Source organism: Panthera tigris, chromosome D4 (assembly GCF_018350195.1).
Source record: "Panthera tigris isolate Pti1 chromosome D4, P.tigris_Pti1_mat1.1, whole genome shotgun sequence".
Classification (NCBI taxonomy): domain Eukaryota; kingdom Metazoa; phylum Chordata; class Mammalia; order Carnivora; family Felidae; genus Panthera; species Panthera tigris.
Genome location: NC_056672.1, coordinates 73822192 through 73929506, shown reverse-complemented (window position 1 = coordinate 73929506; position 107315 = coordinate 73822192). Strand labels below are relative to the sequence as shown.

Genomic DNA, 107315 nt, shown 5'->3' with positions numbered 1-107315 from the left:
GAGCCGAAGTCGGCCGCTCAACCGACTGAGCCACCCAGGCGCCCCATCTCACTGAATTCTTAAAACAACCACAAAAATGGAGAGAGTCAAATAACACAACACTTGAAATACTTCACGTTTAGATAATTATTATTAACCATGTGTATTAATTTCCTAGGGCTGCTTAATAGATTACCACAATCTGAGCAGGGAGGGGTGCTTAAAAACAACACAGATTTATTCTTGCACAGTTTTGCAAGCCAGAATTCACGAATGCCCTGGAGTACGAGCCCCTAGTTAAAATTCCATGATTTGGAGATATTTACATCAGTTATTTTTATTATCATGCCCACCATCCACAGTACCTAACACATGTGCTCAGGAAGAAGGTGCTGCTGAATAGGTTCATATTGAAAATGGACCAACAATCCCTGAAATTCCTCGGCCAATGACCATTTCAGCCCGTGGTCAGATCTTCCTGGCCCATCACCTACAAGGAAAGAGGACAGGAATGACCTTGGCTTAATTCTGACAAGCAAAAACAATGGCACAAAGCCTTCTCCATGTGACCAGCAGAGGCCCCCACAATTTCCCCAGGCCACCCTGCCCAACCTCCTCACCGTTCAGTAAAAACTCCTCCTTTCCTACAACTCCAAGATCAGAACGCTGTGATTCTGAGACGTAACTGCACTCTCCTTCTTGCTACAGTGCCTTTTAATTAGGCTTCAAAAGCCCTGGAGATCACGCTGCTCCCTTGTAATGGTGTGTTCTGGAAAATTACTGCCATTGGATTAAATTAAAGAAAGGTTATTCAACTGCTTTGTTAGGCATATTTCAGCGTCGTTGGGATAACATCAAGACCCGGGTTGCTGTTATTGTTATTTACAGAAAAGGAGTGAGCACACGTCCTTCTGAAAGGTGATTGAAGAGGCAAGTCAGCTCTCACGGAAGAGTTAGGATAAGAGAGGCTGAGAAATCATGCCTGCCACTGGAGCATGAAAATTTTCAGCATCCGAGGTGGAGGAAGACGTACCTAACATTAGTTGAGAATATACTATTGTGAGCTGAACTGTGTCCCCCCGCCCCAACCCAAATTTTTGTATGTGGAAATCCCAACCCCCACCACCTCAGACTAATCACATCTGGAGATAAAGTCTTTCAAGAGGTAATTAAGTTAAAATGAAATCCTCAGGATGGGTCCCAAGCCAGTATGACTTGTGTCCTTATAAGAAGAGGAGATTGGGGTTGGGTGCCTGGGTGGCTCAGACAGTTAAGTTATCTGACTTCAGCTCAGGTCACGATCTTGTGGTCCGTGAGCTCAAGTCCCGCATCAGGCTCTATGCTGACAGCTTGGAGCCTGGAGTCTGCTCCGGATTCTGTCTCTCTGCCCCTCCCCTGCTCACATTCTGTCTCTCTCTCAGAAATAAATAAATATTAAAAATTTTTTAGGGGCACCTGTGTGGCTCAGTCGGTTGAGCGTCCGACTTCGGCTCAGGTCATGATCTCACGGTCCGTGGGTTCGAGCCCAGCGTCGGGCTCTGTGCTGACCGCTCAGAGCCTGGAGCCTGTTTCAGATTCTGTGTCTCCCTCTTCCTCTGACCCTCCCCTGTTCATGCTCTGTCTCTCTGTGTCTCAAAAATAAATAAATGTTAAAAAAATTTAAAAAAAATTTTAAAGAAGAAGAGGAAATTTGGCAGACGTGCCCACAGAGACAGAGGGAAGAATGTGGAGTCATAGGGAGAAGGTGCAAGCCAAGGAGGGAGGTCTCAAAAGAAGCTAACATTGCTGACCCCTTGATGTCACACTTCCAACTTCCAGAACTGTGAGAAAATAAATTTCTGTGGTTGAAGCCACCCGTGGGGCTCTGTTAGGGTAGCTCTCACAGACTATTATAAGGACTGGAGGAGTGCTTGGTGTGTATAATTGTGTTTGATTCTCACTGCCCTTACTTGTTCAAGGTCTTACCAGCTGGCGAGTGGCAGAACCAGGATTTGAACCCAGTTCGGCTGAGGAGAAAAGGTGGTCATTGGCTTGCAATGAAGTTTGAAAGTTCCTTCCAACATGGGGATGTCTGACTGGCTCAGTGTGTGCAGCATGTGACTCTCGAGCTCAGGGTTGTAGGTTTGAGCCCCAGGCTGGGTGTAGAGATTACTTAAAAACAAAAAAATAAAGAAGTCCCTTCCAACACAAGCAGTTTATGGTTTGGTACACCGTGGAGGCTCGGGCATGTTTGTAGCAGGCTCTGGTGTCTATCATGCTCTTAAAAGGGTGCCACTCTCACTGAGGATTCTTTATGAAGTACAAGTGCTTCTAGAAGTCTTTGAGGGCTGTTAGAGAAGGTGCTGGCTGCTTCTCCAGGAAGGATCTGAACCCACACCTGCCAACTGATGGCTCTCTGCTGCTTTTAGAATACAGTCAAAGCGCTTAGCCCACCATTCCATAACTGTCATGACTGACCGCTGGTCACCTCCTCTCCAGCTACATCTCTCGCCACATGGTTGCTGGATACAACTAGGCAGAACTTCCTGCCCCTGGACAATGTGTAGCCTCCCTGCCTTCGTGTCTTTGTCTAAGCTGTTCCTTCTCTCTAGAGTGTTCTTTCCACCTTGTCCACTTGGTGACCTGTTATCTTTCAAGCATCACCCTCAAATCTCCTCCCTTTCAGGAAACCTTGACATCCCCTAGAAGAAACAGGGGCTTCCTCCTTTGCTCACTTGTTACACTTTGTCCATTTTCTGTGTGGCAGACATAACCCTAAAGTGACCCCTGCGATGAGTCACATCCTTATATAATACCCTCTCCTTCAGTTTGGGTAGAACCAGTGATTTGCTTCTTTTTTTAAATTTATTTTAAACATTTATTTGTTTGAGAGAGAGAGAGAGAGAGAGAGAGAGAGAGAGAGAGAACAAGTGGGGGAGGGGCAGAGAGAGAGGGAGACACAGAATCTGAAGCAGGCTCCAGGCTCCGAGCTGTCAGCCTGGAGCCCAGTGTGGGGCTTGAACTCACGAGCCACGAGACCATGACCTGAGCTGAAGTCAGTTGCTTAACCGACTGAGCCACCCAGGTGCCCCCCCCTTTTTTCCCCTAACAATGATGTAAGACAGGAGTGGTAAGATGTCACTCTCTTGATTAGATGACGAAGATGATTGGATGACACTCTTGAGATTACCGTACATTATAGAAGACTCCATCTTAGCAGACTAGAGAGACTCCCTTGCTGGCTTGGAAGAAGTCAGCTGCTGTGTGTGAACCACATGACAAAAAAACGTGGGTGGCTTCCAGGGTGAGAAAATGGCCCTGCAGCCAACAGCCAGAGAAAAGGTGTGACCTTCAGTCATATCGTCACAAGAAATGAACCCTGCCATTAACTGAATGAGTTTGGAAGTGGATCCTTCCCTAGTCAAGCCTTTAAATGAGAACACAGCCCTGCCAATATCTTGATTGCAGTCTTATGAAATACTGAGCAGAGGAACCAGCTAAACCATGCCCAGACTCCTTACCCCCGGTAACTATAAGACAACAAATGTGTGCTGTTTAAGCCATCAAATTTGTAATAATTTGTTACACAGCAATAGATATCTAATACAGTCCATTATAACACAGAGTCAGTATTACTCTTTACATATTATTCCCAACTAGAAGGGAGGCATGAGAAGAAGGATGAGAGTTCAGCTCTTTCTGACACATAGTAGGCATTTGATACATGTTTGTTGATTGAATAAATGAATATGATCTTTTAAGGTTCTACCTGGCTTTTAAAAATGTCACGATAATTTTAAGATGTTGAAATCCGTTTCTTACTACCTTCACAGAAGGTCAATGAGGATATCACATTTCCAAGGAATAAAGAAGAATACAGAGAGCAAGCATTCTTCTGTAACAGTTATAGATTCTTTGACACAATTTGCCAAGCAGTTGGGCACACTGGGCCCTGTAAATGTAATAACGATGTCTGCCAAGTGTCTTTGAAGATGGTCAAAGTCAAAGGCAAAATCACAAAACCTGCTGAAAGACAGCTAGGACCATTAGCTGCTATTTGAAACCCAGAGGCAAGAGATATTACGAGCCTCAAACCAGTCAGAGGAAGAGTCATCAGTCAGCCGGGGAGTCTGGGATAGAATTCTAAATCTAAATCTGCCCAGAACCCCAGAAAGCTTTTCCTGCTTCCCCCTCGTCCTTGTCTCCCCCCCCCTCCTCTGCCATAGAAACAAAAACATAATTCTTAGTGCTAGAAAGGACTACAGATCATTGCCTCCAAGCCCCTCATTGTACAGATGGGAAGACTGAGGCCCCGTAGAGGAAGGGCTTGGCCAAAAGTACACAGAAAGTCCAGAGAACAGCATTGTTTTTCAGAATCCCCTGAAGACTGAAGCTAAAAATAAAAACAAAACAAAACAAAAAACCTCCTTGAGGATCAGTGAGGACATGAGGCAATTAGCCAGAAATGTAGCCACCTCATTACTTAAAAAAAAAAAAAAAAAAAAGAAAGAAAGAAAAAGTTTTACAGGATCCATACAGATAAGCAAACTAAGAGTTCTTTTCTCAGAACAATTCTTATAGCAGCCCAGAGCTGCCCTGGTCCCAGGCACTGTGCTACGTGCTTCCCATGCATTATTTTCATTAGCTCTCCAACCATTACTCTTTTATAGCCCTTTTTATAGCTATATATATATATATATATATATATATATATATATATATATATATATATATATATAAAGAAACTGAGGCTCAAAGAGGTGACGTGATTCCTCCAAGGTTACATAACCAGGAATTATTTCACCAAGTCTGTCTGCAGTACTGATATCACTTTGCTATGATGCCAAAAAGACAGGGAAGCTAAGGCTCAGAGAAGGGAATGCCAGCCCTTGAGACTTGCCTGGGACCCTAACACCAGAGCTCACCATCAGCATGTCTGATGCGCACAACACAACGGCTCCTGACAGTCGACTCCAGGGGGGCAGGAACCATGGTGGTCTTGCTCCTGCTGAATCTCCAGAATGTTACCTGGCAGCATGGAGGAGGAGCTAAATGATGAATGAACGAACGGAGGGAATGCATGAATGGATGCCCCGGTTAACCGTGCTGATGTGTACATGGTAAGCATGTGTCCTCTGGGGGCTTTCTCTAATCCGAGCCGAGCTGATAGGTGGAGTGGGCATCCCGGTGTAACCAATATATAATCCCCTGATTAAAGAAGCTCTTCTGGACGTAGCAATCGGATTACAACACAGCATGCCTAATAAGGTCACTTCCACCGCTCTGCCTCTTTCTAGCCACAAATTGGCTCCCCCAAATTAATATTGCCATCATTATCATTTACTATTTCCCCCAAAGCTGTGTGAGAGAAGTCTGCATCAATCCCATCTGTCTCCATACCAGGTGCAATGAGAGCACGTTGAGGGCTAGTACAGTGGGTGGTTCACGGTACAGGCTTTGGGGGAACCACCTCATAGCCCGGATACGGAGTTCTCTTGTCTCTAAAGTAGGGGTCATAATAATATCCATTTCACAGGATTTTCGTGAGGGCTGAAGAAAGGATGCTTACAAAGTGCTTTGCCCTTTCATTGCAAGCTCTCGGTAAATTTTCCTTTTAGCTACTAATGTGAGAACCTGAGACAGGCATCACTGGCTCCCAGTGGGACTGTGGATAAGACTTTGACCCTCTCTGGCCCTCGACTGTCCTATCTGTAACACTAGGGTGGGAGAAGGAGGGAATTAAGGATGCATTCAACAAATAATTACTGAGCACTTCCTGTGTGTTTGCCCTGGGGCTGAGCACTGGACACAGAGAGATAAAGGAACTGTGGCCTCGTGCTTGAGGGGCTCCCATGTGCTAAGAACTTTAACCAAGATGGACACAAGCATTCTGGGAACACCTGGGACTTGCCAGGCAGGGTGATAAGCGCTGCATGTTAGTGAGCTCAGTCAACCATAAGGCTGATGACAACACCACTGTCCCTATGTTACAGGTAAAGGGCACTGAGGCACATGAGCCCTCCGTGACTTGCCCAAGGTCAACACAGGTAGTGAATATCAGAGATGGGTTTGAACCTGGAGATCAGCTCTATGCTCTAGCACCCTTCTAGCACAAATATCACATAATCCTTTATGACCATGAGCCAGACTTGCTTGGAGATTATACCAAGGCCAAGATAAACACAGGTATCCCCTGCTTTTCAAAAGTTTGCTTTAGGTCACTTCGCTTTTTACAGAAGACCTACACTCGTATCTGTTTTCACCAACCCAGAGAAATTCGAAGAGGATTTTTGCTTTTAGGAGAAAAGGCAAAAAGCAAAACTAGCAGTCAGGATTTGTGTTGCAGCGAGCTGTTACAAAGGCAGCGCGTACCCCCAGCAGCGAGCGTCCCCCCGCCAAGCTCTTTCTCCGGAAACTACACTCAGCATCTCAGCATCCAGCCGCCATAGCTCTGAGCTGTGTCTGTGAGCATCTGTGCTCTATCTTGACTTATTTTGTGCCTCCGTTAGCAAGATGTGTCCTAAGGTATCAGAAAAGCCTAAGAGAGGCGATTTCTTTCGTCTGAGGATTGCGCAAAAGTTTTCCCATAATAATGAATGTGATTGCTTCTTCGCTTTATGACATTTCAGCTTCCTAAAGGTTTCATAGGAACGCTCTACTTTTGGATAGAGGGAGTGGGGTGCTGTACTTGTAGCCTCTTTTCCTGATGTTTTGTGCTTTTTCTGGCCTCTCTCTTATCTCCCTGCAGTTGCATCGATATTGTCTGCATTGTCTACCAGTCACAGATGTGAGCATTTCCCTTTTCTCTGCTGATACTATCCCCACATCGCAGGGAAGAGACAGGCTGTGGTCCTGGAGTAGAAGTGATAACTTCGGAGCTGGGGGATACTCCCTATGACACCCTGCATTAGATTGCTTTGAGCCTCTGCCTCCTGTGTCCAGGCTGGGATCTCAGTCCTCTCTACCTCCATTTCTCTCAGTGAAGCCTTCTTTATTAAACAACCCCCCCACTCATTCTCCCCTCTGTCAAATGTCAGCTTACCAACTGGGAATCATTACTTTGTGGTTTGTGTTTAACCTCTGCCGTTCCCAGCCCAACTTTCAAGAAATGTGGTCTTCATATCATTTCCATCTGGGACCTTTTAGCATTTAGGAGGCTGCACAGCATGGGGCTTGAGTAAGAACTCTGGAGCCAGACTGCCTGGGTTCAAATTCCAACTCTTGCATTAACTACCTCTGTAACGTTGGGGACGGTTATGTCCCTATGTCCTGGTTTCCTGCCTGTTTGACCAGGATTATGATGGTGACGATGGTGGTGGTGGTGATCTCTCTTTACAGAATAGTTGGAAGGATTAACGAGTTAACATACAAGTGTTTAAAATAGTGCCTGGCACTCAATAAACATTAGCTGTGTAAAATTTTCTATATGCCCCACAGGAAATGCATCTTCAATTAAGCTAATCTCTATTGCCTTCTACAGATACATTCCAGCGGATAAGAGGAAAGGGGAGGCGTTCCAAGTGACCATGCAATAGAAAAAGGCTTTTTAGGATTGCCATAAAAAAGAGGAGAAAAGAAGCGACAACTTCATGGTACTCCATGAGTTGCCGCATGTTTCCATCTACTGTACAGGACACGGAGCTTCAATGGCCCTTAGGGGATACAGGAAAGGTTTAGAAACTCTGACAGCTGGAAAGGAAAGCCATTTTTTACGAGTCACTCAACTAGTAAAGGGACGTTCTGGACTAGAATACTGGTTTTCTTCCTGATATCCAGAGTGCAACTCAGTATGTTCTTTCTTAGTTAAAACAAATGCATAAGAAGCAAACAGCCAAGAGTCCAGTTCAACACAAAGCCCTTCTGAGTTGAGTACAATTCACTTTTCCCTCTGTCTTTCAACTGCTCCAGCGTGTTCATGTTTCCAGAAACATCCATAGGAGAAGGGCATTGATTGATTCGCCATAGTTGGGGAATGGCAATGAATTGCTGAAAGTGACTTTGGTGAAGTCAGCAAGGGGAAGCTGCCGCATACACGAGAGAATAATAATATTTTCCTTCTGAAGAGGGCAGTGTGCAACCGAGGCCAGGGCTTCCTTCCAGGTCTGGAAGGCCGGAGGCAGTGTAGCCCTCAGAAGCCCAGGCATCTTGGGTTTCCAAGAGCTTATTTCCGAACGACAAACACATCTTCAGACATGAAACGGGATTCTTGCGGTTTGAGCAGTTACACACTCCCTCTCATCAGAGGGTACACAGTGCAAACTGATACTAAGTTGGTTATGCAAGATGGATGGGAGAAGCCCCAACCGGTTCTTTTTTTCCTGCGCTTGTGCTTGTCTTCCCCCCTTGCAATGGGCCTCTATGAAATTAAACAATGGCTTGGCATCCCAGATGGTCTCTGATGTTTGCAGGAGAAAGTGTTTCTTTTTCTGCTAAGATGTGTGTGTAATATAGTTTCTACAGCCTAAAGCAAAATACCTTTTCCCAAACAACGTTGCATAGAAATAAAGTGTTGGGAATGGGGATCTTATCTCCTAGGGTGCATTTATCAAGCCAATCACAGTAATTATAATTAGAACCACAAACTAAGTGAAAGCTGAGCATGAAATACATTTGCAGAAAACCTGAACTGCATATAATTAAGCCCTGCTTGGTGTCATTTTGAGGTATGCCATTAATATATTTTATTTTGCGGGTGCGGGAGATTGATTTTTTCATCTAAATATCTTGGGCTATTTGCATTAGAGGCTTCAATGGCAGTTAAGAAGAGGAAGAACGATGCACATTATTAATTGCTAAACCCAGGGCTTTGAGACAGATATCCAAAGGTAGCTTAGCTGATTATTTAAAACATCCCATCAATTACGTTCATTGGGTATTAATTTAACCTAGGTCTGTTTTAGGGAAGTGAACAAGAGACTTGAAGATTTTGGAGGAAAATATAGCTTCAACTTCTAGCCTCAGCTTTGGACACGCACTAACTTAAGAGTGCTGGCCATCCTTCCACGATTACCCAATGCCCAGGAAAGCAAGTCCATTCTCCTCAGGGAACATTTGCTCAGGTGTCACCTCTTTGATAAAGTCCTTCAAATTTTCCCCTCCCCTAAACCTGGGTTCTTTCAGCCATCACACTTACCATACTGGTTTTTAACTTTATTTATTTATGTGGTCTTTCTCCCCTGCTAAACAGTGACCTCCTCGAGGTCAGCAATTTCATCTTTTTAACCCATGTCTCCAGCACCCAGTACATAACCTAGTACAGGATAGGTGCTTGGAAAACACTGAATTAAGAGTAACAAAAATAAGTAAGTGGATTAATAAATGAATGCTCTGTCTTTCCGGGGTCAGCTCAAACTACTCCATCAGGTGATATCCTAGCTCTCTCTCTCTCCCAGGTAGAAGTTTGCAGTGGCAATTTCACACTGTTTTTAGGGAAAATAAAGCTTTCTATAGGAGAATCCTTTAGTACAGTCAACTTGATTGGAAGGGATTTGTGTATGAGGTAGGGCAGGAGCTTCTCTGAGCTCTCAGAAAACCACCTTTGAATAAAAGCACAGGGATTTTTTATTTACTTAGCTCATACTTGGGGATGTGGGATAGGAGAGGAGACCTCTAGGCCACACCTTGGAATACCTTCCCATTTTGTCTTGGGATGGGAAGGCACAGAATGCTTTTCTTCCCAACCCCTTCATATATATTTAAAAAAAAATTTTTTTTTTAGATAATTGTAGATTCACACGAAGTTGTAAGATATAATACACAGACTATCCCATGTTTACCCCTGTGTTGACAAGATAACACCTAGTACATTAACATTGACCCAATCCACCCATCTTATTCAGATTTCATCAGTTTTGCACGCACCCATTTGTGCATGTGTTCCTGTGAGTTGTGTACACTTCTCTTTCTGAAAGCGGCTTTCCCGCCTACCGAAGACCAGACAGTGGTCCATTCTGATCTACCCTTGCGCCGGAGTTGGCTCCGGCAGGCTCGGGCAGATGCATGCTTGTACAGACCTCTTGCACCCAGTAGGTGCCCAACATAAACGCTTGAACTTGTATGTCAGCGCGTGCAAGAGGGGAGCGCAACGTTTTAAGGTAGAAAACCGAGCCTGGAGCGTTCAGTATTTTAGAAGCAAAAAGTTGGCTATTTTCCTCCACAATTGTGAATTAGCTAGGTGGTTAATTGCTCCAAAGCGATTCTGAGGCACACGCTTCGACCGCAGAAGAGCCTAGGCTTGGAGCCCATCTTATCTCAACTCGCGGCGGGAGAAGAGGGGAGGGGGACTCGCAGTGCCCCTGTAGCTCCTCCCACCCCAACCCCCACCTTCACCCCTTTCTTCCCCTGGGCTGGACTGTTTCACCCCGTCTCCAGGCAACCGCCAGGCGCGATGCGGGACGTCATTTCCTGAAGAGCCCGTGGGGGGGGGGGGAGGGGGAGATAGGGGGAGGGGCAAGGGGGCGGGGCCAAGTCTGGGCAGGCGACGGCGACGGCGTCGGAACTCGCTGGAAGATCGGCCCCGGGCAGCTCAACAGTTCGCAAAGTCCCGGCTCGAGGCCGCGCGGCTTCGTCTGCGCCCGGGCGGCGCAAGAGCGCGGGGGGTCCCTGGGCTGCCGCATCCCCGGACATGCCCCGCAGCACCTGCCGGACGCCCGCGCGGCTTCACCGGCTGCGGTTCGGGGGGCTCTGGGACTAGAGCGCCCCCACCCCAACTTATGACTTTGGGGTCCCCCAGCCCGAGAGGAACGGGCGGCCCGGCTGGGGGAGCCCCGGACATGGTGTGACGGGGCGGTCAGCTCTGCTGCGCCCCCCACTCCGGACACCCGTCGTCTCTGTGCCCTCCAGAATGTAGCTGCTCTCCGCGTCCCCCCGGACTCCAGCCGCAGCCTCCGCGACCTCGGGGTTCCAGCCGCCAACTCGTTGTCCCCCGGGACCCTGTCGCCGTCTCCGCTTTGCCGACACTTCGGCCGCCGTGTCCGTGTCCTCCCGACTCCAGCCGCCGTCTCTGCGCCCCTCGGACTCCAGGAACGCGACCCCTGTGTCTTCGCGCGCCCGGGACTCCAGCGGCGGTCTTCGCGATCCCCCCGGGATTCTGCCACTGTTTCCGCGCCCCTCAAACCCAGACTCCGGCGCCGTCTCCGCGTCTCCCGGGATCCAGCCCCTTTCTCCGCGCCCACCCGCTCGCCCCGAAGCCAGACTCCAGCCGCGGTCTCCGCCGCCCCCCCCCCCCCCGAGGCTGTCGCGCCAGTGCCGGCGAGCGCAGCGGCTGCCCCACCGCGCGCCCCGCGTCCGCCCGGGCCTCGGCGGGGAGATGAACGCGCAGCTGGACGGCCTGTCGGTGAGCTCGTCCTCCACCGGCTCGCTGGGCTCGGCGGCCGGGGCGGGCGGCGGCGGGGGCGCGGGGCTGCGGCTGCTGTCTGCCAACGTGCGCCAGCTGCACCAGGCGCTGACGGCGCTGCTGAGCGAGGCGGAGCGGGAGCAGTTCACGCACTGCCTGAACGCGTACCACGCGCGCCGCAACGTCTTCGACCTGGTGCGCACCCTGCGCGTGCTGCTGGACAGCCCGGTCAAGCGGCGCCTGCTGCCCATGCTGCGTCTGGTCATCCCGCGCTCCGACCAGCTGCTCTTCGACCAGTACACGGCCGAGGGCCTCTACCTGCCCGCCACCACCCCCTACCGGCAGCCTGCCTGGGGCGGCCCCGACGGCGCGGGGCCGGGGGAGGTGCGCCTGGTGAGCCTGAGGCGCGCCAAGGCCCACGAGGGCTTGGGCTTCAGCATCCGCGGGGGCTCGGAGCATGGCGTGGGCATCTATGTGTCGCTGGTGGAGCCAGGCTCTCTGGCCGAGAAGGAAGGGCTGCGAGTCGGGGACCAGATTCTGCGTGTCAACGACAAATCCCTTGCCCGGGTGACCCACGCTGAGGCCGTCAAGGTAAGTCTGTGATCTGGGGACGAGTACAGGGGCAGAGTGACAGTAGCTCTGCCTGTGTGTGTGCTTAGGAAAATTACCTAATCTTTCTGGGCCCCCTTTTTGTTAAAAAAAAAAAAATGTTTATTTCGAACAGGAACATCTAGGTGTTTGGGGTTTTTTTAGCCAATAGCTACCAGGCACTGGGGATACCGTGAGGGGTAAAACAGACCTGCACCTTGCTCTCGTGAGGCATAAAGGCTAGTAGTGTGGGGGAGACAGATCTTATCAAATACTCAGGCAAATGTATGATTACAAAGTGTGGAAAGGTACAGGAAGTCTTATGAGTGTTAAGAAAGGGTAAGGTCTCCTCTTGGCTCCCAGTAGTCACCGGGAGGCCCCCACATGGCTGTTGTTGCTATTCTAGTTCTGCAGGGTGTTGCCCCTGAAAGAAAGTTTTGTTGGCACCATAGTAGCCCAGGGAAGCTGTTCTGGTGATGCACAGAGCTCTAATCTGACCCGGCTGCTCATGTGCAGGCTGTGTGTCCTGGGTCCAGTCACTTTTCCTTTCCAAACCTCTGGATCTTCACTTGGACAGTGGAGTGACTGGATGGGATAAGTGTCCTTAGCCTTGTTGGAAATGAGTCCCCTGCCTGGATGTCAGAAATATATCCTCCACCCCCTTAAGAGTAGTTGCACTTTTTGTGTCTGTTAATTGAGAAAAATAACCTCATGGGGACAGTCTCCTAAGGATTTAATCAGGCTGTTTAAAGCAGTTGCGTGTTTGCTAAATCTCACGCCGAGGGCTGTTGAAAACCAGTTGGAGTATGAGATGGATAGTGTTTGGTGTACATGCGGATTCAAGGATCCCTTGCCGGTGTTTATACACACAGGCCACCTATGCCCACCTTCATACAGGAAGTGAAGAATTTGAGGGCGCGGGGGAGACAGTGGCATACTCTGCTTCTGCAAAGAAAATGCTTCCTACGGATTTGGGCTGCCCTGTGACCCAGCTTCTCACCACCCCACCTTTTGTCCCTGCCTTGCGTCCTCCTGTCCTCCTAGGTGCAGGTGTTTTGGACACCAGCTGGGGCCTGCTGGCTGTTGGGAAATGCTCAGGGGAAATGCTTAAGCAGCAGAGGCCCAGGGCTACTTCCTGTGTCCTCTTTAGTGACCTGTGGTCAGGTGTGAATTGAGCCCACTTCCTGACTGTTTTCCTGGGGCTGACAACCGTCTCATCCCTGACTTTGCCTTTCCTTGTTTTGTTGCCAACCCTTTTGCCCCTGGCCCCTTGAGGATTTTAGACACTACTCTGCTGCTTCTGGGGGAAGCCTGATTGCTTGATACTGTTTGGGGTGGGAGGGTGCAGGAGCAGACACAGGTTCTTGTGGATTTCCATGCACCTGTCCTCCTCTCTGTCTCCTCCCCCCACATCAGTCTTTTCCCTTTATCTGACATTCCATATATTTATAAAGAAATAGTCCGTTAGCCTTTGGCCCTAGAAGGTCTGGAGTTCCCGGATGATGAATTTATACTCCAAAGATACTTAGTCCAAATGGTCAGTTATAAACGTGGCTTCAGTTTTAGTGGCAATTTTAAAAGACTCCTGTAACTAACTCATCACAAGGAGATGGACTTTGGAAAGGCCTCCGGTAACCTGCCATTCAAAACACGAGCTCTCCTGTCAGTTTGCACTCCAGTCTCAGGCATGCCAGGTGGCTGGAGGGGCTCGGTTGTGAGCTTCAGCTCAGCCCTCCCCGATTTCATCAGTGGCACTCTGCATCTTGTATCTGAACCGTAGTCCCGTTACTCTGTGACTCAGGCCAGGCCTTAGCTGGTCTAGTAAAACCTAAACTCTCTGTGGTATGGTTTTGTGTCGCCAGAGGAGCAGAACTGTCCTTGGTTGGGTGAGAGCTTTCTGGACTGAGCAGCCACCGGCGTCCCTGTCACACTTTTTCTACAGAGGGGTCTACAAAGGCAGAATGAACTCCACCCTCGGGGTGCCCTTCTTCTGGCCAAAGCCAGACGCAACCAACCCAGAATGCACCCCTTTGGAACCTTCAGAAGCAACAGGCAGAATGCACACTGCTTTGTGTCACCTTAACTCCAGGGGAAAAGGGAAACAGACTTTCCGTGGGTGGAATTTAAAACGGAGGAGGCGGAACCTTGTCTCTGGGGCCTCTGTGAGCACCTCCGGGTTACAGGACGGACTGGGAGTTTCAGGACAGTGTAGAGGGACACCTGGAGCTCTTGACACATTTCCACAAGACCAAGGGCAGCAAGTCCCTTAACTGCAAGCCAAAAGGGACTCCAGCTTCTCTACTAGTTAACAAACTGCCCTTAACTTGGATTTCTCCACTTTCAGTCCTTCCTTATTAGCTACAGCACTGGAGGGCACCATGTCAGAGGCTTTTATGATAAAGGTACATTCCTTTAATCAAACTCCAGACTTTATTCAAATATCACCAGTTTTTCTGCTTTTTCTGTTCCATATACCACATTGCATTTAATGCAAGACATATTTTCTTTTTCTCTTCATTGTTATTTTCTTTATTTATTTCCTCCCCTGGCTTTATTGAAGTAGCTTTATTTTATTGACAATTTTATTTATTTATTTTATTTTATTGACAAATAAAAATTGTATGCATTTAAGGTGTACAGTGTGTTGATTTGCTATACCTGTACATTGTAAAATGATTACTGTAATCCAGCTGATTATCCATCACCTCACGTAGTTATTTTATTTTTGTGGGAAGAACACTCAAAATGTGCTGTCTTAGCGAATTTCAAGTGTACAATACAAAATTGTTAATTACAATCAGCAGTCGGGGTGTTAGATCCCCAGAACGTACTCATTTTGTAACTGGAAGTCTGTACTCTTTGGCCAGCATTTTCCTGTTCCCTCCACCTTTCCTGTTTCCTCCACCTTTTCCGTTTCCTCCACCTTTTCTGTTTCCTCCACCCCGGGCCTCTGGCAACCCCTGTTCTACTCTCTGCTTCTGTGAATTGGGCTTTTTAGATTCCACATTGTAAGTGAGATCATCCAGCATTTGTCTTTATGTGTCTGCCTTATTTCACTTAGTATAACGTCCTCTGGGTTCATGCATGTTGTCACAAATGGCAGGACCTCATTTTTTATGGTCTAATAATATTCCGCTGTGTGTGTGTGTGTGTGTGTGTGTGTGTGCATACGTGCACGTGTGCGCACGCTTTCTCTATTCACCTGTCAATATGCACTCAGGTTATTTCTGTGTTTTGGCTGTTGAGATGTGAGATGTGTTTTCGATTTTAAAACCTTTATTTTTTTTCTTTTTTTTAAATTTATTTTAATGTTTATTTATTTTTGAGAGAGAGAGAGAGACAGAGCACGAGTGGGGGGTGGGGGCGCAGAGAGAGAGGGAGACACAGAATCTGAAGCAGGCTCCAGGCTCTGAGCTGTCAGCACAGAGCCCGACGCGGGGCTTGAACCCACAAGCCGTGAGATCATGACCTGAGCTGAAGTCAGACACTTAACCGACTGAGCCACCCAGGCGCCCCTCAAACTTTTATTTTTTTCTCATAGGTAGAAAGAGGGAGGAAAGATCCTCTGAACTTCTGGAAGGAGAGATTGTGTGTGTGTGTGTGTGTGTGTGTGTGTGTCTGTGTGTGTGTGTGTGTGTCTGTGTGTGTGTGTCTGTGTGTGTGTGTCTGTGTCTGTGTGTAATAAAAAGAAAATTAAATTTTAGGAATCAAGTTACTGAAGAGTTCATGAGTCAGAGAGGGCCACCCCTCCCAGGAAACAGAGGAGATTGGACATACAAAGTTTTTCCAATTCTCTGTCTCACAAATCAAGTATCCGTTGTTGCCCAGAGCAGTTCAGTGAGGATTCTGTCCTCTCTCTAGGAGCTCCCCTCCCTCTCTTGAAGCCTGTTTGCTAAATCAGCAGTGACAGGTCCAGATACGGCAAGCCATTTACTATTTGCAATTATGTTGAAATGTTTGATTTTTGAAAACTCTATCTTGAATGAACAGGAGCCAAACTAATAATAATAATAATAAAAGTAGACCTTTCAAAGGTTTTCAGCCAAAAAGGTTTGGTAAATTAGCCAAGGAACCCGCAGACCAGGGATGCTGCATTGGGCTCTGCCACATACTTGCTGTGTGACCTTGTGCTAGTCACTGACCCTCTCTGTGTTCCAAGGTGGATGGGTCAGGGGGCTGCCCAAGGTCTCTTCCAGCTCAGACCATCTGTGATTTGCTCAGTATTGTGCTACACACGAGGCATTTAGAGTGTCTAATCTGGTGTTTTCTTGTTCTTTTGGAATTGATTTCATTTAAGGCAGAATTAAGACAGTTGTCTAAAGATTGGGAGATGAGAATCTTGGCACTCTCGTGTAGCCTCCTACTAAATCAGGAAATTGATGGGTTACACACAGTACTGACGAGAACTTGACTGCTGTCCCTCCACCCAAGAACACCAGCTCTGGTGCTGTTCCTGAGCAAACGAGGAACCAGCAGTAGGATTGTGGCATTAGTGCCCTGGGAGTGCTCAAAATCACAGCCACTTACCCGCTTGCCCTCCCAGTACCTAATTCTGCAGGACGTGGGGTATCCGGTGCTGCTGGGATGTGTGTGTCTCATCTCGATAAAAATTGAATGGCTTCATTACACTCTCAGCATTCCCCCCCCACCCCGCCCCGGTACATCCAAGGAACATATTAGAATTTGAAGCATTCCAGGAGTTAAAACCAGTGGCCAGCCCTTTCATCTAATTAGAGTTATCACACCCTCCCTTTTTTTGCATAATAACCTACAAAGAATCCATCCGTGTCAATATACGTCATTGTTATTTAATCCGGCATGTTCTAAACGACACATTTGTCATTTTCCTGTTGTACATGGTTAGCTGAAGCCATTATAAGTTATTACCACTTCCAACTTTGTATCTGAAATGCAGCTGGTGTTATTACCGTATTCCAGTTTGGAAATGGTGGGTAATGGGTTCACGGGCATGCACAGACTTTCCCCTGGCCCTGTTCTCTTTCTTGGGGGCTGGGGGTCTTGCCAGCAATGACACAGTGAAAGCTCACTATTAATAAACTCTTTAGTGAATAGAATGTTTGCTTGGCTGGATCCATGGTGTGATGCAGTCCCTTGAGAGGGTCCATTTCTTTAATTTAACCGTATTTATTTATGTGGCCCAAGCTGATACTCAAGGTTTTAGAAAATGACGGTGCCTGTGTTGGACAAAATCCTCTTTCAACTGGTTATTTCCTGTTCAAATGGAAGAAGAATTTGTAGGCTGGGTGAGAATGCCCTTATGCTTTAGGAATTGATACTATTATAGTAGAAGGTTCCCCCCTCCGGGACTTGAAGCTGGACATGAAAGAGATACAGAATTACTCCAGCGCTAGCCTCTTGTTTTGCCGTCACCTCCCTTTCCCGACAAACCCGGCGTTGTTTATTACCTGCCATAGATTCATCGTTTGGATGGAACTGAGAAGAGAAGTACGATCTTTTAACCCCCGACTAATTGGATTTTGTGTGTGCTCTTGCTTCCCACCTCTGCCACACAGCACACAGCCTGTACGTACCTGTCAAGTGCATGCAGCCCCTCACGTGCCTGTCTGCTCATGCGCCCAGCACATATACATCTCCTCCGAGCCATAATCCCCCCTCTACCCCCACCCGGCAAAGGGCTCTGTGCTGAAGCAGGCGTCCCTGGGGGATTAGGGTCCAACGGGCTTCCCAGCAAGGTTCTTTTATGACCTGGAAGGGCAGCGTTTCGTGTCCACTGCTCAGGAACCCCAAACTAGTGCCCAGCAAGGACCAGACAATTTGATTAGAAAGAATGACATTTAATGGCTGGAGGTGGGTGGAGGCTGAAATACAAATCTTTCAAAACCTGTTCTGTTTTCTTCCCCCCACCCTTTTTTTTTTTTTTTTAATTTTTTTAAACCCCCAAGCAAGAACCTGATGTTAACACAGAGCTCACACAGACTTTTGATTGTGCCTCAGGGTGGGGGCTGCTTTTTAAAGATTTCTGTTCTGCAAACATTACATTTTACTCTTACAGCATGGCAGGTGGCAAAGGGTGCAAGGAACAGGAATCAGACCGTTTGTTTCCTGTGCACCCCTGGCGTCAGCTACAGGAGGCAGCACTGTGGGGCCGGGGCACTTGTGTTTGAACTTTGCTTTACTGGAACCCGACTGGGAAGAGAGGAGGCTGGTGTCAGTGAGTGTTTCTGTGTGCCAGTTTTCTCTTTCCCCGGGGAGGCAGGGAGGCCAGGAAGGTCATGCTCCAGGAGGAGAAATTACTAGCTCGAGGTCACCATTGGGGTTAGGAACGAAGTGGCCCTTCTGCCCTACCTGCCCGCCTAGAACCTAGCCCAAGCCCTTATGCAGCCAGCTTCCTGGAGGACAATGCCAGGCCCCCTGCTGGAAGGCAAGCCGCTGTCATACTTTGTGCCTGACTTTCGGGGGCCTTTTAGGCACCATCCAAAGACTTGGTTTTATTAAGTGGGGCGTCTGATGCCCGTGCCTCAAGAGAGGGTGGCATGTTTCAGCCCAGCCTGTCTTCGTGGGGGCCATCTATCCATGCATGCTCTGAGCAGCACTTAGCACACCCAGACCTGTAGCTGGTACTTGGAGTTCAGAGACGAATGGCCCCTGCCCTCGGGGAGTCATGGGGGTCGGGGGGCATGGCCCCACCCATGGCCACAGGTCACCAAGGGTTTCAAGCGGTGTGCCATCCACATGCCTCCACATCCCTGGAACACTCTGTCCCACTCCATCCCCTTATCCTGCTGTAATTTCCGTCAGCGCACTTGTCACTACTGGAAGGACGTTTCACCGTGTCTGTTTGTCGTGTGCCTTCCCCACTACAAGTCAGCTCCATGAAAACCAAGATTTGGTCTGCGTTGCTCCCTCACGTACCCCAGCACCTCCACAAGGCCTGGCAATATGGTAGATGCTTTCATAGATAAATATTTGCCTAATGAACAGAACGCTCTTGCTCCCCATGCAGTGCTGGTGAGTTCAGGATCCCTTGGTTCCTGAGCGTGGTATCTGAAGAAAATTCGTGTGTTGCGAGGTAATTGGTGCTGGCTAAAAAAAAAATAAATAAATAATTGAGGAATGCCGTAGGCTCTAACGTACGATTTATCACAAAGCTGACTGTTTGGCTGTGAGCCGATCATGTGACATCTCTGGATACCTCAGTCTTTGCAGCTGTGAAATGGGCATAGTCCTCTCCCTCTTGCCTTTCCCGCGATGGGTATGGAATCGTGTGGCTTACTAGGTACAAAAACATTTAATAAATAGGAAACCCTATATCACTCCTTTAGTGAAAGGCCTTTATTTATTTATTTATTCATTCATTCATTCATTCATTTTAGAGAGAGAGATTGCAAGTTGGGGAGAGGGGCGGGGGGGGAGAGAAAGAGAGAGAGAGAGAGAGAGAGAGAGAGAGAGAGGGAATCTTAAGTAGACTTCACACTCAGTGTGGGGCCTGCTCATTCCCACGATCCTGGGATCATGACCTGAGCCAAAGTCAAGGGCCAGACACTTAAGCCACTAAGCCACCCAGGCACCCGACCAAGGTCTTTAAAAAAAATGTGGCCTGTGCTTAGGTGGGCAAGAGCTTTTACTATCGTCTGTGGCCCATTCCTCCCTACGAGACCTCTTCAGTTAGTGCATTTGTTGCTTTGCTCTTAATTTTAAAACCCCATTCCCAGAAGTGGGTTATTTCTGCAGCCTGTGTCTGTGATTCCAAAATAGAATCATTTATGCATTCTGAAGCAATCAATGGACCAGTTTTGGGTGAGATGTTTCTTCCTGCTTTTTCTTGAACAACAGCAGCAACAACAACAACAACAACAAAGCAAACCACCGAAACCAAAACCCAGCACTATTCAGGTTTCAAGAAGCCCCAGCGTTTCAGGTGAAGGCCAAGTTCCTGCCAGTCACACGTATGCTTAAAACCAACTTTATCCTCTACCAAGAATGCACAAGTGGATTTATTTTTTCTTCTTTTCCAGTCCCAGATCCTTTACCTCCTTCCCCTTTGAGAATTTGTGTTCCTTCTGCTAAATTGGCTGTGGTTTTGCTTCAGCTGGCAGCCAGTTCCCTAGTTATTTTTCCTCTCTACCTGAATTTTCGTAATATCAGCATCCCCTCAACTTGGGATGCAAAGGAAATATTTCAGCCTCCCATAAACAAGTCCCAAGATGTCTTCTTCGCCAGATTCTAAAGCTGCAGGTTACAGGGAAGAACATAGTAAAGTAACATCTAAAAGGTTGTTTCCAAATCCCTTGGAAGTAGTGATTCAGAAATGTAGCTTGCTCAAGAATTAACAAGCTCCCTGGGCAAGTCTTAATCACAATGAGGTTTGGAAAGCACCACCTTCTTTTGAGATCTGCACCCATCCCCAACATTTGTCCATGTAAAGACTAGAGAGGCGGACCCACACTGTCCTCATCCTTAGCTGCTTTGGAGCCTGATTCCAGATGTGCAAGGTCAGCTGATATATTGGAAAATCCAGGGAAGAGAGGTCTGTACCCAAGAGGTTAGAGATGGCTTTTGGAAGTGGACCTGGGTTCATGTGACTGTTACTTGGCTGTGACCTTGAGCGGCTCCCTTGGCCTCTCCGTGACCCAGACCCCCTCACCCTTGAACCTGGCATAGTCCTCACAAATGGGTTATTGTTGCTGTCGCCCATCAAAAGTTTGAAAAATACGGCCATGGAGGTCCCACTGCAGGCATTACAATGAAAAATGTTATCGACTGCATCCTCTTGGCTTTGAAAATCTTCTGTTGTGCTTGCTCAGTCTAAAAAAAAAAATGCCTTTGGAAGAAAATACTGGGGCCGAGAGCCCTCTTGCTACATCAGGTGCGTTGTAGCCGTTTGAATTGCAGAGTCATTTACTAAATGCGGGTCAATATTCCCATATAGGCAGAGTTTCTTCAAAAATGTAATTGCTCCCGTTTGGATTTTGGCATCTGCATTTTTGTTTTACAGCAGTAATAAAGCCCAGGGATTGGATGGGATTGTAAAACGTGGGGCGGTGGGGCAGACCCGTGACCCAGAGGCCAGTGTGTGACAGTGTGGCTCCCAGGTCAGCTGTGTCTTCATCCTTGTTCCCCAGCATCCTTCCCTGATGGGCTCTCCAGGGGCCCTGATGAGGGAGAGAAGGTGGCTGTTTTTCCAGAACCCATTAGAGCAATTAATGCAGGTTGAAAGCGGTGATTTGACATTATGGGCAGCTGTACTTCAAAAAAAAAACCCCAAAAGCCTGGAATGTATTTGAACCACATCTGAAATGGTGTGTGAGGCTTCATTAAGAGGCTTCTGATAAAGAAAAGAAAAGTAAAAAGAAAAGAAAAAAGGAAAGGAAAGAGGTCCAGCTTTCAGAAGTTACCCAGACAGGTGGGGAAGCTGCTGGCAGAAGTCTGGGGAGGGGTTTTCCTTCGGGCGTTTGCATCCTGCTGGCCAGTGGAGGGTGTGGTGTTCTGTGGTGCGTCTGGGCCCAATGTGACCTTCATCCCTCTCCTGCCTCCTCCTCTTTCTCCTGGGGGAGGGGGGCAAGCCCATCCCAGGTTTCCCCAAACTCTCTTAAGCCCTCTCCTCCTTCCATGAGTCCTTTTGGTCCTGAGGTTTCAAATCAAGATGCTCAGGTTGCCCTCAGAATCTTTCCTCTCTTCCCCCAAATCCCTTCCTCTCTTCCGTGTTGTCTCTTGGAACAGAATCTGGGCCTCCTTTTGGGGTCTTTATCTTTTTTTATTTACATTTTCAGCTCTTGTCCAGTATTAGGAATAGCATTTATTTGCTGTGGAAGTCCTGGCTCATTTCTGACCCCTCTGACGGCACCTCAACCTCTTGCCCACGAGTCGTGGACATTTCCCAAGTTAGGAGCCTTGACTTGCTCCCCTTCTCTGCAGTCTCCCCGTTGGGGATTGCACCAGCCCCTGCGAAGTTAGACCCTCCAGGCCTGATCCCTCCCCAGCCCCAGTCAGACCACATTTCCACAGGGGCCTCCTCGCTGTCTGTCTGTCTCCCGTCTTGCTCATCTGCCCACTAGTCCATTCAGCGTCCTGGAGGGCGGGCACGCTTTCTGAATTGGTATCTGACCAAGCTTTGCCCTGCCTGGTGCCTTGCAGTGGAGCCGAGAGCCTGCTGATGTCCAGGCTGCCCGTGATGCGAGCCCTTTTACCTGCAGAGAGTGCTTTTCTCTGGCTGTTCCCTAAGTGCAGTCCACCCTTGGCCAGACAGGCAGCGTCCTCTGAAACAAGGCATTGTTTCCCTGCACCCGTTGACACCCACGGCCCCTGTGAGGTCCTCCCATCACACCTGCCCGCCCACCCTCAGCTACCCCATCCTCGGGAATCCTTCTCTTCTCCCCTCGAAGCTCCTTCAGCGTAGTGACCTGCCTCACTTGTTGTGACACAGATTACACATCTCCTGGTGTTTCCTTCAGTTGCTCTGCGGCTGATGATAACTTTGGTTTTGAGGGCTTACCACAATCCAGATGGTGTTCTCAGTACTTTCTATGTATGAACTCACTTGAACCTCGTGACAGCCCGATCAGGTTCAAAGCAGGTACCACTTTTGTTGTTTTTTGTGCAAAAAACTGCCAAGAGTTTGTTACTTGCCTGTTGTCACAAAGGTGGGAAGTGGCAGAGCTAGGAATTAAAACCAGGTTTTGTTGACTTGAGGGAATGCCAGAGAGAGGCGGTGTCCCATGATGCTTCAGGCTGGGCTCTGGGGCCAGATGCTCTGGGTTCAAACCCAGGTTCTGCCGCTTTGTACATGTGGGGCCTCAAACATACTTTTTTTTTTTTTCCTTTTTAAAATTTGTTTATTGTCAAGTTAGCTAGCCCACAGTGTAGTCTTGGCTTCAGGAGTAGATTCCCGTGATTCATCACTTACATACAACACCCAGTGCTCATCCCAACAGGTGCCCTCCTCACTGATTCTCCAATTCCCTTTTCGCTAAAGTTGTAATGGGAACAATGGGAATGATAGTCAAATGGCAGGCAAGTTACTTACTTTCCCTGTTCAATTTCCTCATCTCTAAAAGGAGGATACTAATGGTCCTGCAGGTAACTGCCATGTTAAAGCACTAGATGCATCGATTAATTTGAACATTTAATGATTACCTGCTATGTTCACACCACTAGGTTGGGCTGTTTTCCCACCAGATAAGACTCTTCCTGGTATAAAACACATAGCACATAAGATGCTTCCAAGCTTATAATACCGGGCACACTAATAACTGTGGCCCCTGTGGACGGTCTTCTCTGTGCCCCCAGGGCCATATGGGCATCTTCCCACCAGCTCTCCAGCACAGCCTCCAGGGAGAGGAAACAGCACTGGGCAGAGGAGGTGATCAGTCACCAGTATAGGATTTGAACTCAGGGCTTCTGGCCTCCAAAGTGCATGCTCATTGCCACCTTCTGGTGGGTGTGCAGCTTAGCACAGTGCTGGCCAGAGACACGTTTCACTAAACGTGCATCTCTTCCCTGATTTTTTTCTTTATTGAGATGGCGTCGTAGCCATTCGGTTAGAAAACTCACGAGTAACCAGACAGCCCAGCCCATGAGTGCCCTGCCCTGGGCAAGGTCTGTGCATCTTAGTGACTAGACTTTAGATTCAGAGGCAGCACTGGGCACTCTTTGCCTTTTTTTTTTTTTTTTTTTCTTTTCCCTCTCTCTTATCTCTCTTGCCAGGTCCTGACCTTTGTCAGGATTTTATTTTGTTCATTGTCTGTGGAAATTCCCTAAATAGACTAACTGTGACCTCCACTCAACCCCCATTAGGATAAACCTGTAACTTAGGAAGTCATCTCATTGATTGATCAGCGGAGTCTCCGAATCTGTCCATGCCGTCTGCCACGTAGGCATCGTAAGATGCGCACATGGTCTCCCGGACCTCGTGTAAAAGGCTGGTGGCCATCAACCCTGTCACAGACTGCACAAAGAAAGGGCCATCTTGTTTGGTTCATAGGAAACAGGAGGAGTAGAGGAGTCTGCCTGGGCTTTTAAAATAAAACGTGGGTGTGTGCGTGTACGTTAATGACCCGAGAGATATGGGTTCAATTTAGAGAACTCAGAAACCCCAGGAAAACACAAAGGAAAAAAACTAAAAAAAAAAAAGAAAAATCATCAATAATCTGCTCTACCCAGAAATAATCATTATTGACAATTTTTTTAACATTTTATTTATTTTCAAGAGACAGAGCATGAGCAGGGGAGGGACAGAGAGCAAGGAAGACACAGAATCTGAAGCAGGCTCTGGGCTCTGAGCTGTCAGCACAGAACCTGACGTGGGGCTCGAACTCACGAACTGTGAGATCATGCCCTCAGCCAAAGCTGGACGCTTAACCGACTGAGCCACCCAGGCACCCCACTATTGACACTTTGATTGCTGTCTTTCCAGTCCCCTGTGTGCCTGTGTGTGTAATTTGTATTGGGAATTTTCTACAAAACTGCCATTCTGAACGTAATTTTGAGTCTGTTTCACCAGTGTATCATGACTGATAAATATTTCTAGAACATGATTTTTAATGATTGCATGCTACGTCAGAGCAAAGAGATGCATGATTTATTTAACTAATTTCTTCTTGTTGGACAGTTCGTTTTTAACATTGTCCATATTGCTGCTTTAGACAATGTACCCTTGCACATTAATCTGTAAGCACATCTCTAAAAATTATTTGGGCTGCCTTTCCCGAGGTGGCATTGGCTCAGGGTATAGGCAGATTTTTAAGGCTTTGGTAGCTGTTGCCAGATTGTTCTTGGGGAAGAGTTTGTTATTTTACAGTCCCATCTACCAACCTTAGCAATATATGATATGCTTCATTTTTCCCCGGCTTGCCAACCCTGGATATTATATTTCTTTTCCATTTTTGCCAATCTGATAGACAAAAAAGTATCCTGTTTTAATTTGTATAAATAGCGAAGTTGGAACTTCCTTGCATGTTTATTGTTTGTATAGCTGTGTGTACACATAAGGTAATTCAAAACAATAGCATATAGCATAATGTTATAAACATATAATGTATTATATATGTATATGACATGTACATTTGGTTTTTTGGTGTATACCTTATTGATTTCCTATGCCCATTTAATCATATTTCTACGTCTTCTGTTCTTTTTCTTTAAGAGGTGGTTGTTAGGAGTAGCTGTTAGATAGCTGATTGATTCACTCACCTTGAATTCAGATTCTTCAGTCTGAGGCTGAATTAAATTGGAAGCCTATCCCTTGTTAACAGAATGCACAGAAAGTGATGAGGGATAGGAATGTTAAGTGTCCTCAAGGAGAATACACCCCATCCATGTATCCACTCATGGACCAAGAAAATATTGATATATAATCAGATTTTTCTGATGGATGGATGTGCTATGGACATTGGTTCAAGACCACAAAAACTCCATTGGAAACCCATCGAGGCTCATCTTGAGTGATTACCTTTATGACTGCTAGAATCTTGTTAGTTCTTCCCAAAAGAAAAAAAAAAGAAGAATTAAGAGACCAAATTTAAAAGAACATTTGTAAAGCAATTTACTTAAATTATAAGAGACTGAAAGCCAGGCTTAGTGGATAATTGAAGAATTGCATTAAAAAGGAATCAATATCTTTCTGGAATCTGCTTTGTCCTCCCTCATCTTCTGAGTTGTTTTGCAAGGGGGTGGCCACTCTGTCACTATCTTGCAAATTTTTCCTAGCCTTATCCCCAAGGACAACACTTTCTTTTCTCTCTTTGATCCTCACGTTTTTTTCCTTTTCACACAGCCTTGACTCTTGGAGACATTTCGGAGCAAAGATACTGGAGATCAGGGGCTTTAAGATGTCAGGTCCTGTTCCAGCCTCTGGGATCCTGGTGTTCCCAGCACTGGAGCAAAGGTTTCCTTCTTTACGCAGAGCCTTTGGAGAAGGTCAAACTCATAATAAAGAAAAGAGAGTAGAGGGAATGAACAGTTGATTTTTTGAAATCTACTTTGTAAGGCCCCAATTAAAGGCAAATTGAAACGTTAAAAAAAAAAAAACAACTGGAAAGGAGAAAAGAAGATGCTGATTACCTCACTCTCCTAACCAGCCATCATTTCTCTGCCCTCTCCCCTGGCCTTTATTTCTGTACATTCATATTCCTCGATGGTTGGATAACCTGCTTCTGCTTATTCTTGCTTCATGCATATGTTGCTGGGTTGTTTCACGATCCTTATGTTGAGCTCTATCTCAGGGAACGGGTCTTGGATGGGTTCCCACAGCTGCTTCGCCATCCAAATTGATTTCCCCCAGGATGATCAAAGAGGTGAGGTGGCCACAAAGAGCCAGAGCAGGTGAGCCACATGGTGGCAAGCTTCGCCCCAGATCCTGGCCTCGTGATGGGCACACAGCTGTCAGGGACACCAAAATGATGCCACCATTCTTTGAGATACAGTGCGTTCTCAGAATACCACTGCCCCCTTAGGTCAACATTCCAGAAGAGTATAAACTACCAGTTTTTGAACTTTTATTTAAGGGAATGTTTTTAAATAACATGATTCTTAGACCAAAGTTAGCAGCAGCAAAGTATTTCTGGGGAGTGGAGGAAGAGAATAGAATGAGAAAGCAGAGTTATTGCCCAAGCATCTGTGAAAAATATCCCTGCCTCTAACTCTGTGTATATTGAGACATATTTCAGCATTCATTCGTTCACTTGGCAATTGTTTTATTGAGCTCCTCCTATATGATTGGTGTGGTTTAACATCCTCTTCGAATTTTACACATCCTACTTACCTTCTTGTTAATATATTTGTAATTAATATTTTTTCCTACTTCGGAAATAATCGAATGATTTAACCTAAAAGGTACATCATGAAAAAGGCAGAGAGATCAGAAACCGTATTGGAAAGTGTGTGTGTGTGTGTGTGTGTGTGTGTGTGTGTGTGTGTGTGTTGCCTTTAATAGGAATAGTATTTCATATTTAAATGGAAGTGTGAGCCTCCTAGCAACCAAAGCAAAAAGGGAAATCCATGCATTGTTTAGATTCCACTGGAGAATTTCATAGTATTTCAGGAGAGGCAAAATGCTTCCTTGGCAGTCAATCTTAAAAGGAAGGCAATGAAAAGAAAATAAAGGAAGGCAATTAATTTCAGGAGGAAGGCAATTTCAATTGTACTTCTTCACAGTCTCTCATTTATTTTTATTTTTTTTAATCTTTATTTTTGAGAGTGAGAGAAAGAGAAAGTGAGCAGGCAAGGGGCAGAGAGAGAAGGAGACAGAGAATCTGAAGCAGGCTCCAGGATGTCAGCATAGAGCCTGACATAGGGCTTGAACTCATGATCCGCAGGATCATGACCTAAGCCAAAGTCAGACACTTAACCAACTGAGCCACCCAGGCGTCTCCTTTCATTGTCTCTCATTTTATGTGGAATCACCCATGATGTCCCGTCTTTCGTATCTATTGACACATCTGTGACCCAACAGAAGAATCCCCTGACTTCTGTATCTACTGAGAAGCATATAAATAAAACAATCACCATGTAAGTATGTTGAGATACGTAGTTTGAGAGGTAGGGAGCAGAAGTGCCACTAACGTGGAGCATTTGATGCTGGAAGCAAGGCCAGTGGATGGTCAGGAGACGAGGCTGGCCAGGCAGCAGGGCCAGCCGCACAGGCCTGAGACACACTGCGAGGAGTTGGCATTTTACATCAGAAACGATGGGAGAGGCTGGGCAGGGAAGGGGTAGGGTCCGCTTGCATTTTAAAAGGATGTCCTGGCTGCTCAGCAGAGACCGATTTTAGAGGCTGCGAAGCTGTTGCAGTTAGTGGGCCCTGTAAGAGGTAATTAACACAGATAAAAATGTGATGCAGAGAGAAGGAGGTCTGAAGACAGGGCTAATTAGGGCTTTGCTTTCTCATGACATTAGAAGACTCCCCTGGGGCAGAGAGTCCGCACCATTAACTTCTGTCCTCCCTCAAAGTGGGGCTGAATCGGGAGGGTCTTTCTAGCCCACATGGCCGTCCCTGGCACCAGCTCAGGGTTCAAGAGTTCAGGGGCTCTCACTTGTTCAAAGCCTGCAAGTCCCACACCCCCTCCTCAGACCCTCTCCTTGTCCGTCTTGTGAGGCCAAGACAGAGGGTTGGCCCTGTGCATCGGAACCCCCTAGCACTGCTGGTGAGAGAGGCACAGGTTTGGAAAGTCCGAGATTCAAATCCAAGTCCTGCCTCTTGTCCTCTTTGTGACCTTGCGTGAGACACGCCCCCACCTAGACTCTCTTTCCTCATCCATGCAATGGGAAGAATAAAATGTGTGGCCATCCCTGTAATTTGGCTATTACCAATAGTATTAGCCACGTTTTTTGGCACCTGCTACACAGCATCCTGAATGCTACATGCTTTGTGTACGTTGTCTCGCCGGCCCTCATTTTGTCCCCAGAGCAGCTCCGTAAGACTAGGCATTAGTAGCTCCTTTCAACAGGTGACAGAGCTGAAGCCCGAGGGCTTAAGTAAATTGTCTACAGTCTCAGAGCCAGGAAGAGATAGAACTTTATTTGGGAATGGCTTTCTAGTGGGTATACCTTTCACTGAAAAACTCTTGGGGGTGGGAGATCCTCACCCTAAGATATCTTTTCATGTTAGTGCCTTGCCATTCTCTAGTTTCCAGGTGCAGTTGGAAAATAGAGCCAAGGTTTGCCTTAACTGGGAGATCTCTGGGGCCTGTGGAAGAAAGCATGCAGGAGAGTGGGTCCCTGCACCAGAGTGAGCTCTACTTTTGGAAAAGTACTTTGGAAAGCCCCATCCAGTCCCATCCACAGCCCCTGGGGACAGGGGATCTCAGGCCTTCTATAGGCACAGATGTCATAGTGCTGCCCCTGCAGGTGCTTGTAGGAACTACAACAGGGAGGGACGTAGCTGCATATGAAAAAGGATGCACTGCCCCCTGCCTCAAGGATTCCACTCATCTCCCATCTAGAGAATTAGACACACGTGTGCTTCAAGATGCATGAAAAAGTATGTTATCGCAGCTTTGTTTGCACTGGCAAAAAGTGAGAAACAACTTAACTGTGCAACAATAGAGGAGTGAGAATTTGGCAGTGGTACATCTCTGCCAGGGAATGTGCCGTTGTGCAGAAAGAAATGAGCTTAAGGTCATTGAACTGGCGAGGAAAGATCCTCCAAACACATCTTTTTAGCTGGGAAAAAAACACGCTGACGAAAAGTTCAGCGTAAGTCAGTTTATGTAAACATCACTCAACAGTAGTCTTGTACGTGTATGAAATGCACAGAACATTCGGGAGGAACGCACAGTGGTCATCATGGATGCTGGGATGAGACTTCCCCTCTAGATTCCCTATAATAATCCCGCCTAACCCCTTGCAGCCCTGACCTGTGTTTGTACTTCATGGGTACAAACTCACTATCTTCAGAACCACCCTGTGATAGAATACCACTCTTCCCGGAAGCTGGGGCACGGACTGGTGACCTGCCCAGGGTTGCCATTGGCAGGTGGCAGAGCCGGGAGGGGAATCTCTGTAGCCTGGCTCTGGAGCTGTGGGTCCCAGCCACCCTTTTGCTGGTCTCATCAAATTCCACGTGTGCTGTGCCCGAGGTGTGTGTGCTCACATGAGCGTGGAGAAGCACGATAAGGCTGCCTGAGCCCTGGTCTAGGACACTGATCTTTCCGCGGCCTCATTTGAACAGATTCCCTGGGGCTGCGTGGCATTTCGAAAGCTCAATAAATATCTTGTTGGAAGAGGTTATAAAGAAAACAGAGCATGCAGTGTGCCTCTAGGAATGTATTTTGCTGCTGAAGAGACAGGATGTATGAAGGTGATACAGCGTCTGTCGTATACATGGCAACGAAAACGTCGAAGTGCGCTGGGCGCTCTTGGAGGAGGAGAGTCGGTCGCGACCCAGAGAGGTTTCCTGGAGGTGTGGGGAAACGGGCTGAATGTCACAGGCAGGGCAGATAGGAAGAGGCATGGATTAAAGGAAGAAGAGGGAGGTTGTGAGAGGGAGGCTAGAGTTGCCGGTGTATTTGCGTCCATGTAGATGAGAACTTGAGAGAATTCTGGGGTTTGTGTTTGGGAGAAGGAGCTGGGAAACTCAGGAAGAAAATTCACATTTAGTACCTACTATGTGCCAGGTGCTATATACTATATGTAGACACTCTTCGTTATCTTTTTTTGAGGTTTTATTTATTTAAATAATCTCTACACCTGACATGGGGCTCAAACTCACGGCCAGAGATCAAGAGTCCCGTGCTCCTCTGACTGAGTCAGCCAGGCACCCCTACATTATCTTAATAATGCTTACAATAGTTGCATTTTATTTTTTAAATAGTTTTTTTTTCTTTAATCTTTATTTATTTTTGAGAGAGAGAGACAGCGTGTGAGTAGGGGAGGAGTAGAGAGAGAGGGAGACACAGAATCTGAAGCAGGCTCCAGGCTCCGAGCTGTCAGCACGGAGCCTGACGCGGGGCTTGAACTCACGAACAGTGAGATCATGACCTGAGCCGAAGTCGGCCGCTTAACCGACTGAGCCACCCAGGTGCCCCAGTAGTTGCATTTTAAATGCAGAAACAAGCAGCTCAGCCAGCTAAGTATCTTGATTTCACCTCAGGTCATGATCTTAGGGTTTGTGGGCTCAAGCCCCTCGTGGAGCCTGCTTGGGATCTCTCTCTTTGATCCCCTGCTTGGGATCTCACTGCAGAGCCTGCGGGGTTCTCTCTTTCCCCCTCTTTCTCTGCCCCTCCCCCTCCATCTCAAAATAAATAAATAAACTTGAAAAAAAATAATAAATGCAGGAACAGGCACAGAGAGGTAAGGTACTTTGCTGTGTCACACAGCAAGTCAACAGCAGAGTCGGGGTTGGTGCCCAGTGAGTCTGAACCCAAAGCCCCTGCTGACCAAGGTGGGGTCAGGAAGAGCAGGCACGCATCATCCTTTTCTCTCTTCCTGATGACGAACCTGAACCTGGGTCTTAGACCAGCTCCCCCCTCCGGAGGTGGGGCATTTCTGTCCCTTAGAAGAGAAAACCTTGCCCCTCGAGGTCTGTGTCCTGAGATAAGCTGCATGACTCACTGTGATGTGCCCTTACTTGAGACTGTTCTAGAAGACTTCCTTTGTACATGCCCCTGAGGACAGTCGTCTGATTGTCCTGTGACCTTGTGGTCCAGTTCACACTTGCACTTTAGTGTGTGTTTTTGAACACAGGATCATACACACATCTGCCGTGTTAACACACAACCCTTGGTCCCCTCACACTGTGACCATCTCCAGTCTATTTCTCTGTTCTCTGCTGAGCGGAGAATCGCGTCGCTTGGTCTGTGATGTTGGGGTTTGATAGTCAGCTCTGAAGAGCTGAGTGAGGCAAATTTGCCTCCTGAGAGCATTAATCCAAGTAGTAAGTTATTAAGTTTGAAGACATACACATATAATTTACATTTCCAGAATCATAACATGCTGCCTCCACAGTCATCTGGTGATGGATAGTATCTGAGCCACGCCATCTGCTGGGTCAGATGGAGATTTCGCTATGATCTGACTCGCAAGCCCCAGGTCAAGTTTTACCAGCAAACGCGTGGTGACAAGTGTGGGAGGAGACTGCTCTCATGACCCTGCTGCTTATGGTGGACTCTCCCTAGATCTCACTTTTTTTTTTTTTTTCTTTTTAGCCACAGCTCCTTGAACTCTTCGGTGACAGGCACGGTGCTGTCGGGCTCCTCTACCTAAAGAGAGAGTGGCATTATGATCTTCATTTGATAGGAGAGAAACAGATGAACAGAGAGGTTCGGGAACTTGTGTGGGGTGACACAGCTAATGAGCAGTTGGTTCAGGAGACTGGCTGATTCTGGGGGTCGCCACGCAGGAGAGGGACATGGCTGACAGTCCCCAACTGGCACAGGCAGAGCATGCGGGTTGCTTTAAGTCGGGTGTCGCACAGGACTTGCGGCACCTGCCAGATCAGAGACACACAGCCACCGTCTCACTGGAGACCGTCTCCCCAGCCCTCAGGTCCCTTGGGAGGTCCCCTGCTGCCGATGACAGTGCTGAGGTGCAGTGTGCATCCTGCCACACTGGATGCTGCATCTGTCCTTCTGGTGTTTTCTTAAACCCTCGTGGTCCCTTCCAACTGGTAGGGAGCCTCAGAGCCCCCAGTCTCAAGATCTGGTTCAAGGACCTGGGAGCAACCTCAGCCAGCGCACTCTTGAGTACTCCTTAAACGGGGCGTGCTGAGGGCGGGGCTCTGTCCCTGCATCTCTCTGTGGCCATGACTCATGACCGTCACGTGGGTGAATACAACCTTTTCTTCTAGAATGTAGCCACTAACCAGAAGACATTAAAGTTTAATACTGGGGCAGGACCTCAGCAATTAGTGAGTTCAGCCTGCTCACGGCCGGTTGGCAAAACCGAGGCTCAGTGAGAGGAGACATAGCCCCCGACCACCCAGGACCAGCCAGGAAGCCAGTGGTGCAACGGGGACACGCCTGGGTCTCTGTTTCACAGCAGGAGCTCTTTCTAATTTCCTCTGCCCCCTAAGCTGCTTGCTGTGGAGGTTCACTGTGGCCAGAGAATCTGCTAGTTCTTTTGTGAGACGAATGGCCTGGTGCACGAGGTGGTGGTGGCAGTGCGTGTGGGGAGCGGGTGCACAGCTTAGCCGGGGAGCACTCATCAGCCAGCTTTCTTTAGGAATTCACTTCTCGGTTCAAAGCCACTCTATTTAAAAAAAAAAACAACTTTTGTTGACATTTATTTATGTTTGAGAGACAGAGTGAGAGTGGAGGAGGAGGGGCAGAGAGAGAGGGAGACACAGAATCCCAAGCAGGCTCCAGTCTCCCAGCTGTCAGCACAGAGCCCGACATGGGGCTCGAACCCACGAACTGCGAGATCATGACCTGAACCGAAGCTGGGTGCCCAGCTGACTGAGCCACCCAGACGCTCCTTCAAAGCCACTCTTAAAAACAAGCAAGTGGTTGGTTGTAAAAATGGAGACAAAGAGGCCTTAAGAAGACAGAAACCAGCTTCTCAGACCATCCTCCACCCTCTTGCCTTCCCCGCATGACACATTCAGGTTTTAGCTAAAAAGGGCAGTGGGTGGAGCTGTTTGTGCAGCTTCCAATGGTCACTGCACCCAGACCATATTCCGAGAGCCTGTTCAGATGTCACGAGTGCTGTTTCGGGAATCTTGTTTTTGTTCGGTTTTACCAGAAAAAAATAAAGAAGGCAGCAGTGGAGGATGATACTCTTGTTCTCCAGGACCCACTGGAAGCCCACATTTACCCAAAAGGCCAACATCAGAGGTTCTGGGATGGTCGAAGCTTGAGTGGCCATCAGAATTTCTGGCCCCACGGTCTTGTGATGGGGAAACTGAGGTTCATGGGGGGGGGGGCTTGCCCAGGGCTGGCCTCCTGGAACTTGGCTGTGTGTTTTGTATTTGTGCCCTCTCTGTCCCTTCCCATGTTGGGATCCCAGGGTCCCCTTTTGTAAACCACTGGAGGCAGGCAGCACAGGAGATTCGGTGACCGCCCCCCAGGCCCTCCCCGGTGCCAGCTCTCTGTGGCATTCTCATCAAAGGCATTAACCTCCTCTCCGTTCTCAAGGTTGCTGCTTGCCTATTTATAGAACTGACCAAGAGAATTCCACTCTTGCCAGAGGTACAGAACACATATCGTGCTCCACGCCTCCCCCCTTCTCGTGTAAGTCCCTGGACAAAGCTTTTCTGCACCTGGTTTCCCTTCTCGATGCAGACGCTCTGGGAAGAGAGGCGAGCGGGAGCTCTGCCCCTTGCAGAGCTCCTACTGTGTGCAAAGGCTCCAGACCTCATGCGCATGGTCTCATTGAATCCCCGCGGACCCTGAGAAGTGGGTATTGTTCTTTCATGGCGCTGCTTGGAAAGAGGAGGCGCCAGCCCAAGGACTCATGACTAACAAGTGAGAGACAAATGGCTTCAATGCAGTTCTGCATCAGTCCACAGTTTCTGTTCCTTTCCCTTGCATTTCCGATTCTGGCCCAGTCGTCTACATCAGACGAGTGAGGTGGCCGCAGGACAGTGCCTGTGCATATTACAGTTTCTTCTGGGCCCACATATGCACTTTCTCACCCCGTCAGGTCAACCAGGCTTTTCTGAGGCCCTGCTGAGCGAAGCAGGCTGCAGGAGCCATGAGGATGTGCCCACTTGTTCTCTCTGGGCCTGGCACACGGTAGGCCCTCAGTCAACGCTTGTGGAGCGAGTGGTGGGGCTCACAAGTGAATGGTAGGCCCGGCCTCACAGTGTGTCAGGGGAGGGAGCAGAGAAGAGGCAGGCCAGTTGGACCGGCCCCCAGCCAGCAGCACCCTGGTGGAGGAGGGAGCCCTGGGCAGGGGAGAGGGCTCAGGAAGGCAAGGTGGCCTCAGAGGGTCCTGCTGAGGCAGCTCCTGCCCTGTGACCCTCCCCCCCCAGAAGCCTGCTTGCTCGACAGCCTCTCCATCCTGCCCCCTAGAATTTAACACAGGTTTTATCCTCCCAGCTGTTCTGTCAAGGGAGTCCCCGGGAATGCTAAAAGAGCACGAAATCTCTCCCTGCTCATCTTCTCAGAAATCTTTTTTAAAAGCAGCCTTTTGGACAGTTGCCATCCTCTCATTATGCCTCCACCAGGGACTGGCATTTAGCTGTGGAGTTAAGGGACCTGGAACCTCCCGGCCTAACCTTCCTCCTCCAGCAGAGGCTGTCCCGCCAGGGCTCCCTGCTGCGCTGGAAAGCTCTTTTCTTGGCCCCCTTTGTCCAGAGTACTGGGGAGTCTGCAGAATGCAGTACGGGGCCCATCCGGGCAAGCTTGGGGGGGTCAGAAAGCGAAGCACTCCGCTCCCCCTTTTTGGACTTTCTATCAAAAGCAACGTATCCTCATTCTGGAACTTGCAGGGAATATTGAGAAACGGGAAGGACAGAATAATAACCGCCCATAATCCTGCCGCCTAGAGAGACACACAGTTGGCATTTTGGCACCATTACTCCTGTGTGATTTTTATCTTAACATAACTGAGGTCATATGGTAAGATACAATTTGTGTCCTTTCGGCCCCACCTCGCAGTACAACAGATCACATATCCACAGCATTACAAACTCTCTGTGATACTTTTAGAATGTGGTTATAATGCCAGCATGGGCTCCGTATGTGCAGGTTACTGTCAGTTTGCTCACACAGCCCCCCAGTTGCAGGGTTTGCTGTTAATCCGGGTGCTAAGTGACTGTCCCTGCATAAACGGCTTCATCTCAGCTCCAGGTACGCTGTGGGAAAGGAGGATGGCCAGTCTCAGCTTCCAGCCTGGACACAGAGTCCGGGCTCACCTTTCCATGTGGTGGTTCCATCCCCAGATCAGAAAATGTGGAATAAAGGTGGTATCCACGCTCAAAACTAGTTGCTGTGGAAAAGGAGCCCCTCGCTAGCTATGTGGACAGGTGGTTTCCCTCTGTTTCTTCATCTGAGTAATGGGTCTCTCTCCCAAGAAGATTGGATTCCACGAGGATTTCAGGAGATAAAAGCATGTGGGGCACTGAACAGGGTGTTTTGCACAGACAGGCTCTTTATAAATGTTTAGCTCTCATTATCCATAGTTTTATCTCTTGACTGTCTTGTCGGGGTCATTAAGACCACCGCCCGGGTTCCGTGAGGGCTCACACGTTCAGCGTATAGTTGTGCTTGTGGCTAAGATTTATTACAGCAAAAGGATACACAGCAAAATGAACACAGGGAGCAGGTGCAGGGGGCAAAGCCTGTAGGAAACCAGGCACAAGCTTCTGAGTCTCCCTTCGCTGAAGGATGAGCACGGAATGAGCTGTGAAATGTTGTCTCCCCAGATGCTCATAGAGACTCAGTGTCAGGGTTTTTATTGGGGTCTGGTCACATAGGTCCCCTCTGCCTGGACCCACATTCCAGAACCCCCCTCTCTCCCCATAGTTTGCAAGTAGCCCAGGCATGGTGAGCCAGTCTTATCCATTAGGGAACAGGAGGAACACTCAGAATCCAGGTTCCCAGATGCCAGCCAAGCAGGGCTTCCTAAGGATGCAGTGTTCAGCCTGCTGTGTTAACTCTTCTGCACAGCTGTGCTGAGAGATCGTATTTCTTATGTTTGGACCACTTCAAGGCAGGGGTGGGACAGATGTCTCCATAGGACAAAAACCGAGAGCTAGAGAAAAAAAAAAAAGGGTCTCGGGGGTTGGCCTCCTCCTCCATGCATGGGGTCCTGAGAGAAGTAAGTTCTGGGTGTGGGGAGGGTGGGCCCTCACTGCCCCCCTTCCTGCTGACTCACATATCCCTCTCTCTCTCTTTCTCTCTCTCTAGGCTCTGAAGGGCTCCAAGAAGCTGGTGCTGTCTGTGTACTCAGCGGGGCGCATCCCCGGGGGCTATGTCACCAACCACATCTACACCTGGGTGGACCCCCAGGGCCGCAGCATCTCCCCGCCCTCAGGCCTGCCCCAGACCCACGGCAGCACCCTGAGGCAGTGCGAGGGTGACTCGAGGAGCACCCTGAACCTCCTGCAAGGCGGGGATGAGAAAAAGGTGAGCTGCCCGGTGATGGCCCCGGCAAGCCGGCTGGGCATGGAGGGCCGGTGGGGGAGGCTGGCCCCCTCGAAACCCCGTTCTCCTGACCAGACCCAGAACAGGGAAGCTTCTCGGAGGCTGGACACAGGAGCTTGGTTCTCTCGAGTCTCTGTCCTGCTCTCAAGCCCCCTGAAGGGTTTCATCGTGTTTTCTTCTCTTTTTGACCTGTGCAGTGTATATTCTGATGCAGGCTAAGATCCTGCAACCAAGGAGCCCAAAGACTGTGGCTTAAATGGGATCCTTTATTTCTCCCTGACACAGAACAGAGGGGACAGTCTGGCCGGGTGCCACCGCTCTGCTCCACGTCTTATTCCGGGACCCAGATTCCCTCCATCGTCACCCTCTGGGAGCTTGGCCCTTCTGATGGTTGAAGCTGCCCCACCCTAGCCCCTGGAGCAGAAACGGGAGGAGAGACAGCTCAGACCGTTTCAGTTAGACACAGTTTAACTTCTCAGTGGTCCAGACCCAGGCGCATGGGCACAGGCAGCTGCCAGGACTCTAGGCTCCTCAGCACGCCTTTTGCAGCTGTGGGTCTTGGGTTGTAAAGAACAGAAGCTGGTGCTGGTCACGTTGTACAGAGCGAGTATTTACTGGAAGGATGTGGGCAGGGACTCAGGGTGTAGCCTCCCAGAGGGAAGGGATTCCCACTAGGTCAGTTCTCTGCCTCCTTCCCCTGCAGATGAGTAGCCCAGGGAGGGAGCGCCTGATTGGCTGCTGGGGAGGGCGGGGCACTTTGACTGACAGGACCACCAAGACTATGGCAGGTGGTGGCAGGATGGTTGCCCAGAAGAAGGGGAGCAGGGGCATCAACAGAGGCCCCCTCCCAAAGCCCTCCTTCTCTCACAGCTTAACTGTTTAAAAAAAAAAAAAAAGACGGAGAGGTGATTCCTCTAAGTTCTTAAACTTTGTTCTGGATGCTGTTTGCGTTGCACCCCATGGTTGCTCCTGAGACCAAGAATGTAACTCCTGCAGGCAGCTCGTCCCATGTTTTAGGACCTCGACCCTGACAGCCCGGAGGCCGTGTGCCTTGGGGCTCCGGGCCAAGCAAGGCTTCCATCTGGAGACTCTTTTTCTCAGCTCTGCTTTTCTGACCATAAGAGCACAGCGTTCACTTAGCAGGTTTTGTGTTCTTTGTGCAAACGTCAGTATGCAGGCTGTGGCAGAGGGGGCCGCGACTTCTGTGCTGGGTGATGAGTGGCAGGGTGGAGCCCCCTGGCCTTCTGCGTGGGGGCCAGCGCAGGTGGGCACGGGTGGGCTCGGACCCCTCCCCACCAGGGGATCCGTGTTGCTCGGCAGCGGTCTTGAGAAAGCAAGGCTGCCTGTGGCCTTGAGTCATTTTCACGGCCGGCTTTCCAGGGTTGGCCAGAGAACTTGCTTTATCTTCCCCTTGAGCCCTTTCCCTGCATGGGGCCTGGCGCCGATGGGTGCTGGGTTCTGTGTTTACAGCATCCTGGTGAATCCTCACGGCTGCCCTGCCCTGCAGGGTAGCTGTCCTTATCCACATTTCAAAGCTGAGGAATCCAAGAGAGACTCAGAGGGTACTGTGGCAACTAGAACCCATTCCACGGGTCGCCCCATACTTAGTGAGCACCTGCGGTGTGCTTGATGCTGTTATGGGAGGGAGGAATAGAGAGAGGGACAAGAGAGGTGAGACCCTGCTCTGGGGAAGCTTCCAGTGAGTTTGGAGTTCATGGGAGGAGTGAGACAGTGATCCAGAAAGGAGCATAAGTGAACAAGATCATTACGATGGTGAAGAATGATGGAAGAGAGTAAAATCAGGAGAGAGGAGTAGAGAGTGAAGGAGAGGGAGGCACTGCTTCAGATGTGGTGGTCAGGGTGTGCCTCTCTGAGGAGATGATTCTGAGCTGAGACCTGTGGGGGGAAGAAAGAGCTGCCATGTATTCTGGGGGCTGAAAATCCCAGGTAGCAAGGACAGCATGTGCAAAGGCCCTGAGGTGGAAACCAGCCCACGTCCTCAAGGCTTAGCAAGAAGGGTGCTTAGCAAGAGGGCCCTGTCACTGGAATTGAGCAGGTAGGAGGGCTGGGAGGAGATGAGGTACCCCCTAGGAGTCTTAGAATAACTTACATAGGAATGTGGAAGGCAGAGACTTAGAGAATTGTGCTCCAGGGATCCAGAGGCCTCAGGAGGCAGGAAATACCCTGGACCACAGCAGAGTGGCCTTCACAGACCCTGTAGCTCCAGATAAGCTTCCACCCTCCCTTCTGTTCTTCTTCTTGCCGATGTAGCAAGGAAGTCCCCATTTCCTGTTGAGAGGGATGTGGGGAAATCTCTCCGCGGCCCGCACTTCTGTTCCCTGTGCCTGGAGTTTGGCCGGCTCTGACTCTCTTCTCTCCGCTGTCCTCGTCTCTACTCCAAATCACCGTGACCAGACTCCTAGACTTCCCATGCCAAACTTCAAAACTCCTCACCCCCAGCCCCAGGGGACACACGCCTTCCAGGGAAACAAGTTCCCAGTGCAGTAGTGATGTGAAAAATCCCACATGTTGCAGAATTACTTGTGAAAGCCACCTAAGCTGCCCTCCAAAGCTGGCTGTGGCGTTGCAGCCTTTCCGAGCAACGCTGTTCTCCACGCCAAAGCGTGAGAGCCGAGCCGTCCGGAGAGGCTGAGGGAAGGAACAGAAGGGACGAAAATACGTAACTCTCTGGGAATCAGACCCATCTGCTCTCACGTTACTGTCGTGTCCTCAGAGGTGAATAGGGGCAGGGGGCAAGGGGCAGACAGCATTGCTATTGTTCTAGGCTCCCCATCTGGAATACCCTAGCCGCCACAGCTCTAATAAACCGGAACACATTTGTTGTGGGGGGTTAAATGGGTTAGCGTGAGTGTGACAGGGAGGGTGAGACACTGGAGCCAGGCCACCTGGATTCAAATCCCGGCTCCGCAGCTTGCCAGCTGTGTGACCTTGGGCAAGTTACGTAAGCGCTCTGAGCTATTGTTTCCATTGGAAACAATGGTAGGGGCAGGGGCTACTCTCCCCACCACTGTGTAAACTCCGTGGCAGTAAGGACCTTGGTTCCACGCCCTGGCACACTCGTAGGGCCTGGATCACTGCCTGGCACAGTGTAGGTGCTCGGTGTTTATTATATGAACGAGTGAATTAAAACGAAAACGCCTTGCCAGCCGCCGGGTGCATGGTAGACTGAAGGTCAGTAATGTTTGCTGGGTTTGAATCCTGTGGGATCAGACCTTGGCACGCCGTTCTCTGCAAAGTTACAGGGGAGGGTGTGGCCACCTGCTTCCCAAGTTGCTATTTTTGTTGCGATCTGAAGAGCTGCCTCTGGCGTGTGCCCTTGGGGGCTGGTGCCCAACCCATCAGTCTCCAGGGAGAAAAGGCACATTCTTTGTCTCTGTCACCTCTCCTTCACCCATAGGGGAGGTGACACTCATCCGAGCTCAGCAGCCCTCCAGGCCTTACACTTTGGAGTTCTTTCCCGGTTAGCTGAACCCCACTTGAAAACTGAAAAATGGTTTAGGGACAGGGCGTAAAGCCACAGTTCTCCAAAGTGTTGCTGGAGCACATGGTAATCATATTTCTAATGTTTTGCAGAACTACCGTACCGTTATCCACAGTGGCTGTACCAGTTTACGTTCCTGCCAACAGTACATGAGGGTTCCAGTTTCTCCACATCCTTACCCACACTTGTTATTTTCTGTTTTTTGGGTTTTTTTGTGTTTTGTTTTGTTTTTGGTAGGAGCCATCCTAATGGGTGTGAGGTGGTAGGAGTTTTTTTCCTGAGCAGTCTTCTTCATGGTGGACCTTTGTGCCTCAGCAGAGCAAGGACATGCCCAACATCACACAGCTGGGAGTGGTTGGTGTTCAGGGGCAGGGCCAGATCTGTCTCTTTCCGAGCCCTCTGTCCTAATGTTGCCCTGTGCCATGTCCCCAGTGTGAGCAGCCCAGAGGAGGCAAGCTGAGGTGCCTCAGTGGCACATGCCCAAGGTCTCATGGGATATGCTCTGTAAAAGGGATAGGGAGAGTGCTGTGGTGTGCAGAGGAGGGAGATCCTGCCAGCCAGAGATTTGGGAAGGCTTCCTGGAGGAGGTAGCATTTGAAGTTTGGCTACATAGCAGTGGAAGGAACAGTGGTCCAGGCAGAGGGAAGGGTGTGACAGTGGGAAGGAGGGCAGAGAGAAAAAGATGGGTCTTGGGACCCCCCTCCCCACCACTGGTGTCCTGTGTGAGTTACGCTTGGGGAACAGCAGGGCTGGGATGACAGACTAGGATAGCCTGTGCACCCTAGGGGACATTTTTCTGCAGGCAGCAGGGGAGGGATGGTGAAATTGATCCCATGTGTGCTAGGACCTTTATGAGATCGCGAAGGAAAGGGGGTGCTAAGCTCATCTTCAAAGTAGGGGGTGGGACTGGTCGAAGTAAAAACAAAACCTAAGGAGCCCCTGGAGCCAAAAGTGACGTTTCCGGTTTTAGTCAAGATGAACTTCCAAGGGGGAAAATAAACCTTGGGGGAAGGTTCTGGTGCTCCGATGGCCTTCTCTGTGTGTGGATGTTCACAGTGGGGTCGTTTATGAGTTGGACGCAGGGGATGAGCTCATTCCTTCAAACGGCTTGAAGCGGAGGACGGTTTGAGAGTGCTCACGGGGCTGGGATGTGGCAGGAGAGAGGAAGCGAGAGCGGGGTGGGTTACCAGCTGTCTCTGGGGCACAGGGGATGAGCACAGTGTTCCCAGGTCCTGCTCTGAGGCAGGTGTCCCCCCACCTACCTGCCCTTGAGTCTGAGCTTCAGGGCACAACGAACTGTTCTTGGGTTCTCAGTTTGAAGGGGCAGTCGCTCCGGGAGGGCACATGCGGGACACCCCACGGAAACAGGAGCAGGGCTTTCAGAGGAAGGCTCTTTCTCCTGCTTCTGCTGTTTCCACAGGCCACACGTACGTTCTGTCACCACCTTTTCTTGGAGAAGGGTTATCAGTTGGGTGATGGACATCAGAACCAGCGCGAGGGAACCCCAATATCCCAGCAGTTTTCCTCCGCACTGGCATTTTCCGATTTCAATGAGGTTTCGTAGAATCATCTGCCTCTTTTACAGAGAGAGAACACAAGAAGGCGAGGGGCAGAGAGAAAGAGAGACAGAATCCCAAGCAGGCACTGCACCCTCAGCACAGAGCCCGATGGGGGGTTTGAACTCATGAACTGCAAGATCATGATCTGAGCTGAGATCAAGAGTCGGATGCTTAGGGAGCCTGGGTGGCTCAGTCAGTGTCCGACCTCGGCTCAGGTCGTGATCTCACGGCTTGTGAGTTCACGCCCCGCGTCGAGCTCTGTGCTGACAGCTCCGAGCCTGGAGCCTGCTTCGGATTCTGTGTCTCCCTCTCTCTCTGCCCCTCTCTGCTCATGTTCTCTCTCTTTCTCTCTCTCAAAAATAAAGTTAAAAAAAAGAAAAGAGTTGGATGCTTAACCAGCTGAGCCACCCAGGTGCCCCAAATCATTTGACTCTTAAGCTAAATCTGTCTTTGCAGCTGGCACCAATATTCCCATTTTCCAGATGGAAGAATGGAGGTACAGAAAGGCTGAACGCATTGCTGCAGGTCACACAGCCTGCGAGGGGTGGGGCCGCATTGTCCTCAGATCCTGAGTCCTGTCCTGGCGGGCACCTCCTGGTGCCTGACGGGGAAGAGTTCCCCTGCCTCCACTGCTGTCCTCTGCTGTCCTCTGGCTCTGCCTCTTCAGGGCTGGCCTGCACACGGCCTCAGCCGAGGCCCCCTCCGGCTGCTCCCCGCACCAGCAGCCTTGGTCAGCACCTGGGATTCATTCAGGGGAATGATGGGGGCAGAAGCAGCCAATGGTAAGGTTCAAGTGTCACCCTCCTGGGTCGTTTGCCCCTGAGCAAATGGGCAAGTCCCGTTCCACTGTGGTGCCTTCTTCATTCCTCGGCCACCACGCCATGCCGAGCCATCAGACCAGGTAGCAGCTCTCCAGACTCACTTCAGCAGCCACAGAGACAGGACGCAATCTGCCCCTTGACTCAGGCCGGGACCTAACCTGGTGCAGGGTGAGGAGGGCCTTTGGGCCTGGGGTCGAAGCCTGGTTTCTGAACTTCCTGATTGTGTGACCTTAGACAAGTCACTTCACCTTGGGTTGGTCACCGAAGCCTCCCTGTCCACAAGATTGGGGATAGTCCTGGCAGGCACGAGGGACTGTTCAGGGATCAGTAATCGTGTGCATAAGTGTAGAGCACAGCAGTGCCTGAAGCGTGGTCATTAATTCCAGTAACCACCATCGTTTATCGAATGCCAGCGAGACGCAGGTGACCTCTCATATCTCTTCATCCTGAAACATTTATTGAATACCTACAGTGGGCCAAAAACCGTTTTGAGTATTGGGAATACAGCAGTCGGCAGCCAAGGACAACCTCCTTCCAAAGCTTATTATGTTTGCACGTGTGTGTGTGTTAAAATAAGTGATGTGTAGTGTATAGTAAATGGGATAAGCAAGAAAAGGGCATGGGGGACACTGATGAGTGGGGTGATTCTAGAGAGGGGCAGGGAAGGCCTCACTGAGGAGATAACGTAAGATCTGAAGTCCATGAAGCAGTGGTTGTCTGGGCCGAATGTCCAGGCTATGGGATGCCTCAGGTGTAGGGCTCGGTGGCTCCAGGTGTGGTTTGCTGGTGAGTCTGTCCTTCTTCTGGCTGGCTTTTGTCTCAGGCTCGTTGCTTCACAGCTGCAGAATGGCAGCTGCTGCTCCTGCCATCACATCCTCTCAGGGCTGCGTCCAAAGCAGAGTGGAAGTGGGGCGGGCAGGCAGAAGGCCCTTCTCTTCCTGTGCCTATGCCTCTCTCTTCTCTGGGGGAAGAATTGCTCCCAACATCCACCAGCAGACGTCCTTCATCGTGTCCGTTGGCCAGAAGTGGCCCAGACTACCCATGTCCCTGAAAGAGAGGAACCAGGTTGGCCTGGACTGACTTCATCTCTCGGCGCTGCTCTGTTCCTTTCTGGGTAGGGCCGGGGTTCAAGGGCAAGGAGGGGACCAGTGCCTGCTCCAGGTAGGTTGTCCACGTCTCAATTTACTGATGGGGAAACTGAAAATCACAGAAGAATTGGGCCTTGCCTCACGGTTTCCCAGGAGTAAAGGGCAAAATCAGGATTTGAATTCAGGCCTGTGGAAGGCAGCGCAGCCTGCTGGTTAAATGCCTGGGCGGGCCAGCTGCCGACCGTGTGGCCTTGGCCACATCATTTTACCTCTCCAGCCTCAGTTTCCTCATCAGGAAAATGGGGGAAACCACAGAGGAAGAGAGAGTATTAAATGGGATAATGCATCCAGTGCCTGGATTTAGGAAATACACCATACACTAAGTGACCAATTAATTTCATGAGTTATTATTCATCTCATCGGTGGGAATGAATGCACACTTTTCACTGTGCTGGGCTGCTTCTCACAGCTCAGTGTCCTTTCCCATAAGTGATTTTTTTCCCCCTCTCAAATGCTGGTTGAATTCTAGCAAGTGATTGAGGCAGATTACCCTGTGGTTGATAGGACTGTTATTACAGTTCTGTGATAAAGACTCCGTTTTATTCCCACGTGAAGAAGGATTTATGGGGAGGTGGCAGAGAGGCAAGGAGGTTTGTTTTCATCCTCAGCGTGCAGAGGGGGCAGCCGCAGACAACCGTTGCTGTCTGGGTGTCACGGGGCTCCTCTTGACTCTCTCCTCCCAGAATCTTCAGGTCTCGGAGCTGGAGAGCCCGGGTGGGGGAGGGGAGCGACGGACTGCAGGCCACCGCATGAGCTGGGCTGGAGCCTTGGTGTGGAGACCCCAGGCCCTGCAGTCAGAGCACAGAGGAAGGGGCCCACTCTGCGGGCAGGGTAGGGGGTCCGGATGAGAGCTGCCCACTCTGTGCCCAGCCTGTCTCACTGGCCTCCCCCAGGTCTGAGCCCCCTGCCTCTCCCACTCCACCGCTGTCTCAGGGTGCACACCCTCTCCTGAAGGATCTCCAGGAAGTGGCCCCCTCTGCGGCCAGTAGTCTTCCTAAAACTGGAATGAGTCTGAGCCCATCTCTCTCCTGGTCTAAAGGCCAGGCTTCTCGGCCTGGATCATGGTCCCCCACTGGCTACTGCTGTCCCTTTCCTTCCTTCCCTGCAGTGCTTCAGCCACGCAACCCTGCGGGACTCCTGGGGGGCCCGGCTCTGTCCAGATTCTGAGCTTTTGACACATTCCTGCCTCCTGCCCCCAGAATACGTCCCCTTTCCCAGAATGACCCTCTAAGGCCTTCGGGGCTCAGGGGTCATATTTCTGAGACACTCTGCCTGAGGTCAGGCTTCCCAGAATGGACTCTGAGACCGAGATATCCCTGATGAGGTTTCTAGATGTGTGCCTGTGGTACACAGAATGATGACCCAAGACACCCACTGCCTCTTCCCTGGAGCCTTCCATGAGCAGGGGCTCAGCTGTGAGGCACCAGCAGCCTTCCATGTTCATCACATGCAGATGTGATGAAGTTAAGGCTCTCGTGACAGGGTAGACTCTCCTGTGTTCTCTGGGTGGGCACAGTGCAGTCACGAGGACCCTCAGAACAAGGCGGCAGGAGAGTCAGAGTCAGAGAAAAGGTGGCGTCCCGCCGGGAGCAGAGAGAGGTGGGAAGGTTCTACCCTGCTGGCTTTGAAGATAGAGGAAGGGGCCATGAGCCCAAGAAGGCAGGTGGTCTCTGGAGGCTGGAGAAGGCAAGGAAACAGGTTCTCCCTAAGAACCTCTAGAAGGAATGCAGTCCTGTCGACTCACTTTAGACTCCTGACCTCCAGAGCTTCTAGGATAATGAATCTGTGCTGTTCCAGGCCACTAAGTGTGTGGTCATTTATCACAGCAGCAGTCCCCTGCCCTGGGCTCGACTGACGCTGGTGACGGTGCTGGGCTGACGCCTCGGCCGGTCCCGCGGGAGCACTGGGGCTGCGCTGGCTTTGTCGCGAAGGGAGGCTGGGCTCTGGCTGTTTCGCCTGCCCCCTTCTCCCGTCCCCGCACGGAAGCTGCTCCAGGGGGAGGCCGTTCCTGGCAAGGGCTCAGCTGTGAGCCACCAGCAGCCAGCACTCCCAGTACCTGCGGACGGGGACCCGGTGAGCTCGTCCTGTGGTCCCGCGCCCATGGCGAGGGGCTGGGTGAGCTCAGACTTGGGGCTGGGTGAGCGAGTACACACCGGGGAGCCCGTCCCAGCCTCGGCTGCAGCCCACCCGTCACCTCTGGGAGGGCGCCTCTGCGTTCCTCCCGGGGCATGGCTGTGCCAGCTAGCCCCACGGCTTGCCGGACGGAGCGGGCCACTATGGAGGTAAGAACAACAGCCAGTGTTGCCTGACTGCCTCCGCGGTGCCAGGCACGAGTCTGAATGCTCCAGGTTTGCGGACCCACGTGTCCCCGGCAAGAATCCAAGTGACGCGGGTGTGGCTGCTGGAGGCAGTTTTGTAGATGAGAGAGCTGAGGCGCAGAGAGGTGAAGTCACTTGTGTGGAGTGACAAACACCTAGCAACCGTCACTGCCAGGGTTAGGCTTGAGCGGTCCGGAGCCTGTCCCCGTAACCAGCACACTGTCACCTCCCAGACGCACAGTCCTGCGTGTGAGAGCAGACGGAGCGGGCCATGAACCCACGTCACCTGAGAGCTCTCCCAGCCATGGAGCGGTGCTGGGGCAGGAGGGGGCAGATCACAAGGGCTGGGTTGTTATTCCCAAGCCCGTTCTCAGAGCCTGCTGTTTCTGGAACATCCATCTCTCTGATGTTTCTGGGTGACTGTTCCCAGGTGCCCCCTGAGAGCTATGAGGGCCTCACAGACGCTGTCCTTTCTAATGGGGTCTTCCTGCCTGAGGAGGAAACCGGGAGCCACTGTGGCCCGAGGGGGGCCGGGGCCACCCCCCAGAGTGTGCAGTCCTAGAGCCAAACTCCGTAGAAGCGTTCCGTCTGGGGGGCTGTCTCCTGACAACTGTCTGCCAGCCTGTAGGAGTCCACTGTGGCTGTGTGTCCCTGTCTGGTTTTGTCGTGTGCAAAATGGAGCCAACAGCGGCTGCCGCTTACCAAGCATTCACTCTGGGCCAGAAACTAGCTTACATTTGTCTCTTAATTTGATCCTTTCCATAGTAACTTTATAAGGCTATTTTCACCCTCCTTTTATGGGTGAGGAGGCTGAGGACACACAGAGAGATTAAGGAACTTGCCCAGGGTCACACAGCGGCTCCAGCCTCATCGGGCAGTTTGGACTTGAGTCTGTCCTCTTCGCCACCTCCACCCAGGGTGGTTGAAGAATTAAGTGAGATAATATACGTGAAAGGCTTCAGATGACTGGCACAAAGCCCTCGGTAATTCTTAGGTGAATAACTTTTCAGAAATTGAAAGCTGGTTGGATGGCTTCCCTAACTCCATGACATTTGCCCTCCCCTGATGCCAACAGGTGCCCACGCTGTTCTGTGGGCAGCCACACTGTGTTCTTTTCGGGTCCCTTACGTGTCTCTGGGTCTTAACTCGTTGAGGGGTATTTTCTGTTCTTTTGGGGTAGTTCCAGCTATTCTGGTGCCTCTTCCCTTTTCTATAAATTCCTCTCTCATGCGCAAGGCACATTTAACCTGAATCGGCCCCCAGCCTCCCTTGCCTGTCCTCCTAGCCCCCTAGCTATCCCCCTGCACGCCCTGCCTTGGCCACAGTGACTCACTTCCACCCTCCTATCCTAAGCAAAGCGTGCTCCCCTGCTTCTTACCTGTAACCCTGGAAAGCCCCTCTCGCCCCTGCCCTGCCCCTGCTTGGTTGACTCCTGCTCACCCTCCAGTCTCATCAAGAAGATGTCACCTCCAGGAAGCCCTCTGACCACCACCCTCGCCCCCAGTCAGGACCTTGCACCTTCTCTGCATACTCGTGGCCCCATGAGCCGCCCCATCACGCTCTGCTCACGCTGTTCTGTGAAGGTCTGTTTACTGGTCTGTGTGCCCCTCTGGTGAGACCTTCGGGAGCAGGACTATGTCTGGGTTGTCCCTTGGTCCCCTGGCCCAGCATGGGCTATGCCTGCCCTCAGCCGGTGCTCCCTGTGTTTGTAGAAGGAAGGGCAGCTGAGGTGATAATGTTGTGACCCGCTGGTGTGGGTGGCAGTGCAGGAGACCCCTGAGGAGGCAGGAGACCCTTGGGAGGGCAGGAGACCCGTGGGGAGGCAGGAGACCCGTGGTTGGTGGGAGACTTCCAGGGAGGAGACAGGGGGTCCTTGGGTGGCAGAGTGGACTTAGCCTTGAACCTAAGGAAGATGGGAGGTGAGGGACCCTGGGGCCAGAGCAGGCTCTCCCTGGCTGAAGCGGGTGCTGAGGGGCAGCCGGGGGCGTGCGTGGCCCCTACTGTGTGAAGCGTACATGAAAACCTGAAATGTAGAGGTTCTCTAGGATGTTAGCATCAGGGGTCACCTCCTTCAACGCCTTCCTTTCACTGCACTTACAACTGTGACCCCGGGAGGGAGAGGGACTTCCCCAAGGTCACTCAGCAAGTTGGAGGCCGAACTGGGGCAGGGGATCTGGAATGTTCCTGGCCTGAATCGGTGTGCCCTTCAGGGTATGTCAGGGCCTCTGTAGCCTGTGATGCCCCCCCACCTCCCCCTGGAAGTTCCTGTCACCTCCAGGCCCTCCAATGCTATCTTCTGTCCCTCCCACAGGTGAACCTGGTGCTGGGGGACGGCCGGTCCCTGGGCCTCACCATCCGAGGGGGAGCCGAGTACGGCCTGGGCATTTATGTCACCGGCGTGGACCCGGGCTCAGAAGCAGAAAGCAGCGGACTCAAGGTGAGCGGCCTGACTCCCAGAGGAGGGGGTGGGCACCAGGGCCGCATGCATGGGGTGAGGGCGAAGGAGCCACATGTGGAGCTCCGTGCGGCTGATTTCGGTCAGACCTCCAGCGAGGCCATGGGCACCCCACCTTGAGGACCAGTCCCGGCCAGGAGTCCCCCTGGCTGCATGCCTCCAGTTGGCAGCTCAGAGCAAAGCAACAGGGCCCACCTCCCAGCCTCCCGAGCTGGTTTCCTAGCTCTCCTCGGAGCAGTGCAGCCTCCCATGCGGTGGCGGGCAGTGGGCCAGCCGAGCTCTTTGTGGCTGCTGCTTTGCAAACACTGTCAATGGCTGCGGTGGCCCCGACTTCAGGTTCGTTCTGGAGCATTGACAGGGAAGAGAGGAGAAAGCGGGAGCTGGGTTAGGGTTGCACCGAGCAGCTCCCGGTTGGCGTTCCATCAGGGCAACCAGCAATTATTGAAATCATATCGTTCGTTCTCATTTTAAAGAACACTAACTGTGTGCCCGGTACTGCTCATTGGCTTCACACGCGTCTCACTGAACCCTCAGGCTGCCCCTTGGGGTAGGTGGCTCTTACCCACATTTTCCAGTCGGGGAGGTGGACACGGAGAGAAGAAGGTGAAACAGACTTCCCAAGGTCACACAGCTGACACGTTGCAGAGCAGGACTGAGCCCAGGCCGTCTTTGTTCCACAGCCCGTGCTCTCAGCCATTGCACTATACCACCTTGCTGCCAGAACTTGCTCGGAGCACTGGAGGGCTGTGACACTGAGTGAGGCAGAGGCGAGGACCCTGGGCCCAGAAGACAGATGGCCTAATGAATGGGCTAATAAGTCCTGATGCCGGCCGGGGAAGCCAAGGCAGCAGCAACGGGAGCAGTAGCCGTGGGCATGGGTGGCATTTGAGCCAGCCTTGCAGAATGCAACAGGTTGGAGGTAGAGGGGCTGGGGAAGAGGGAGCTGTCACTGAGATCATGGGCAACTAGATGGCTGGGGAACGAAGCACAAGATGAGATGCTGTCTTTCTAGCAAAGGGCCTTGAATGCCCCACTAACTTGTGGGAACCCGATTCTCTATGCAGATGCGAAGAAAAGGTCAGGAAGGGTCATGGCAGATCAGAGTGGCGGTCAGCAGAGACACCCCCCCCCCACCCCCTCCCCGTGCCGTGTAGTGGTGGGAGGACTGGAGTGGGCGAGAGGAGGCATCTGTCAGCTTCTTTTAGGACATAGGATTTAATCGGAAGAGCTCTGGGCTTGGAGCCTGGAAGGTTGGGTTCGAATCCCAACTTCGCTGTTTTTGCTCTAATAGCTGTGACCTTGGACGGTTCCTCCCTGTGTCTGTGCTTCCCTGCCTTTTCCCAGATAAGCATAATAGAGAACACCACTGTCTGAGGCTTGTCGTTGAAAAGATGAGAAGAGAAACCTGATAATAATGGTAATAATAACGTCAGTAATTGTCTCTGTTATGGGCTGAATGCTTGTGTCCCCACATTCATATGTGAGTCCCTGACCCCCAACATGATGGGGTTAGGAGGTGGGGCCTCGGAGAGGTGACAAGGTCATGAATAGGAGTAGTATCCTTCTAAAATGGACCCCACAAGTGCGGACACAAGAAGTGGGCTATCTGCAAGCCGGAAGAGGGTCCCCAGCAGAACCCGACCATGCTGGCACCTGACCCCAGACTTTGGGCTCCCAGAACTCTGAGAAATACATGTCGACCGTTTGTAAGTCACCCGGTCTACGGCGCTTTGTTTTAGCAGCTGGGACAGCCTGACACAGCCTGCTGTTTCTCTGGCTCTTTATGCCGTGGATCCGTGTACCCACTGCACCCCTGTGGAAACGTGTTCCTCAGCCCATTTTACAGGCACAGCAGCTGAGACTCAGAGCGTCACACAGCCAGTGGGAGGCAAAGCTGGGACTCCCATGCGATAGTTGGGGTTCTGGTTCTGGAACCGTGCTCGTAACCAGGCCAGTCGGGCGGGTGATAGAGGCCCCACAAGTGCTGGCTGGGTCTCGTTGATTCTGCAAGGCCCTGGGTCTGAGCCCGTGCTGTGTTCTCAGGGAAAAATGGCACCTTGATGGGATCCCCAAGAGGAAACAATCTCACAGTAGTCTGTGCGCACGTTTTGTTTAAGAAGTTTGTTATTTTGGAATAATTTTAGATTTACTGAGAAGTTATAAAGGGATTTCCCATCCTTCGTTGATCCAGCTTCCCCCAACGTCAGAGTCTCCTGTAACCACAGTACATTTGTCAAGGCTCAGAAGCTGACATGGGTACAGCACGTTTCCACAAACCACACACTTTATTTGGAGTCACCAGTTTTTCCACTAATGTGGTTCACTCGAGCGTTATGCGTTGCATTTGGCTTGTATGCAGTTTTAATTCCATTTATTCCTCCTCCCCTCCCCCAACCACCACCAAATTTCAAAAAAGATTAATGGCAGTTTCTAAGCACGGAATACAGTTTTTGTTTTTTGGTTTTTTTTTTAAATAAATGAGTGAGGAAATTGGGGAGAAGAAAAATGAGGGCTGAGAGAAAGGGATGAAGACAGAGCAAGGGTCTTTTCTAGAACACTTGCTAGAGGCAAGACGCAGATTTGGTTAGAGCTTCCTGGCAGCCGATGCAAAGAGAGAAGCAGGTCAGTGACGTCTGTGAGATGAAAACAGAGCAACTGTGCTTTAGAAGCCTGGCTGTTCCTCTTCCTGGGGCCTGAGCGCAGTTTCCCTCTGGTGTCTCTTGGAGAGAATGCTGTGTGATGATGTAAGCGGTGTCCTCAGTGACGGGAAATGTATGAGCAGATTCCACCCTTGGTGGCGGATGCGTTCTGATGACATCCATGTTAAAAGAAAGCGGAGAGAGCGGGAAAGATGATGTGTTAGGGTCCAGCCTGAGAGCACTGAGCACATTTTCTCTCTCTGTCTCTGTGTCTCTGTCTCTGCATCTGTCTCTCTCATTACTGACAGATGGTCGCTTTTATTATCGTGTCGTCTACTTACTGAGGAGTCACCGTGTCAGGAACTGTGCCAGATGCTTCACGGTGTTATGTGATTTTTATGACAATGTGTGAGGAGGGAATATTCTCCTCCCTATTTTGCAGGTGGCAGATCCGGGAACAGTGTTAAGCAACGTGCCCAAGGCCACCCAGCTAAGAGGGGCTAGGTCTGCACCCCCAGCGGCACAGGCTACCTTCGTAACCGCTACTCTCCACCGCCTCCTGGTGGTGATAGGTGTCATTGTCTCCAGCTTACAGCTGAAGAGGTGAAAGCTCATGGAGTTTAGGGTCCAATGCATTCTAATGTCAGAGCTGGGATTTGAACCCAGGCCTGACAGAGCCTTGTGCAAGGCGGGACAGGAGCCCTAGGGCCTGCCGCTGACCAGCTGTGTGAGGGTAGGGGTGTCCTTCCCGCTCTCTGGGCCTGTCTCCGTGCTTGGACAGTGAGGAGTCGAATAGTCAGCTAGATGATTCGGGAGGCTTTCTCCTAGATTCGCACCTTTTTTTCCGGCCTGAGACTGCCCAGACACCAGGAACCACAGCCACAGAGAGACGCCAAAACAGGTAGCCCACTGGCAGATCCCCCTTTTATGTGGAAGGAAGGGGAGAAGGAAGGCGGGGAGGGAGGGAGGGAGGGAGGGGACATTACACAGAAGTAGTGGCTGTCCATTCTGCTTCTCCTTCCCTTCCTTCGATTTAATCTGCAAATATCTACTGAGGACTCCTGTGTGCCAGACACTGGGCTCGCCCTGTGGCTTCTGAGCTGAGCAAGACAGAGTGTCTGACCTCCAGGAGCTTTCTTTCTAGTGGGAAGATGGGGCCAGGTGGGGAGGCAGAATTACCCAATTGTTTGTTTAATCAAACAATCAGGGTAAACAACAAGATGGCAAAGCCCATGGAACCGTGTGGGTGTATGACAGGGGAGACCAGCTCTCATCTTGGATATCTGGGAGGACTTCCTGGAGAAAGAAACATTTCTGTTGAAATTCAAAACAAGAGGAGAAAATCAGTGATGTGAAGGAGGAAATGAGAATTTCCGGCAGAAAGAACAGCAAATGCTAAGTCCCTGAAGTGGAATGAAGTGTTCCCTGATGCCAAGGAAGGCCGGTGTGGCTGAACGCAGAAAGCCAGGCGGAGGAGAAGGTGCCAGATGATGCTGACAGAGTGAACAGAGCCAGCTCACACAGGGTGTGTAATTCACCCAAGACTGTGCAGCCATGGAAAGATGATGCCCCAGATCTGCAGTTAGCAGTATGGAAGGATGTCCAAGGTCTGTTATTAAGTGGAGAACACAGGCTGCAAAGCCACTTATCTGACAGGAGCTCATGCAGGCAGTAGATGCAGGTGAAAATATGCGCAGAGAAACAGCCACACGGACCTGTACCGAAACATCGGTGTGGTTATCCGAAAGTGGCGACATTACCGATGACTTTTGCCGTTCTTTACATCCTGCGTGGGGTCTGCATGAAGCGAATATTGCTCTTCTCATCATGAAAACAGCAACATTTAAAGCCATTTCCCGTCTTGAAGCAAGGCAGCAGAAAGATATTCCGTAGAAGTTTTCCAGTCGCTTCACTTTGCTTCTCGGTGGCAGGCAGGCAAAGGCTTTATTTGCTCATAAAATGCCTGCCTTTGGTAGAGGCCTTTCCTTTCTCGGTCCCCGCCGCAGTAAGACATTTTATATTCCCTGCCACTGTTTCACGCTCCCCTCCAAGTTCCCTCGAATGTGCTAACACCTGCCTACACTCGCTCGGGCATCCAGGACTGATTAATTCCATTTATTGCCAATGCACTGTCAGTAGAATCAGGCATATTGAAATGGAATAAAGGGGCTTGGCTTTGTGGGTGGTGGAGCCAAGAACAGGCTTTATTTGTCAACAGGGCTCCTTGCTGCCGTGCAGAGCTTTCCTGGGGCAGAAATGCTGCCTTCTGCCTGGCTTCCAGCTGCTCGCTTAGCTTCTGAGGGCCGTGCGAGTCCAGGGGAGGGCAAGTCAACTGCTAGGAGGAGAGGGTCTTTAGGAGGAGGTCAGGCGCTTCCCAGCACTTACCCTGGGGGTGGCCGGGTGGAACGTGGAACTTTCCCACCCTCTCCGTAGGGGCTGACTCCCCCTTCTGCGTGTACCTTTAGGCCTCTTATTCCTTTGCACCTGCCCTGCCAGCTTCTAGCTCCCACCACAGAATGGGCCCTAAAACCTTGTTTGTTCCTTTGAGGACAGCCAGATCGACTGGCATTTAAAAATAATAATGATGGTAGTTGCTAGTTATTAACCAGTTATTATGAATCAGGCACTGCGCTAAATAAACACTTTTGATACATTCCTAAGTAATCCTTCCCATGGTCCCACGGCGGGCATTAATAGTGCCATTTAATAGATGAGCAAGTGAGGCTCAGAGAGGTGCAGTCACTTGCTCGGGATCACACAGGGATCTGGGGCCCCTGGCCACATGCTTTGCTGTCACCTCCCTTGTACCCTAACTTGACCACATGTCAAAAGAATGCATGAGGTGCCTGAATGGCTCAGTGGGTTAAGCGTCCAGGTCTTTTTTTTTTTTTTTTAAATGTTTATTTATTTTTGAGAGAGAGAGAGTCACAGAGCACAAGTGGGGGAGGGGCAGAGAGAGAGGGAGACACAGAATCCGAAGCAGGCTCCAAGCTCTGAGCTGTCAGCACAGAGCCCGATGTGGGGCTTGAACTCATGAACCATGAGATCATGACCTGAGCCAAAGTCAGATGCTTAATCTACTGAGCCACTCAGGCGCCCCTAGTTTTTATAATTCTTATTTTTTTTAAGGTTTATTCATTTTTCAGAGATAGAGTGTGAGCAGGGGAGGGGCAGAGAGAGAGGGAGACACAGAATCCGAAGCAGGCTCCAGGCTCTGAGCTGTCAGCACAGAGCCTGATGTGGGCCTCAAACCCACGGATCATGAGATCACGACCTGAGCCAGAGTTGGATGCCCAGCGGACTGAGCCACCCCGGTGCCCCAAGGGTCCAGCCCTTGATTTTCAGCTCAGGTCACGATCTCAGGGTCATGAGATCACGCCCTGCGTCAGGCCCCACGCTGAGCATGGAGTTTGCTTAAGATTCTGTCTCTCTCTCTCTTTCTCTCTCCCTCTCTCTCTCTCTGCCCCTCCCCCACTCATGCCCGTGGGCTCTCTCTCTCGCTCTGTAAAAAAAAAAAAAAAAGAATGCAGAGAGGGGAAACGAAGGACATTTCTTCTTAGAAGTCACCACGCTTCTCAAGCCCACTGTGGCTGTCCTCCTCCTGCCTGGCTGCAGCCTTCACCGCTGAGGTCATGCCAGGGAGGCCCCTTTCGCTCCCGCTGGTAGGAGTAGGTTGCCATCCTGGCTGGGGTTCGTCAGAGCAGGATCTCTGTTCCCAAGAATGTCCCCCTTTTTGGGTCATCACTCTGCTGCTTGCGGTTGTGGGACACACTGTATCTGGTGCAGCGTCGGTGGCTCGGTGGCTGGGGACGGCCAGCTGCTTTGCGGATCTGTCCTGTGTGCTCGTGAGGGAGTCCACACCGCATTGGCCTCACTGGTGGAGCCAGCTGGGGGCAGGGGGCCGACCCTCCTCAGCTGGGCTTTGCCAGTGTCTGCTTTCCCAACTCTCCTCTAGACTGAGCCAGGCACCCCCCCTTGGCCGACCACCCACCGGCGGCAGGTGACCTCCATACACGGGTCACCTCTGAGCACTCCCCACAGCTCCGGGAGGCGGGACCTCTTTCATCCCATTGTAAATGGGGAGTACTTCATGACTGTCTCTGGGGGGCAGAGCCTGGCTGTGCGTTAAACGCTGTGTGTCCCTGCCCGCGACAGAGCTGGCACACAGTAGGTGTTCGGGAAATATTTCTTCACTGAAGGAGTGAGTCTGGCCGAGGCAGGCCCTGAACCAGGCCTTTTGACCCCAAAGCTTCAGTCACCAGAGCTTCGATCCTGACCATGGTTTCATTTGCATCGTGGCCTGAGCACAGCATAGAACCTGCAATGGTTTTTGTTTTTTAAGGAACAAATCCCACTGAGAAGTGTTAGTGATTTTCACACTCGCCAGGATGCAAACTGATCAGTCAGACCCTTGCCTTCAGAGAGGCTGGCCTTCGAAGGGAGCTGAGTAGCAGCCGTGACCCACAGTGCGGTTTGCTCATCCCGGGGGCCCTGTGGGCAGCGGGTGCCTGGCAAAGAGTAGGTGGCGGGAGTCTATCTCTGCTGACAGATCCCAGCCTCCCAGCCTCCCGTTTCGTACGCGGGGAGGCTGAGGGCCAGCAGGAGGGGAAGGGACTGCTGGAGGGTCACGGAGAGGTGGGCCAGGACCCCACACAGAGCCTCTACGTCATCGGGCAGTTCGACCTTGCCAGCTGACTGTGTTTCCATGCTTCCCTGAAATAGCTCTGCTCGGACACAAGAACAGGTTTGGCCAACTCTCCAGGGCTGCCTCCTGCTTGTTCTTGGTGGAGGAAAGGGTGTGGCTCCTATCTATTACTGTTTCAAGGGAGTTTTCGTTTGTGATCATGGCTGATTTTACGGCAGTCCTCATGGGATGGCAAAAATTCAGTATTCGTCTTTATATAATTCCTGACAGTAGAAAAAAATCTTACGTCATTAGGGCACATTGCAAACAATTCTCGGTCTATCGATGCTAGAACTTAAACGAATGGACCAATTTCTTGAAGGATGTAAACTACACCCAAGAAAGATAAATAGAAAAGCCTGGAGTTCTAGGTATGTGTCAGACAAATTGAATTTGTACTGAACAACCATCCAAAACAGAAAACTCAGGCCCAGACGCTTTCACTAAATGAACCTTTTTGAACAGTTAAGGAAAAAATACTATGCAGTTTCTTCCTGGAAATGAAAGATGAGGCAATGCTTCCCAGCTCATTTTATGAGGCCAGCGTTAAATCACACCAAGACCAAACACATACGAGAACACTGACCGTTCCCCTTCAGGACGTGCTGAGTACAAAAATACTCAACAAAGTAACAGCAAATCCAATCTTTCAGTCTGTAAAAGGGATGTGTGCCGTGACCAAGTGGGGATTTCTTTATCCAAGGAATGCAAGCCTGAATCAAAATGTGAAAATCAGTGTTGGGACACATGGGTGGCTCAGTCTGTAGGTGACCAACTCTTGGTTTTGGCTCAGGTCATGATCTCACGGTTCGTGACTTCGAGCCCTGCATTGGGCTCTGTGCTGAAAGTGTGGAACCTGCTTGCGATTCTGTCTCCTCTCTCTGTACCCTTCCCCTGCTCACGCACATGCTGTCTGTCTCTCTCTGTCTCTCAAAATAAATAAACTTAAAAAAAGAAAAAGAGTGTTATTAGCAGATGAAAGGAGAAAAACCATAAGGACAGAAAAAGCAATTCACAAAATTCATCGTCCATTTATGATCAAAACTCTCAGCACACTAAAATCGAAGGGAACTTCGATGACAGACGTCCTCACAAACCTCCAGCTAACATATGTCGTGGTGAAAGTGTTCAGGATCTGTTTGTAAATACGTATCCACAAAAAAATCTTTTCTTCCAAGAGAGATAAAGGCTTTCTCCTGAAGGCTCTCTTCTAGGATTGGAATAAGGCAAAAACGTCTTTCTCGCCACTCCTGTTCGGTATCATGAGAAGTTGTCATCAGTGCAAGTAAGCCAATAAAAAGAAATGAAAGGCACACAGATATGAGAGGAAGAAATGAAACCCTATTTACAAAGACCGATTGTCTACATAGGAAGTTGCAAAGAATCTCCAAAAAGGCTCCTAGAACCACTAGATGAATTTAACAAGGTGGAACGATAACACAGTCAGTGTACAAGAATCAGTTGTTTCTACAAACTGGCAATGAGTCACTGGGATTCAGAGTTCGTAAATACAGTTTAGAGTAGCACCAAAAATCATGTAGTTACAGATAACAGAGTACATGTAGCACTTGTATGCTGACGGCTGCGAAACAAAGAAAGAAAGAAATGGAGAGAGACACTGTATTTGTGGATAGGAAAGTTCCATGTGATTGACATGTCAGGCCTTCCTAATTTGGTCTAGATTCAGCACGACCCCCGTTTCCAATTCTGGTAGGTTGAATTTTGAGAGAGAGAGAGAGAGAGAGAGTGAGCAGGGGAGAAGAGCAGAGAGAGAGAGAGAATCTTTTTGTTTTTAATTTTTTTAATGTTTTGTTTACGTTTGAGAGAGAGAGAGAGAGTGTGGGGGAGGGGCAGAGAGAGAGGAAGACTCAGAATCCGAAGTAGGCTCCAGGCTGTGAGCTGTCAGCACAGACCCCGACGTGGGGCTCGAACCCACGAACTGTGAGATCATGACCTGAGCTGAAGTCAGACGCTTAACTGACTGAGCCACCCAGGTGCCCCGAGTGAGTGAGAGAGAGAGAGAGAGAGAGAGAGAGAGAGAGAGAGAGAATCTTAAGCATGCAGGGCTCTATCCCTCGACCCTGGGATCATGACCTGAGCCAAAATCAAGAGTCAGATGCACAACCGACTGAGCCATCCAGGCGCCCCGCTAGAAGGCTTTTCGGATTTAAACATTTAAACGGACAAAGAAACTAGGGGAGCCAAAACAATTCTCAAAGGGAGGAGCACTGTCGGAGGACTCATTACCTGATTCCAAGCCTTACGTAAGGCTACAGTAAGCAAGATAGCGAGGGCGGTATTAGCGAAGCAAAGACACGGAGACCAGAGGAACAGAGCAGTGACTCCAGATAGAAACCTACACGCAAATACCTAACTGAACTTTGGCAGAAGCGCAAAGGTAATTTTATGGAGAAAGGACGGTCTGTGTGCAAACAAATGAACTTTAACCTAAGTCTCACACCTTACGTGAAAACTAATTCAAAATGGAGAAGACAAAGTTATAACACCTCTAGGGGAATACGTAGGAGAAAATCTGTGTGACCTTGAATAAGAGTTTGTGTTTATTTTTTATTTTTTTATTTTATTTTTAAATGTTTATTTATTTTGAGAGAGAGCAAGGAAGGAGCAGAAAGAGAGGGAGAGAGAGAATCGAAAGCAGTCTCCATGCTTGGGGCAGAGCCCGACCCAGGGATCGATCTCGTGAACAGTGAGATCGTGACCTGAGCCAGAATCAAGAGTCGGATGCTTAACCGACTGAGCCACCCAGACACCCCAACAATTTTTAGATATAACCTCAGAAGCAGGATCCATAAAGGAAAACATTGACAAGTTGGATTTTATTAAAATTAAAAACTTTTGCTCTGTGGGAGACACTTTAAAGAGAACAGAAAGGCAAAGCCACAGGATTAGAGAAGAAAATAGGTTCTAATCACATTTTTGACAAAGGACTTGTCTCAAGAATTTGTAGAGAATTCTCAAAGTTAGCAGCAGGCTTGGGAGACACAGTTTTGTACAGAACTACAATGGCGGATACATGGCTCTGTGCACTTGTCAGAACTCACAGAACTATATACCGCAGAGTGGATTGTTTTTTTAATATTTTAAAAAAATTTTGTCATGTTTATTTTTGAGAGGGACACACACACACACACACACACACACACACACACGGAGTACAAGCAGGGGAGGGGCAGAGAGAGGGAGACCCAGAATCTGAAGCAGGCTCCAGGCTCTGAGTTGTCAGCACAGAGCCCGACGCGGGGCCCGAACTCACGAAGCATGAGCTCATGACCTGAGCCAAAGTCAGACGCTTAACCAACTGAGCCACCCGGGCACCCCGGAGTGGATTTTATTGTACATAAATTTTTAAAACTCAGCGCAGCTGTGGGGGTATAGGAGCACAGACTGGGCCAAATGAAGACCAAGGAATCTAGCCGTATTACAGATGATTCACAGCACCACACCGAGAGGAACAGGGAAGAAAGGCACTCGCCTAAGTCATTTTGAAAAACATTGTTTTGACTGATACTGTGGCGCAGAGACAAGGGGAGCTGCACAGAGACACTGTATTCCAGTTGGCAATTTTTTTTTTCCTCTAAAGGCATACACATTAGGAATCCTGAAACTACTTCATTTTAGACAATGAGAGCCAGATCTGCACTTTCAGAAAACATGACCAGTAAGGAAAAGGGGGGGTGGAAATCCTTGTGAGGCTGAATTAGTCAAAGGTATCAATAGGGACCCATTTACCAAAAAAAGAAAACAAACTGTATATGTGAACACACACAGATAAATAGACCCGGAAATAAAGCTGTGACTTAGTACACGTACATATAGTTCTTCGCTCCATCCATTCAGAAGGGCTGGGAGCAGGGACACCCCAATAAAAATGGGTGCACCTAGTGCCCAGATCTTGGTTTCTAAGTATTCTTTTCTTTTCTCATTCTTTTTTCTTGTTTTGCACGTTTACTTATTATTTTTGAGAGACAGAAAGAGACAGAGCACGAGCAAGGAAGGGGAGAGAGAGGGAGACACAGAATCGAAAGCAGGCTCCAGGCTCTGAGCTGTCAGCACAGAGCCCGACGGGGAGCTCGAACTCACAAACCGCAAGATCATGACCTGAGCCGCAGCCGGACGCTTAGCCGACTGAGCCCCCCAGCCGCCCCTCTGAACACTATTTTCTAAATAAAAGGAACCAAGGCTCTTTGTAGGAATGGTGATTCCAGATGTCAGGCAGGGAAGGTACAAGATAAGCCTGGGGGATCTTGTGGTAGGTCCCACAAAGTACCCGTGTGCTACAAAATCAGTCACGGAACTATTCTGCATATCAGCTACACACAGAGCCTCGCGGAAGAGCTCCCAGTGGCCAAAGGAGAATGCAGTAAATATCCATGAGTCTGTACTAATGTAATTACATAAAGAGCTGAATAAATAAATAAGGGAGAAGCAACAATTCTTTCCTAAGGAAAGATTCCCATTAATAATCGTGAAAGGAATACGGGAAGAGGAAACCACCATTAGAACATTACATTATAGGAACAACTGTCACAGGCGAGATGCCCCCGTGGATGTTAAATAGCGGGCAGAGGTTTAGGCAGAAACAGGATTTGGGGTTTTTTTGTTTGTATTTTTGTTTTTTTTTTGTTTTGTTTTGTTTTTTGCGTTGTTTGAAAATATCTCCACCAATATATTTCATCGTCATAAAATGAGTAATAATGAGTTTACAGTGGAGAATGCTGGCAGATACCAGCTTGGCTAAGTGTGTATTTTTTTTTTTTTTTTAACAGTCTTTACTTCTTTTTTTTCTAGTTGTAAACACAGTTGTAGAAAAGTCAAGTCATAGCCCTGACCGGGGTTGTAGTGACCGTCCGTCCTCCCTTCCGTCCAGCCCCAGAGTGTGAGGGCTGTCACCAGTTGGCATGTCTTTCCAGACCTTTTTTCTGTCTGGCCTACTGTACACACAGAGTCTCGGGGACCCTTCTTGTTCCTTCTGTTCCTTTTATGACCCGACCATCAGCTTCTTAGAAAATCGCCTTCCTTTTTGATCCAAAACCTGACATCCCTGGTTTTTCACATTTGGATTAAGTTGTTGCCACTACAGAGCATTGAGATGTCCCTCCTCAAAAATCAAAGCACAAAAATGTAGCAGAGGTGTAGTTTAGCACGCTTGTTTTGATCACTTCTTAGTGCTGTGATTTAATGCCTGCAGTGTCCTCTCTTCTTCTGCCAGTTAGAGAGGAGGGGACATGCCACGGAGAAAGGGCGGCATGTCTCCTGAGCATGCCTGTTTCCTCGCCTTCCTTGGGTGAGGTCTGGGGAGAGCCCACTGGCCGGGTGGCAGAGGGGAGCGGCCTTGTCCCTCCCCGCCACACCCCAGGCCCCCACGGGTCTGTCCTGCTGCTGTGGGAGCACCGTGGACATTTGGGTGGGTGCCAGGTGCTGGCATTCCGGGGGACACAGCGAGGTGTGTGTGACACAGGACCTGATTTGGGTCCTCCACGTGCTCTGCGTGGAGACTGTGTTAAAGGGGCCGGTGGGAGCGAGAGACAGCAGCGGCGAGGACTCCTGGTGCCCCAGGTGAGTGTTGGTGAGAGAAACAGTGACAGCAAACCCCCACCAAGGGATCATTCTAGGCCCGGCACCCCGCTCAGTGACTTTTATGTTCCACCTTAACGAATCCCCAAACAGTCCCTGCAGCAACTACAGGCCGTGTGTATCCTCCTTCATGGAAAGATAAGCACACGGAGGCTCAGAGAGGTAGTCGCTGGCTCAAGGTCACACAGCAAGAAAGCAGTAGCGCTGGGGTGGGGATTGGCTCCAGGATCTCGCCTGTTATTAGCCACTTAACCCTTCAACCCTGAATTAGTGTGATGGCAGCCGGGCACGGAGCCTCCCTGCTCCTGCCTGTGTTCTCCACTGCTAGCAGATTGGGGACACCTCCCCAGTGTTTCCGCACACTGTGCTTTTGGACTTGGAACCTGGAGGAGTCTTCTGGCTCTTCTGAAGATGTTTAAGTAAACACACGGGGAGGGGCGCCTGGGTGGCCCCGTCCGTTAAGCGTCCAACTCTTGATCTCTGCTCAGGTCATGATCTCAGGGTTCATGAGATTGAGCCTTGTGTCATGAGATTGAGCTCAGAGCTGGCTTGGGATTCTCTCTTTCGCCCTCTCTCTGCCTCTCTGCCTCTCTCTCTCTCTCTCTCTCTCCCCCACCCACAAAATAAATAAACTTAAAAAAAATAATAAAGCCTGGTGAAAATGGCAGAAGGTACAGCAACATGAGAATAGTAGTAATAATAATAGGGCTCAATAATGATAGAAGGAAGTAACTTAGGGCAGAGCAGTCTTCTAGCTATTTCTACTTGACAGTAATAATAATGGTAATCACCAGCAATTGGAGAGTGCCCCCCTGTGCCAACCAAGATGCACAGTGAGTGCTGTGCCCGCACTGAGTCATCTAGTCCCCCCAGCAACCCTGTGAGGGGACACTAATATCACCCTCATTTTAGAGATGGACAACTGAGGCCCAGAGAGGTTAAGTAGCCTGCCTAAGGTCACACAGCTAGTAATTGGAAGGGCTGGTATTCGAACTCAGGCAGGACTAGCACTTAGTCACAGAAGCCCCTTTGCCACCCTTCCTTCCCCTCCGAGTGGTTCTCAGGCAAACTGGGGGAGGAGCGCAGGACAGAGCGATATTCCTGCAGTGTGCATAATAACAACCGCACGAAAGAAATCGCCTGTTGACCACTCACGGTGGACCCGGTCCCGTCTGGGTGCTTTCTGAATCGTGCTGTGCTGTCCTCGCCACCGCCCCACGAGGAGGTGCTGATCGGCAGTCACCATCCCCGTTTTCCGCACGAAGGAGCCCTGAGGCTCAGTGAGATTAAGCGACCCGCCCCAGAGCCCGTTCTTGCTTGGCAGGGAAATCCGTGATTCAGAAGCAGGGCCTCACCTCTGCACTGTCGCCGGCCGCACGGCTGAGCACAGCTGAAGGCCCGCCATTGCTAATGCGGCTTTGATTTTGTGTCGGGAAGGGCTTTGTCTCTGTTTCTCTGCCTCCAGATTCTCTGTCACTGATCTGCTGACAGCTCTTTCCACTCCCAAGGACAGCAAGTGATCACGTCCTGCACGTCAGTGCCATTTCATGAGGCTGGCTGCGGAAACTTTGGTACCCTTGTGGTGGCAACCCCACAAGAAAGAATACTTAGCAGAGCTGAGGGCTGTTGAGTGGGGTCTGCTGTGGGTCAGGAAGGGGGACCCGGGGCCCGGACGGTTGGATGCTTGCTGTCCCCACCCACATGAGGACATGGGCCTGGCTCAACTTTTAAGATTATTTATGTAAGAATTTATGAGTAAAGGCATGCTTTAGCAAGAAGGTGTTATTGGGGGGGAAATTAATAATAGCAGATAGCAAACAACTACCATACCCACTGTGTGCCAGGCAGTATGACATCATTACTGGGCGCTGTCCCGTGGTGGTTAGATGCAGGCACTTTGAAATCAGAGTTACTGGCTGTGTCACTCTGTGTCACGGGACTCGGTTCCGTCATTAGTAAGGCTGGGATAATACCTCTAGGAACGTCATGAGCGCATAGCCAGAGAATCTCTGTAAAGCACTTAACACAGATAAAAGTATACAAAACACACTGGCTTTAAAAATGATTTCTGGTTGGGGCGCCTGGGTGGCTCCGTTGGTTAAGCGTCCCACTTCGGCTCAGGTCATGATCTCGCCGTTTGTGAGTTCGAGCCCCGCGTCGGGCTTTGTGCTGACAGCTCAGAGCCTGGAGCCTGCTTTGGATTCTGTGTCTCCCTCTCTCTCTGTTCTTCTCCCGCTCACACTCTGTCTCTGTCTCAAAAATAAATAAAGATTACCAAAAAAAAAAAAAAAAAAAAAAAAAAGATTTCTGGTTTTCAGTCTAGCCCCACATTCGTCCTGTGTGTGGACGGGAAGAGTGAGGCTCAGAGAGTGGGAGTGATTTGCCCCGGGGTCACGTACCAAGAAGGGGCTGGCCATGGTCGGGCGCCTGGCTGTCTCTCCTCTGACCCCCACTCATGCAGCATCCACTGTGGGCTGGCTCCCAGGTGAAGGACCCATCTGGTGCTGCCTGTCCATGATGGAACAACTCCGGTATTCTTTCCAATTCCTCACTGGTGTGCCAGCCTTGGCCCCCCGGGGCCCGCTCGGGAGGGATGGTGGCAGAGCAGCCCCTGATTGCTTTGGGGACTCGAAAGTCCCCTGGCTCCTTCGGCAAGCAGTAGGATAAGAACTTCTATGTGATTGCTGAGCCCCCACTTACAAAGGGCCGGCTCTGCTGCCCTTCCAGAGCTTTCCTTGGGGCTGCCTCTCCCTGAAGCACAGTGGCTGCCCCTCGATCCTGGACAGGGGTCCACGAACTGCGAACCTCAAAGTTGGTATCTTGCTTCCCTTCCCAAGGACTGCAGAGGGGACAGTGTGCTTCCTGTCAATTCCAGGCTTGCGTGCATGAGCACTGTCTCACTCTCTCGCTCCCTTTCTTTCAGTAAATAAATATAAATATATATATGTAATAATACCACCAGCACCTGTGCCCCAGGTATGGTATTCTCAGGATGCAGTGAGGTAATAATGCGTGTAAAGCCCAGTGCCTGGCACATGATAAGCACCCCCAAAACAGAAGCTCTAATTGTGTGGGTGATTTTCACTAGCCACACAAGTGTGGGTGCTGGTGGGTGAGACCCGGGTGTAATGGCATCTGAAAGTCTCCGGCAGCTGGTGAGTCTGGGCTCATGAACATCTTCCCCCGCAAGGAGCCAGAAGGTGATTGCTTCCTCAAGAAAGCCAGCACATACCAGGTGACTGTCTCAGCCTCTCCCCCCTGGTTCTGCCGCATTCTCCAGCCTTCCTTAGGATACCCTCTTAGCTGGGTTTGTGACCTGGCCTCTGAATGGGTGGTTAATAAATTGCCTGGCCTTTAAAGGGGCCCCTGCCAGGGCAATAATTGCTCCCAGGCAGGCTGCTCTCAAAGAGAGAAACACTTAGTTTCTGCAGGGAGACCTATTAGGGCCGGAGCCCAGCTGTGGCTTGCCCTGGTCACAGGATAAGGTGAGAGCGTTCATTCAAGTGCCCAGGGCCCCCCCGGACTGTCCTGTCCACCGGAGGGAGACAGCCAGTGAGGGCTGGCTGCAGGTCTCCTAATCCCTCATTCCCAAGTGGCTGAGAGAAGGACCTGGCATTGCTGACTGGCAGCTGCTGGCAGGGGTGCGGGGGTGGGTGGTCGTCAGTGGCCCTTCTGGCTTCCACATGCCATGCCAAGTTCAATGCCTGCACCTTGAGAACGTGCATAGTTTGCTGGATCTGACGAGCGTGTTCTCTCATCTCCTAAGGGACGTAATTATCAGTGAGCATTTCCTCGGCCCCAGCTGGGGGATAGGGTACAGGTGGAAGGCTTTGAGAGAGGTCGGTAACCGTACTGGGCAGTGCCTTGGACCCTTGACCGTGCACACGAATCATCAGTCTTTGTCGAGTGCAGAATATGATTCAGCTCGTGTGGCAGTTATCAAGGCTGCATAACCACGCTGTCACCACAGTCCTGCCCACCCTCACTGAGGGCCAGGAAGTAGCCAGGGCACGGCAGGGAGGGTCATCTTGGCTCCAGGATGTCTCAGGCCACAGCCAGAATGCTCAAAGTCTGGACACTGGAGCCATTAGGAGGCTCTTTTCCTTTTGCATCTGGAGGTTGGTATTGGCTGCTGGCTGGGGTCCCTGTTCTTCTCTGCAAGGGCCTCTCCATGCCGCCTTTCCACAAAGCTAATTTGGGTTTCTTCCTCCAAGCGATAGGGGCTTAGAAGGTTTGTCTAGAGTCACAGGTCACTGGCAGAGAGGCAGGTCGAGCTGTGTTCTTTTTGTGCCCCAACCTCAGAAGGCATCAAGCAGTGCTCAGCTGGGCTCTGTTGTTCACAGTGGCACAAGCCCATGCAAGTTCACAGGGAGAGAAGTTACTCCTGATTGGTTTCTTAGGACCACTCTAATAAACCATCATAAGCTTGGTGCCTTTAAGCAACATAAATATATTCTCTGGCAGTTCTGGAGGCCAGAAGTTGCAAATCGTGGTGTGTCAGCAGAGTCGTGCCCCCTCCCAAGGCTCTGGGGAGAACCTCCTTAGCCTTTTGCAGCTTCTGAAGGTGGGGGGGGGGGTGTCCCGGCACCCTTGGTTTGTTGTTGCACTCCCCCTCCCCCGCCCGGCTCTGTCTCCAGCTTCACACATCACATGATCTTCCTGGAGGTCTCTGAGTCTCCACCGTCCCTCTGCTTCCTCTTCTAAGGGTACCGGTGATTGGATTCAGAGCACACCCCAAATCCAAGAATGTCTCATCTTGAGACCCTTAACTTAATGACATCTGCAGAGGCCCTGTTTCCAAACAAGGTGACGTGTTCACAGGTACTGGGGGCTAGGGCCTTGGGTGCATCTTTTGGGGGTACCATCCAAGCCAGCCTCCTGATTGGGAGCGTCGAGGTTCTGAGAGAGCACATGAGATGTGGATCTTGCTGTGGTCGTTTGGGGGACTGCAGTCTGCCTCAGCCGACTTGGGGTGGAGCCTGAGATGCCGCACTTCTCACACGCTCCATTCCTAGGTTGTGTGGGTCCATGGCCGACACACGGAGTACAGGGATACAGAGCGCCTGCTCTCAAATTGCCGACAGGCTAAGGAGGAAGGAGGAGGAGTAAATAGCAAAGTAGCCATATACTGTTAACACTGATACTACCCAGCTCTAGAACAGCACACCCCATGCCCTGTTGTGGGCACTTTGCATGTATGAGCTCCTTCCACCCTCACTGCAATCTTATAATAAGGGTTCTTATCCCTGCTCACAGATATGAGGCTCAGAGAGGTTAAATGACTTGCCCAAGGTCACACAACCAGGAAGTGGTGGAGCCAGGACTTGAACCCAGGCAGGCTGGGAACTGAGTCCATACAGTTACCAACCTGCACTGGGACCCTGGGAGGGAGCTGTCAGGCCAGAAGAGAGAGCCAGGTGTGGCCGCAGAGAGGACACTTCTTCTCTCGCTGTGTCTTACTGGGCATTCAGTCGGTCAGCAATGACTTGCTGAGTGCATGTGCATACCCCTGACATGCACGCAGAAAGGCAAAGCCCCATGCTTTCTAACCTTGTGGAGAGTGCGGCGTGGTCAGGGTGGTGACTGGGACACGAAGCCAGGCAGACAAGTGAAGGAAGGGATCTTCAGGGAGAGATGAGCAGGAACAAGGCACAGAGACCTGGGATGGTGGGCAGTTAGGGGCACAGGCGTGCTGGGGGTAAGGAGGGACGGAGAGAAAGGAGAGGCGGGGCGAGGGGGCCATGGGACAAGGCTCCAGCATCTTTTCTCAGACCTCAGCAGTTGGCCCGACAAACCTAGAGGTAGCACCTGGATTGAGTATATTAAATCCAAAGTCAAGGAGCTCTTTGCTGCCAGGCAGACAGAAGAAGGCCTGAGCTTTCAGAAGGTTGGGTGTCCTGAGACCTGGGTGGGGCTGTGTGGTGGAGTGATTACCCCAAATCCTTTGGGGAACTTGTTGTTTTTTTAGTTTCCTTCCCCCCCCCCCCCCCCTGCTACAGAAGTAACAGATTCAGCACATAACACGCACACAAACAGATGCAGAAGGTAGAACCAGATGTCCTTCCTCCTAAAGACAGCCATTATTAGCATCTTTTATTTCTTTAAATATAATTCACATACCATAAAAAAAACCACCCCTTTTTAAAATGTCCGAAGCAATGGTCTTTAGTATATTCACAGGGTGGTACAACCATCACCTCTAATTCCGGAACATTTTCATCATCCCCCTCAAAAAAAAAAAAAAAAATCCTATACCCATTAAGCAGCCATTCCACATTTCTGACCCTGTAGATTTGCCTGTTTGGGACATTTTATGTCCGTGAATCATAAAGATGTGACCTTTCTCTTAGCACCACGTTGTAGCACACATCAGTAAATGCCTTTTATGACTGAACACTACTCTGATGTGCGGCCATAGCGCATTTATCCGTCCAGCTCTGGTTGGTGGACACTCGGCTTGTCTCCGCCTGTTTGCATCTCGATGTAGCTTCCCTTCGTGCCTTTCTCTGTACATTTCTACACGATCAGTATTATACGGCATGTTCTGATGTGCATCCCACACTTTGAAACCTGCATGTCCCTCCTGCAATTAGAAACTTCCCAGAAATGCAGTTTGTAATAGCTACATGATAATATCCCATCCTGTGGCTGAATTATAATTTCCCCAACCATTCCCCTGAAGTCAGTTGTTTAGTTGTTTCCAATTGAAGTCAGGTTTTAAAGGGAGCAACGAATGAGAGGAACCTCAGAGGATTTTTCCAGAAAGGCTTAAACTGCCTCCAAGCCTGTGCATGCCAGCAGGCTGCTGAGCTCAGTGGGGGGACGGGAATGATTCACCCCAAATTATTAAGAGACACGCTGGTTTGGCCGGGTGGTATAAAGAAGGTTCTTCTCCGGGGTGGCACAGCACAGTTGCCAAGGGTCCCGCCCACTCTTCCCCAGACCCCGAAACATTGAGGGAGACGTTAAGCCATGCCCCACCCCCCAATTTTTACATTTCCTTCGAGGATTGTTTTTCTTTTCCCCCTCAACAAAACAATCTCCACATATAATCTCAAAAGCAGCAGAAAGTGAATAAAGAGCTTGAAATGAAAATTGCCTCTGTTATCTAATCTAAGAATGATTCTGGAATATCAAGAACTTGTTTTTAATTTCTGAATACGGTCTAGTTAAATAATGCCATCAGGTTTTATCCTTTGGAAATATAATTTCTCTAATTAGTCCGAAAACCTTAGGAGTTTGGCCTTTCATAGTATGTTTTCTTTGATCATTTCCCAAATAAAAGGGGAAATACATTTGTATTGAGACGTAAGTGACACAGAACACTGCTCGTCTTTAAGGAGCACAACGTGTTGGGAAAAAATAGTAAAATAGCCTGGACGTCACTCCTCAGAGACAACTCCTATGAACATTTGGGCATATTCCTTCTCTGTCCCTTTATTTTTTTTTTTTAATTTTTTTTTTAACGTTTATTTATTTTTGAGACAGAGAGAGACAGAGCATGAACGGGGGAGGGTCAGAGAGAGAGGGAGACACAGAATCCGAAACAGGCTCCAGGCTCCGAGCTGTCAGCACAGAGCCCCATGCGGGGCTCGAATTCACGGACCGCGAGATCATGACCCGAGCCGAAGTCGGCCGCCCAACTGACGGAGCCACCCAGGCGCCCCCCCCTTCTCTGTCCCTTTAATACAGCTGAGGACCGCCAAGAGATGGCGATGTTTACATCCTATCTTAACACCTGAATTCAAAATTCAAAAGTAAAGTATGTTCACTGGAGAAGATGTAGAAAATCCTGCACTTAAGTATAAACTAGTGTGACGATTTTTCTGTCTGCCCTTCCCAGGTGTCCTGCTCACATGCATAATAGTAGTTCAATAAAATTGGCATTTGTTTACTCTGCCCCGCCCTCCATGACCAGGTAGCATTAAGATTCTTCTGTGTCCAGAGGACCTTTGCAGAATAGTAAGGTATAGAGTGTTTACGTGATCTCATTTTTTTTTTTTTTTTAAATAAGGGAAACCTATTCATCGGTACTTAGTTACACATGTGGAGAGAAGGCCTGGGAGGAGGCCCAACACCTTGTTACTGGTGATTACTTTCCAGTCATAGCCTGAGGGCCTGAGATGGGTTTTTAAGGGTACGGGGCTTTAGGAGCACGATTTATACAGTTTGTATATACCTCCCCCCCTTTTTAAAGTTTCACTGTTTTCTACTGTGCGTGAATGTTTGTTTTGTAATTTTTTAAAAGTTTAGCTGGAGGGGCGCCTGGGTGGCTCGGTCGGTTAAGCGTCCGACTTCGGCTCCGGTCATGATCTCACGGCCTGTGAGTTCAAGCCCCGCGTCGGGCTCTGTGCTGACAGTTCAGAGCCTGGAGCCTGTTTCAGATTCTGTGTCTCCCTCTCTCTCTGCCCCTCCCCTGTTCATGCTCTGTCTCTCTCTGTCTCAAAAATAAATAAATGTTAAAAAAAAAAATTAAAAATAAATAAATAAAAAGTTTAGCTGGAGAAAACTAAAACTACTCTACAATATTATTCTTTATGGTTTTATACTATCACTGTGTGGATATACCATACGGTATTTGATCAATTCCTAGACATTTAGAAGGGAGTCCAAATAATAATTATTATTTGGGGGGGGGGGTAATTCTTTTGTTTTGGGTAGTTGTTGATGGGGTTCTTGAGCAAACGGCTCAGCAAGTATTCTTGAGACATCGTTGGTGCAAAAAGGTGATTTATTAAAGCATGGGGACAGGACCTGTGGGCAGAAAGAACTGCACGGGGGCTGTGAGGGGTGACTGATTATATACTTTAAAGTTAGCGGGAGTTAGGGAGAGCGTTAAGTCTCTAAGGAATTTGAAAGCAAGGCTTTCAGGACCTTGAGGGGCTAGCTGCTGTTAAGATAAGGTTACTTTTAGTCTTTAATAAAACAAAAACTTTAAGGAAGTAAGGCAGCCATGAGCTGCTTGAGGAGGGTCACGCTCTGTGTGTTTCAGGTGTCTGACAGAGGGCTGCATGCTGTAAGATTTACTTCGAGCTACATTTCTCTTGCCCTTGTTTCCCTCATCAGTTGTGATGACTTTCTTGGGGTTCATTCCTAGAAGTAAAGCTGCAAGGGTTTTTGCACCATTTTGCCAAACATTTCTTAGCAAGTTTGAACCAAGGTGGCCCCAGCTGGCAAAGTGCCGGGTGTCCCTTTAGCCCTTCCTCACCCAGATGGGCTGGTAGAACCTGTTCAGTGTTCAGCTCTGTTTGGCTGAGTGCCTACTGTGTTTTGAGTGCCGCCCACGTAGTAGGCAGAATAGAGGGCCCCGGGGGTGTCTCTCTCCCCCCCATCTGGGGATGTGTCTACATCCCCAGAACCTGTGACTGTGTTAGATAATACGATAAAGGGGAATTAAGATTGCAGATGGAATGAAGGTTGCTCAGATAGATGGAGAACTGATCCTGGATCATCCAAGTGGGTCCAGTGGAATCACAAGTGTTCGTAAAAGCTGGGAAGGAAATCAGAAGAGAGGACCAGAGAGATGGCCATGGGAGAAGGACTTGGCTGGAAGAGGCTGGTTCTGGTGATGGAGGAATGGGCCACCAGCCAAGGAATGTGGGTGGCTTCTAGAAGCTGGAAAAGGCAAGGAAAGGGATTGTGTCCTAGAGGAACACAGCCTGCTGCCATCTTGATCTTAGCCCAGTGAGATCCGTGTCAGACTTCTGACCTGCAGAACTGTAGGATAATAAGTTTGTGTTCTTTTAAGCCACCGGTTTGTGGTAATTTTTTCACCTATAGTTTGTATGGGAAACTAACACAGTACGTACCGTATCCCCCAACACCCGCAGGTGCTGGCCCTCAGGAGGTGCTTGGTTCCCGTCCGCATGGTTCCGTGTTCACTCATTTGCCCAATCTTACAAGACACAGAGGTGGTTTTAGAATTGCCACATGCATACCTCTGGGCAAAGCAAACCTCCTAAGCTGAGTTTCTGCAATTTTTGCAGTTCCTTTTGTCTTTAAACAGAGGGTTTATAGGCAAAGGATGATGTTACTTGCATTATTTCTTTTTCTTCTTTAGCTTGGTTCTGTTATCCGTTTGAAACAGATTTATTGGTTTCTCCTGAATTCAGGAGGGATTTCCCCATCTGTATTGATTTAATTTTACATTTTGAATAACTGAAACATCAAAACTATTCCCCAAAAGGTGTACTCAGTGTATCACTTCTCCCCCTCTTCCCCTCCCCCCCTCCAGGTGCCCACCCCCTCCTTGGAGGTCACTAAATAAACCAGATTGTGTTCTGTTCCTGATTCTTTGTGCAAATAACAAGCAAATACTTGTATACTTTCTTCTTTCTTATTGGATAGGTAGGGCGCCATAGATCTTCTTTTGCCCTTGATTTTTTCAAAATTGAGTATCCTGGCAATCCCAGCATGTGAGCACCCGGAAATCTTTGTCACTCTTTTTCACAGGTGCATGGCCCCCCAACCGTGTGGCTGCACCGTGCCTCATTCAGGCACTCCCCTCTCTATGAGCATCTAGGCTATCTTTTCTGTATGTTACTGTTCCAGTGTTGCAAGAATAACTGCACATATGTATTTTCTTTCGAATTTTTTTAATGTTTTCATTTATTTTGGAGAGAGAGAGAGACCCAGTGGGAGTGGGGGAGGGGCAGAGAGAGGGAGACACAGAATCTAAAGCAGGCTGCTGGCTCTGAGTTGTCAGCACAGAGCCCGACACGGGGCTCGAACTCATGGGCCACGAGATCATGACCTGAACTGAAGCCGGCCGCTTAACCAACTGAGCCCCCCGGGTGCTCCATTCAAGAATTTTGGCAGTGTACCTTTCAGGCACATTTCTAGAAGTGGAATTTCTGGGTCAGGTGGTAAATACATAGTATATAGTTTGTCGAGGAGTACCCAGGCCCACCTGTAAGTTCTGCTCTACCTGCATTCCCACGTGCCTGCTTCCCCACCGCTCACTGACAGGTATTGTCCTGACGGGTATTGTGCAGTTTGTAACTGTCTCCAATCTGACAGGTGAGAAACAGTATCTTGATGTAGCTTTATCTTGCGATTTTCTTTATAAGTGACCTTAAACATCTTCTTTTTTCATGTGAGTAAGGACCATTTTTAATGGCTTTTTTTTTACCTTGTTCATGTTTTTTACTGTCCTTTTGCTATCAGAATTTTGCATCTTTTTTTCCCCTAAAATTTAAGAATTCTTTATATATTATAGTAATCAGCCCTTTGTCTGTGATCTGTGTTACAAATGTTTCTTCCTCCCTGGTTGTCATTTTCTTTTGACTTTGCTTATCGAGTTTTTTTTTCAGTGTGAAAGTTCCTTTTTTTTTTTATCATTTGGCTTAATAATCAATCCTTTCTTTTATTAAATCTGAGTTCTTTTTAGAAAACTTTTCCTTAGGCCCAAGATACAGAGGATTGTACCCATTTTTTCTTCTAATACTCGTAAGTACATTTTCCCCTTCGGATCTCTGATCTGTTTGGCATTTATTCTCGTGTAGGGTATAAGATATGGATCCATATTATCTCTTTTCCAATGGTGACATTCTTGTCCCTGTACTATGTATTAAAAGCACAGCTTTGCCACAGAGATTTGCAACGTCACTTTTATCATATAATCCACCCCCATGTGTCTGTGGGCCTATTTCTAGGCTGTTTTCCTGCCTGTTCTTCTACTCATGAGTCTGTGCCCCACCATTCGAATTACAGAGGCTTAGAGCAGACATTAGTATCTGGTACATCCTCCCATAGCTCTTCCGTATCAGAGTTTTCCAGCCATTTTTGCATTTTGATTTTTTTAATGCAAAATAAAAAGTTACTAGAGTCCTTCTCAGAGCCATTTTATTTTTTTCAAGTTTATTTACTTATATTGAGAGAGACAGAGACCGCGTGAGTGGGGGAAGGGCAGAGAGAGAGAGAGAGAGAGAGAGCATCCCAAGCAGGCTCCGTGCTGTCAGCACAGAGCCAGACCCCGGGCTTGAACTCAGGAGACCACGAGATCGTGACCTGAGCCAAAACCAAGAGTCGGATGCTAAACCAATGGAGCCACCCAGGCGCCCTGAGAGAGCCGTTATAGATGAACAGGATGATGGAGCAAAACAGTACAGAGTTGCCATATATCTTCCTCCCCATCCTTTCCATACTCAGTTTCCCCGATTGTTAACGTCTTAGGTGTGGCACACTTACTGCAATGATGAGCCAGGAGTGATGCCTTTGTTACTCTTGTTATTTGCTATTTAAATTCATAGTTTACTTTAGGGTTCACTCCTGGTGTCGTACAGATTTTGGGTGTTTTAACGATAAATGTGGGATGTCACGTACGCACGTGTTACAGTATCAGACGGCAGAGGGTCACTGCCCTAAAAAACCACCTGTGCTTTACTTATCATCCCTCCCTCCTTCCCCGGCCCGCAGCAATGCTGATCTCTTTTCTGTCTCCATACTTTGCCTCTTCTAGACTGTCACAGAGTTGAAATGTACAGTATGTAGCCTTTTCAGACTTAATTACATGTGCCGGTTTTTCTTTCACGTGAACTTTAAAAAAAAAAAATTTAATGTTTATTTTTGAGAGAGAGAGAGACAGAGCGTGAGCGGGGGAGGGGCAGAGAGAGAGGGAGACACAGAATCTGAAGCAGGCTCCAGGCTCTGAACCATCAGCACACAGCCCGACGTGGGGCTCGAACTCATCAACCGCGAGATCATGACCTGCACTGAAGTCGGAGGCTCAACCGACTGAGCCACCCAGGCGCCCCTCACATGAGCTGTTATATCAGCTTACCTAACAATAGCTTGTTGGTGTTTCACTGGGAGAATGTTAAATTTTCAGTGGAGCGAGAAAGGGCATCTTAAGGATGCTGATTCATTTCCAGGAACAGGGGAGTTTCTTTCTCTTTGTCAAGTTGATTTGGAGTGTTTAAAGCTCTCATTGCCTAGTTGTCACACACTTCTTGTTAAGTTTATCCTCAAGTACTTCCTGTCTTCTGTTGCTACAATAAATGGGGCTTCCCCTGCTGTGACATCTTCTGGCTGGTTACTGCTTCTGTGTGTAAGGGTGTGGGTTTGAACTGGAGAACTCAGATTCTTGAAGGCCCACAGCAACGTGAAGCAGGTGATAGGGCTGGGTCCTGGGAGGCCCTGGGCCCGTGACGTCTCTTCTCTACTCCCCGCCCCATGTTCTGTCTCCCAAAATGAGGGACTGAATAAGTGTGTGCCGTTTTCCAGGGTGTAATTCCAGCTGAAACAAAGTTGTGATTTGTGTTCTTACCTCTTTGCCTTCCATTTGATTGAAAAAAAGTGGGGGTGGCGGATATTCTTTCCCTGCCGCGGCATACAGAGCTGGACTGCTAGCTCCCAGCTCCCTACATGCCCTGGCCTTGTCAAACTAAACCTTTATATAAACGGAAAATGTCACCTGCCTGTCTACAGGCACCAGAAGGGGCAGGGGACTGCTTGCTTGTGTGTATGCTTGTTCATCGTTCATTGAACTGTTTATTCACTGGCTTGCTGAGTCTGTCAGGCATCTATTTGTTGGGTGCCTCTCACAATACCATGCAAGGCACACTGGCCCTGAACTCAGTGCTTACAGCTCAGCATGATCTCACCCGTGGTGAGTGCTGTAGGGCATGCTGCCTGGTGCTCTGGGTGGGGACCAGGTGTACCTGCCTTGGGGGGGAGGGTGGTCAGAGAAGGCTCTTGACTGACACCTGAAGGTTGACTAGGAGTCATCTAAGTAAGGAATGGGGTCGGGGGAAACTTTGGGCAGAGAAACAGCATGTGCAAAGGCCCTGGGGTGGCCAGAGGCTCCATCCGTTCATAGAACTGAGACGTAACAAGTGTGGGTGGATTGGAAAATGCCTGGGGGAGAGAAGCGTGAGATGGATTAGCAAAGTAAGACCCCCCTCTCAGGGTAGGTAAGGGAGCTTAGTAGTCAGTGGGATGTTTTAAGGAAAGTATGACAAGACCAGATTTGCAGTTTAAATTGACCCCTTTGCCACATAAGGAGGTATATTAGTTAGGGTTTTCCAAAGAAACGGAACCAATAGGAGACAGAGAGATAGAAAGACAGATTAAGAGAAGTAAATTGAGATGAAATTTATTACAGGAGTTGACCCATGTGATTATGGAGACAGGGAAGTCCCACCATCTGCCATCTGCAATCTGGAGACCCAGGAAAGCTGGTGGTATAATTCGGTCCAAGTCCAAAGGCCTGGACAAGGGGAGCCGATTATGTAAGTCCGAGTGTGAAGGCCCCAAAATCGGGGGCTGGTGATATAAACCTCGGTCTGAGTCCTCAGGTCTGAGAATCAGCCACACTGCCTTCCAGGGGCAGGAGAAGCTGGGTGTCTCAGCTCAAGCAGGGCGAGTAGATTCACCCTTCCTCTGCCTTCTTGTTCCCCTCCACATTGGTCTCTGCCATGCACCTTGCTGAGGGCAGACTTCATTACTCAGTCTGTCACTTCAGGTGCTCATCTCTTCCTGAAACCCTCACAGCCACACCCAGAGATGATGACTTTCCGGCTCTGTGGGCATCTGTTAGCCCAGTCAGGCTGACACATAAAATTACCCGTCAGAGGAGCGTGTGGGAGAGGATGTTGAGTGTGGAAGCAGGGAGGCAGGTTCGGAGCCATGACAGTGGTCCAGGCGGGGGTCCCTGTTGGCCAGAACCTGGGTGCCTTAGTGGAGACGGACGGGAGTGAATGGATTAGAGACTGTTTCGGAGGGGAAGGGGATGGCTTTTTGGAGGTTTGGGGATTGAGCACGGGGATGGGAGCCGTGTGGAAATGAAGCTGGTGTGACTAGGGGAATGCATTTTTAATTTTATGTAAATTTAATCCATTTAATTTTAAATAAGTGCCTACTGTATTAGACAGTACCGATGGAGAATATTGCCATTATTGCAGAAAGTTCTTTTGGACAGTGCTGGTCGCAAGTGCCTTTAAGTCAACCTGATGTTAAATGGGCAAATACAAGTCTGGGGCTCAGAATAGCAGCTGGTCTAGGTTCAGATCGTGCTGTACAACTTGCTGGGTGTCCTTGGACAAGTGACTTCACCTCTCTGAACCTCACCACCCTCCTCTATAAAACAGGATATTCCATTCCATGCCTGGGGCGGTGCTGCGTAAGCTTAGAGCTCAGTTGTGGGTGGTGGGGTGGATACCTGTTACTCCCCCTGGGTTTGACCTTTGTAACTGCCCTGATAGGTTTCCTTGGATGTCAGACTCTCCTCTGGAAGGAGCTCTGGATTGGTTTCTTCACCCAGACTCTGACTTTGATGCGGAGTACAGCCTTGGGGAAGTGCTTTATCCTTTCCGGTTTCAGCTTTTCCATTGGCGGTGTGGGCGTTAGAGCAGACCGTCCTTGAGGGCTGCCCAGGTCCCTAATAGAATAAGCAAGTACCCACAACAACTGCGCTACGTCGGAAGAAGGAACCGGAAGGAGGAGGGACCTTCCAGAAGTCAGCATGCAACGGCTTTGCTGGTTCCATCCGTGGTATTTCTGGTTGGGTCCTGCCTCGTGAGAGTACTAAACCAGAGGCTTGTGTGACGTGCTCGCCCAGGCCCAGCCCGTGCCCCCAGCTTGCTCCAGGAGCTTTCTGAGCATTTACCTTGACCTTTTTCTTTCTTTCTTTCTTTCTTTCTTTCTTTCTTTCTTTCTTTCTTTCTTTCTTTCTTTCAATTTGGACAAGGTTTACTGACTTCTGAACTGTTGGGAAAAACTAATGTTGTCTCATTAAAACTGCATTGCTCACTTGTACCAAAAAATACCCCCTACAAAAACCTGTTAAAGTTTCATGCCTGGCACAGAAGACTATTAAAGACTCATAATTGCAATAAAATCCTTCAGTGGGATTTGAGTCTTCCTTGTGGTAATGCTACAGTCAGCGGGGTCCCCACTGGAAGCTGCAAAAGCCATTTCAATAAAGGCTTCGGGAAGGAGGCAAAGATCACCCTAAAACTGCTTCCATCAGGGTCCTTGCCCGGCGGCTGGCAACGGGGCATGTGTGCTGGGGGGACGGACTCCCAGATCCAGTTGTTAGCAGGTTTCTGTCCTGACTCCCCCTGCTGGGGGGCGGAGGGGGTGGAGCTCAGAGCCTTTGCCATCCTGCCACCAGTTCTTCTAGCTCCTCTGTTTTCAGTCCCTTCACCAGGCAGGAATAGAGCACCTACTGTGTGCATGCCGAAAAGCCCATGCTTTGGGCTCAGGGGCTCAGCTCAGGGGTTGAGACATGGAAGAAGAATTGAACACAGAGGGATAGTCTGGTTTTTCCTAAAGGAGTTGTGACTGGCTCGAGCAGGGGCTTTGCAGGCGGGCAGAGCGAAGGCTAAATCCCAGCCCCTGGTCATTCCGCTTCCTGGCTTCAGTCTCCTCATCTGTAAAATGGGGATAACACTGTGTGCCTCGGAGATGTGCTCAAAATGTGTGATTCGAAGCTGAAGGCAGGGCTCAGGGAGGAGGCAGGTGAAAACAGAGGGTATGGTTTTGAGAGTCCCAGAGGTATTTGAGAGCCACTTCAGGGGTACACGCATGGTTTCTCAGAAACACAGCTAGCATTTATTGAGCACTTACTGGATGCTAGCTGCTGTTTTGCCTGCTTTATATGTGTCCATTCAGTAAGTGTGCACTCAGCACCTACTATGTACCAGATGCTGTCTTAGGTGCTGGGGCTACAGTAAAGGCTGGATTAAGTCATTTAACCCTGAAACCTATAAGGGTGGGCACTGATGCTATCCCCATTTTCCAGGGAAGGTGACTGAGGCACAGAGCGAGTGGGGAAATCACCCCAGGTCACACAAGCAGTAAGCGGCAGAGTCTGGGATTAGACCCAGAGGGCAGGCTCCTGTGTGTGTGCCCCTAACCACACGCCACAAGCCCTCCCACTTAGTGAGAGGTGGCCTTGTTCGTGTTTTGAGGGAAGATGGGCTTAGAGCAGTAGACGGATTCCCCTTGGGTCTCTTAGGGACGAAGAGGGGACCACCACCCGCTCAGGTGGGTCACTCCCAAGCCTGCTGACCACCTTCTGTTGCTCCAGGGGCCTCCTCCTGAGTGTTTCTGTGCCTTCCTCAGACCCAGAGGGAGTGAACTCCCACTTCCTGGCGATGGGTCAAGTTCAGGGGAGACCAGTGCCCTGTCCTCACGGACTTGATGGGCTGTGGACGATGGAGGAGTCTTTCCTCTCCCTGAAGAGAATGGGCATCCGTGGCCCGCCCCTTGCCTCTCCATCACTGGTGATAAACACGGTGGCCGTGGTGACAAATCTAATTAAGTCGCCTCTATCCGTTTGTCCTTCCGTGCCCTCCCCGTCGGCATCCCGCTTGCAGGCTGGACAGTATTAGACACTCGGTCACACTGCATGGGTCTCTCCTTCTCCAGGGGTCGTGTCCCGCTGAGCTCTGGGCGGTGTGGGTGTTTTCATGGTCAGTTAGCCTCAGAGTCTGGCCTTTGCCTTTGCCTCACGCTGTGGCCCTAGCCACGTCCCCGTGTGGTCTGGGCCTCAGTCTCCCCATCTAAGAGACCCTTTGGAAGGCCCTGGCAGTCATAGTGTCTTTGCCTCTCTACTTGTTGCCTCGTTTACCTGCGTTGTCTAACTCAGGGCTGGCCTCAGCGGGTAAGAGAAAGTAACAGTGCAATGAATAAACACACAGAACTCTTAGTTTCGGAGGAAAGAGCCCGATCAAGGTCTTTAAACATGCCACCTCCCACTTCACATCGTACAACCCAAGGGGAAGGGGCAGTGAATGGGCACGAGACTGGGACAGTGGGGAGGATGGGTTTCTCCCCTCCCGTCACCATTTACCGAGCCAAGACTTGCCGAGAAAAAGGTGGCAGTGGTGCAAAGAAGCTGCAAAAAGCTGGGCTCAAATGCTGGCTCTTTTTTCCCATCCTGTGTGACTAGGGACCCTGAGCAAGTGGCTTAACATCTCTGAACTCGTCCCCTGCGTTTGGAAGGGAAGCGAATGAAAGGCGATCAAAGCCCACCACGTGCTGCTGGTCCGGTTGGATTCTCATGGCCTCCTGGGCCTTGCTGGTAGTTTTGAGCCCATTTCACAGAGAGAACACTGAGACTCCATGCACTCAAGAGCAGTGCAGGGCCACACTGCGCCTGTTTCACCGTCAGCAGGCTTCAGAACCGGGGCCCTCTTCCTGCTGCACCATGGGGATGGGACTCTACACCCCAGCGGCCCCATGTGGCTCTGAGCAGCCAGGGAGGTGCTGCATTTGTTCGAAGTGGCTTGTGGACTCTCAGTGACGGTGGGCATGCAGATCCCTGTGCTGACAGGGCTGTCGGACCTGGGAAGCTTTCCAGCAAGTAGAGGATGTGAGAAGCGGGCACAGAGACACAGGAGTATCTCAGACCAACTCAGATGCCGTGGGCGGCTGCGTGGGCCCCCGAAGCCAGCCCTGTCTAGAACTTCGGTTTTGAAACAGACCCTGGGAGAAGAAGAAAGACCGGAGAAGATTGGAAGGAGATGGAAAAGGTGGGCTCACGTACCCCCATCCCATGGGGGGTTTCCCCAGTGTGACTCCTGTTTCATACCTGTTCCCCAAATGGGTCACACATGAGCCCCACGCTGCCTCCCACAAATCTGGTAGAGACATATTTATTTAACAGGCATGAAGGAAAAATAGGACTAGCACGGCAACCTTGTGGTTTCATGGATGTTAATCTTAGGGCAGGGCTGGAGGAAGTAGTGTGGGGGTAATTCACAGGGCTGAATAAATGACAGGTGCCAGGCTCAGGGCCGGGGAGAATAACTGGAGTTTGGAAGCCACCGTGCTAAATCAGCGCCCCCCGCCCCATGGTTACGGATACTGCACCCCAGAGTTGTCAGATGAGCGAATCAAAATATAGGATGCCCGCGGTGCCTGGGTGGCTCAGTCGGTTAAGCGTCTGACTTTAGCTCGGGTCATGATCTGACGGCTCGTGAATTTGAGCCCCGCATCGGGCTCGGTGCTGACAGCTCAGAGCGTGGAGCCTGCTTTGGATTCTGTGTCTGCCTCTCTCTCTGCTCCTCCCCTGCTTGCCCTCTGTACTCTCTCTCTCTCAAAAATAAATAAACATTAAAAAAATTATATATATATGTGTGTGTGTATATATATATATATATATATATATACATACACACACATATATATATGATTCCTGTCGAAATTTGTTTCAGATATACCACGAGTACTTATTTTTTTAAAAACATTTATTTATTGTTGAGAGACCGAGCGAGACAGAGCATGAGCAGGGGAGGGGCAGAGTGAGAGGGAGACACAGAATCCCAAGCAGGCTCCAGGCTCTGAGCTGTCAGCACAGAGCCTGACGTAGGACTCGAACCCATGAACTGTGAGATCATGACCCAAGCCAAAGTCAGACACTTAACCGACTGAGCCACCCAGGTGCCCCACAGTGAGTACTTATTTTAGTGTATATTCGTCCCATGCAGAGTTTGAGATGTTCCCCACCAAGCCTCTCTGGAAGGCTGGGTAGACCTCATGGAATTGAGTTGTCCTTCCCCTGGCTCCCCCTCCCCGGGACCTGCAGGGAGAGGCTTTTGCACAAAAGGATGCCCTGACATATCTGGTCTCTCAGATGCTAGTTCCTTTAATTAAACTGCTGGGATGGAAATAAAGTGTGTGAGGAAGATTAAAATTGATTCCTTTAGCTTAACAAAAGCCAAAGCTCTTGAGAGAGATACTTAAGGAGCCAGAACCCTTGAGCAGAGGGAGAGTACAGGCTGGGGCTGCAGCCCAGAGCTGTAGGGGCAGGTGGGTTGGCCGAGCGGGCCTGTGCAGAGGGCCGAGGTGGAGGCGCTAACACACGGCGGGCCGTGTCACAAGGTGGGGGCAGGGGGCGGGGGGGTGCTGGAAGCGCCTTCCATCCTCAGCAAGGCCCAAGTGCCCGCAGAAGTTCTTCTGCAAGCTCTGCTGCTAAGCATCTGAGAAAGCCAAGCCAGAGGCCAGAATGGGGCTGCGGAGGCCAGGGCGGGAAGTGGCAAAATCTGTACCTTGGTGCATAAGCACTTATTGAGCGCTTGCTGTATGCCAAGCCCAGAACCAGGTGTTGGGTCTCATCTCAGGCTCTTCCCAAGGAGACCAGCTGGGGCCGCCTAAGTTCTCAGGAGCCTGGGTTCACACCAAGGGAGTCCAAAGAGGCAGAAAGAGACTGAGAGTTGGAGGTATCTCTGGGGACACTGGGAAACGACGCTGATGCTGTAGGCATGCGGAGGAGGACAGTTCTGGGGTAGCACCCCATTTTTACGCCCAAGGAAACTGAGGCACAGAAGCTTTTGGGGGATTTGCTTGAGCTCACAGGGCATGGAAGTAGCAGAGTCAGGATTTGAACCCGGGTCTGATGTCTTTGAAACCCTTAACCCTTAGTGCTCTTCTGCCTCCTGGATCGTGGTGGGTCATTGAGGTTTTGGAGCAGAGAAGGATGTCGTGCGAGCAAAAAGTCGAGGGCAAGTTAACCTGGCACCAGGGCTGAGGCCAGTTTAGAAGTTAATGCGCGGAGGAGGGGTGCTGGCTCAGGAACCTAGGTGTGAGGAGAAGGAGACCCAGGTTGGGGGGCCCCCAGGGGTGGGGGGAGGTGAAGATTGGGTGACACCTGCTGAAGGGTTACCAGGGAGAGTAAAGGCAGAGGTGACAATGGGGCAGGTTTTCAGACCTGGGTGCTGCAGGCAGGGCTGGGGAGTGACCGCAGGATGGTGGCTTTGGACGCGTGTCCCCGGGCAGAGCTCCTGACAGGCAGCTGAGTAGGAGAAGGCTCTAAGGCCTTGGGGCCATGTCAGCGTGGGTCTGCCTGCCTCCTTTCCACTAGCTCTGTGACCGCCAACTATTTACTTAACCTCTCTGAGCCCCCGTTTTCTCTCCGGTGGCGTGAAGAGCAGTGATACCTCCTTTGCAGGATGTTGAGGATATTAAATAAGGAAAAAATGTACAAAGGGATGAACAAGGTACTCGATGCACAGTCAGCATCTGGTGAATAGTGGCTTGAACCTGGGGCTCCAGGCTGGTGTCCTCTTCTGGGCGCCGCTGGGCTGCCGCAGAGATGGTCCTGGTGCTGGGAACGGGTGTCTGACTTTTCATTCATCGGATGAATTTTTGTCGAAATCTCACTGTGCGCCGGGCCCCGGGGACCGTGTGGAGAGGCTGATGGGAGAACCCAATTACAGCCCCAAACTGAGCCCGCTCTCTAGTTGGAGCAGCCGGAGAGCAGGGGCGGGGCTGTCTTGCTCAGCACAGTGTCCCCGCACAGAGCCTGGCGCCTGGTAGGTGCGAGGTATATGTTGAAGGGGCTTGTGGGGGCAAAGGGGCGGCGGGCCTTCTCAGAGCACGTCCGCGCTGGTGCAGAGGGGAGACGCCAAGACTGCATTTGCCTCCGCTTTCTGTACTGGAAACTCCCCACCTGCAGGCGAGGTGTTGAAGGAAAGACAAGAAACTGGAGACCAGGGTTCTGATCCTCAGCCTCGTCATTGCATCTTCTTCTCTCCTCCTTTTCTTCGAAATTCCCAAGTGGCTCGCCTTTTCCAAATTCTGCTTTGAAAAAAGCTGGGGAAACCCTCTGGAGTTGGTCCTGTGCCATAAGCAGGCTGGGAAGCTGGAGAGAAGGAAAAGAAGGCAGGAATGATCGGCGTTAGAAGGCTGCCCTTCAAGGCCCTGATGGGGAGCAGCCCTGGGCGCCCCCTCCAGGAGAAGCAGGGAAGAGAAACACCCGACCTTCCGTGTGGACCATTCTGGGAGTCTATCGGATGCCCCACCTCACTCTAAGCCGTCTTCCCCTCCAGCCTCTTGTAATTCTGTCTCAGGTTTATTTTTATGGGGCAGCTACTTTTTTTCCTCTTATTTTTTTTTAAATCCTTTCACTAATGTGAAAAATGTGTTTTTGCATTACAAAATAAAACTGCCTACTTGTAAGAATCCAAGCAACATGTTATTGCTTTAACGGGAGGCTACTTTTCTCACTTACTGCTTCTTTCGTGAGTAAATGAAACTGTTCTTTGTATTTTAAGGAAATGTGCTCATGCCTGAGGTAAACATCTCAACCCTGTAGAAACGAGAAAGGAAGTAATGGAAGTATGCCTTCACATCTGTCCCCGAGTCCTACCCCCCTGTATCATCCCCCACCAGGCCTCTGGGATGGCTGTTTTCTTCTAGATAAGGGGACCCCCAGGAATCTTGTAGATCCACCTCTCTAAATCATTGCTAGGTCGAGGGGAGGTAGCCCTTTCTAGTGACAGGAGCATGGGCTCAAGATCAGGATGGGAAAGTTGACTCTGCCATTGACTTGCTGTGTGACCCTCAGGCATCCTCATAACCTCTCTGGGCCTCCGTGACTTCCTCGTCGGGCTGGCCAGGCAGAGAACCGGGATCGGGCTCTGAAGCCCCTGGCATGAGTCGGTGTCTACAAGCAGCCCAGGCATTACTCTGTTGTTTGGTGGTCTTGGCAGGTTGGGGACCAGATTCTGGAGGTCAACGGGCGGAGCTTTCTCAACGTCCTGCATGACGAGGCGGTCAGGCTGCTCAAGTCATCCCAGCACCTGATCCTGACGGTGAAGGACGTCGGGAGGCTGCCCCATGCCCGCACCACTGTGGATGAGACCAAGTGGATTGCCAGTTCCCGGATTGGGGACACCACCACGAACTCAGCAGGGTCTGGCAGCACTGCTCACTCTGAGCCCCGGGACCGAAAGCCAGTGATGCCCCCTCCCATCCCTTCAGCATACCCCGATCCCTAAAGATTCTCAGAGCCTGGGGTCCCATCCCAGGGTCCTTTGCATTTGTAAGGCGTGACCTTGGGCACATCCCTTCTCCTCTCCTGGCCCGTTTCCCATGGAAAGCTGAACTGCATAAGCCAACTCTCTTATCCTGTATTTCCCTGGGGCAAATCACTTAACTTAATCCTGGGCCCTTAGATGCTTCATCTGAAAAGTGGGGAGCATAACCCCTGCCCCCATCCAGCTCTGGGAATGAGGAACCCTGTGAGTCACCCGAGGAAAAGGGTCGTGGGAGTCATAAAGTGACCACAGTTGCCGATGGCTGTGTACTTGCTGATAGCCTCACGTGTCAGCTTTGGGTTTCTAATCAGAAGTCTCAGACTGGTTGGTGGCCTCCCGGGCCAGATGCACCCAGAGCATCTCCTTCCCCTTCTTCCCTCCTTCTCTCCTGTCTCCTTTCCTGTTCACCAGCACAGTATCATAATTTTTTAATTTAGCTGCCAACATTTAAAAAGGCATCCGGTTTCCCATCAAAAAACAAAAACAAAAACCCTGACTTCTGGCTGCTGCTTTAAAATCAGGAATTCTAGCGGCTTGAGCGCATGTTTCTTCATGAAATTGGGCTGGAGCTGAGCTACACCTGCGAGTTGCATCTCTGGGTCTCCAGTTGGCCCCTGTCCTCACCCACCCTCCCTAGGGTTGGCCTTGACCCCGAGGCCACGGGTCTTTTGCTGTTTATTGTCTCCTGTCCTTGTGTTACCTGCCTGGTCCTGTAGGGCTGCTGAGCCAGGAGTTCACCTCACGTGGTTTTAGAAATGCTGCCCCCGTGCTTGATGAGGGGGCTGGAAGCCGCTCATCTGCCCAGGGGTTCCTATGCCCTTGAGTAGCCCCAGCGAGTGGAGGCCATGGTTCTCTCAACACTTTTGCTCACCCCGCTCCAGATTGGCCTTTCCCTTGCTGGTGCCTGTTAGAACTGCTCGGCCATGCAGCTGAACACGTTTCTCTTTCTCATAGGTTTCCTGGGGATCTTACAACGGAAGGGACAAACAAGGTAGGGAGCTCTCCGTCATTGGTTATCTGTAGCTTCTTCATACACCCCCGTGTAGGGGGCTCTGGGCCTGGCAGGTGCATGGAGCCACTCACGTGCATGATCTCATTTCATTTGAGCAGCCCGCCGACTGTCCGTTCGTCCGTCCTCCCTTACATTCCTCACACATCTGTGAGCACCACCAGGTTCCAGGTACCAGGGCTAATGGCACTGAACAGAACAGGTCAATTCCTGCCCTCATGGAGGAGGGTATACCTAGTGAAGGAGACCCCCACACGTAAAAAAAATCCTGCACACGTGTCTAATCACAGAAGACGTTCAGTGCCATCAGGCAAGGTGCTGGGGAGCGTGGGAGAGACTAACAGATGGGACACCTGATTTAGGTGGTGAGAGGCAGAGGGGCGAGTGAGGACTCTGTGAATCGGTGACACGATACTCGGGCTGTGAACTGAATGTTACATAGGAGTAGCCAGAACAAAGTCCGGTGCAGGAGCACGAGGGGACAGCATGTGCCAGAGCCTCGCTGTGCCAAAAAGGTGGCTTGTTGGAGGCAAGGAGAGTGTAAGGGGGTGTGGCGAGCAAAGAGGAGCGGGGAACAGAGTGATGGCAGGCAGGGTCCCCAGATCACATGGGGGCTCTGTGGGCCCGTAAGAGGTTTGGCATCTAACCCCGGAAAGGCTTAAGCAGGGGAGCAAGACGATGCGATTCCTATTATTACAAGATCATTTCAGCAGCTCTGCATAGGTGATGGGGGAGGCAGAGGGGAGGAGCGGGGACACCCTCCCCCCCAATGGCATCTTAGTCACACCTCCCAGTGACTCCTGAGGCAGTGGCGAGGAGGGGGTGGAGAGTGTGTGCAGATCTGCACCATATTTTGGAAGTAAGGTTACTGTTATCCCCAGTTTACCAAGGGAGATACTGAAACCTGGAGAATAAATTGGGAGCCATAATAAAATTGCTCGACTCTGATTGGTTTCAGGACCTGATGAGATAACGTATGTCAAAGTGCGGGCTAAGGCGTGAATGCCGTTTGCACCTGCGCACGGCCTCGTGGTCTGAGAACGGACCTGTAACTAACGTCTCCTGCAGGTGCACCGGGTCGGCCGAGGCCACAGAGGGACGCACCTCATCCCTCTGCACTGTGGTCACTGGCGTGGCCTGGCCACTTGGCCCCAGAGCAGTTCAGAATTCCCAGACCCCCGTCTTCCTGTCTTTCAGCTGGGATTTTACAAGGGCCCGGCTGGCTCCCAGGTGACCCTGAGCAGCCTGGGCAACCAGACGCGCCTGCTGCTGGAGGAGCAGGCGCGGCACCTGCTGAATGAGCAGGAGCGAGCCACCATGGCCTACTACCTGGAGGAGTACCGTGGCGGCGGTGTCTCCGTGGAAGCCCTGGTCATGGCCCTGTTCGAGCTGCTCAACACGCACGCCAAGGTGACCCGAGCCCCTCCAGGGGCAAGGCAAAAGTCCTCCAGGGCTCGGCATCCTCCCTGCCTCCCTCCGTCCCCCACCCCTCTAGTGAGAACCCACAAAGAGTCGGGCTGAAACAGCCCTGGGCAGAGACTGGTGACCGAGGCAGCCAGGAAAGCCAGCCCATAGACTCCTGGGGACATAGTTAAAGTCCCCGGTGATGGGGGCCCCAGTGAAATAGCTGTCAATGCTGAGCATACATTTAGAGTCATCTGGATTGCTCTTCAAAAGCAGTGCCCGGGCCCCACCCCCGGGCTGGTTAACTCCATATATCCGTGGATGGGAGTTTGCCACAACTCCCGGGCGATTGTGCCGTGCTGCCAGCTTTGAGAACCCTGCTCTGCTCTCGAGGAAGTCTGGGGCCCAGAAGCTGCACAAAGGAAGAAGTGATTAAATCCACTGGGAGCAGTTGCATGCGGGAAGGCTTAAGGGAAGGGCATTCTGGGTGGGAGGGACAGCCAGGGGCTGCCCGGTGTGTTCAGGGAGCTGCAGTCACGCGTGCTTGCTGATAAGATGCCAGTGAGGACAGGGTGAGAGGGAAGCAGGAGTCAGATGATGCTGGCCCGGCCTTCAGGGTATCGTGCTTGGACTTCTTCTAGGACAGTGGGGAGCCACAGGGGGTTAAGGAGGGAGGCCAGTGGTCAAGTTGGCACGCAGGTCATTGGGGGTAGCAGGGGACAGGTCCCATCTGCTGGCGAAACCCGGGCTGAGTGCCCTGTTTGTCCCCATGCCCAGTTCTCGCTCCTGTCCGAGGTGAGAGGCACCATCTCCCCCCAAGACCTGGACCGCTTCGACCACCTGGTGCTGAGGCGGGAGATCGAGTCCATGAAGGCACGGCAGCCCCCGGGCCCTGGGGCCGGGGACACCTACTCCACGGTCTCCTACAGCGACACGGGCTCATCCACAGGCAGCCACGGCACCTCCACCACTGTCAGCTCGGCCAGGGTGAGCTGCCCCGGCCCTGGCCCTGGCCCTGGCTCGAGCGCCAGCAAGGGTGGGGCGCCAAGATACTGGCTTTGCAGTGAGACCGACGTAGGCGTGAATCTCAGCACCACCCCTTAGCAGCTCTGTGCCTTGCCTTTCTGAGCCTCAGTTTCTTCCCTGGGAAAAAACCCCATCATCGCTGAGTGCCTGATGCGTGCCAGGCACGGCTGTGGGACACAGTGAGTGAACGAGGCAGATGTGGCCCTGCCTCTTGGGCTCACGGTCTGGGGTGGGGGAGGGGGGGTGGGGAGGGTGCACTCAGAGATAAAAGAGAAAAAGGCCGGTAATGAGACAAATAGAGAAAATAGTGACAGTCGTGGGAGGGTCCCACGAGAAACCGTGGCAGTGCATTCATGGTGGTCACGGTGATGGCATCTTCCCCGAGATACACCTTCTTGTCTTTGGAACCCACCCTGACTTTCACCCAGACTTGCCAGCCCTCCAGAAAAGCATCTGGTCCATCCTGGGTTCTGCCGCCAGGATGCTTAGAGGCAAATTAATCCCAGGAAGCCTTTGCAAGAAGGGGCAGAGAAAATGCCTTGCTGCTTGGTATGGGAACCAGGTGTCACCGTCTTTCTGGTAGGAAGAGCGGGGCTGGAGGTCAGGAGAGTTGGAGTGGCTCATGCTCTCCTTTCCTGTCTCTGGATCATTCCTCACCACTCTCCTGTGGAAGGGGCAGGGGAAAGCATGTTTCTCAAGCACTGCTGCTCCCAGACGCAGAATTGGGAGCTCTTACAGGTGGAATCTCAATCGACTCAGGACAGACGCAGTTAGTTGTCCTGTTGGAGGAACAGGAGCTCCAGGGGTGCAGTGATGTCCAAGGTTGCATACCGGTGGTTAGTGGGCACGGATGAGCTTGCACCCACCAGGAAACGGCCCTGGGGCAGCTCCCTTTGCTTTGCAGACTCCATCTCCCAGCGTGGCTTGTTTTTTGTTTTGTTTTGTTTTTAGCTCTGAGGATTTGAGTTTCTGGAGCAACTTCTATTCCTCTGCTTCCTACCCCTACCATTCTGAGTCACCTTCCTCCCCAGGAGTCCTTGTCCCTTCCTGGGGTGACCAGGAAGCTGCCAGGCATTCCTCTAGGGCTCTGGATGTGGCTGCATTGGAAGCAATGTCACGGTCCAGGATGAGCAGATCACTTCGGGGACAGGGAAGAGGCTGTTCCCCTCCTGGGGCTGTGTGTTTGGTTCTGTGCACATGCTTTGATGTGACACCCAGGTGATGAGCACGTTTTGGGTTGCAGGGACCTGGCCCGAGGGGCCATTTCCCTGTGGGTCCGACTCCACTGAGATTGGCCTTGGTAATGTCCATGTGGGGCTTCAGGAGCCATGAGCCAGTGCTCTAGAACCAGGGGATTGTAGCCTGTAATTCTGGGGGTGAGAGGTCCAGTGGGTGGGATGGGGTGTGTTCTAGCCTGGGAAGCAGGAGATTTAGGTTTAAGCCCTGGCTTCTCTGGGCCTCAGTTTCCCCACAGGTAGAATGGCCCAAGGTCCTTTGCCCAAGGCTCTGATGGCAGTCAGGGTAACTATTATGCCCAGCAGAGTGCTGGCCTGCAGTGGCCTTGCCCCAGCCCAGGGGTCTCCCCCATACCTGGGAAGTGCTGGCCCCCCACCCGTCTTGGCTCCATGCTTTACCGCCAAGTGCCTCAGTTTCCCCACTTGCACCGGGGCAGTGATGCTGCTGTGCCCAGCTTCTTGGGAAGATTAAATGATGAGTAATCTCCCTATTGGCACTAGCATCCCAGAACTGCCGTCCACACCCCTAGGGCAGGGGAAGCCTCTGCTCTTAACTGACTTCCCCCAACCTGGCTGGAGAAAACCACTTTGAGGATTTGTGTCTGCAGCCTTGCAGATACTTGGAGCCTTCTGGAAAGCACTGGGCTGAGGATCTGCCACCCCCCTCCAATCTTATCCAGTCTCAGGTGCTCTCACATGCACGGCCTGGGGCTCTATCCCTCAGACTCAGATCTTTGCTGCCGGCATAGGGCTTGGGCCCCTCTGAAATCCAGGTTTTCTCTGATCCAGTCTCCTGAACAAGGTCCTCCTTCAGGCTCTGCCGTTCATTAACACGTGTGACCTTGGACAAATCACTTCTTTTCTCTGAGCCTCAGTTTTTCCATCTGCCAAACGGGGGTGATGACCCAGCCCCGCCTGCTGGCAAGTCCCAGGGTTGCCCCAAGGGAAATGGCCATCTTCTGACAGGGGTTCTCAAGGACAGGCGTCATTTCTGCAGAGCCCTGGTGGCCCCTGTTTCCTTCAAGGAGGCAGTTATACTGAAAGAGTCCCAGTTATAGCAGCAGAGCCTTTTCTTCATCCGTCTTTTATTCCTGCCCAAAGCATTTAAAGGAAATAGAAAAGGGGTTTTAGAGAATCGTGTTTGTGTTGCCTTTCTCTGTGTGTGTGTGTGTGAGCATGCATGCATGTTTGGCAGAAGGTTTACTGCTATACCCACCCCATCCCTAATATTTATTTGATGTATTTTTCTTTTTGCCTTTTGCCCACCCTTCCTCCCCAGGAGCGGCTGCTGTGGCTAATAGACCTGATGGAGGTACCGTCCTTCCTGCCGGGCGGGGCTGTGGGAGTCCCTTAGCCAGGGTGGAGGTCCGGGGCTGTGGCCCTGCCTGCCACTCCCTTACGTCTGCACCCAGCCCCTGTGGGGAACTGGGGTTCTCCTTGATGCTCACGGTCTCTCCTGTTTGCCAGTTCATCAGGGTTCCTCAGGCTCTGGAATGAGAATGTGCTCAGCTTAAACCCCAGCCCTGCCACCTCCTTGCTGTGTGACCTCGGAAAGTGATTTTACCTCTCTGAGCTCAGTTTTAGGATCTATAAAATGAGGATGATCATTTCTGTGCTGTGGGGCTGTTGAGAGATCTCTTGGCCTTTTTATACGTTATAAACTCTGTCTGGAATGTTCTCCTTCCCACTTCTCATGGCCGGGCTATCTCCTATGTGTGCATCAGCCCCCTACACCCACATGCTCCCTCTTCCCAGAAGACTTCCCTGATTTTCTGACTTCCCTGTGCCTCCTCCAGCCCCCGGGGTTTCCTATTCTCATGACTCTTGTCTCATTATATTCTAATAATGTTTACAAGCCTGGTTGGCTACTCCCCTTGACCACAGCAGTGATGATATCTGGAGTCACCATTGAATCCCTAGTGCCCAGCCCAGAACCTGGCCCATATTAATAATTGGGGCCTTTTTTAAAACATGTCTTATTTATTTATTTTTGAGAGAGAGAGAGACAGCACAAGCTCGGGAGGGGCAGAGAGATAAAGGGAGACACAGAACCCAAAGCAGGCTCCAGCCTCCGAGCTGTCAGCTCAGAGCCCAATGTGGGGCTCGAATCCACAAACCTTGAGATCATGACCTGAGCCAAAGTGGGATGCCTACCTGACTGAGCCACCCAGGCGCAGTTGGGGCCTTTCTCAATGATAGTAGTAGTTGGTATTTTAGAGAGTTCTCCGTGGGACTGTGATAATGCTTTCCAGGTGTATCTTTTTGAGCTTCCTAGTTACTAGGACTGGCAGGTACTGCCGTGATCTCCATTGTAAAGGGAAGAAAACAAATCCTAGAGAGAAGGGAGTCGCTCCAGGTCGCTCAGTGAGGGCATGGTAGAGTCAGGATTCAGTATTAACCTGTTCGTCACCAAGTGCCGGATGCTGGTCTGCAACACCAGCACGTATGTGTCCGTTAGCTTTTACTGCGGTGATGCTGAGTGACCCACAACCCCCCGAATCTGGATGGACAGAAGCCGAAGGCATTTCTTTCTTGTGGCCCAGACCCCATGCCTCATGGAGCTCACCTGCTTTCCTGTCTGTTAAAATGCCTGTCACACGGCTCTGACCTCTCCCCGAGTTTGTCCTCCCTGGTAAACAGGGAGACGCTGCTGGGATGCAGGCCGGGACCATATCTTTCTCCTGTCTGGGTGCCCAGTGCCAGCCTGGCTCTGGGACAGAGCCGGGGCCTGGGGATTGTGGAGCAGAGACTGAAATGAATCCTCACTCCCTGGCCGCTCAGGATTATCTTCTAACACTCCAGCCTTCGAAACATCTCCCTCCCACATCGTAGGAAAATGTCCTCTGATCTGGTGTTCAGACTGGCCGAGTGGCAGGCAGCTGGCTCTTGTGACCCAGATGCCCCAGACAGTTGCCCTAAATGGAACCGGTTTCCATTTAGCCCCAGTTCTGTGGATCTCATGGTGCAGTTATCAATCCCAGGTTAAACGTGGCTCATTCCGCAGCCGTTTTCCCTCAGGCCAGACAAAATCGATCAAAGGAAATCAGATGCAGCCTTCCCCCATCGACAAATTGTGTTTATTTTCCATTTGTCTAATAGAGAGCCAGCCCTGGGAATTTTTCCTGCCTCCAGTGTCACTCCCCTCCCATACAGATGTCAGCCGGGGAAACTGAACAGAATAAAGGCCTGCGTGCCGTTTCTTGAAGCCCTTATCTGGTGCCAGCCAGCCCGTGGCAGAGGGGCTTGGGCACACAGGCTCTGGAATTCCACAGACAGGCTGGCTCTCCCAGGTAGAAACCGTGTCACCTTGGACAGGTGACTTAAGCTTTTGAAGCCTCAGTTTCCATATCTGTACGCTGGCTGATAAGACCAGCCACGTGTGGATCGTCGTGAAGAATCCGTGAGCTCGGGAGCAGACTTGGAGGTGTGGAGTACTTGGGAGCCCATTCTGCTGATGCTCTAACGGCCGGGACAGGGCGCCACAGAGGCCTTCAGGGGAACAGTGTTTGTAGAGGCCCAGGCCAGCCCTGGACCTACAAAGCAGGTGCCGCTGGGGTCAGGGGTGGTGGACTTGCCCCAGGCTTAACCACAGCCCCTTTCCGCCTAGAATTGAGAGGTTTGCACGTCAGGCATCTCATGTGCCTGGAAAGGGGCTTCCCTAGCCCACCAAAGGATGCTGTAGCAGGGGCCCTGCCTCTAAAGGCCTACTGCTCCTGTTCCCATGAGGTGAGGTGGGAAGAGGGTGTGGCTGTCAGCACTTTGCTCCCCTGTGGCCCCCATACTTTCCTCCTCATCCAGGGCGAAAGGAGGGTGGAGAAGCTCAGGCCTGTCTCAGGCCCTCTCAGCTACAGAGATGCCCTGATTGTCAAGGCAGCTCTCTCCAGAAACAGGGAGCAGATAGTCAGAGGACCTTCCTCCTCCTCCTGTGTTCTGCCCTTGGTCCAGCCTGGATGGGTTTAGAGAGTCCTCTGCCGGGCAAGTCGTCCCCCAGTGGGAAAGCTGGAAGGATCCCAACCCTTCACCCATTCATCATCCACTCCTGCAACAGGCATTCCCTGAGCACCTCCCACACACCAGGCTCTGAGTGGGCCACTGGTCGCCGTGCGCAAAAGAGACGGCAGCACCTGCTGTCCCAAAGCTTAGCACGTCTAGTCGGGGAGGCAGCCTTGAATCAGATCACCTGCATAATCCTTGCTCTGACAAATGGGTCGAGGACTGGGGCCGTGACCAATCCAGGACGTGAGGGAAGAGATGTTTGAGCTGAGATCTGAAGTCACTGGCATCAGCCGGGCGATACACAAGGCAAGGCAGCTGAGGGGCCAGATCGGCACGTGCAAGGGCCCTGAGCTCGAGGCTTATGGACCCTGGAAGGAACCGTAGGAGGTCAGTAGGGCGAAGGGGAGAGGGTGGGGGGTGAGCAGCAGGAGCCGCCAGGGACTTGGGCTTAATCCTGAAACCGTGAAACACCACTGAGGGTCTTCAGTAAGGAAGTGACATGATGTTGTGTGCACTTTTTCTTTTTTTAAAGACAGCATGTGTGAGTAGGGGAAAGGGACAGAGAGAGAGAGAGAGTCCTAAGCAGGCTCCACGCTCTGCACAGAGCCCAACGTGGGACTTGATCCCACGACCCTGGGATCATGACCCGGGCGAAATCAAGACCCAGGCGCCCTTGTTTGCATCTTGTAAGATGCTTCCCATGTGTGTGGAGAGAGCTCAGGGGGGCGTGCAGATGGGGTGACCTGGCGGAGCTACTCCTGTGTCGTCAGGCAGGCTGGCTCTGTAGCCCGTGTCCCAGGAGGCCGCTCAGTGCCAGGTGGGGGCAGGGCGAGGCCAACTTGTCTGCTTGCGTCCAACAGCCCACTTCCTCCTGAGAGGCCTCGGCACGAGCCCCCTGCACCCTCAAAGCCATAAATTCCCCAGAGGCATTAGCGGGCATCGGGGCAGCTTTGCGTCAACGGGTGTCTGAAATAAGGAACGGACCTCGCGGGCAGCCCTTTGTGGTGCACTTGCCTCCGTGTGGGCGCTTGGGGGGCGGGGGTCCTGGAAGCCGTTTCCAGCAAACAAGCAAGTCGACATAGGCCAGCCCTGCCCCTCCAGAGCCTGATTCTGCCAGGCTGTGTTGCCTCCATTTATAAGGAAGGAGATGTGACATTTGGGTTGGAAGTTAATGCAGGTAGAGATGTGGTGTTTTCCCTCGGCCGGGTTCTTGGGTCACCACATCCCTCCTGGAGCCCTGCTTTCCAGCGCCTGTCTTAAGGGCTCTTCCAACACTGACCTGGAGATTCTGGGTCACACTCTCTGTCCGCTGAGTGAAGCCCTTGTCCTGAGGCCATTGGGAGGGAGATGCAGGACGACAGAAGGAAGCGCGGTCTGTCTGCGCCACACGAGCCCTCCCGGGCACTTCTGTGGTTTGATGCTCAAGCACAAAGGCAGGAGCAGACAGCTGGTGAAAGCGCCCAGAGCTGGCCGGGCACCGGGGCAGTTCCCACGGCCTCGGCCACAGCGGCGAGTGTGGGTTCCAGTGCCCTGTTTGGGGATCCTCTCTCTCCCAGTGCACCCCCCTGCCCTTCCCCATCAGCTTCCAGACTTCCAGCCCTACCCTGTGCTTGGAGAGCTCAGGAGCACAACGATCCTGTCTCTGCCAGCATGGCCGTCCCCCCAGGTTCCCACTCCATGTTCCTTTCGGACCCCCCAGTCCTGTCCCCTTCACTCCAGGGAGGCTGGCCCTACCCAGCTCATGTCACTGTCAGGCCCCCTCCGACAACCCGACCTTCCTGGGCTGATCGCAGCCCCAGCTCTGGCTGGCACCATGCCTTGCTTTTCTCTGTCCTTCCTTGCTCTCCCCTTCTCCCTCCTGCCTTCCTTCTCTTCCTTCTCCCTTACTCCTCTCTCTGCTTTTCCTTTCTCTGTCCCTCCCACCGGCCTCCTATGGAAATCTTGGCCCCCATAAGTGACCTTCCAGGAAGTTTTGTGACTCAGAGTCTCAGTTTCCCCATATCCAGAGGCCTCTGGTGCATTTAGGGGCAGAGCTGGGGGAGCCCGTTGTCCTGACATCAGCGTAAAGAAGCAAGAAGAACAAAGAGCTGAAAATAGCACCTTTACGTAAGAGCCCTCCTGTCCTAATGAAGGGATGTAGGGGAGAGATAGCAGGGCGTTGGGCAGGAGCAGGGGGAAGGGAGGGGAGAGCCTCGTTTTGCTGAGGTGATACCTGGGCCAGGAAGCGGTAGCACTTCCAGAACTGTGAGTCCACCTGGCAGAGGTCAGCACAGGTGATTGCCTTCCACCGTCTCACTTTATTTTGGCCCCACAGTCCCCTCCAACCAGACGCCTGGACTATACGGGCCCTCACCGTGTTCTTTCCTCTGAGAGGAAGGCAATTTTTCTGAGCTGCCACTGATTTGAGGAGGAAGGAGCCGGGGGGAGCAACGACAGCAGGTCCTGAGGGCATCCTGGGTCCTATGGCAAGCAGGCTGAATAACAGAGTCAGACCTTGCAGATGGCTCAGCTTCCGCCTCTCGCTTGCTGTGTGACCTTGGGCAGGTGGCCTTCCCTCTCTGAACCTCAGTGACCTCAGCTGGAGACTCAGGACTGATTGAGCCCTGAGTCTAAACATTCAGCTGGTCTCTGGCCTCTGCAGGAGGAAGGGGGCCCCAAGCTGCTGGCAGGGTGGGGGTGGGGCCGGCGAGGCGGCCAGGACACAAGCCGGCTCCTGCGTGAGCGCTGACCTTGATCCTCCTCTCGAAGTCTGTTCCTCGAGCGTTTCTGCTGACGCATCCCCGGGGTTCTTAGCCTGCTGTCTGCAGCTATTTCAGATGCACAAGGAACATGGCTCGGGGACTCGGGGCTCCTGAGCGTCTGGATCTGGCAGATGGAGTCTGGCAGGGCCCGGCTCTGACCCGTCTGCTCTTTGCTCCACTAAAGGCCTTGCTCCCAGGGCTGGATGTTTGTCCCCACTCCACCGTCACCCTCCCGACTTTCCATGCCTGCCTTCAGTATTGGCTCCGGGCTGCTATTAACAGCAAGGAATGGGCTGAGGCCAGGGGCCGGTGATGGCTATATGGCTTTGTTTCACAGAGGGTCGCTCCTAGGGTCCTCTGGTTCCTGTGATATCAGGGCCCTACCCAATTCTGGGGAAGTGTTGCATGGGCTCTGGGGCCACCCCTACCCGGGTTAGAAACCTGATCTGCTGTAGCATGGCCGTGTGGTCTTGGACAGGTCACTTCCCTCCCTGAGCTTAAGTGTAAATGATGTGAGCCAGGGACAGTCCCAGTGCCTGTCTCCCATGAGAATCCAATGAGATGATCCCATGAGAATCCAGTGAGATCGAGTAAGTAAAATGCTCAGCAGAGGGCCTGGCGCGTGGTCGTCCCCAGTTTGTGGATCAATCTCTGATACCTTTCTGAGAGACGGTCACACCCGCTCTGCGATGCATGGCAAAGGCATGCTTGTGTTGTCAGGGCTCCGGACGCTTCCTGTCTCCCTCCCAGTGGCCCAGGTACGACCGCCGGCCCCATCAGTGATCCTGAGCGAAAACGTGTGGGCACCTACTGTGTGCATGGCCCTCTCCTGGGTGTTAGGAACACAGTGACCTGCTCATCGTGTATCCCCCATGAGCCAAAACTGCTTGTTGGCCAGATGAGTGCTCAAAACTCCAAAGATGCCAGAACAGGACAGAATCCCGTGCCTCTGGTCCTACCAAGGACTGTCATTTGAGCCCCCGGGCTGCCCGCAGGTTGAATCTGGAGACAGCTGGCAGTGGCTGCATTTGAGAATGGCAGAGGTCCCTCTTGCCTTTGCCGTAGACACCTCCCAGGCCTCTGACCCCTCTCGGGGAAGTCATCGCACACGACCAGCCCTGCCTCGCCGCTCACCTTAACCCTGGGCAGTTGGTGGTGCCCAGCTGTACTATTTCTGGGGAGCGCCGGACTCATTCCGGTTAGGTTGCTGGGGTGGGTTTGCCAGGTCCCAGGCTTCTGATATAACAGTAGCCCGCCCTCCTATATTGTGCCAGGCCGTGTTTGGAGCATTTTTTAGTGCTAATGCGTCAGCCCCATGAGAGCGGGACTGCTGTTAACCCATTCTGCAGATGAGGAAACCGGCACGGAGCATCAGTGATTTGCCCTCCGTCACTTGGCTGTGAGTGGTAGAGCTGGATGTGACATCAGAGAAGCCACAAGTGGTGTCACTTAATCAGTGAGTGCCAGAGCAGCCCCATCACTGCCCTCCCCCACCAAGGATCCCCCACTCTCTGCGTCGCTGAGGCTGCCAGCGGCATGCAGGGGGCGGCGGTGGAGACCGGAGGCTGAAGTCTGCATGTGAGCCTCAGCTTTGTTGGTAAAACGGGGCAGATGTCCCAGCCTGACATTGCCCCCAGAGGCATCACGGGACCAGATGAGGAGCCCTGGGTGTGAAAGGCTCCAAGCCAGGAGAGCCAAGTGTCTTACTGGTGGGTTCCCGTGACTGGTCTTCGTGCCCTTTGGGCTTCGTCCCAGGCCCTTTGCCTGCCCAGGATGTTCAAGGCTCCAGGAGCATCATTCGAGATGGGGATCAGTGCAGAGTGACCTGAGAGCCTGAGCCCCAGGGAGCGTGGCATCCGTGGGCCCCTTCCATCCCAACCCGCTGCCTTCACCGTTACTGTTCCCTGCGATGATCTAGAGTCGTTGCCCTGCTTAATTCTCTGCCTGCTGGGGCCTCCTCCATGACAGCCAGAGTGATCCATTCATTCATTCATTCACCCATCGATTCATTCATTTGCCTAGTAAATATTTGTCAAGCAGCAACTATCCTAAACACTGAGGGTAGAGTAGGGACCAGGTAGTCTTACCGTTGAGGAGTTCTCATGCTAATGGGAGAGACAAACAATAAGGTGGTGATAAATCTTACACAGAAAAATGCAGTGCGGTCAGGGGTTAGAGGTGCTGTGGGGGATGGGGAGGGGTGCTGTTTCAGACAGGGCTGGTCCAGGAAGGCCTTGCTGAGGTCAGAGCTGAATGAAGTGACGGAGTGAGTCAGGAGTGCTGTGGGAGCAAGGGAGAGCAGTGAATGCAAAGGCCCTGAGGCAGGAACCATCCCTTCCTGTTGAAGTAGCAAGAAAGGGCCCACTCATTGGGCACAGTGATTGCAGACTTTGGAATTTTCTCCAGGGAAAACGGAAAGACCCTGGAGGGTTCTGAGCAATGCGTTATCTGACTTACATTTCCAGGTTTACATCCTGCTGCTGGGTGAAGAATGGTGCTCAGCGTAAAGCAGAAAAATAAAGCAGGGCAGGGGATGGGGGGCTGTGATTTTAGGTGGGGTTGCGAAGATAGCCTTCTTCGAGGAGGTGATAATTTGGGGAAGATCTTGAAGGAGGTAAGAAGAAGGCATGCCTTGTGGATAGCTGAGGGGACCAGGCAGAGGGAACAGCCAGTGTGAAGGCCCTGACATGCCCACATTGTTCTCGTGTGGCTGGAGAGGAAGTGAGCAAAGGGAACCTTCATAGAAGACAAACTTGACCACATCTCCATGGCAACCCACTGCCCTCAGCCTCAAGTCCCAGCAGCTCCATGCTTGAGTCTCGTGGAACTGCTCGAAAATTCTCAAAGCTCCTCCCTGCTTTATGCACGCCCTTCCCTCTGAAACACCATCATTCCCTTCTTTGCCCAGCTCAAGACCCACAAGACTCAGCTTTAAGCCATGCTCCCTACTCCAGGAAGCCTTCCTTGATAACCCCACCCCAGCCGCTTCTATGCCTGTATCTCCTAGCTCTGTGCACAGTCTCCTCCTTGCTTGTCTGTGTCCATCCCACTGGCTCCAGGCTACAGAAGGCAGGGGTGGGGTCTCGCCTCCTCTGTGGCCCCAGGCCCTCACCAGTGGAGCATTGAGACTGCTCAGTGTTGAGGGCTACACTTGAGACATGAGCCAGCTGCTGGTTGTGGAGGCTCTGTTGCCATCCTGGGTTCTGTGGGGTGGAGGAATGGCTCCCCTGAGGCCTCAGGAGCTACTTTTGACAGGGGCACTGCTCAGCCTCCCAGGGACCACCTAGAGATGGCCTCAGCAGCTCAGCGCCACTTGACAGAGCTTGAGGCTTCTTCCAGGGAGTTAGCAAAGGAAGCAGAAAACGGGCGTTTTTGCAAAATAAGGTCTATGTAAACTTTAACCGCCTGCCTCACAATAGAAGCCACTAAATTAAAAGAGAGACTTGCCCACCCACCTCTCCTGTGCGTCCCGCCATTTTCACACCTTCCTGGGATTCTGTCCACGAGCACCTTCAGGCTTCGGAAGCTCTGAGTATGAGGGCCCGGAGCCCGGGGCCCAGCTTTGGGAATTCCCCGGCCAGGCCAGAGCCACCCCACAGCATCTCCAGATAGTTCAGGGGAGGCCCGGAGAAGCTTCAAAGAAAAATTTATTTTAAGATGACCAGCAGGAAAACGGACATTAATTTTAATGTGTAAATTCTACAAGAGTGAGGCCTGTTGGGACACGCATAAACCACAGGAAGGTGTCCCGGGGCCCAGCACGGATTTTGGTATCTCGGAGGACAAACTGCTTTTTTCCTCTCGGTTTATATTTGCTCACATTGCTCTCTTCTCCATTTCTAGAACACTCTGGACCTGGAGGAAACTGGTGAGGCTGTCCAGGGCAATATGAACACCCTCCCAGATGTTTCCCTGGTAAGGCCCTCTCTGGTTCCCGCAGTGAGGTTTTGCCCTTCCTGGTCTGCCTGAGGCCCTGGGGACTGGCTTCTTGGTGAGAGCCAGAGGCCCTCAGACCCAGCCCCAGGCCCGTGCACAAGGGCATCACTCAGGCTTCTCCAGCAGCGCCCAGGACTGGGGTGGGTGTCAGGCTGTTTGCTTGCTGAGTTGGTGTTACTTTTGATACGTTGTCTGAACGTGATCATAACAAGTACTGAAATGTGGAGTGTGTGAACTCCCTGAAGAGGCCACATGACCACCCTGGAAATGGAAGTTAAATGTGGCCTCGGCTGTGTCCACGTCAGCAGCCCCGGCAGCATCACTGTGCAGTTCTGACCCGGATAACTTCTGAACAGCCTGGACTCTGGAGCCAGACTGCCTGGGTTCAAATCCCACCTGTGCCACTGACTGTGTGACTTTGGGCAGGTTTCTTAACCTCTCTGTGCCTCGGTTTTCCCCTCTGTAAAATGGGGATAATAATTGTGTCCCTACCCCACAAGTTTGTGGCGAGAGGTACATTAGTTCATTTAAGTAAAGCATTTGGGACACACTGCTGTCCGAGCTTTGCAAGTGTTGTATGTTGGCATAGGCAGAGGGAAATAGCAATGGCCGTACCCATAGCTGCCACTTCCCGTGCACCTGCTGTGTGGCAGGCACCTGCTAGCACATTACACACATGGTCCCTCACGTCCCCTCACCTCTGCCGGGTAGACCCAGGTTTCCCCATTGCCCGGAGATGCACTTAGAGAGGTGCTGTGACTTGCCCAGGACCACACGGCCCCCGAACCCATGTGACTGTCACCTTCTATCCATTCTCTCTCACTCCAGTCCTGCACATCTCCTGTCTCTAGTGGCCATGATAACCTTCTAACAAGAAAAGCCAAAGGAATGCTTTTTTTTTGTCGTTTGTTTTGCCCTTCTCTCCATCCACCTCTAATTAAGTCTTGTTCCCTGTGATAAGTCCTGGCTGACGCCAAGAACTTCAGTTCCCAAAGGTAACGGTGCCATTCCCCAGAGACGCCCGCCAAGTTCCCGATGCTTATCAGCTGCTGAGATGGGGGGAGAAGTTTTCCACTCGGGTGTTGCATTATTCAGAGCCGTGTGGCCAAGAGCCTAGAGAGCAGGACGGAATTCCAGCCGGGGCCCGGCCTGCTCGGGGCTCCTGTCTACCAGCCACAATGGGCTCTGACTCCTTCTACTCCTGTTGGGTCTTTTGGCAGGATGATGTCAAAGCCACCTCCGAGGGGCTGCCTGTCTACAAGCCGCCGCCTCCCCCACCCCCTCTGGCCCAAGGCCACAGCCGCCCGCCTGAGCAGCAGAGGAAGCCAGGGAAGGAGGGCCTCCAGCCACCTTCCTCGGCATCTTCCCACTCAGGCATCGTCTTCTCGGCCCCTCGGAACCACAGCCCGCCAGCGGGCACTGCCCCTGCCCCGGGGGCCTCCTCAGCACAAGACTCGCCCTCCTCCCCCATCTATGCCTCGGTCTCCCCTGCCAACCCTGGCTCCAAGAGGCCGCTGGACGCCCGCCTGGCCCTGGTCAACCAGCACCCCATCGGCCCCTTCCCGCGAGTCCAGTCACCGCCGTACCTGAAGAGCCCCCCCGCGGAGGCCACGCTGGCAGGGGGCTGTCTCCCGCCACCCTCCCCCTCCGGCCGGCCAGACGTGACGGGCACGAACCAGCACTTTGTCATGGTGGAGGTGCACCGGCCGGACAGCGAGCCGGACGTGAACGAAGTGAGGGCGCTGCCCCAGACGCGCAGTGAGTACCGGCCGACCCCGGGTGGGCTGGGCTCGGGGTGCCCGCCCCGGGGTCGTGGGGGCACCCAGGCCCCTCCAGGTTGATCTGCCCATCGACGCGGAAAGGGGCAGCATGTGCTCGCCCAGGGTGCTCTAGCCCGGGCGGTCCCCCCCTCGTGCCCTGTGCAGGGCCAGGGTGTCCCGAGCCTGTGTTGACACGACTGTGAGCCCTAGGTCTGCCGCTTGGAACCGTATGACCGCGGGCAAGCCATGGGATGGCAGTTCGGTGACAGCCCCGCCAGGTCGCTGGGAGGGTTGGGCTCCTCCTCCAGCAGCTCCAGACCTGGTCACCCAACGATCTCTGACTCTCTCCCCAGTGAGACTGGACTCCTTGAGGCCAGGGGCAGCCTCTGTGATCTCAGTGCCCAGGGCCTGGAACAGGGTGTTGAAATTACGGTGTCTGGACCCCCAGAGGTCTCCACACCCGGGGCTGCAGGGTCAGAGTGCAGGCTGGACCTTCCAGACACCTGGGGCCGGGCTGCAGCCCCTGAGTTTCCAGGGGTGCCCAACTCAGCGGGTGGAGGGCAGTGGAAAGCCAGCTTTTCACTCCCAGAGAGCCTGGAACCTCCGGGTGTTCTAGATCTCCTTCTCCATAGCAAGTTGGGTGCATTTTGCTGGATTCTGCTGCCATCTTGTGGCTCAAGTGATATATAGACCCCGCTGCGGCCAGGGAAGGGGGCAGGCCAGGTCAGGGGGGTGTTTGTGAACTGAGTGCCTCCTATATGCCAAGCAGTGGGCAGACTGGGGTGCTGAGTACAGTGTCCCTGGGCTCAGGAGCTTGGTGAGGGAAGGCAGGATGTGGTGAGCGAAACCTGAGGTATCATCTGGCACTGAGCCCAGCACAGCCTGATAAAAGCGGTCAGTTGCGCCGTACTTCCCTGTGTGCCCGATGTGGTTCTAGGGGCCTTGTCTCTATTAGCAACTCATCTAACCCTCCCAGCCGCCCTGGAGGCTGGTGCTATTATCCCCATTTTACAGATGAAAAAACTGAGGCACAGAAAGTAACTGTGGAACAGACAAGTGTAGCACAAGTCTGTTCTCTTGTCGGTTTCACCCTACACATCATATCCATTCAGTTTTATGATAACGCCATTAGATGGGTGTCATTGCTCCTGTGTTGAAACAAAAACATGAAGGCTCAGAGAAGCTGTGTAGCTCGCCCTGGGTTGCACAGCTGGTCAGAGGGGATTCAGACCTGACCTGCCAGACACTGGAGTGTCTCAAACTAGGGGCCAGGCCATTACACATGCAACGAAGCAGCTTGGGTTGACTGGTGAATGAGGGTTTGTGCTCACCACTCAGCTTGGGGTTGTGGAGGCTACAGACCAGGCATGGCAAACCTTCTAATTTTTTTTAAGTGTATTTATTTATTTTGAGAGAGAGAGAGAGAGAGAGCACAAGTTGGGGAGGGCCAGAGAGAGAGGGAGAGAGAGAGAATCTCAAGCAGGCTCCACACCACCAGTGCAGAGCCCGATGCCCAGGGCTCAAACTCACAAACCACAAGATCGTGACCTGAACCAAAGTCAGATGCTTAACCAGCTGAGCCACCCAGGTGCCCAGACCTCCCACTTTTTAATTGAGAGGGTGGAAATTTAATTTTTATATGAACTATCTTAATTTGAATGTGTTGGTTCATCGTTAAAATTCGACAGCACTGTGCAAGTTAAAACAAATAAATAACCCACATTTGTGGACTGGGTTTGCCTCCTGGCCTCTGTTTTAATCATTATTCCATGGGCTGAGAACTGGGTGGTCAGAGAAGAAATTCTGGCAGACTTGGGGCCAGACCCAGCTGGAAGGGCAGGTCTCAGTGGTAGAAAGGTGTCTGGAAGTCTCTCTTCCCTCCAGCCCTGTGATCCCTTCATTCCTCCCTAGTCCGTGCCTGGAGAATCCCCACAGCCTTTCAGCCTGCGGCTCCATCACCTCCTCCAGGAAGCCCTCCCTGACCCCAGCTGTATTAAACCACCTCTCTCCTCCTCTTCCCCACTCTCAGCAGCCTCCACACTGTCCCAGCTCTCGGACAGTGGGCAGACCCTGAGCGAGGACAGTGGCGTGGATGCTGGTGAGGCAGAGGCCAGCGCCCCGGGCCGAGGCAGACAGATGGCATCTACCAAGAGCAGGAGTAGCAAGGAGCCGCCTCGGAACGAGAGGACCACAGAGGGGGCCACCAAACCGGTGAGCGAGGAGGAGGGGATGCAGACGACTGGTGGGGGGAAGGTGGGGAGCAGGAGGTCCCCAGCCAGGTTTCAGCTTGACAAGTGCCCACGGGGAGGAGGTGAGCCCCCATCACTGGAGGGTTGTGGGTACCTGGAAAGACCACGGTATCAGGAGTCTGGCGGCCCAAGTTAGGCCCTGCCTTCGCCACTGACAGTGACAAGCCAGGTACCGAAAGTTGGTCTTGAGGGTCGTTAAGCTCAGTTCTGAGATGGCGCACTGGCTGAAGCAGTCAGGCCTGGGTCCAAGTCCTAGAGCCACCACCCAGCAGCTCCGGCCGCTTAGCCTCCTGAGCCTCAGGGGGTCTTGAAGCAGTCAGAGATCTGGGAACACCGGGTTCTTAGCTTAGTGCTAGCATACTGGCAGCTTCCAGCACGGGTCTGGAGTCTGAGCCCTTTTGACCCAGGGGACATGTCATGGCCAGTCCAGCCCCCCCCCAGCCAGGCCTCCACCGAGAAGGCCTCAGTCACTGGTCTCCTTGTCCGCACCCGCAGCCCGGACTCCTGGAGCCCACATCTACCCTGATCCGCGTGAAGAAAAGCGCAGCCACCCTGGGCATCGCCATCGAGGGCGGTGCCAACACCCGCCAGCCCCTGCCTAGGATTGTCACAATTCAGGTATGTCTCCGCGGGCCCCACTTGATCATCTGTCCCCACCCCCGAAGGCCCCTTTCTCAGCCTCTCAGAGTTCTGCCACCCCGGCAGATCCAGCCCTCTGCCCTCACTGAGCCTCAGTTTTCCTAATCAGGGCAGCGGACTCCCAGATGATAGCCTGCTTGGTGGTGTTGGGCCTGACCCGGTGGGTGTCGGAGCCCGGCCAGCCCTCGAGCGCCTCGCGTGCCCCTGCCCTGTGTCTTGCCCCTGCAGCGAGGCGGTTCAGCCCACAACTGTGGGCAGCTCAAGGTGGGCCATGTGATCCTGGAGGTGAACGGGCTGACGCTTCGGGGCAAGGAACATCGAGAGGCTGCGCGCATCATCGCCGAGGCCTTCAAGACCAAGGAGCGGGACTACATCGACTTTCTGGTCACCGAGTTCAATGTGATGCTCTAGGGGCTGAGGCCCGACGGCCTCCCACTGCTGCCCAGTCCCTGGCCCCAGTCCCTCCTCCCTCCTGGCACTAGTAAGCTCCATGAGGGCCGGGGCTGTGTGGCCAGGTAGCAGGAAGACACCCCCCCCCACTCTTTCCCGGCCCGCTGGCCCAGAACCAGGAGAAGAAAGCCCGGTGAGGCAAACAGAAGGTCGGGCCAGGATCTGGTGCCGTGCCCGGTATACACAGTAGATGCCCGGCATGAGCGTGGGTTCGGGAAGGAGAGGAAGTCCACCTGAGGCTGCCAGGACCTGTTACTCTGGGTTGGATAAGGGGCACTGTGCCCCCTTCCCCGCCAGCTAGCACCTGGCCCATCCTCAGATGTCCGAGCCTTTATCTGGAGTGAGGCCACGTGAGGATTCACAGACACAGCCCCCAGCCAGGGGGGCATCTCACAGGACCTTTAGTGCCACAAATAAGCGTCAAGCAACCCCCCCATTCCACACCCCCTTTCTTCCTGGCCCCTTATCCACCCCCATGGTATTTATTATTTATTTCCCCTCTCCTCACCCCTGGGGGCCTCAAGCCCCCAGCTTCCCACCGCACCCCCAGCCTACCCCAGAGGCCTTGCAGGTGACCAGCAATGTGAGCGTATTTATATACAGAGCTTATGACTTTAATTTTTCAATAAAGAAATCTGAACAAGGTTAGGGTCCGGCGTGCTGTGTGGCCTGCCTTTGTGGCTGGGGTTCTAATGGACAGATGGAGGACAGATGGAGACACCCAGAACAAGACCCCGCCAGCCTCTCCCTCTGCCCCCCACGGCTCAATGTGGGACACACGTGGGGGTGCAGGGGCATCTGAGCCACACCCACATCTTGGAGCACGTTACCTAAAGGCTGTTCACAGAAATACCTTTAAATTAAAATGCACAGGTATGTTATGGGGCAGAATGCACAATGTGCATGGATGCTTTAACACACAGAGAGGGGCCTGTCTCAGGGCGGGTGCCAGAAGCCAACTCTGTGATGAGGATTTATATGCAAGTGATTCGTTAAGGAAAGGCTGCCACGGCAGACCAGTAAGGGAGTGGACAAGTCAGGAGGGGGAAAAGGAGAAAGCTGAGCAGGGTGGGATTTGAGGTGAAGCTGGGAGGGTGGCTGCAGCGTGATCCCACAGGGGATTCTAGAGTAGAAGGTGGGCCCAGAACTGTCCCCACTCAGGGCAAGGTGACAGGGCCTTCATGCTGTCAGTCTTTGCACAAGGTCTGGGGAGGGGAAGGGTTAGAGGCAGTAAATTCCCGACCACAATCCCATTCTTTACCTGTACAGGCCACGCTGTTCCAGGAGCCAAGGGCAGGGCCAGGGTTGGGGGGTGGGGGTGGGGTGTGGGGGTGTTAGAACCAAAAACACTTGCTGAAGGGCAGGGAAGGGAGGGGGGCATAAAATGGTCTGCTATACCCCCGGGGCCCATTTCCTTCAACCCCAGGGTTTCTCTGGGATAAGAAGAGTTTGAGAAATCCTGCTTTGCCCAGCTCTGTGTCCAGAGGTCAGCTAGAGATGGGTTAGGGGCAGTTGAGTCCACAGACCTGCACCAGATCTTGCTTTCATCTGCCCCCATCACCTCCCCAGCTCAAGGAGACCACCTGAGGCCAGAGGCCTGGATTCCACTTGACCTCTGAGGCAGCCAGTATCCCTGAAGCCCCAGCCCCTCCTGGGGGACTCTTTAGGCCCCTCCCCAGTCCTAATAACCCTGCAGGGAATAACTCCCACCTGGCTGTCAGGCCCCAGCTCTCCAGGCATTGGATGCAAAATCCTGCCTGGTCATAGGTAAGTGATCTCACCTTTCTAGGCCCAAATTCCCCATCTGGAAAATGGGTGTGGCAGGCTGAATAATGGCCCCAAAGATATCCAGGTTCCTGGAACGTGTGAACATTACCTTACATGGCAAAGGGACTTGGCATATGGGGTTCAGGCATTTAGATGGGGATGTTATGCTGGATTTTCTGGGCGGGGCCCAATCTAATCCCAAAGGTCCTTGAAAGAGGGAGGCAGAGGGGGACGTGACACGGAGGAGGGAACAGTGCTGTGCTGAGGGCAGCAGAGATCGTGATGTGCTCTGGAGATGGAGGGAGGGACCACCAGCCAGGAATACAGGTGGCCACTAAACACTGGAAAAATCAGGGAAAGAGATTCTCCCCTCAGAGCAGGCAGAAGGAAACCAACTCCTTGACATCAGCCCCTTGAGACTGACCATGGACTTCTAACCTCTCTTTGTAAGAGAACAAATTAGGGCTGCCTTAAGCCATGAACTGGTGACAATTCGTTACAACAACTACAGGAAACAAACGCAGTGGGGATACTGCAACTTGCCCGTGATGGAGGTTGGGATGCTGTGTGTGGGCCCCTGAACCAGGCTCAGGGTCAGCCCCAGGGTGATGACTGCAATCCGGATGATGCTCATGGCAAACAAAGGGTCCTCCGGCCTTAGGAATGCCACAACTTTTGCAGTCTCTAGTCCTCGTGCATCTTGTTCTGAACCTTGTGCATCCGTCTATCACCAGCCCATGGTGAATTTCAGGCCAGTCACTGACCACCTCCGGTGCCTCGAACCGGCTATCTCTCCGCTCGGTCCAACTCCAGGAGACAAGAGGGCGCCTGGCAGCTGCTGCCCACTGCCCCAAGTTTGTACTCTGAAAAAGTAGGACAAGAATAAATTTCTGGAACTGTTGTTTCTAGAATTTTTCGGCCCAACTCCAGGGCTGTGGCCCATTGGGCGTTAGGGTCCCCCTCCCAATGGAATTTTAAACAAACTTAAACTCCTTTGCCAGTGGGCTTAGAAAGGTCAAGTTTCTTGCCCAAAGTTATATAGCTAGTGAGTGGTAGAGGCCAAATTCGGATCCATGGCTGCCTGAAGTCCACATCATAAAGCAAAGACAAGCATGTGTCCTGCTGTCTTCTGAAGGGACCCCAAACCATGGGCGAAGGTGGCTTTGAATAATGGAGGAGGGAGGGGTCAGAGGTCTACCCTGGCCACAGGTACCTGTGGCCCTCACATGTTT

The 107315-nt window shown here is 51.5% G+C and overlaps 1 protein-coding gene across 4 annotated transcripts; it reads left to right on the top strand.

Moving 5' to 3' along the window:
• The first annotated feature begins 10410 nt into the window (after positions 1-10410).
• WHRN (whirlin) lies at positions 10411-105633 on the top strand. Of its 4 annotated transcripts, none has more exons than XM_042964652.1 (13): positions 10411-11884; positions 36148-36366; positions 48044-48169; positions 83545-83747; positions 84826-84862; positions 86078-86290; positions 87062-87271; positions 89825-89857; positions 99126-99197; positions 100439-100976; positions 103011-103189; positions 103723-103845; positions 104095-105633. In XM_042964652.1, the coding sequence occupies exons 1-13, from the start codon at positions 11267-11269 to the stop codon at positions 104275-104277; spliced, it is 2754 nt and encodes a 917-aa protein (XP_042820586.1). In that variant the 5' UTR covers positions 10411-11266; the 3' UTR covers positions 104278-105633. The 4 variants fall into 4 exon arrangements, with proteins under 4 accessions (XP_042820586.1, XP_042820585.1, XP_042820589.1 ...); XM_042964651.1 differs by having other exon boundaries at positions 103008-103189; XM_042964655.1 differs by lacking the exon at positions 89825-89857.
• Positions 105634-107315: the final 1682 nt, after the last annotated feature.

Bases quoted from the DNA above. Each gene is read 5' to 3' on its own strand.
- WHRN (XM_042964651.1), top strand. From the start codon at position 11,267: ATGAACGCGCAGCTGGACGGCCTGTCGGTGAGCTCGTCCTCCACCGGC. The intron at 87,272-89,824 runs GTGAGCTGCCCC...CTTCCTCCCCAG, and splicing joins CCACTGTCAGCTCGGCCAGG to GAGCGGCTGCTGTGGCTAAT. The intron at 103,846-104,094 runs GTATGTCTCCGC...TTGCCCCTGCAG, and splicing joins CTAGGATTGTCACAATTCAG to CGAGGCGGTTCAGCCCACAA.